At 44.2% G+C, this 139,328-nt stretch overlaps 8 protein-coding genes, 1 long non-coding RNA gene and 2 pseudogenes across 25 annotated transcripts in view; 4 read left to right on the top strand and 7 right to left on the bottom strand.

Moving 5' to 3' along the window:
• The window catches only part of SEMA6C (semaphorin 6C), a 14,691-nt gene extending 7,832 nt beyond the window's left edge, over positions 1–6,859 (bottom strand). Inside the window, exons 1-7 of one of the 6 annotated variants that reach the window (XM_055584353.1) lie at positions 6,599–6,859; positions 4,567–4,616; positions 2,656–2,827; positions 930–1,044; positions 573–636; positions 360–416; positions 1–2 (exon numbers count right to left, since the gene is read on the bottom strand). The exon at positions 1–2 is cut by the window's left edge and continues 100 nt beyond it. In XM_055584353.1, the coding sequence (XP_055440328.1) occupies positions 1–2; positions 360–416; positions 573–636; positions 930–1,044; positions 2,656–2,773 (356 nt within the window). In that variant the 5' untranslated portion in view covers positions 2,774–2,827; positions 4,567–4,616; positions 6,599–6,859. The other 5 variants (XM_055584350.1, XM_055584349.1, XM_055584352.1 and 2 more) reach the window with 5 other exon arrangements.
• A 16,771-nt stretch (positions 6,860–23,630) lies between these two features.
• Positions 23,631–26,450, top strand: TNFAIP8L2 (TNF alpha induced protein 8 like 2). The gene is made up of 2 exons (XM_055584345.1): positions 23,631–23,697; positions 25,379–26,450. The coding sequence occupies exon 2, from the start codon at positions 25,384–25,386 to the stop codon at positions 25,936–25,938; it is 555 nt and encodes a 184-aa protein (XP_055440320.1). The 5' UTR covers positions 23,631–23,697; positions 25,379–25,383; the 3' UTR covers positions 25,939–26,450.
• Positions 23,758–35,170, bottom strand: LYSMD1 (LysM domain containing 1). Of its 3 annotated transcripts, none has more exons than XR_008715583.1 (4): positions 34,322–35,170; positions 28,113–28,471; positions 27,504–27,709; positions 23,758–24,355 (listed from the first exon to the last, which is right to left on the bottom strand). XR_008715583.1 is itself a non-coding variant. In XM_055584343.1 (3 exons), exons 1-3 carry the CDS (start codon positions 34,499–34,501, stop codon positions 27,571–27,573), a joined length of 678 nt encoding a protein of 225 aa, XP_055440318.1. In that variant the 5' UTR covers positions 34,502–35,166; the 3' UTR covers positions 26,457–27,570. The 3 variants fall into 3 exon arrangements, 1 of the variants encoding a protein (XP_055440318.1); XR_008715582.1 differs by lacking the exon at positions 23,758–24,355 and adding an exon at positions 26,457–26,814 and having other exon boundaries at positions 34,322–35,169; XM_055584343.1 differs by lacking the exon at positions 23,758–24,355 and having other exon boundaries at positions 26,457–27,709; positions 34,322–35,166.
• Positions 35,171–35,215: 45 nt separating this feature from the next.
• On the top strand, positions 35,216–37,894 carry SCNM1 (sodium channel modifier 1). 4 transcript variants are annotated; one of them, XM_055584341.1, is made up of 7 exons: positions 35,216–35,454; positions 35,717–35,787; positions 36,027–36,115; positions 36,216–36,313; positions 36,425–36,513; positions 36,914–37,108; positions 37,745–37,894. In XM_055584341.1, exons 1-7 carry the CDS (start codon positions 35,404–35,406, stop codon positions 37,842–37,844), a joined length of 693 nt encoding a protein of 230 aa, XP_055440316.1. In that variant the 5' UTR covers positions 35,216–35,403; the 3' UTR covers positions 37,845–37,894. The 4 variants fall into 4 exon arrangements, with proteins under 4 accessions (XP_055440316.1, XP_055440317.1, XP_055440314.1 ...); XM_055584342.1 differs by having other exon boundaries at positions 35,680–35,787; XM_055584339.1 differs by having other exon boundaries at positions 35,216–35,505.
• A 537-nt stretch (positions 37,895–38,431) lies between these two features.
• TMOD4 (tropomodulin 4) lies at positions 38,432–43,058 on the bottom strand. Of its 2 annotated transcripts, none has more exons than XM_055584337.1 (10): positions 42,933–43,058; positions 41,796–41,960; positions 41,444–41,600; positions 41,019–41,135; positions 40,469–40,558; positions 40,155–40,285; positions 39,950–40,057; positions 39,436–39,579; positions 39,040–39,184; positions 38,432–38,546 (listed from the first exon to the last, which is right to left on the bottom strand). In XM_055584337.1, exons 2-10 carry the CDS (start codon positions 41,916–41,918, stop codon positions 38,524–38,526), a joined length of 1,038 nt encoding a protein of 345 aa, XP_055440312.1. In that variant the 5' UTR covers positions 41,919–41,960; positions 42,933–43,058; the 3' UTR covers positions 38,432–38,523. The 2 variants fall into 2 exon arrangements, with proteins under 2 accessions (XP_055440312.1, XP_055440313.1); XM_055584338.1 differs by having other exon boundaries at positions 42,961–43,046.
• A 637-nt stretch (positions 43,059–43,695) lies between these two features.
• Positions 43,696–55,644, bottom strand: VPS72 (vacuolar protein sorting 72 homolog). The gene is made up of 6 exons (XM_055584335.1): positions 55,439–55,644; positions 51,604–51,756; positions 51,314–51,428; positions 50,748–50,924; positions 44,616–44,760; positions 43,696–44,279 (listed from the first exon to the last, which is right to left on the bottom strand). Exons 1-6 carry the CDS (start codon positions 55,553–55,555, stop codon positions 43,892–43,894), a joined length of 1,095 nt encoding a protein of 364 aa, XP_055440310.1. The 5' UTR covers positions 55,556–55,644; the 3' UTR covers positions 43,696–43,891.
• A 3,115-nt stretch (positions 55,645–58,759) lies between these two features.
• Positions 58,760–68,305, bottom strand: LOC129654751 (ubiquitin-conjugating enzyme E2 D3-like; annotated as a pseudogene).
• A 117-nt stretch (positions 68,306–68,422) lies between these two features.
• PIP5K1A (phosphatidylinositol-4-phosphate 5-kinase type 1 alpha) lies at positions 68,423–107,799 on the top strand. 5 transcript variants are annotated; one of them, XM_055584327.1, is made up of 17 exons: positions 68,423–68,504; positions 68,593–68,993; positions 77,877–77,915; positions 85,520–85,551; positions 90,471–90,551; positions 93,052–93,182; positions 93,600–93,717; positions 93,899–94,051; positions 96,104–96,403; positions 98,705–98,910; positions 100,229–100,312; positions 101,127–101,175; positions 101,379–101,463; positions 102,610–102,756; positions 102,956–103,085; positions 105,803–105,851; positions 106,176–107,799. In XM_055584327.1, the coding sequence occupies exons 2-17, from the start codon at positions 68,912–68,914 to the stop codon at positions 106,176–106,178; spliced, it is 1,689 nt and encodes a 562-aa protein (XP_055440302.1). In that variant the 5' UTR covers positions 68,423–68,504; positions 68,593–68,911; the 3' UTR covers positions 106,179–107,799. The 5 variants fall into 5 exon arrangements, with proteins under 5 accessions (XP_055440302.1, XP_055440307.1, XP_055440304.1 ...); XM_055584329.1 differs by lacking the exons at positions 68,423–68,504; positions 77,877–77,915 and having other exon boundaries at positions 68,508–68,993; XM_055584331.1 differs by lacking the exons at positions 68,423–68,504; positions 68,593–68,993; positions 77,877–77,915 and adding an exon at positions 69,008–69,097.
• On the bottom strand, positions 98,904–111,483 carry LOC129654752 (uncharacterized). The gene is made up of 3 exons (XR_008715581.1): positions 111,374–111,483; positions 110,651–110,775; positions 98,904–99,054 (listed from the first exon to the last, which is right to left on the bottom strand). It is a non-coding gene; the product is annotated as an uncharacterized LOC129654752 (long non-coding RNA).
• Positions 111,484–114,230: 2,747 nt separating this feature from the next.
• PSMD4 (proteasome 26S subunit ubiquitin receptor, non-ATPase 4) lies at positions 114,231–123,334 on the top strand. 2 transcript variants are annotated; one of them, XM_055584334.1, is made up of 10 exons: positions 114,231–114,343; positions 118,589–118,729; positions 119,925–120,039; positions 120,416–120,502; positions 120,745–120,813; positions 121,027–121,242; positions 121,626–121,734; positions 121,881–122,012; positions 122,097–122,164; positions 123,032–123,334. In XM_055584334.1, the coding sequence occupies exons 1-10, from the start codon at positions 114,318–114,320 to the stop codon at positions 123,200–123,202; spliced, it is 1,134 nt and encodes a 377-aa protein (XP_055440309.1). In that variant the 5' UTR covers positions 114,231–114,317; the 3' UTR covers positions 123,203–123,334. The 2 variants fall into 2 exon arrangements, with proteins under 2 accessions (XP_055440309.1, XP_055440308.1); XM_055584333.1 differs by having other exon boundaries at positions 121,626–121,743.
• Positions 123,335–136,219: 12,885 nt separating this feature from the next.
• Positions 136,220–136,720, bottom strand: LOC129656052 (ferritin light chain-like; annotated as a pseudogene).
• Positions 136,721–139,328: the final 2,608 nt, after the last annotated feature.

Below are 139,328 nucleotides of genomic sequence, written 5' to 3'. Positions count from 1 at the left end.
TCCTAGAGAATCCAGAATTCTAGGTCAGCCACAGGGCTCCCTGGGACTGGGACAGGGGGCATGGAAGTAGGGTTATCCTCCTTGAGCCAGTTAGAGCAGTAGGGGGTAAACTTTCAAAGAAGCTATTTACTACTAGTCCTGGGGTCTTAGGCAAGTTCTTTGGCCTCTCAGAGCCTTGCTCTTCTTTTGTGTGAGATGTGTAAAGGAAGCTAAAAATCATCAATTCCCTTTCCTGTGTATTTTCCTCTGTGACTTGAGATAAGAGAAGTAGCGGAGATTTGGGTAGGTGGAGGGTCAGTTGGACAGAGCCTGCAGGCTGGATCATCTCCTACCCTCAAGATTTTCATCCCACTCCTCACCGTCAGCTTGCCCCGCACGGCACAGTTCTCCATGTCTTGGCTCCTCCATGTTAGATACTGGAGGGAAAAGTAGAAGAGGGACAGTCGTGGCACAGCCTGGACCCACCGCACATTGTGGTTCCCTTTTGGAGTCTTCTTCCCACCCCCTGGATCGCCGTTAGACCTTTCCAGCCTCATCTCCATGCCTCAACCTCCTCCCACACAGCCCCTCACCTTGTTGGGCACGAGCCCCTCCCCTTCTTCTTGGGCTTGAAGATCAAAGGAGAAAACGTGATCCCTGAAGGGATAAGCAAGGAGGGATCAGAGCCAAGCCATGGCTCCCCACTTGAACTCCCGTGTCCCCACCTAGTCCATGTTCAGCTGCTTGGGGACAAATAGTGTAGACCTCCTGCCCCATCTTCTCCCCTGAATCCACACCTTGGCAGCTATGTTCTGGGTCCTAACATGTCCAAACCCCAGGGCTTGTACACCTGCACGTGTCCTCTTCAAGATGTGGCAGTGGCCATGCAGGTCCCGTGCCTGCCTGGAAACAGGCCTGGCAGCCCCACAATGGTGCCACAGCCAGTTTACCTGGCAGCCACTAACAAGGTCCGGTTCAGGGTCAGGAATCTCTGAAAGTCCAGCCCAAGTTCTGCAACCACAGCATCATCCTCCAGGCCCCGGAACCAGGATAATGGAGAAATACCTAGAAGGCACAGAGAGGCGGGTGCTGACGCCCTCAGACACAACACTCCCTCAACATCCCAGCCAGAGGAAACCCAGCCCTGGGCATGTTAATAAAGGTATTAAGAAGACTAAATACAATATCAGCTAACTCGGAGCACTTCACCTCTGCCAAGCACTGTGTTAGCACTTGAGCGGCATTGTCTCATTTCAGACAGCAACCCTATGAAGTAGGTTGGTGCTGTGTTACAGATGAGGAACCTGAGGCTTAAAGCCAATAAGAAATTTGCAGAGCTCATTTAGCTTGGGAGTGGCAGGGACCCCAATTCAGATCCAGGCCTGTCTGAGTTCAGAGCTGAGCCCAACCCAGTTCTTAGATCTGCCTTAGGGCCAGCAATTCCCTTTCTTTCCACATTGTATGCTGTCCCACGTAGACCATTTCCTCACCCCATCTCTCCCAGCCCTCCTTTTGCACTCTTCCCTCAAGGCTGTTCACAGACCACCTCAATCCTCCAAGCTTTCTGCCTCCTCTAACCAACTCCAGCATCCACCTGGCCTGATCATGGAGACCACAGTCATCAGTGTTCAGAGGGAGCCCAGAGTTCAGGGAGAGATGATTTAACATTTGTACTGTGATTAGAACGCTGTCTGGCACATGGAAGTGTTTGCTACTCTTACCTATCCCCCAACAGTTACTCTCAATAACCTAACTGCCATTCCTTCAACCTTAAAATTACTCTAAATTCTACATATATAACAGGAAGCTGCAAATAGATCTATCTGCAAGGTCTGTCACGGTGGGACGGTGGCCCTTCCCTCTCCAACTGGCCCAAACTGGCTGGTGTGAAGCCTGCCAGTGTGACCCCAGGTAAGGACTGGATAAGCCTGCTCCCTCCCCCTAGCCTTCTCACTCAGCCTTTCCTCCTCTCTCCTGACTGGGCCTGGGACATTCGGTAGGTCCTGCCGTGACGGACCTAGATGTGGTGGTGATAAAGTGGTGGAGAGGGAGGTAAGAGGTGTTGGGAACCACTGAATTAGTCCCAAGCCTTCATTTTGTAGCTAATAATAATAGCAAACACATATACATCATTTACTTTGTGCCAGACAGTGTTCTTAGCACTTTACCTGTATTACCTCATTTAATCCCTAAATAACTCTATGAGGTAAAATACTATTTTTTGGCCATGCCTCATGGCCCATGGGATCTTGGTTCCCAAAGCAGGAATTGAACCTGTGGTCACTGTGGTGAAAGCACTGGACCACCAGGGAATTCCTGGTAGAATACAATTATTATCTTCATTTTGCCGATGAGGAGACTGAGGCAAAGAAGGTTAAATAACTCCTTATAAAGTGAGCAGCAGGAATTTGAACCTGCCACGGTTTGGTCTGACCAAGAGTCCATGTTCTTTATTACTGAACAATGCTGCCTGGAAGTGAAGAAAGTTGGCCCACAGATGAGAAGTGACTGGCCTCTGTGCCACTCCACCTATCTGCTCCCCTTTCCTGTCAACTCTTAGCTTCCTTGAGACCGAGAGCCCTCCTGCAGCTTGCCACCCACATAAAAGGTCTCGGTGTCTCATTGCCAAGACTGAGTGCTGAGCTCACATAGAGGGCCAGGGTGCCAAGAACTCACCATGCAGGTCAGAGGTCAGTAGAGGGAGAGGGTCCTGGGGAAATGCAGCCTGTGTGTGTGGAATTGAGAGCAGCAAGAGTAGTAGCAGCAAGGGCATGAAGTGGGGGGCGCGGGGCATCCTGTGTGGGGCAGCTCAGGCCCCAGGGGCTGCCCCCTCACCCATATGCTGGCCCTGAAAGAGAAGACAGAAGTGGGCGAAGAGGCCAAACGTCCTCCACCTTTGAAGCAGGAGGGCTCCTTCCCAGGTCTATCCCCAGAAGACCCTGAGGAGAAGGGTAAAGAATCCTATCTCTGGCACTGCCTCAGTGCCAGCCAGCTGTCACTGTCACTCAAGGCCCTTCCTTCTCCAACTGGCCCCAACTGGCTGGTGTGAAGCCTGCCAGTGTGACCCCAGGTAAGGACAGGATACGCCCGCTCCCTCCCCCCAGCCTTCTCACTCAGCCTTTCCTCCTCTCTCCTGACTGGGCCTGGGACATTTGGTAGGTGACACCTCCTGGCCCCCTCTTGCTAACCTTGTCTCAGCTATAATTAGACACTGAAGCCTTAAAATTATAAATAGTGATTCCTTGGCACCGGGGGTGGGGGAGGAAGAGGATATCATGTCTGCCTCCCCTCCCTCACAGACCCCCATGGCACCCTGGGAGCAACTTAGGCACCGTGCCTTGGTAGAGGCAGCTGTGAGGCAGCCATTGTCCTGTTTAGGGCTGAGGAAGAATAGAGTTGGGGAGGCAGCCCAGGGGTCTTTGCCCTGGTCTAAGCTCCTGCTTCTAGGGCCCTTTCCATTGCTAGGGGGAAGCTGGGTAGGGAGAGAGTGGGGGAGGGGGACTGTCTTAGCCAAAAATGAATCTGCATCAAAGCCAGATCAGAGGCTAAATTTAGCTCTGGCTGCAGCTGTCTGCCCGACCACTGTGCCCCCTCCCAGCCTCCCTAGCCCCCTGTTCCCTCCCCAACTCCTAAGAAACCTTGCATGTGCTCAATTTGTAGAAGAGCGGACCCACCCCCTGTGAGGAGCCAGTCATAGAAGGGGCTATACTGGTGAGGAGATATGATTGAATATGTCCCTCTCTCCCTTCCTTCCCTCTTTGGGCTGCCGTGGAATGAAAATGTAAATAATTCAATGACAGGCAGGCGATTGTAGCCCAAAGTCCAGGAAAAGAAAGATATGGTGGAAGGGACTGTAAGACAGCCCTCCTTCCCACCCATCAGCCTCCATCGGCCTTCCCCAGCCAAGCTGACCCTGGCTAGAACCCACAGTGGGAGGTGGACACCAGCTTCCTGCCTTCCCCTGATATTGAAGTGAGGGGCTGAGTAAGCCCAGGAAATCAGGTCAGCAAGGGTGAGACTCCCTCCTTTCCATGAACAGACAGTTATCCTACACTAATCCTCAGTTGCCTGTCCTGCCATGTTCCCCGAAGAAGAGACCCTGGGCTTCCAGGCCTCCCCCATTCCATTTCCCCCACATCTCCACTCTTGGAGCCAGGACCCAAATGTACCCCACGCCCAATCCAGCGTCATTGATGGGGAGGCTGACGTCAGATGGGATCCCAAGAGAGCTGGAGGAGGGGAAGGGGTAGGAGCACCTAATGATGACCCCCTCCCCAGGGGCAGAGCAGTCAGCTAGCTAACGACCCTCTGGTGCTGAAAGGCCAAGCCTCCCTCTGCCACCATCCCCTCCCCGCACCCCGCCCCACGGTTCCGGATGGTGCTGCTCCCAGGGGAAGAGAAAGGGACACAGCTTGTCTCCTATCCTCCCCCTCCTGCCCCCCCCCAAGTTGCCCTGGGCAACTGGTATCTTCACCCAGGAAACAACTTCAGTCTCAGGCAAGTGGGGAGAATGATCTGACCCTCTTCTGTTCCCAGGCCATGCCTACTTCCATCCCCTGCCCTCAGGGGCTATTGCCCTTTCCTTACCTGGGGTGGTGACTCCTGTGGGGGTTTGAGGGGGATAGGAGACCTCTGACCTGATGGAAGAAGGGACAGAAGGAGGGAAGAGACTGAATTATACCTCCTTACCACATCCCTTAAAAGTAAATGTGAACATCAGGAGAAGTCTAATGAGGCTAGGGTAGGGGAGATGCTGCCCTGGAACTGGGGGACACATTGACATTGAGCTTGATTACAAAGGTGCTGGCCATTCATGCCTAGAGCTGTGAGGACAAGGGCAGGTGCTGGGGCTGGACCCTACCCAGAAAATCCTGGAACTTCAGGACCAGTCTTGGGAAAAGGGGTGATTGGGAGAGTTTGGAGGGCATGCTGACCACTCCCATATGAAAACCTTCAGAACCCAGCAGCCCTCTTAGCAAAAGCACCCTAGCTGGGGACAATAGAGGCTAATTTGCATATCATTTGCATGTTCTTCATCCCTAAGCAATATGCTCTAATACCAAGCCCCTTCCTTCCCTCAGAGTAGGCCCTGCCTCCCTCCCACCCTATCTCTCTCCACTCTACCCTCCACTTTAGACTGGATTAGTCCAGCCTCTGAAAACACTTGGTTGGCCATTGCATTGGCCCCCCAGACTTAACTATGCTGTCTTTAAGAGGTCTTCCCATAGATGATTTTAGTGAGCAGCATCTGAGTTGCCCCCATGCAATGCCTGGCTTGGGGAAAGGCTTACCCTGCCAGGACCAGTCCCAGCTGCTTCACACCCCCCATTTGGAGCAAATGGGGGAGGCCCGGCCAGCTCTTTCTCCCCCTCCTAGGTTCTCCCCTTGCTGGGAAGAAGAAACAGCCCTTCTCTCTCCTCCTGGCCCTGCAGCCACCTCTGGGGAGTGGCCAGGGTCATAGCCAGATTCTAGCAGGGGGCTGGGGAAGGCAGGGAGAAGAGACCCGGCTGGGGACAATAGCAGGAAGCCTTCGGGCTGGTCGTCTGCCCCAGTCCACGTTCCTCTAAGGATGGGGTGGGGGTGGGGGGCGCACCAAGGAGTCTCAGGGAACAGGCGCCTTCCCTTCTCCAAGACAGTTCCCCTCACCCTTAGCTATCAGCCCCAGGTTTGGTCCCTACCTTCCCTCCCACCCAGCCCCGAACGAGGATAATCCAGGTGTCTAGAGCCTCGCCTGAGGTGGGCCTGAGGCCAGGGGCTCGACGTGTCTCCCCCTCACTGGATCTGGGGCTCGGAGAGGGGCGGGTAGCAGAGTCTGGGCCGGGACCGGGTCCCAGAGCCACGTTAGCGGGAGGAGGGGCTGGAGGGGCCTGCAGGCGCAGATCGAACAGGGATGGGAGCGGGGGTTGGGAGCGGAGGCGGGTCTCCGAGGCCAGGGAAACAGGGCCAGAGGCTTGGAACCGAGGAGGGCGGGCCTGCGGCCAGCGCAGAGCGGGGTCCGCGGGCTGGAGATGCAATCGTCAGCCGGGCTCTCCGCCTTGGGAGACCAAGGTCTAACAAAGCCCCTGGGCAAGTGGGGTGAAGGAAGGTTATGGGCTCTAGGACTAATGTTCCTCTGGGCCCATTCCCGACTCTATGATCAAGTCAGCCCCGCTGGGAGGTGCTCAGACTCCCGCTAGCACAATGACAGAGGTGCAGCCGGAGCATCAAAGTCTGGAGCGACGCGTTCTCCTTCCCTTCCCTGCAGGGGAAACGCGAGGGTCCGGTTCCCCACGGGTCTCGAAGCCTTAATCTTTCTGCTGGAGAGGCAAGAGACCAGGTTTTCCACCCTCTGTATGATGCGCGCCTCAAATAATGCCTTTCGCGCTCTTCAATGCGAGGGACGCGACTCGGAGAAGCCAGGTCACAAGAGGCGCCCAGACCTTGCGCCCCACAGTGCCGTAGCGGGGCTCCCCTCTTCCCTCGGTTCACCCCAACTCCGCTGACCCTCTCCGTCATCCAAGCACGACAGAGCGCTGGCGCCCTCCCGGGTCCCTCTGGCACTTCGAAGCTTACCCCCAGCCTTCGGCGCCCCGATCCTCCCCGCCTCCCTGCAGCCTCAGCCCTACTCCAGGATACTTGCTCCGAGATCCGGGTCAGCGGGAGAGAGATCGCAGCGGTCGAGCAGCGGCCGCGCACCGCCCCGAGTTCTCAATCGGTTGGGGCCCCAGTGAGATGTGGTGAATGTCCGAATTGGATGGAGCTTGGATCTGGGCTGCCGGGCGCTGACAGGTCGCGCGAGTCCTGGATCCCAGTCGCAAACCCCACTCCCGCCGCGGTTCCGCGGAGGAAAACAATGCGACCGCCCGGAGCTCTGGGCCGGGCCCCAGCCGCCCCGCCCGCCTCCCGACCGGACCCGCCTCCGGCCCGCCTCGGGGTCCCCATTACTAATCGGGCTCTCGGAGTCCGGTTAGACACCGCCTTCTCGACACCTCTCCGCCAATAGTTCTCGGAGGAGGAGGGGCGTCGGGAGCACCGCCCACCGAGAGGGCCTGGCCGGGAGGCTGAGCAGGAGACCCTAGCCAGGCGCGAGATCCACGGACAGTCGCTGAGGCCCGGTCAGAGGAGGGGTCACACGCTTTAACATGGAGAGGCCCGGGGAAGAAATCTCGCAAGAGAGGAAGAAACAGCAGCTTGGAGGAGATACAGACAGGAAACCCGAGGACCTCGGCTGGGCTGGGCTGTCAGAGCCGGCGTGACCCTCCCTCTCTTTTCTCTCTCCAATGTCTCTGACTCCCCTGCTCCTGGGTACACCTCTCCCTTACTCTGCCCCCAAACCTCTATTCCTCCTCTCCACTCTTTCTACATCAAATCGTTTATTCTTCTCATGTGCCTCCTCTGGTTCATCCCGACTCGGGTAAGGGAGACCTAGCATGCATTTGAGGGCTTGAGGCCTGGAAAAGGAAAGGAAGATGTCGCCAGGAATTTGCCTTATCTTCATCATCTCCCCTCCTATCCCTACTATCAAAGCAAGAGGTACTTAGGCCAGTAGGCCAGAAACTAAGGAGCCAGGAAGTCAGGGTGGCCAGCAGTTAGGCTGCTGCTTGATGGAAGAGGACAGGTGAGTAGGGCTGAAGCCAAAACAGAGATGTGGAGACTGGGACAAACTGATTCAGAGTCACACAGAAAGAGGAGCAACATGGGACCTGAAAGAAAGGAAAAGTAATCAGCGGCCCCAACCCCACATATCCTTACTGCCCCACAGACAAGGATTAGTGATGTCCCATTTTTCCTCAGGGGGCCCTGGACATCCCTCCAAACAGCAAAACTGCCTTTTCTCGATTCCCACCCTCTATAAAGACCCTTTGATTCCAGGAATGTCAGTGGGGAGGAAGAATGAAGCTACTTCAGACAGCTCTGCTTAGCTCCCACCTTGGTATTGCCTGCTAAGATTCTTCCCTGCGTGGGGTCTGGGACAAAAGACGTTCTCAAAATTCCCAGGATAGTGGGTGGCATGGGAGACATTGATATTATTGGATAGTTTATCTGAGCGGGCACACACACACACAAACATACACATCCTGGTCTCTGGACTTGAGGAAAGGAGAGGCAGGGGTTTGCTACTCCTGGACAGTCTTTAATGGACTGAGATCAGGGTGGATAGCATCACTGACCTGTGAAATGAAGTGAAGTGAAAGTCGCTCAGTCATGTCAGACATAAACATATACACACACAATCACAGAAACAGAGATGGAAGGTGAATCAATGAGATAAACAGAATCAGAAACAATGGGACTCTCCTTACACAAGGTGAACTGCCAGGGTATTCTTGGGTCCAAAGGAAGTCAGTGGTCAGACAGGGCTGTTTTGGGAGAAAGACGCCTCAGAATATAGAGTCACATGGAGGTCGAAAGAAATGTCCCCAGTTCCTAGTACAGGGCTTCGGTATAATGTGCTCCCCGGATCTCCCCTGGAGGTCCAGTGGTTAAGACTCTGTGCTTCCACTTCAGGGAGTGTGGGATTGATCCCAGGTTGGAAAACTAAGATCCTCAAATATTAAAATATGTTCTCATTGAATAGAATAGTGAATGGGGATTAAGACATAACTCATTTGAAGTTCTAGGGCCCAACTAAAATCTCAATTCAATCCAGTAAATATTAAGCACTTCAAATATTATTTACTGTGGAATGTGGTTGGAGGGTTTAAGAAAACACCATCTATTTGAACTAAAACAAGACTTATATGTACTGAATGATTAAAAAGCAATACCAAATCTCAAACAAAAAAGTCTTCCCCCCTCCCCCCACCACAAAGTTACATTGGACATAATTCCTAAATGAAAGAAAAGACAGAAAGTGCCCTTCAGGATAACTGCAGGGAAAATGTTGGATACATTTTATCATGGAGGCCAGGGAAAACCTGGGTGGGAGTTGGCTTGGAGCAAAAGAAAGGAGAAAATGTTTCAAAGACCATAGCTTCAGCAAAAGCTTTTACTTGGTGAGCAAGGAGCCTGAAGCCTGGATAGCAAAAGGACCTGTGTGACTTGATATTTAAGGAATATACTAGCAGAGGACAGGGGAAGAGGGAGACAAACTATGGAAGGCCGGGAATACCAAGGTGAGTAGGTTAAAATAATTTGATAGGAAAAGGACATCATTTCAAGTTCTTGAATAAAGGTATTACCAACAAAATACTTTATTTTAGCAAGATAAGGAGACCTTCTAGCAAGAAAACACGAAGGTTCAAGGACGAGGGGAGAGGCAGTCAGACAAGGATGGTAGCTTTGGGTATGTAAAGAAATGGGTGAATCTGAGAGCTGTTTCAAAGGACAAACCCAGATGACTTTCTTCCTACTCTCCGGGGTCTTCTGGAAAAAATCACAGTCCCACAGACTAGAGCCTTTTATAAGTTCAGCATCTCCAAGCTAGGAAAATTACCCTCTCCCAGCCCCTACAAATAGCTGTCTCAAATGTTTCTTTTCTCAAGTTCCTTTCCTCAGAGCTTCCTTGCTCATCTTCAGAACAGATCAGATCAGTCGCTCAGTCATGTCCAACTCTTTTCGACCCCATGAATAGCAGCACGCCAGGCCTCCCTGTCCATCACCAGCTCCCGGAGTTCACTCAGACTCACGTCCATCGAGTCGGTGATGCCATCCAGCCATCTCATCCTCTGTTGTCCCCTTCTCCTCCTGCCCCCAATCCCTCTCAGCATCAGGGTCTTCCAATGAGTCAACTCTTCACATGAAGCGGACAAAGTACTGGAGTTTCAGCTTTAGCATCAGTCCTTCCAAAGAAATCCCAGGGCTGATCTCCTTCAGAATGGACTGGTTGGATCTCCTTGCAGGCCAAGGGACTCTCAAGAGTCTTCTCCAACACCACAGTTCAAAAGCAGCAATTCTTCAGTGCTCAGCCTTCTTCACAGTCCAACTCTCACATCCATACATGACCACAGGAAAAACCATAGCCTTGACTAGACGGACCTTTGTTGGCAAAGGAATGTCTCTGCTTTTGAATATGCTATCTAGGTTGGTCATAACTTTCCTTCCAAGGAGTAAGCGTCTTTTAATTTCATGGCTGCAGTCACCATCTGCAGTCATTTTGGAGCCCAGAAAAATAAAGTCTGACACTGTTTCCACTGTTTCCCCATCTATTTCCCATGAAGTGGTGGGACCAGATGCCATGATCTTCGTTTTCTGAATGTTGAGCTTTAAGCCAACTTTTTCACTCTCCACTTTCACTTTCATCAAGAGGCTTTTGAGTTCCTCTTCACTTTCTGCCATAAGGGTGGTGTCATCTGCCTATCTGAGGTTATTGAGATTTCTCCCGGCAATCTTGATTCCAGCTTGTGTTTCTTCCAGTCCAGCGTTTCTCATGATGTACTCTGCATATGAGTTAAATAAGCAGGGTGACAATATACAGCCTTGACGTACTCCTTTTCCTATTTGGAACCAGTCTCTTGTTCCATGTCCAGTTCTAACTGTTGTTTCCGGACCTGCATACAAATTTCTCAAGAGGCAGATCAGGTGTTCTGGTATTCCCATCTCTTTCAGAATTTTCCACAGTTTATTGTGATCCACACAGTCAAAGGCTTTGGCATAGTCAATAAAGCAGAAATAGATGTTTTTCTGGAACTCTCTTGCTTTTTCCATGATCCAGCGGATGTTGGCAATTTGATCTCTGGTTCCTCTGCCTTTTCTAAAACCAGCTTGACCATCAGGAAGTTCACGGTTCACATATTGCTGAAGCCTGGCTTGGAGAATTTTGAGCATTACTTTACCAGCGTGTGAGATGAGTGCAATTGTGCGGTAGTTTGAGCGTTCTTTGGCATTGCCTTTCTTTGGGATTGGAATGAAAATGGACCTTTTCCAGTCCTGTGGCCACTGCTGAGTTTTCCAAATTTGCTGGCATATTGAGTGCAGCACTTTCACAGCATCATCTTTCAGGATTTGAAGTAGCTCAAGTGGAATTCCATCACCTCCACTAGCTTTGTTCATAGTGATGCTTTCTAAGGCCCACTTGACTTCACATTCTAGGATGTCTGGCTCTAGGTGAGTGATCACACCATCGTGATTATCTGGGTCGTGAAGATCTTTTTTGTACAGTTCTTCTGTGTATTTTTGCCACCTCTTCTTAATATCTTCTGCTTCTGTTAGGTCCATACCATTTCTGTCCTTTATCAAGCCCACCTTTGCTCATCTTAGCAGAATCTATATCCCTCTTCAGAGAAAAACAGAGATAATAAAGTGAGAGTCTCACCAACCTTTTGCCCTCTAGACACTCACTTAGCTGCCCCCTCACACCAGTCTCATCCCAGCAGGTGGGGCATCAATACTGCTTGTCTAAGGGTCACCATTCTGCTTTACTGTAAGGTCCACACACACAGGGCCCACCTATGTCTCTCTCACCTTTGTATCCTTTGCGTTTCCAATACGGCTTGGCACATTGCAGGTATTAACTGTTAATACATTGGTTGAATAAATCTGATTCTGTATATCCTCCTTAGAGTTTTTATGCCACATATTTTCAAATACTTTCTTCTTTATTTCTAATCTCTCCTTTTCTACTGACATCTTCCCCTCTGCATATATACATGCTCAAATATCTCCCATGATGAAAAGAAAAAAAAAAAAAAACAACTCTAAACTTTCCCTTGGAGAAGGCAATGGCAGCCCACTCCAGTACTCTTGCCTGGAAAATCCCATAGATGGAGGAGCCTGGTTGGCTGCAGTCCATGGGGTCGCTAGGAGTCGGATACGACTGAGCGACTTCACTTTTACTTTTCACTTTCATGCATTGGAGAAGGAAATGGCAACCCACTCCAGTGTTCTTACCTGGAGAATCCCAGGGACGGGGGAGCCTGCTGGGCGGCTGTCTATGGGGTTGCAGCACAGAGTCGGACACGACTGAAGTGACTTAGCAGCAGCAGCAGCAGCAAACTTTCCCTTGATCCTTGCCTCTATTTAGCCATCACTCAATTTCTCTCTTTCCTTCATAGCTTAATTTGTAGAGTCATCTATTCTTGCTGCATCCATTTCCCCATTTGCCAATTATTTTCATTTTGGCCCCCATCACGCCATTGAAATTGTTCTCATCCAGGTCACTGATGACCTCCTTGTCACATTCGATTAACAGCTTTTCAGTCTTTATCCTTTTGGCCTCTTTATGACATTTGGCCAAATTAATCTGTCCTTCCTTGAAATGCTCTCTTTTGCCTCCTGAGTTCTTTCTTTCAACAAAGACTAGGGACTTAATAGATATGTTTTTTAAGCGAATGAATGGCTTCATTTCTATTGATATGGTCTCTTTCTCAGCCTTTCTGACCTCTCCTTAAATATTAGTGTTCCGAAGGGTAATATCCTTAGCTTCCTTTACCTTGCTCTACACACCATCATTGGTCAAGATAATACACACCAACAATTCTGGTAACTATATATATGTGGCTCACCATAAACTATTGCTATTCAATCTCAGTCTTTCTCCTGAGCTCTAAACTCACTTTTATAATTGCTTAGTGGATACTTCCATTTGGATTTTTCAAAGGTACTTACCACTTAAATCTAAAGAAGGAAGCTTGTCTTTTATCTTTGTATCCCCAGCACTTAAGTCATAATGCCTGACACATAGTATATAGTAGGTAGAGAAAGAAAGAAATGCACCAAAGATGTGAGCTACCTCCAGGTATGTCAGGCCAAAGTCTTGCTTGCCTGCTTCAAATCATGTTGAACTTTCTCTTTCCAAACTATTATGTGAGTACTGATCCTAACCAGTGTGGTAAAAGTATGGTAAAACCTCAGCTGAGGAGAAACATAGGAATGTTCCACTTTGAGTATTTTTCCAGATAGTTACCAAATTAAGTGCAAAACATTTTCATTCTGTTTCAAATAGAGATTATTCAAAAAGATAGCATTAATTTCCTATGGATAATATAGTGAAAAGACCATAACAAGGAGTCATTAGGGCTTCCCCCAGTGGCTCAGCATAATCTTCCTGCAGTACAGGAGCCACAGGAAACATGGGTTTGATCCCTGGGCAGGGAAGACCCCTGGAGGACAGCATGGCAACCCACTCCAGTATTCTTGCCTGGAGAAGCCCATGGACACAGGAGTGTGGCAGGCTACCGTCCATGGCATCACAGAGTCAGACACAACTGAAGTGACTCAGCACACATACACACACAAGGGTCATTAAGACTAACCTTGTAAATAAACTATTTTATCTCTAAGGCAGAGTCTGTCACCTGTGAGTAGACACTACCTGCCTGCCTAGGTCACAGGATACAGTAAGATAAAGTAAAGGTGAAATGTTTTATAAATCTCAAAATATTTCACACATTTAAGGTACCATTTAACCAGATTTTTGCTTACTCAGAGGAAGTTCTGTGAACTTAATTGTCTAGGTAAACAGTGAGGACCCCAAAGTCTAGAATATATATAGTTAATACTGTTTGCTCCTCTTCCTTCTAGCCCAAAATGCTGCAATTTTCAATGGCAAGCCTTTTTTTTTCCTTCTCTTCTCTTGCTATCTGTGTCAATTCTCATTGTTATCAGTGTTTTTGCTTCTAAAAGATTCTCTTTCCCCTTTTATTTACTTTTGGCTGTGCAGGATCTTTGTTGCTGAGTGGGCTTTTCTCTAGTTGTGGTGAGTAGGGGCTCCTCTTTGTTGCCGTGCGTGCGCCTATTGTGGTGGCTTCTGTTGTTGCGGAGCACAGGCTCTAGGGCGTGTGGGCTCCATTAGTTGCTGGTTCTAGGCTCTAGAGCACGTGGGCTTAGTTGCTACACAGCAAGTGGGATCTTTCTGGACCCGGGATCAAACCCATGTCCCTGGCACTGGCAAGCAGTCTTCACCACTGAGCTACCAGGGAATCACTTTCTTTTAATTTGCTACTAATTATATGCTGTGGCCTAAATCAAATCCCTTATGATTATACAGTGGAAGTGAGAAATAGATTTAAGGGCCTAGATCTGATAGATAGAGTGCCTGATGAACTATGGAATGAGGTTCGTGACACTGTACAGGAGACAGGGATCAAGACCATTCCCATGGAAAAGAAATGCAAAAAAGCAAAATGGCTGTCTGGGGAGGCCTTACAAATAGCTGTGAAAAGAAGAGAAGCAAAAAGCAAAGGAGAAAAGGAAAGATATAAGCATCTGAATGCAGAGTACCAAAGAATAGCAAGAAGAGATAAGAAAGCCTTCCTCAGAGATCAATGCAAAGAAATAGAGGAAAACAACAGAATGGGAAAGACTAGAAACCTCTTCAAGAAAATTAGAGATACCAATGGAACATTTCATGCAAACATGGGCTCGATAAAGGACAGAAATAGTATGGACCTAACAGAAGCAGAAGATATTAAGAAGAGGTGGCAAAAATACACAGAAGAACTGTACAAAAAAGATCGTCATGACCCAGATAATCACGATGGTGTGATCACTGACCTAGAGCCAGACATCCTGGAATGTGAAGTCAAGTGGGCCTTAGAAAGCATCACTACGAACAAAGCTAGTGGAGGTGATGGAATTCCAGTTGAGCTATTCCAAATCCTGAAAGATGATGCTGTGAAAGTGCTGCACTCAATATGCCAGCAAATGTGGAAAACTCAGCAGTGGCCACAGGACTGGAAAAGGTCCGTTTTCATTCCAATCCCAAAGAAAGGCAATGCCAAAGAACGCTCAAACTACCGCACAATTGCACTCATCTCACACGCTAGTAAAGTAATGCTCAAAATTCTCCAAGCCAGGCTTCAGCAATATGTGAACCGTGAACTTCCTGATGGTCAAGCTAGTTTTAGAAAAGGCAGAGGAACCAGAGATCAAATTGCCAAAATCCGCTGGATCATGGAAAAAGCAAGAGAGTTCCAGAAAAACATCTATTTCTGCTTTATTGACTATGCCAAAGCCTTTGACTGTGTGGATCACAATAAACTATGGAAAATTCTGAAAGAGATGGGAATACCAGACCACCTGACCTGCCTCTTGAGAAATTTGTATGCAGGTCAGGAAACAACAGTTAGAACTGGACATGGAACAACAGACTGGTTCCAAATAGGAAAAGGAGTTCGTCAAGGCTGTATATTGTCACCCTGCTTATTTAACTCATATGCAGAGTACATCATGAGAAACGCTGGACTGGAAGAAACACAAGCTGGAATCAAGATTGCCGGGAGAAATATCAACAACCTCAGATAGGCAGATGACACCACCCTTATGGCAGAAAGTGAAGAGGAACTCAAAAGCCTCTTGATGAAAGTGAAAGTGGAGAGTGAAAAAGTTGGCTTAAAGCTCAACATTCAGAAAACGAAGATCATGGCATCTGGTCCCACCACTTCATGGGAAATAGATGGGGAAACAGTGGAAACAGTGTCAGACTTTATTTTTCTGGGCTCCAAAATGACTGCAGATGGTGACTGCAGCCATGAAATTAAAAGACGCTTACTCCTTGGAAGGAAAGTTATGACCAACCTAGATAGCATATTCAAAAGCAGAGACATTCCTTTGCCAACAAAGGTCCGTCTAGTCAAGGCTATGGTTTTTCCTGTGGTCATGTATGGATGTGAGAGTTGGACTGTGAAGAAGGCTGAGCGCTGAAGAATTGCTGCTTTTGAACTGTGGTGTTGGAGAAGACTCTTGAGAGTCCCTTGGCCTGCAAGGAGATCCAACCAGTCCATTCTGAAGGAGATCAGCCCTGGGATTTCTTTGGAAGGACTGATGCTGAAGCTGAAACTCCAGTACTTTGGCCACCTGATGTGAAGAGTTGACTCATTGGAAAAGACTCTGATGCTGGGAGGGATTGGGGGCAGGAGGAGAAGGGGATGACAGAGGATGAGATGGCTGGATGGCATCACTGGCCGTGAGTCTGGGTGAACTCCAGGAGTTGGTGATGGACAGGGAGGTCTGGCATGCTGCGATTCATGGGGTCGCAAAGAGTCGGACACGACTGAGCGACTGAACTGAACTGAACTGATATGCTGTGGGGTGGGGATGGAGATCTTTTTCTTGGGGTTCAAGCTATATTTAGAAAAGGCAGAGGAACCAGAGATCAAATTGCCGACATTTTATGGGTCATAGAAAAAGCAAGAGAATTCCAGAGAAAGTATCTACTTCTGTTTCATTTACTCTGCTAAAGGCTTAGAGTGTGTAGATCACAACAAACAGTGGAAAATTCTTAAAGAGATGGGAATACCAGACTACCTTACCTACCTCCTGAGAAACTTGTATGTATGTCAAGAAGGAATAGTTAGAACCAGATGTGGAACAATAGACTGATTCAAAATTGGGAAAGGAGTACATCAAGGCTGTATATTGTCACCCTGCTTATTCAACTTATATGCAGAGTACATTATGCTAAATGTCAGACTGGATGAAGCACAAGCTGGAATCAAGATTGCCGGGAGAAATATCAATAACCTCAGATATGCAGATGACACTACCTTTACGGCAGAAAGAGAAGAGGAACTAAAGAGCCTCTTGATGAAGGTGAAAAAGGAGAGTGAAAAAGCTAGCTTAAAACTCAGTATTCAAAAGATGAAGATCATGGTATCTGGTCCCATCACTTCATGGCAAATAGATGGGGAAACAGTGGAAACAGTGACAGACTTTATTTTCTTGGGCTCCAAAATCACTGCAGATAGTGACTGCAGCCATGAAATTAAAAGATGCTTGCTCCTTGGAAGAAAAGTTATGAACAACCTAGACAGCACATTAAAAAGCAGAGACATTACTTTGCCAACAAAGGTCTGTATAGTCAAAGCTATGGTTTTCCAGTAGTCATGTATGGATGTAAGAATTGGACCATAAAGAAAGCTTAGCACCAAATAATTTATGCTTTTGAACTGTGGTGTTGGAGAAGACTCTTGAGAGTCCCTTGGACTGCAAGGAGGTCAAACCAGTCAGTCCTAAAGGAAATTAATCCTGAATATATTCATTGGAAGGACTGATGCTGAAGCTCCAATACTTTGGCCACCTGATGCAAAAAGCCAAGTCATTAGAAAAGACCCTGATGCTGGGAAAGATTGAAGGCAGGAGGAGAAAGGGATGACAGAGGATGAAATGGTTGGATGGCATCACTGACTCAGTTGAGTTTGAGCAAGCTCCGGGAGATGGTGAAAGACAGGGAAGCCTGGCATGCTGCAGTGCATGGGGTTGCAAAGAGTCAGACATGACTGAGAGACAGAACAACAACAATATGCTGTGGGTTCAGAGACGATTACTAGAAATGGATATAGATTAAGAGAAAACAAAAAGTGAATGAAAGTCACTCAGTTGTGTGTCCCACTCTTTGTGACCCCATGGACTATGCAGTCCATGGAATTCTCCAGGCCAGAATACTGGAGTGGGTAGCCTTTCCCTTCTCTAGGGATCTTCCCAACCCAGGGATCAAACCCAGGTCTCTTGCATTGCAGGCAGGTTCTTTACCAGCTGAGCCACAAAAGAAGTCCAAGAGAAAACAAAAGACTTCCACAATAATGAAGCAAATTAACATTATTGCATGTGACTGTTATGTTGCTACCATTTTCCCCCTTATCTCCTGGTTATTGGATGTGTTTTGAATTTCTTATTTCAGCAAATATCTATTGAGCACAGTAGTGCCAGACACTAAAGCATAACCCCTACGCCTCACGGAGTTTACAACCTAGTTAGGGAGGCCGTTAATAAAATCACAGACTACAATGAAGAGTGACTGGCATGATAAGGAAGGTATGGAGTTCTATAGGACTGGGAACAGAGGAGTCACAAGTAGTTTAGGGAGTCACGATGGCTTCACAGACCCAATGGCTTCAGAAGCCTTTCCAGCTGAGACCTGAAGGAGGGCTAGGAATTAACCAGGCAGGGAAGAGGTATGCATGGGAAGAGTTCCAGGTAGAGAGACAAAAAGTGGGAGAGCGCAGGAAGAGGGAGAAGGAGAGGAGAAAGAAGCCAGCCATCATGTGTTTTGGAGGAGCTGGGAGGGTTACAACACAGACCAGAGGTAAAGCTGGAGAGGTAAACAGGTAAGGAATTGGTAGAATTCTGGCTTCTATATTTGCATCTTCTTATATTTTTACTCCTTTTATTTTCCAATTATATTATATATTTCTTTTATAAAAGGACTTTTACTTTTTCCTGTGATTTTGACAGTGCCACCTACTATTGGCCCCCAAGTGTGTGATTAATGAATTAATAGAGCACACAGGAATAGAATGCTGCCACATTCGTTATGAGGTTGGAGTCATTACCTCCTAACCTTGTGGGGTAACTGTCAGAAAAGCATAGGCTTGGGAATCACACAAGCCCTCAGCCTGCCATTTATTAGTTCTCTAATTTGGGAACAGGTTATCTAACCTCTTCAAGCCTCAGTCTTTTTCATTGGTGAAAGGAATATAGTGACATTTAGTTCATAGAGGTATCAGAGGATGAAGTGAGATATTTATATAACATCTAGCAGAGTGCACCCAACAAATGCCAGCTCCTGTTCTCTCCCTTAACTCCCAGTCCATTCTTTTCCACCTGCCCCTGTGCCTTGCTTCATAAACATTACCTCTCCTTTGCATTTTCTAAGCCTCCCTCTCCACTGCTCCTTCCTCTCAACCTACAAATGTCCCCAAACTCCAAGCCAAAAATAGTCCCTCTCTCAATCCAGCTTCCCATCCCTTTAAGCTACCTTTCCATTTCTCTTCATCCCTTTACCACCACATTCATTTAAGGCGTTGTTAACATTTCCAATCCAAATTCAATCAAGGACCCTCAGCTCTGAAACCTGGGCTGAGAGAGGCAGGAGTGAGAAAGGAACCAAGGCCCAGTCACTGTCTCCAAGGAGAGAATCAATGGTTTTGGAGTCACTGGTATGCGGATCACCTCTACTTCTAAACTTCAACCTTTCACAACCAGACATCTTTCCCATTCTTCTTTTTCTGCCAGAACTTTTACTTTCTTAAAAAGTCCTTTGAAAAAAAAAAAAATATATATATATATAATCTAATCAGAAAATAAGAGGAATGAAAATACAAGAAGATGCAAATACAGTCAATACCTTCTGAATCCAGATCTCAAGTCCTCTCATCGGTTCTCATCATGTACTTAAGAAAATTATACTGATTGTCACTTCCTTTTAAGTGTCCCCTTTCCTCAGCTAAAACTTTGCTGAAGCCCCTAACTCAGTCCCACTGGGCTGACAAATTTCCCTCCCCTGATCAAAAACCTTTCAGATCAGATCAGTCGCTCAGTCGTGTCCGACTCTTTGCGACCCCATGAATCGCAGCATGCCAGGCCTCCCTGTCCATCACCAACTCCTGGAGTTCACTCAGACTCACGGCCATTGAGTCAGTGATGCCATCCAGCCATCTCATCCTCTGTCGTCCCCTTCTCCTCTTGCCCCCAAACCCTCCCAGCATCAGAGTCTTTTCCAATGAGTCAACTCTTCACATCAGGTGGCCAAAGTACTGGAGTTTCAGCTTCAGCATCAGTCCTTCCAAAGAAATCCCAGGGCTGATCTCCTTCAGAATGGACTGGTTGGATCTCCTTGCAGGCCAAGGGACTCTCAAGAGTCTTCTCCAACACCACAGTTCAAAAGCAGCAATTCTTCAGCGCTCAGCCTTCTTCACAGTCCAACTCTCACATCCATACATGACCACAGGAAAAACCATAGCCTTGACTAGACGGACCTTTGTTGGCAAAGGAATGTCTCTGCTTTTGAATATGCTATCTAGGTTGGTCATAACTTTCCTTCCAAGGAGTAAGCGTCTTTTAATTTCATGGCTGCAGTCACCATCTGCAGTCATTTTGGAGCCCAGAAAAATAAAGTCTGACACTGTTTCCACTGTTTCCCCATCTATTTCCCATGAAGTGGTGGGACCAGATGCCATGATCTTCGTTTTCTGAATGTTGAGCTTTAAGCCAACTTTTTCACTCTCCACTTTCACTTTCATCAAGAGGCTTTTGAGTTCCTCTTCACTTTCTGCCATAAGGGTGGTGTCATCTGCCTATCTGAGGTTGTTGATATTTCTCCCGGCAATCTTGATTCCAGCTTGTGTTTCTTCCAGTCCAGCGTTTCTCATGATGTACTCTGCATATGAGTTAAATAAGCAGGGTGACAATATACAGCCTTGACGAACTCCTTTTCCTATTTGGAACCAGTCTGTTGTTCCATGTCCAGTTCTAACTGTTGTTTCCTGACCTGCATACAAATTTCTCAAGAGGCAGGTCAGGTGGTCTGGTATTCCCATCTCTTTCAGAATTTTCCATAGTTTATTGTGATCCACACAGTCAAAGGCTTTGGCATAGTCAATAAAGCAGAAATAGATGTTTTTCTGGAACTCTCTTGCTTTTTCCATGATCCAGCAGATGTTGGCAATTTGATCTCTGGTTCCTCTGCCTTTTCTAAAACCAGCTTGACCATCAGGAAGTTCACGGTTCACATATTGCTGAAGCCTGGCTTGGAGAATTTTGAGCATTACTTTACTAGCGTGTGAGATGAGTGCAATTGTGCGGTAGTTTGAGCGTTCTTTGGCATTGCCTTTCTTTGGGATTGGAATGAAAACGGACCTTTTCCAGTCCTGTGGCCACTGCTGAGTTTTCCACATTTGCTGGCATATTGCGTACAGCACTTTCACAGCATCATCTTTCAGGATTTGGAATAGCTCAACTGGAATTCCATCACCTCCACTAGCTTTGTTCATAGTGATGCTTTCTAAGGCCCACTTGACTTCACATTCCAGGATGTCTGGCTCTAGGTCAGTGATCACACCATCATGATTATCTGGGTCGTGTAGATCTTTTTTTGTACAGTTCTTCTGTGTATTCTTGCCGTCTCTTCTTAATATCTTCTGCTTCTGTTAGGTCCATACCATTTCTGTCCTTTATCGAGCCCATCTTTGCATGAAATGTTCCTTTGGTATCTCTGATTTTCTTGAAGAGATCCCTAGTCTTTCCCATTCTGTTGTTTTCCTCTATTTCTTTGCATTGATCGCTGAAGAAGGCTTTCTTATCTCTTCTTGATATTCTTTGGTACTCTGCATTCAGATGCTTATATCTTTCCTTTTCTCCTTTGCTTTTTGCTTCTCTTCTTTTCACAGCTATTTGTAAGGCCTCTTCAGACAGCCATTTTGTTTTTTGCATTTCTTTTCTATGGGAATGGTCTTGATCCCTGTCTCCGATACAATGTCACGAACCTCATTCCATAGTTCATCAGGCACTCTATCTATCAGATCTAGGCCCTTAAATCTATTTCTCACTTTCACTGTATAATCATAAGGGGTTTGATTTAGGTCATACCTGAATGGTCTAGTGGTTTTCCCTACTTTCTTCAATTTAAGTCTGAATTTGGCAATAAGGAGTTCATGATCTGAGCCACAGTCAGCTCCTGGTCTTGTTTTTGCTGACTGTATAGAGCTTCTCCATCTTTGGCTGCAAAGAATATAATCAATTTGATTTCGGTGTTGACCATCTGGTGATGTCCACGTATAGAGTCTTCTCTTGTGTTGTTGGAAGAGGGTGTTTATTATGACCAGTGTATTTTCTTGGCAAAACTCTATCAGTCTTTGCCCTGCTTCATTCCGTATTCCAAGGCCAAATTTGCCTGTTACTCCAGGTGTTTCTTGACTTCCTACTTTTGCATTCCAGTCCCGTATAATGAAAAGGACATCTTTTTTGGGTGTTAGTTCTAAAAGGTCTTGTAAGTCTTCATAGAACCGTTCAACTTCGGCTTCTTCAGCGTTACTGGTTGGGGCATAGACTTGGATTACTGTGATATTGAATGGTTTGCCTTGGAAACGAACAGAGATCATTCTGTCGTTTTTGAGATTGCATCCAAGTACTGCATTTCGGACTCTTTTGTTGACCATGATGACCACTCCATTTCTTCTGAGGGATTCCTGCCTGCAGTAGTAGATATAATGGTTATCTGAGTTAAATTCACCCATTCCAGTCCATTTTGGTTCGCTGATTCCTAGAATGTCGACATTCACTCTTGCCATCTCTTGTTTGACCACTTCCAATTTGCCTTGATTCATGGACCTGACATTCCAGGTTCCTATGCAATATTGCTCTTTACAGCATCAGACCTTGCTTCTATCACCAGTCACATCCACAGCTGGGTATTGTTTTGCTTTGGCTCCATCCCTTCATTCTTTCTGGAGTTATTTCTCCAGTGATCTCCAGTAGCAATATTGGGCACCTACTGACCTGGGGAGTTTCTCTTTCAGTATCCTATCATTTTGCCTTTTCATACTGTCTCCCTACTGTCTATGGCAAAAATCTGAAGTCTTGAGCAGCTCCTTTAAACCCTTCTGTGGTCTGGTCTTTTTCCTTCTTCACTTCTTTTTGAAGCAACCTATGCTCTAGTCATCAGAATAAATCATTTCCTGAATATGCCTTGAATCTCTCTGTTTGCTCTGTGGCTTATGCCTAACTCCATTATCTGGGAAGCATTTCTTCCACACTCTGCCTGCTAGGTAGTTAAATCCATCCTTCTAAGTCTACCTCTTCAGCACTCCTATTAGAAAAAAAAAAAATCTAAATTTCTCTTTACTCTCACAGTTCCTTAATTCCTTAAATTTCTATGAAAGCTAATGACATCATTTGGCTTGTATTACAGTCATATGTGCTTACATTTATCTCCCTGACTAGGCTGTAAGATGCCTTTTTTTTTTCTTCAGGCTGTAAGGTTCTTGATGGTAAATAAATTTGCCTCATTTACGGACTGTGACTTGCCTTCATATTTTGCATCCCGTTAGCAGCTATGAAGCATAGTCGATAAGCTCGTTGCCGCTAGTGGTACAGCGATGTGCTGACACCTGCTGGTTATATCTAGTTCTGCAGCCTGACCCAGCATCTTCCTCTCAAGTATTTGAGGTGAAGACAAGTGTCAGTCGCTCAGTCGTGTCCGACTCTCTGTGACCCCATGGACTGTAGCCTGCCAGACTCCTCTGCCCATGGATTCTCCAGGCAAGAGTACTGGAGCGGGTTGCCATTCCCTTCTCCAGGGGATCTCCTCGACCCAGGGGTGGGAAACCAGGTCTCCTGCATTGTAGGCAGATTCTTTACCGTCTGAGCCACTAGGGAAGTGTAAGTATTAGGGGTGGGGAGACACCCCTGGAAAATTCAATGGCAACCTGCTCCAGGATTCTTGCCTGTGAAATCCCACAGATAGAGGCGCTTGATGAGCTACGAATGGTCGGACATGGCTGTGAGATCGAGCATGTATGCATCCCCTTACCCTGCCAGGTACTGGAAGCCTGTGCTCCTGGTAATGTTGCCCCACAGCACCACCCATCCTTGGTGACTCTAGGGGCACACTCAGACCTGCTGATCTCTAACTTGCTTCTTGTGTCTCCAGTCTAAGTTCAATACACTCTTCAGAACTTTCTGCCCCGACCCCCCACCCCACCCCCCGCCAGCAATTTGTACATCACATTTCCCCCAGTACCACAGAAATACAAGGAGAACAAGATCTCAAGGAACTGGGCAGCAAGAGTAGAAAGAGGCAGACAATTTGGGAACAGGGGATGTGCAATTCCTCCTCCTCACCTCAAGGAATCAAGACTGTTTCCTACAGAGTGCTATTCCTTTTGACCTTTGTCTTATTTATAGGAGGCTGCTGGGGCCATGGACTTTCTTGGTGACAGTGTGATGAACCGGAGGTTGAGCACAGAGTAGGTAGGCGGGGCTTGGGGGTGGGGCCAGGCCAAAGGGCCTCTCACTTAGGAGCTTCTCTATTCTGTCAGCTCTCCCGGAACATCCAAGGCGAGACTGGCACCCAGGGCGCAGCAGGTGAGGGACTGGGCAATGACACAGGGTAGGCTTCAGGGGAGATGGTGGCAGAAGAGTCCCAGCTCTGTCAACCTGAGCTTTCCATATTGTGGCTCTCATTTGATAGAATTCCTGAGTCTCAGTGGGGAGGTCCAGCTCAGTTTTTCCTGGAGTAAAGCAGCCTCAGAAAGAAAGACAAGGTTTTGGATGGGTGGGCGCAGGGCTGAGGGATGGCGGTGGATAAGGGCATGTGAGAGACCACTGAGAAATGCAAGGAGATCTTAGGAGACACGGATATAGAGGTAAGGGCCAGTGAGAGAGTATGGCCAGAGGATGACAGGGCAGCACTCAGTCAAGTGAAAACAGGAGACTGAAACATGGAGGGAGGGAGAGGACAGTGGACCAAACGCGAGATGGCAACGGAGGCAGTGGAGAGCTGGGTAACAGGAAGGCCAAGGAGGAAGGAAGGCTCACATGGAGCAATCTCCTCTTCCGGCTGTCGAGTGTGGTCCAGAAATCCCCAGCAAAGCTGGGGGCAGAGCAAGGTTCTGGGTTTCCACTGGATTGATTCGGCTGGAGGAGAACCCCCTACCCCAGTGACACTGCCCTGCTTCTTCAGACTCCCATTTTGGTTGGGGGACAGGGCGAGGCTGCTCCTCACTGCGGTCAGAGCCACATCCTGCAGAGGAACATGGGAGGGGGAAGTAAGAAGCAAAACAAGCAGAACCACCATAGGCAAGACCATGGGGAGAGTGCTCCGGGACCAGGCACTCATGTGCCGCCAGCCGGTCCTGAGTGCAGCCTCGGCAGAGGCCCGGAGACCTCCGGGGCAGTCTTGAGGTGCTTGTTCTCATGCTTCCTCAGCGTGCTTCAACCTCATTGAGAGCATTCCACGGGAGGAGGCTTCTTCAGATTGTGTGGTTCAACGCCCATTTTTATCATTTGCCAGTGACTTTAGTCAAATTGCTTAATTGTTCTTAGTTTCATTTTCCTCATTGCAAATTGGGGATACCTACCTTACAAAGGGTTGGAAGACTGAGATAATTCACATGAAGCACTTGCCATATAGTAGGTTCTCAATAAATGTGAATAATTATTATTTTTTTAAATCAGGACTCCAGGGACCCCTATATTTCTCATGTCTCTAAAGGCAGTACAGCACACTAGCTGATATGGGCTTTTGGAGTCAGAAAAACAGTTGTGTTTGACCTGGGTAAATTATTTAATGTAAGCTTAAGTTTGCTCAGCTGTAAAACAAAGATAGTAATAGCTACGCTTCACAGTGTAGGTGTACGTCTGGGTACAGATGTACAGTACCCAGTCAGTGTTCAAAAAGGGCAGCTGTGAGAGCTGTCTGCCAGGTAAGCTTCATCATCTCCACTGCACGAGCAATAGCCCGCTTCTCTTGAGGTCTTAGCTGTGGTGCGCTAGCCTGGGGTGTGCCCTCATCCCTCCAGCTAAAGCTCCTACTGCTCTGCTGGCCTGTTTTAGAGATCATGATGTCCTGCAGTCCTAAAGGGAAAATGGGAACCAAGTGTAGTGGACTGAGGGGGCGCAGGGGGAAAGAGATGACAAGCAGAGATGATGATGAGACAGAAACCGGAGACAGAAAGGGGAAAACCTATTGCTCTCTTGCTAAGGAAGCCTGTGGCCTCTCTTCTAGTGACTGATCACATAACCCCGCACCCCGACCCCTCCCTAGGAACCATGGAGTCCTTCAGTTCCAAGAGTCTGGTGCTACAGGCAGAGAAGAAGCTACTGAGTAAGATGGCAGGGCGGTCTGTGGCTCATCTCTTCGCGGATGAGACGAGCAGCGAGGTGCTAGATGAGCTCTACCGTGTGTCCAAAGAATACACACGCAGCAGGCCCCAGGCCCAGCGGGTTATCAAGGACCTGATCAAGGTGGCGGTCAAGGTGGCTGTGCTGCACCGCAGTGGCTGCTTCAACCCCAGCGAGCTGGCCCTGGCAACCCGCTTTCGCCAGAAGCTGCGGCAGGGCGCCATGACAGCACTCAGCTTCGGGGAGGTGGACTTCACCTTCGAGGCCGCCGTGCTGGCCAGCCTGCTGACCGAGTGCCGGGACGTGCTGCTGGAGCTGGTGGAGCGCCACCTCACGCCCAAGTCCCACGGCCGCATCCGCCACGTGTTCGATCACTTCTCTGACGCCGGCCTGCTCACGGCCCTCTACGGGCCTGATTACACCCAGCACCTGGGCAAGATCTGCGGCGGGCTCAGGAAGCTGCTGGACGAGGGCAAGCTCTGAGAGTCCCAGCCCCAGCACGCTCCTTCTTGGCAGAATGGCTGACTGAGAAAACTACACACACCAGGCTCCTAACCCTGCGCCTCTGCACTAATGCTTTTCAATCCTCAGGCTTCAGTCTTTCCCAAGAGTGCGTGTGACTCTGAGACTACCCCACCCCCAAACTCCTGGTGGAGAAGAAGCAATGCTGAGGGTTGAGGCCTCTCTTCCCACTCCAGCCCCAAGACCGGAAACAAAGCTGCCTGAAAAAGACGAAGTGAAACTTGGATCTCTGTTTTCCCTGCAAAGGGCCTTTCAAACAGGGAAGCCCCCTCACCTCAGAACCAGGGTAAGAGGACATAGCCCAGCTAACTCTTCTGGGGACACTAAAGACAGCTGGGGGGAAGGGGACCCTGAGAGACATTCTAGATCTGAAGGTCTGCAGAGTCTGGAGGGATCCCAGAGGCTCTGCTCCAGAGGGCAGGAAGAAGGGGCTAGGGCAGGGGAGAGTCTCACAGAGGAAATAAAACTATTAAAACATGCACAGGGCTCAATGTTTAATCTCTCCAGCTTCTTATATCTTATGACCATCACAGAGGAAAGAGGTATATAAACACCACTCATCTCACCTCTCACCATTTCCATACAGGAGACTGAGGCATATTTCTAATATCACTGGGGTTTCTTTGCCTACTTCTGTTTAAGAAACTCAAAAAAACTGTACCACACATCAGTGCTACAAATTGCAAATAAATACGTAGTGAGGAGCAAGGCATAGATCAATAGGCTCTGGCAGGGAGAGGGTATAACAAAGAGGCTCCCATGGCAAAAAGATTCCCACAACTGTCTTCCTCTTCAAACTCAAGTCAATTCTTCTTCCATCCTTTAGTCTCACACAGGCTGAAGAAAGGAGCAGATCAGAGGGGTGAACCGGTGGCATGGAGGGTTCTGGACCCTACATTGCTTTTTTTTTTTTTCTCAGAGCAAGAGTTGTGAAAAAGTTACAGTGACCTGATTAATCAAGACTAAGCCCAAATTCTTTCATTTGAGATTGGGGGCAAGGCCTGGCACAGTCTGCCACTCCCTGCAGAAGGGCTAGATCACTGATGGCCCATTCTCAATAACATGGTTGGCTAAGAAGGTGGGGAAGGTGGACTAGAAATCACTGGCTCACTGTTCCTGGGTTCCCCTCATCGCAGGGCTACAGAAATCCCATTTTTCAGCTAAGAGTGGGAAACAATAAGATACAGCAAATAAATATTACTTCAATATAGCACCAAATAAATTAGGTAACAGAGTTGGAGATGGGGAGGAAGTTAGGGGCTAGGGGAGTCCCTGCCTCCCTTGGCTCTAAGGCCAAGGAATCATGGAAGGGACGGGAAGGGCAGCAGGGATCTAAAAAGACCTTTTGAGTCTAAAGACCAACTCTAGACTCAGCCCAAGAACAGAGAAGGGGTCTATTTCCCATCCCCTACTCTTGCCATAGAGTAGAACTGCTCCAGGCCAAGGAACTCTTGACGGACAAGGAGGCTGGGGAGATGGCAGGAGTATGGGGAGGTAGGCTGGGAAGCTGTGTTCTTGAGCCTCACCTCAGGCTCCTCTCTCCCTCAAGATGCTCCTTCAGCATCTGGCTTCTCTCAATCAGTTCTGGGGACCTCAGAGTTTGAAGATTTCATCTTCCTGGTCCCGAAGTGTCCGGGTCCGAGAGGTCTGGGTCAGTGGCACGGGACCTAGGACTGCTCGTTGCTGCATCCGAGGAGAGCTTAGGTGAAGACTTAAATCCTCCCCAGGTATCCTGCAGGTGAGGAAAAGGGGGAAAAGCAACAGATCAAGGGAAGAGACTGAGATGGGCTGAGTGAAGAAGTAAGTGGGAAGCTGTCTTCCTCTAATATACATGAGCTGGTTGCTTTACAATGGAGTCCAACACCCTCTGGATAAATCCTAACCCTAACGTTCCTTCATGGATCATCAGAGCAGTAAGAACAGCCAACTATTTCCCTCCACTGGGAACACAGAATCACTTTCCAGTGCCTCCACCCATTCCAACAGCCATGGGCTCTGCGTTGTCTTGGGGCCACCTGAGGGAAAGGCTTCACCTTGCTTCTGCTGACACTGGGCTTACTTTGTGTCTGATCAGGTAAGACTGGGGGAACAGAGAAATTTATGGAGGGACTTAAAAGGACCCATTCAAGACTCACCCACTTTCCCCCTTTTTCAGCTTCTGGGCAGCAGCCTTCTTTGACAGGCTGATCTGTGAATCGAGCTTCTTAAGGAAATCGGAGGCAGAAAGGTCATGCATGGGGGGCTCCTGGCCAGCTGTGGGAAGAAGTTCACCATTGGCATGTCCTAAACCTCTTTCTCGTTTCTTCCTCTCGGCTGAGTGTGGTCGAACTTCATCCTTACTTGGCTGTACTGCTTCTTCTCCATCCTTCTCTTCCTCAGAATCCAAACCATTGAACAGGTCTCTGGGCTCTGTCAGGATGGGGATGTAGAGGGTTTTCTTCAGGAAGATGGAGTCATTAGTATAAAGGCGGTTTGCACGCTTAATCTGTTCCATCTTTAAAAAAAAGTCACCACAATTAATGACAGTAATAATGATCCACCTTATATTTGTACAGCATCTCATGCCTTTTAAAGTGATTGTTCAGAGTCTTATCTGGCCCTATAATAACCAAAATTACAGAGGGCTATTATCCCTATTTTATTGATCAGTAGTTTTTCACACTTTTTGGTTTTAGGGCCACTTTACATTTAAAAAAATATTGAGGAAAAAAGCTTTTACTTATGTTAATCACATCTATCAATATTTAAGGTATTATAAATTAAAACTTAAAAACTTTAAAACACTGTTAAACATTAACATAAATATTTTAATGAAAAATAATGTATTTTCTAAAACAAAAATAGTGAACATATAGCAAGAACAGAGGCACTGTTTTACACTTCTGTAAATCACTTTCATGTCCGACTTAATTGAAGACAACAGGCTTCTCATGTCTGCCTCTACAAGCATCTGCTGCAGTATCACAGGCCACATGGCTTCTGAAAAACACAGTGTGCACCCATGAAAATAAAAAAGACGCATAAAGTCTTGCTATTATTACTATGGAAATAGTTTTGACCTTGTGGATCCCTAAAGAGTCTTAGGGAGCCCTAGATTTTGAAACTACGGTGAAGATGAAGGCACTCACTCTGAAACTAACTAGATTCTAATGACCTTTCTAGGTCTTGGCTCAAAGGCAGTGGAGCAATATCCCCATACATGATACTTTGAAAACTACCATAAAGATGAAGGAACTGAGGCTCAGAGAGGTTAAGTGACTTGCCTAGCAAGCTACTGATAGAGCTAGAATTCTGGGCCTTTTTACTCCTCCCAGGAATGCTTTTCTTATGTATTTATTTTGGCCATGTTGCGAGACATGTGGGCTCTTAGTTCCCCAACCAAGGCTGGAACCCATGCCCCCTGTAGTGGTTAAGGCCCCCTTAACCACTGGGCCTCCAGGGAAGTCCCCAGGAATGCTTTTCTTATTATAATATTAATAATTTCACTGATCAAGTATTTATTTAGTGCCTATTTATTCATCACTAAACACAGTGGCTGGTATCACCATCTATATCTACCTGCCTCCCAAAGTAGAAATATCACTGTCATTCTTAACTCATACTTTTCTTTCACCATCTATACCCAAGAGGTCAACAAAAATGCTGCAAAAATCTCATCTCTGGTCTCAGCTTCACATTGCCACTGACTTAGAACAGACTCAGTATGTCTCATTTGGGTATTGTTAAGTTTTTTAACTGGTCTTCCTCCCTCCATTTCAACTTATCTTCTACCCTGCTGACATGTATCTTTTTAAAAAAAATTTAACCTGATCAATCCACTACCTTGCTTATGAACTTTCTATGGCTCCCCACTGGGTCAGAGATAAAATCCACATTACCATTCAAGGGCATCTCACCTTCATAGGTAAGTCCAGCTACACCTCCCTTCTGCCACTTACACCTTTTGCCATCCTGAATTTTTAATTTTTCTTCCAACATTTCATGATCTTTCACACTTTTGTGACTTTATCTGCCTGGAACGCTTCTCCACTTCTCCCTTCTTGGCCTGGAAAACTTCTCATCAACTATCATTCCCTTTGTGTTATCTTCTTCAGGGCTCCCAATGCATACTGTAAATACTGCCATAATAATACCTATCTTATTATATTATACTGTAGGCATATTTGTCCTGTGCAAACTGTGAGTCATTTAAGGGCAAGACTGGTGACTTGCTGTCTCTGTATCCCTAAGATTCTCCTCAATATCACACAAATTTGGCACACAGCAGAGGCTCATTAATGCTTTATGAGTAAAGAAACTAGATAATAAAATATAGAAACCACAGACACCGTATATCAGTATTTTATTACCCGAGGCCAGGCAGCCAGTTTTACTAAAAATTCATCCCATAAAGGCACCAGTTTGGGAGATCATAATTCTTATAACTGTCCAATATCAAAGCTGTTTCCACTCTAGGCCAAGACTACTAAAATAAACTTGACTAATAAAATCTTATGCTATAATGAGTTTAAAAATAAAATCTGATTGATTTGAACAGTAAAAACAGTTAAAAGCAGCTTGCAGTTTTATACTTTTACTTTGCCAAGCACTTTGATGCTATTCATTTTATTTTGCCTAGATAATATCCTAGGTCCCTTCTAGTTCCAAGATGATATGAATTAATTTGTGAATTTTCTGTTGCTTTTATTACTTCCCAGAAGCACCATATATGGGGACATTGTTCCTCTGCCTTCGAGCCAAGAGCTAGAAGGTCATTAGAATCTAGTTTAATAGAGCAGTTCAAAGTGAGGATTTTATTTTTTTGGCCATGCAACACACCATGTGGGCTCTTAGTTCTAGACCAGGGATCGAACCCACACCTCCTCAGTGGAAGCATAGAGTCTTAACCACTGGACCACCAGGGAAGTCCCATGAAATGAGGATTTTAGAACAAGACAACTTGGTCTGAATCCTAGCTCTAACAATTAAACTAGTTGTATATATTCTATAGCAAGTTACCTCTCAAAGCTTCAGTCTCCTTGTCATTAAAAATTTGTTTTTATTGAAGTATAAGTACACTATTATGTTTCAGATGTACAACACAGTGATATTTCTTATCTTTAAATGGAAATGGTCATATCTACCTCATAAAGTTTCATGGCGATAATATGAGATAATAGAGTTTGGCATATACTAAGTGTTCCTTAAATGACAGTTAGGTAATAAATTAGGTAATTTACCTAAGTTTTTTATTTTTTATTCTTATTGTACAAATGAGGAAACTGAGGCCCCAGACAGTAAAGTGGTTGACTATCCAGTCACTCAGCTAGTAAGCAGCAGAATGAAACCAGAACCTAGAACTTTTCTTTACTAGACTACAGAGCTTTTCTGTACTCAGAAAGATACAGGGCAGTAAGAAAACCTCAAACAATAATTGTTGAATCACTAGCAGCAGTTTCCTTCATTGCACAGCATCTGAGCCTCTGCTGGGATGAAAGGACTGCTCAGTACTTTCAAATCCATTTCCTTTATTTAGGCCTTCCCTCTACTTAAATGTTCACTTCACTACACTCCCAATCTCCAGTGTGGAAATTTTAGCCAGACTTTCATTCATTCAGAAAACATCTATTAAGCTTCTATGTGCTGGGGATTATGTCAGGCTCCAGAGATATAAAATTGAAAAGAAATAGTTCTGTCCCTTAGAGTGCAGGCTATTGGAAAGACAAAGATGTAAAGGATGTAGACCACTGGATTACATAGATTTATAGAGAGGAGCATAGAGAAAGGGATGTCCAAGTCTTTGAAGGCCCATTGTGATGGTCCCCTTAAAGTCTACACTAATGTCTCCTTCCAAATAAAAACCAATCTTCTTTCCTGACTTCCCACTCTTTGTTAACACCTCTACAAACTCACCACGTTCTGTCACCTACAATCATTATTTGTGTCCCTGCTCACTTCTTCAGTTCAGTTCAGTCACTCAGTTGTGTCCGACTCTTTGCTACCCCATGAATCGCAGCACGCCAGGCCTCCCTGTCCATCACCAACTCCCGGAGTTCACTCAAACTCATGTCCATAGAGTTGGTGATGCCATCCAGCCATCTTATCCTCTGTCGTCCCCTTCTCCTCCTGCCCCCAATCCCTCCCAGCATCAGAGTCTTTTCCAATAAGTCAACTCTTAGCATGAGGTGGCCAAAGTATTGGAGTTTCAGCTTCAGCATCGGTCCTTCCAATGAACACCCAGGACTGATCTCCTTGCAGTCCAAGGGACTCTCAAGAGTCTTCTCCAACACCACAGTTCAAAAGCATCAATTCTTCGGCACTCAGCTTTCTTCACAGTCCAAGATGTCCAAAGACAAAGATGTAAAGGATGTAGACTTTCACTACATCCATACATGACCACAGGAAAAACCATAGCCTTGACTAGACGAACCTTTGTTGGCAAAGGAATGTCTCTGCTTTTGAATATGCTATCTAGGTTGGTCATAACTTTCCTTCCAAGGAGTAAGCGCCTTTTAATTTCATGGCTGCAATCACCATCTGCAGTGATTTTGGAGCCCAGAAAAATAAAGTCTGACACTGTTTCCACTGTTTCCCCATCTATTTCCCATGAAGTGATGGGACCAGATGCCATGATCTTCGTTTTCTGAATGTTGAGCTTTAAGCCAACTTTTTCACTCTCCTTTTTCACTTTCATCAAGAGGTTTTTTAGTTCCTCTTCACTCACTTCTTACTAGACTGTAAATTACATGAGAGCAGCAACTACACACTTTATTTATGTTTCTATCTCCCAAGATGGTTACCACAATGCTTTGAACATACCAAGCAGAAAAATGTTGCCTAATTCAACAAGATATAGGGGAAGACCCTTATCAACTTTAAAGCAATGTATTTTTACTCCTACTAAATATACCCTATGCATGAACTGAAATGCTTGGCATAGAGAGTACCTGTTTTGTACCACAGAGACCACCTTCTTGAAAAGAAGAGGGCAGAGCATTGAGGAGGAGAAAAGAATAAGAGGAGACAGCACTTCAGTTCAGTTCAGTTCAGTCCCTCAGTCGTGTCCGACTCTTCTCGACCCCATGAATCGCAGCACGCCAGGCCTCCCTGTCCATCACCAATTCCTGGAGTTCACTCAGACTCATGGCTATCGAGTCAGATGCCATCCAGCCATCTCATCCTCTGTCGTCCCCTTCTCCTCCTGCCCCCAATCCCTCCCAGCATCAGAGTCTTTTCCAATGAGTCAACACTTCACATGAGGTGGCCAAAGTACTGGAGTTTCAGCTTCAGCATCATTCCCTCCAAAGAAATCCCAGGGCTGATCTCCCCTAGGATGGACTGGTTGGATCTCCTTGCAGTCCAAGGGACTCTCAAGAGTCTTCTCCAACACCACAGTTCAAAAGCATCCATTCTTTGGCGCTCAGCCTTCTTCACAGTCCAACTCTCACATCCATACATGACCACAGGAAAAACCATAGCCTTGACTAGACGGACTTTTGTTGGCAAAGTAACGTCTCTGCTTTTGAATATGTTATCTAGGTTGATCATAACTTTCCTTCCAAGGAGTAAGCGTCTTTTAATTTCATGGCTGCAGTCACCATCTGCAGTGATTTTGGAGCCCCAAAAAATAAAGTCTGACACTGTTTCCACTGTTTCCCCATCTATTTACCATGAAGTGATGGGACCGGATGCCATGATCTTTGTTTTTTGAACGTTGAACTTTAAGCCAACTTTTTCACTCTACACTTTCATCAAGAGGCTTTTTAGTTCCTCTTCACTTTCTGCCATAAGGGTGGTGTCATCCGCATATCTGAGGTTACTGATATTTCTCCCGGCAATCTAGGAACCTCAGACTAAAAACTAGCTCTGCATTGTTTGCTGTGAATGTTTCGTCATTCTCAATTAAAATATTTCTATGTAGTTAACAGTACAGGATTTGGAATCAGACAGACCTGTTTGAATTTTTACCTCAACACTTATTAGTTATTTGACCTTCGTCAAACTGGTTAACCAATCTAAGTTTCAGTTTCTTCATCTGTAAGAAGGGCACAATAATTATATGCTTGATAGGGATGTGAGGATCAAATGAGCTAATGGATGTAAAGTCTTTAGTACAGTGACTGGCCTAAAAAATAAATGCTGCTCCCCTCCGTTGGGATAATGGGACAGGATTTGTTCCCACCAGACGGTGCAACACTGAGATGGGAAAACAAAAAGATAAAGGAGGACCAAACTTTTATCACAATCAGTTAATATAAACACAATTAAGAAAATTTCAGGGGAAGTTGCCTAGAGGGCCATACATTCTCATGAGGAATAAACCTCTTCTAATTGGGTGTCTACGTCCCAATCCTGGAAGACTCACCGTCACCCCGTATTTGAGTGCTAGTCCAGCCAGGGTGTCTCCGGGCGCCAACTGATGCTCCAGGCGTCTTTCCCTCACCGGGGAGCAGGCAGACTGCACCAGGCTTCCATAAGAACGAGCCCGGCTCCCTTGAAGCAGTCCTGACCCCCCGAGGGGGGCCTGTCTAGAGGGAGAAGCCATCTCCTCACCCTGCGGACAACTGAGGTTACAACCCCGGGAGGCCCGGCCAAGTGACCGATAATGACGGGCTCGCGGTCCGAGAATGGGTATCTTAGAGGATTCCTCTCTCTTTGAGTCTTCTCTCTTAAGTCTCCCCGCCTCCCTCGGCGATACGCGACTTGTCAGCCCTAGCTTCTCCTCCCTCCAAGTCCCCTTCCCACAAATCTGTACTCTGACTATTCAGTCCCTACCTGAGTCTTCCTTAGCACCCCTCCGACTTTCGACTCCCCACAACAACTCGCGACGTTGACCCCTGACCTTTGAACTCTAGCAGTCCCTTAACACGCAGCTCAATTTGCCCCTACGTCTGGCAGCCCAACCTCCAGGCTCCCCAGTATCCCGACTCCGCCCCGTCCCGGGGTTGGCCCTCTAGGGTCAGGAACAGATCAGGCCCACCCTATGTGGGCTGTGGCTGCAGGCGAAGGGCGTGACAATAGCCAGAGTCTGTAGCACTCTTTCTCCTTCAGAGATCCTCAAAGGTATTCTCCAAACCAAATCAGTCACACCCTCAAATTCGGGCTCCACATCTAGGTTCTTGTCGTTCCAAACGCCTCGAATCTGCCAAGACGAAAGGGCCTGGATCCAGCCCGGCGGCAAGCTCTTTGAAAAAAGACTTCATTTCCCAAAAGGCCCCGCGCCGGTGAGGTCGCAGGGAACCATAAGAAATGCAGTCCTTCTCGGCCGGCTAGAAGCTGGCTTCCGGGATCGCGCAGTGCATTCGTGGAAGCACATCCCCGGAAGTCAGGGGGCCAGCCGGAAAGAGACCGGAAGGAACGGAGACGACCCACTCCCGCTACGGTGGCCTGAAAGGAGTGGCGAAGGCGGCTGGATAGAGTTTTTGATTTCTGGGGCTCACAGTCTTGATGTCTTTCAGGAGGGAAGGAGACGATTGGAGTCAACTCAATGTGCTCAAAGTAGGCGGAGAGGAGTGCGTCCGAAGCAGCTTCACCTGCCCTCTGAAGGCTGTAAAGGAGCTGTTTTGTTGCTGTGGCAACAACTGGGGGGCGGGGTGGAGGGAACCAAAAGACTAGAGGCGGTGGTGACCCCTTCTTCGCCGCAGATGTGTGTTCTCCCATGGTCTTTATTCCCTTTGAGTCTTCGTCTCTATCATTTCCCTTTTATCCCTCCCTCATATCCAGCTGATCCCGTCCGGACTTCTTCCCCTGTCCCCTGCAGAAACGAAGAGTCGGGGACCTGCTTGCCAGTTACATTCCAGAGGATGAGGCACTGATGCTACGGGATGGACGGTGAGAACGAAGAGTGGATCAAGTTTAAGGGTTTTGAAGTTAGCGACTCAAGAACTTTTGTTATTAAGGAGGAGAGCGGGAGTATCTAGGATTCTTTGGCTGGGAGTGAGTAACAGGGATGTGGGTGATGGAGACTGGGAGACTTGGGAGTTGGGCTTTGGAAATGAATGCTTGGACGGGGTGGGACCTATGACCAAGACTCTACTCCCCAGGAACCAATTATCTTTCCTACTCCCCAGCTTTGCTTGTGCCATCTGTCCCCACCGACCTGTCCTGGACACTCTGGCCATGTTGACTGCCCACCGTGCAGGCAAAAAACATCTGTCCAGTAAGTTTGGGAAAAGACAGACGATAGAGTGTAAACCCTTAAAATCTCTTCAGACCACCCTTGGTGCTCTGCTTTTAATCCTCTTCCCCTCTCTCCTCAGGCCTGCAGCTTTTCTATGGCAAGAAGCCGCCAGGAAAGGGCACAGAGCAGAATCCAAGACAGCATAATGAACTCAGGAGAGAAGAGACCACAGCAGAGGTAAGGGGAAGTTGTGTTCCAGGCAGGACGTGCTGCACACCTTAGGCTTGAAGGACTTTGGCTTGTTTCTGGCTCTGAAGGCTCTGACTCTGTCTTCTGTCTCCATGCCAGGCTCCTCTCTTAACCCAGACTCGACTTATCACTCAGAGTGCTCTGCACAGAGCTCCTCACTATAACAGTTGCTGCCGCCGGAAGTACAGGTCAGTGGGATGGGAAAGCCAGAGGTAGGGAGGGACAAGAGATAGCTCTAAAGTGATTGTTTTCCTAATTGTAATCTGAGAAATACTAAGCGTTCTGGGGGTGTTAACTTGTATTTCAGGAAAAAGATTTTTATAACTAAAAAAGTGCTTTGTAATCCTATTTGATTAAAAATTAGTGTATTTTAAGGGTTCTACAAAATCGTAAGATAAAAAAAAACCTTAAAAGATTAATTTAGACTTTCCTAAATTTACTGGATTTCAAAATTCTTTTTATGCAGAACACTTACTAATATCTTGAGGAACACAGAATTGAGAAGCACTTCTATAAAGAGCTGGGAGTCACAGGAGATTAGGCCCTTTCCTTTACTGCTTTTACAGACTTTGATTCTTCTCTGTCCAGACCAGAAGCCCCTCGTCCCTCTGTCTCTCGCCCCCCTTTGCCACCCCCAGAGGTTGAACCCCAAGGTGGGAAGATCACTAGAGAACCTGAGCCTGAGGCTGGTTCACAGACCAAGGAGTCAGCCACTGTCTCATCCCCTGCACCTATGAGCCCCACAAGAAGACGGGCCCTGGATCATTACCTCACCCTTCGAAGGTGAATATGCAGAATTTTTCCTCAGTTTTTCCCTTTTCTCTCTGACCCTCCTTGTTTCAGGGCTTCTCAAGTGTTTTTACTTATCCCCATGGGGCTTCCCAGGTGGCGCAGTGGTAAAGAAACCGCCTGCCAGTGCAGGAGATGCAGGTTCGATTTCTGTGTCAGGAAGAGCCCTTGGAGGAGGGCATGGCAACCCACTCCAGTATTCTTGCCTGGAGAATCCTGGCGGGCTATACTCCATAGGGTCACAGAGTCGGTTCCTCCTGAAGCAACTTAGCACACATGCATGCATGCACAAAGACTCCTTACATATGTAACTTTTTTTCAAATAGTTCAGGAAATTAATTACAGTTAGATAGAAAGAACTATTGGGGCTTTCCAGGAGGCTCAGCAGTAAAGAATCCTCCTATAATGCACAAGAGGCAGGTTCGACCTCTGAGTTGGGAAGATTCCCCTGGAGAAGGAAATGGCAACCCATTCTAGTATTCTTGCCTGGGAAATCCCATGGACATAGGAGCCTGGCAGGCTACAGTCCATGGGGTCACAGAGTTGGACATGACAGAGCACTCACACACATGCTTTTATTAATTTAATAAACTTCTTTTCCTGACCAGTTCTGTTTTCTGGTGTTTCCAGCTCTGGATGGATCCCAGATGGACGAGGTCGATGGATAAAAGATGAAAATGTTGAGTTTGACTCTGATGAGGAGGAACCCCCTGATCTCCCCTTGGACTGACATCCTCTTTCCCCATTCATTTCACAAATAAACTACAGTAGGCGCTGGGAGCCCAGCTTTCCCTGACTCTGGTTCCTTGTTTCAGGATTTCAGATCTGTTCACTCTCAGCCCAGCCAATTCTTCTCTGCAAGGTACACAGCTCCCCACACTTCTAACCCTCCCCCACCTTCTCCTACAGTCATGCCAAGCGTCAGCTGCATGCAGCCTGGTGCCCTATTAATAAGTCTGTCAGAAGGAGGTTTTTGCCCTTCGTGTTTTCTGCTTTCTTCTCCACCTCCATTCAAAGTCCTTGCCTCCTTCTAATAACATGAGGGTTGTGGGTAGGCACTGGTCGGCGGGGAGGGGTTGGACATGTCTGGAAACAGAGCCAGGGCTAGCCACCCTGTGAAAGTAGAAGAGACTAAAGGCATTGGCAGGGTTATGGGGAACACCAAGGGAGGGAGCGCCCCCCACCTCCTCCTGGTAATTTGAACCTCCCTGCCTGCTGATCCCCAGAGTATAAATAATCCCCTGATGAATTGGCAGTAACCCTTGGGGTTTAGCGCCAAGATTTCCACTCCAAAGCCCAAGGAAGGAGCAGGCAGAGTGGACAGTAGGGCCTTTATTTACAGGAAAGGGGGGACAGATGATTTAAGCTTTCAGGGCTCCGAGCCCTAGTTGGTAAAGGGAAAGGTAATGTTATCTTTTCTTTTGCTGGCGACCTGTAAAGGAAGAAGAGTAAACACAAGTCATTATCCCATCTCTTGCCTCCTGCAAAGGTGTTCTTTCTAGTTCCTTGGCCAGACTCATAAAGAGGTAATGTCTTAGATCACCAAGCATGCTCCTCCCCACCATGTTAAAATAAGAGACAACAGGGCAAATAAAAACACATGGCCCCAACGGCTATGACTACCTTCCCTTTTGCCTCTCCACTGGTATACTTGGGCAGAGGAGTTTTGCTGTCTACTTTCAGGTCACCTATGAATCCCAGGGACGGCGGAGCCTGGTGGGCTGCCGTCAATGGGGTCGCACAGAGTCGGACACGACTGAAGCGACTTAGCAGCAGCAGCAGCAGCAGCATGGTATTTGAACTTCTGTGAATGTCACTTAGGCAGCACCCTAGGCTGCTAGTCACTAAGTTAGCTTTCAGGGGCATCCACCAGCTTCTGCAGCTACTTGCCTTCTCCCCCATGCACCATGTCTGCAGCTACTCACGCAGTTCATTGTTCCGGGTCATGGCCTGGGCGGCCCGAGCGCGTGGCCCCTGCTGTGTAAAGTGGTAGCCAAAGCGGACAATGGAGGGACACTGTTCGAGCACGGTGGCCATCTCCATCTCCACTGCGTCACCAGGCCACTGGCGCTGGGGGAGGCCGAGATGGAAGCCGTCAGCACCCCTCATTTGGATTGTTCACCATCTCAGACCACCAACCCTTTGGGAGGTTAAAGAGGCTCGTTCTCTGGAATGAGTGATGAGAGGTGCTGCCTTGGCTCCCCTCATAAGAAGAGGGAGAGTTCAAACAAGATCAGATGAGATCCTGCCTGTGGCTGCCCCAGGGAAGAGGATCAGTGAGTGTTAGCTGACTGCAAAGACGAGGGGAAGGGAAGGCTGACCTGGTTGTCTACTCGGAGCTCAGTGAGTGTGGCGTTCTCCCGAACTGCCTTCAGCACAGCCATAAGCCCTGTGCTGCTAATGAAGTTGGATTCGATGTTCAGGCTCTGGAGGCTACGATTCTCACGCAACATGTCAGCCACCGCCTGGGTAGTAGGGACTTGGATTAGGGTTAGGGTACAGTTTCACAGATGACTGAGGAGAGAAAGAACAGGAGCGAGAGGGAGACAGCTCTTTGAGAAGAGTCCTTGAGCTGGGCATGGGGCTCCAGGGAGGCAGAAGAAGGGTAGGTAGTAGGGAAAGCCGTGGGGTGACGTGTGCAGTGGAGTTGGGGGTGGTTGAGAGAGTTGGGTGCTTTAGGAAGACAGCTGTGAGTCAAAGGACTGAGGGGAGGAGTCTCCAGCAGGTCTCCCCTAAGAGAGTCGATGGGAATAGCACCCCCAGCGCAACCCTTTCTGACAGCCCTGCCAGGGATGCATGTCCAGGGAGAGGGTGAGGGATGCCAGCTAGCCTTACATTGGCAATGGGGTCACCACTCCTTGTGGCCACCAGGCTGAAGCTCCGGACATGGGTATTTGTCTTCATGGCCTCACACAGCTCAGTTAGCATGGGTATCGGGATGTCCTATCAAAGGGGAATAGGAGAGGGTGAGCCAGGGGACTCATAAGACAGCAGAGTTAGGCCGGTGTTACTGCTTAGAGGATGGGGTCAGATATCACACCTGGATATTATTGAGGTTCACCTCCTCTACCTCCTTGTCGTTGCTTCGAACACTCTTCAGTATCTCCTCGATGTTGGTGGGATTTGGGGGCTCATCTGGCACTGGCTTGTACTTGTCAGGCTGCACCACACCTGGTGGGTGAGGGGAGGAAGGAAACCCCAACATGTCCCCCACAGTCTCCTCCCCATTCATTCTCTCATCACGTATGCATTATGTCTGCTCCCTGACTGCCCCGTTTCACCCTTTGCTACCTTTGCTCAGACTTCGGGACACCTGCCAGGAGCCCTGGGCACCATGCTCCCAAACACACTCACTGCTAATGCCTTCGGTGTTGCAGATTTCTCCGCTGCAGATCGCATCATAGTACTGCTTGTTGCTCATCAGTGTGTACATGCCCAGAATTGCTGGAGAGAGTAGGCAGAGGGGGCACAGGGAATGAGGAAAACGCACTTGTTCCAGGCCCCCCACCCACCTCATTCTGAATCTATTGCATTTTTGAAGCCTGACCTCTTCCAAAGAGGTTTCCCCTTTTGGTCCCAGGGGTCCCTTCCATTAAGCTGTGTAAGGCAGTGGTTTTCAAAACATTGAGACAGGGCTAAGGGAAGGTCCCTAAGGAGCCACCACAGGGTGAGGGGGTCTGTCAGACCCTGCTGTTTGCAGCCAAAATAGTTTTGCTTTATAATCCCTGTAAAATCGCCCTTGAGATGTTAACTTATTAAATTTAAAAATGAGTGTACACATATAGACAAAAATTAAAAACCACTATCTGAGGCTTTCTCAAAACATCCACATCCCACTAGTCCCATGCCATGTTCACGACCTTTGCCCCAGATCCTCCCAACTCAACTGCCCACAGCTGCCCACCTGCAATGTCACACATCTCAGCATCTGTGGCGTGGGCCAGCGCCTCCTCCAGCTCAGGCTCCAGAGTGACCTGCTCCTCCACTGGAATTTCTCTCTTGGGCTGGATGTAGGGTTTCCCTGATGGGGAGATGAGGATGGTTCAGGTCGTCATTTCTCCTAAGATCCTGGCTTCCAGCTTCCTTTCCTTCTCCAGGAGGTAGAATGCTGGGTCACTAGGAGCCACTGTAAAACCTGAGTCCTCTACAAGCTCAGGACTCCTGGGTCCCCTTGATCACTTCTAAGAGCTGGAGTGTAAGTTGGCATGCAGGTGTAGGCAGCTGATTTCCTGGCAGTTAGGAGTGGGCAAGTGAGAAGAAAGCTGGAATGGGGACATGTGAGAGACCACCATTGGGTTCTAGGAGGCATGGATGTTAGAGATCCCATACCCTTCTTCTCGCCTGTGAAGGGCACCAAGTCATCACGCTCTTTGACCTCTAGTGCCTGCTGTTCCAGGTACTGCAAGAGGGCCTCTCGGTCCAGCGGCCCCGTTGGGCTCTTCTTTGTCTGGTCACGTTGTCTTAGTCCAGCTGGCAGGAGCATGTTCTTAGGGATGAGTTTTGGAGAGCAAGTCAGGGCCCCCCTCTGGCCTGGGGCACCCCCTAAAGCATCTCCAGACACTGTTCCCCTGAGCTTCTTAGGACTCTAAGCCCTGTAGATCACCCTGGTCTCAGTCCCCCAGGGCCCCACACCCTTCCTACTGCCTAGGGATTGCCCGATCCCCTGTGCTGGAGCCCCTACCTCAGGGTCCATCTCCTGTAGCTCGCAGTCCAGCTGTTCTAGCTCCTCAGGGCTCAAGGTCTTTAGGATCTCATCTTCATCTATGTCTCTGTATTTTTCCAGTTCCTTTTGATACGATGACATGATGGCCCCCACCCCCTCCCCACTGTGTGGCACTCACGGAGCCTGGGTTATAGGGAGAGAGTGGTTGGACAATGGCAAGATGTCCACAGACACAATAGGGAAACAGACAAGCCAGTGGGGCAGAACAATAAATAAGCTGGTTGCCTTGGCAGATAGAGATCTAGCTGGGCGTGGGAAAATGGGGGAAGGTTGGGTTGTTTAGTTAGAAATGGAGCCTCCTTCCCGCTTCCACAGCTTCCAGCCACTCTGGATGGGGATCCCAGTATGCAGGGTGAATCCCTCTCCCCATTGTATCAGAAACCCTGGCAGTACCCCTCCCCTTAACCTCGCCTGTCGGTGCCTCTTGCCCTAGCACAGCTGCCAGGAGCCCTGCCATCACAGCTGGCCCCAAGCCCAATTCCTATTGCAAGGAAGGGGGCCAGGCAGAGAGCTTCAGGGAAATTCTGCCTCTCTTCCCCCTAATCCAGTTTTTCCTAACCTGGCTTAAGAAACCAAGGAGGATTTGTCGGGGGGATAGATAGTGCTCTTACTCCACCCTCATCTCCTTTTATTGTGGGGGATCAAGATCTCATTATGTTTGCTGAAATCCTAAATCCTGAGGGAAAGCAAGAGCTCAGAGGACCTGGGAGACATCCAGAGTGGGGGAGGGGTGGCACAGCCTTAGGAGAAGGTACTGAGTTCACAGAATGTGTCCCTGGCTTTGGATGGGAAGGCGACACCAGTCTAATGGGTGGGAAATGCCTTCTAAATGGGATAGTTTCTCTAAAACCAATGAGAGGATTAAACTTGCATGATCTTTTAAGCCACACATACACACCATGCTGAATGTGAAAGACTGAGAAAATGTGAGAAACGTACATTGACAACGTAACTACAGTTAAGGGAGAGGATAGACAGCGACAGAAACAGAGTGACAGAGAGGCAGACACACTCCACATCATTCCCAGTAGGAGCCCCTCTTCTCCCATCTCCCACCAGGCTCTGATCCACAAGCCCCCTGCCTTCCCCACCTACCAGTCCTGGTGGCCACCTCCCTTCTCACCTCCCCTGCTGTTGGTTGGTCTGTCTGTTCTGCTGGAGCACCGTCCGGGCAGCAGGAGGAGCCGGTGCCGAGGGAGAGGGTGGGGGAACAGTGAGCTCAGCATTTTATTATTTTAGCTCTGGCCAGGTGGGGGGTAGTGGGAGATCACATATACACAGCCCCCATACCCTGCCCAGCCCTGAGAGCCTCTAGTGGCCGCTAACAGCCATGGCACCTCCTCCCCTTCCTCCAAGCCCGAGTCCCAGAAACTGGACTTCTACGAATCACAGTTCCTATTAATGCTTACTGGATTGGCCTAAAAGTCTGTTTGGGTTTTTCCATGATATCGTACAGAAAACCTGAACAAAATTTTTGGCCAACCCAATATTTAGTGCCTGCTATATTCAAAGCAGTGACTATAAGGAGATATAGAGGTGAGTACAAGGATTTTGTTTTGGTGTCTAATTTTAAGGTGTTTATAAACTGTTAGAGGAATTAATATTTTACAATTTAAAAAGGGAAACTCTGGAAGTTCCCTGGTGGTCCAGTGGTTAGGACTAGGCGCTTTCACTGCTGAGGGCCCAGGGCTGATCCTTGGTTGGGGAACTAAGATCCTACAAGTCATATGGTGTGGCCAAAAAAAAACCTTAAAAAAATAAAGAATAAAAAGGATGACTCATAATAAAAGCTATTAAACAAATATAAAACTCATTCACAAATACTTTTTGCTCCCAACCCTGGATTGGACACCAGACAAAAGGGATCTTTCTATTTTATTAGATTAAAAAACACAAACCTGTAGGAACTAGGGGGAAAGATGTGAAAGAAATACAGAGAAGAGCTGGGCAAAGATCACCAATGACAAAGGGAAGAAGCAGGGGCTTCTTAAGAGCCCCAACTTAAGAACCTTAAGTTAGGACAGGAAAGAGGTTTCTAAGGACCAGACATCCCTTCATTTGATGACAATTTTCTGGCGCAAGGCTCGGGGCCCAGAGCCAGGGAGGGGCTCAGGAGGTGGTGGGCCAGGGCCTAGGGCTGAGGCGGTGGGCGGCAGTCCGTGGGCAGTGATGTACTTCTTGTAGGCCTCACGGATGATCTTGAAGGCTCGAGCAGTGGCGTAGGGGATGTCTGTAACAGGGTCCCGATATAGGGCTGGCCGATGGGTCACCGGGCAGACCTCCCGAACGGGGATCTTTGGGGGCCGCCCTTGAGGAAACCATTCCTCAAATGTGGCATCGTCACTAAAAGTGATGAAGGTACGTGAGCAGCGAGCAGGAGGGATGACGGGTCCAGTCCCAGCACGGGCAGTCAATGCAGAAGCCATGGGAGCGGGATCAAGTCTGAGGCAAAAGACAGAGAAAAACACAAAAAGCTGAGAGGTGAAGACAACAGATAAAGAAAGAGATCAGAGAACTGAAGAAAGAGGAGGCGGCAGTGGATGGCAACAGTCCGAGAGAATCTATTAAGTGACAGACAGGACAAACAAAGCAGGGCTGGATGGAAAAACAGAAGAGAGGGACTATAAGAAAAATCGGAGCTGATGGGAAAAGGATCTGAAAGATACCCAAGTGTTAGGAGAACTGTGTGAGGAGAGCAAGTGAAATGGGGCTGAGGGAACACAAGCTGAATTCAGAAGGGAGACATTGTACTCTCTTCCCTGAGATTCACTCACTCACCCTTCTACGTCGACATTCTCCTCTTTAGGGCCTGGCTCCCCAACCAGTGGCACGGTCACCGAATGGTAGGTGATTATGGGCCCAGGGCACTTCCGCTTCTTGTGGACCTGCTTCTTTTTGTCAGCCTCGAGCCGCTCATATGTCTCTTCAGGAAGGAACGAGCGCATGGGTCAGTTCCCCACTTCCCAAACCCCAGTCCTGTCCTATAGTCTCTTAATTACCCTCCTGGCTGTCTAGTCACTGCTCACCCAAGCCAATTAACAAAGTCCTCTAAAGCCCTCAAGCATCACCCATTTCATAAGCTTTCTGCTTGCCCCTCTTGACATACACCCTGCTCATCATTTCTTAGGTTCACTCGATTCCTCACTGGCTCAGAACAGTAGGACTTCAGAGCTGGAAGGGATCCTTTGGCGAGGAAAATGCTCATTTCCTCTAACCCCTTGTTACTGTTCTGTCAACTTGCTCCTATCTATCTAAGGCAGCACACTGCCTCTTTAGGATTCCCTAGTGATTAGAGTTCTTTCCTACTTAAAATATTATTTATTTATTTACTGAGTTATTTGTTTTTGGCTGCGCTGGATCTTCGTTGATGCATGGACTTTCCTCTAGTTGCAGCGAGTGTGGGCTACTCTCCATTTGCGCTGTGTGGGCATCACATTGTGGTGGCTTCTGGTGTTGTGGAGCACTGGGTCTAGGCACAAGAGCTTCAGTAGTTGTGGCTCCTGGGCTCAGTAGTGTGGTTCCTGGGCTCTGGAGCACAGGCTCAGTAGTTGTGGTGCACAGGCTTAGTTGCTCTGCAGCATTTAGGATCTTCCCGGGCCAGGGATTGAACCCATGTCTCCTGCATTGCCAGGTGGATTCTTTACCACTGAGCCACCAGGGAAGCCCCCTTCTTTCCCACTGTGAGCTGAAATATACTTCCTGTTGATACTGTTTCACCTTTTAAGGCCAAAAGGAACATAAATCTAACCTGTCTTCCACTTGACAGTCCTTTAAATAGTTGAAATTAGTGCTCATCTCTCTTCAGGCTGATCACAGTACCCCTTCTACTGAACCATTCCTCATACAACATGGTTCTGAGTCACTGCCTCCTTTGCCACCTGTGCCAAAAACACCCTTCTGTTCCTGTACTTACCATGATCTATGGCAGAGGCTGCAAGATAGCAGCCCCCTTATGTGTCCTGCTTGATTTGCATAGTGTTTTAAAGAAAAATCTGAATTAGTTGCTGACATTTAAAAGTCAGGAAATTACATTCAAATACAGAGGTTTCTGGTCCCTTTTGAAAAACTAAGAAGAAAATCTGGCAACTTTGTACCTGCATTCTCACAGGGCAACAGTGAGCTGAGCTGAGTGACCGCTCCTTCGTTCAGGCCCTCCTCTCTAGTTCCCTAGTCACCCTGCCTGGACCAGGTGACACCGCTCTGTGGCAGCTCATTGTTGGTGCACACGTCTCTCAAGGGCAGTGACTGTGACTCATATTACCTACACATCATGAGGGCCATGCAGCATTCCACACATTACAGGAGTTCAATAAAGATTTGTTAATGTGTACACAGATCAAATATTCCTGGTCCCTCTGTCCCCCTTAAATGTGGGTACTCTGAACACAATTCTCCAGGGCAAGGGTCCCCAACCTCTGGGCTGAGGACTGGTACCTTCTGTCAAATCAGTAGCAACATTAGATTAGAAATGAAGTGCACAATAAATGTAATGCGCTCGAATCATCCTGAAACATACCCCTCACCCTGGGTTCATGGAAAAATTATCTTCCACAAAATTGGTCTTTGATGCCAAAAAGGTTGGGGACCACTGCTCTAGATAAAGTATGACCAGAAGAGTCCTTTGGATACCTACTCCTCTGACCCCTTCACTGCGCACCACCCACCCCCCCCAGTGATTTAATCTCTTTTACACTTGAATTCCAGATGGTAATATTGCTTTCCCTCGAGCCAACCTTTCAACTCTTCTCTCAACACTTTCCTGTACCCTCTGTAACCTCTGCTCTATAATCAGCCAACTCATCTATTTCGTCAGGTTTCTCACTCAGCACACCTTCCAAAACTTGCCTTACAGGAAACCTGTCATCCGTAGAGGCCACTACTCCCTGCAGCCCTCTGGTGGAGGCTGCTTATTCTCCCATACCCCGGGCAGGATGTGCCTGTGTCCTGTGGAGCCCCACGCTTCAGCTCTCTTTGCTCCATTACCCTAGATACCTCTGTTCTTCTAGTTCTTCAGTACTTCAAGTACCTGAAAATCTCTGCATTCTATAACTCCTTCCAGACTTCCTTTTCTCTTCATCAGTCATTCTCTTATCAATCTAAACTCCTTCGCCCAGACCTGGAACGAAGAGCAGTACTGGAAAAAAGTTACACAACAGGTAGAATGCAACCGCCAGAAATTCATATTCCCAAACTTCAGAAGACCTGCCAACACCAGCAGATGATCCTATCTCCACAACAATTTCAGTCTTCACTCTCAAGCTTCCAACTCTATCCCCAACACCTGACAAATGACAGTCCCTAAAAAACATCAGATGAGAACCATTATACTGGCCTGCTCTGGATTTACAACCCTATAGCTATGAGCCACCCTTACTTCCTCCCTCTTAAGTTAGGCCAACTCTTCTACCCGTGCCGTAGCTCCCACCCTTACTCCCACTTCTCCAAAACCCTACACTATTAATGATCCTTTCTTTTCTGTCTTAAAATTCTTTCTGTTGCATCTCACCAAAAATACATACTCTCCAATCTTTGAATAAAAGAGAACAAGGACAAACCCTGTCTTGACCCCAGACCCCCTACTGTTCCTCTCCTACCCTTCATGGCCAAATTTTAAAGGTTTGGCTTCCCAACAACTTCCCAATGGCTTGCTCCCCCAAAAGTGCTCCCTAAGGTCATTTCTGACCCCCATGTCACCAAAATCAACGGGCACTTCTCAGTTCTCTTCACTGGCATCTCAGCAAGACTGAGCAGCTACTGCCCCAAAACATTCTCTTTCCTTAGAGTTCTTAAGACAAACTTTCCTGGCTTTCCCACTCTCTGGCCTTCCCTCAGATCCTTTCCTAAGCTCCTCCTCTTGTAGGAGACCATTACTTTTTAGTGTCTGCAGGACCTTCTTGAGCCTCTGCCTACCCTTCTTGCTCTATGTTTTCTCCCTGAGTGATCTCATCCACTCCAGTGTCAATTACCATCCACATTCAAAAACTTCCAAATTTGTATTTCTAGCCCAGATATCTTGTTCAAACACCAGATTTGTGTGTTTATCTGATTTCTCAGTACTCATGAACTGCTCACAGACATCTCAAATCCAACATATTCAAAAATGAACTTATAATTTTTTTCTCCTGCCAAACATGCCCCACCAGGATCTCCTATGTCAGAAGCCTGGGAATCACTCTCTTTACAGTGGCCTGAAACCATCAATGTAGTCAAAGGATGCAGATTGTAATTATAGTGACATCAAGTGACCTCATTATTTGTGATATTTCTCAGCCATTTATATGTTTTAAGAGATAACCACTGTTTTAAAGCACGGCATTGCCATTATACAGATAAAGGGTATATTTCCCATTTTAAAACCAATATAATAATAATTTTTTTTTTAAGTCATGACAGCTGGACTTCCCTGTTGGTCCAGTGGTTAAGAATCTGCCTGCAAGCACTATTTACAATAACTAGGACATGGAAGTAACCTAGATGTCCAACAACAGATGAACGGATAAGGAAGCTGCGGTACATATATACAATGAAATATTACTCAGCCATAAAAAGGAACTAGTTTGAGTCAGTGCTAATGAGATGAGTGAACCTAGAGCCTATTACACAGAGTGAAGTCAGCCAGAAAGAGAAAAATAAATATCGTATATTAACACATGCATATGGAATCTAGAAAGTAGTACTGATGAACCTATTTTCAAGGCAGCAATAGAGATGCAGACATAGAGAACAGACTTATGGACATGGGGGTGGTAAGAAGGAGAGGGTGGGATGAATGGAGAAAGTAGCATGGAAACATATACACTACCACTGCTGCGGCTGCGAAGTCGCTTCAGTCGTGTCCGACTCTGTGCAACCCCATAGACGGCAGCCCACCAGGCTTCCCCGTCCCTGGGATTCTCCAGGCAAGAACGCTGGAGTGGGTTGCCATTTCCTTCTCCAGTACCATATGTAAAATAGATAACCAGTGGGAATTTGCTGTATGATTCAGGGAACTCAAACTGGGGCTCTGTGACAACCTCGAAGGGTGGGATGGGGTGGGAGGGAGGCTCAAGAGGAAGGGGACATATATATACCTATGGCTGATCCATGGTGATATATGACAGAAACCAATACAACACTGTAATTATCATTCAATTAAAAACACATAAATAAAGAATCTGCTCTGTCGAGGCAGAGAACAGTAGTTCGATCCTGGTCCAGGAAGATTCCCTATGCCATGGAGCAACTAAGCCCATGCACCACAGATACTGAGCCCTCATGCCCTAGAGCCTGTGTTCTACACAAGAAGCCACCCTACAATAATGAAGAAGAAACTCTGCTCTCGGCAATGAGACAGAGCCTGAGGGCAGAATGAAGACCCACCACAGCCAAATAGAAATATTTTTTTAAAAGTCACAACAATACACCCTGAAAATGTTGAAAATTAATTAAATCTTTTGTGGTCTTTTGGAGTGAAAGTGAAGTCACTCAGTCATGTCCAATTCTTTGTGACTGCATGGACCACACAGTACATGGAATTCTCCAGGCCAGAATACTGGAGCGGGTAGCCTTTCCCTTCTCCAGGGGATCTTCCCAACCCAGGGATCAAACCCAGGTCTCCCACATTGCAGGTGGATTCTTTACCAGCTGAGCCACCAGAGATGCCCAAGAATACTGGAGTGGGTAGCCTATCCCTTCTCCAGCGGATATTCCCAACACAGGAATCGAACCCAGGTTTCCTGCACTGCAGGCAGATTCTTTACCAACTGAGCTATCAGGGAAGCCCCAAAGATGTGCTTCACTGACCGGGAATAGAACCCAGGCAAGGCAGTGAGACTGCTGAGTCCTAACCACTAGACCACCAAGGAACTTTCTGGAGTGAAGGTATCTACATTTCAAAACTACTGATACCATTAAACTAAAATAAGTTAAGTGAAAGTGAAGTCACTCAGTCGTGTCCAACTCTTTTCAACCCCATGGACTGTAGCCTACCAGGCTCCTCCATCCAGGAGATTTTCCAGGCAAGAATACTGGAGTGGGTTGCCATTTCCTTCTCCAAGAGATCTTCCTGACCCAGGGATTTGAACCCAGGTCTCCCACATTGTAGGCAGACGCTTAACCGTCTGAGCTACCAAGGAAGTCCTAAGGATACCAAGGATACCATCAAACTAAAATGAGTTGGGTCCCAGATATTCTGGGTAAACAATCTTCCACATCACAGTAAAACTGTATTTGGGTTATGCACATTCAATTATATGTGTTTCATGAAAAAAAGATTCAGAGAGAGAGAAATAGCAAATCAAATACTGTAGGAGATTTCACCCGTTATTTTACTCAATGTACATATGGTCCAGAGTGAGCACATGATGCAGAGCACATGAAACCTGCTGCTCCCTCATTCATCTCTCATGATCTGAGAATGTTCACCGTCCCTTAAAGAAACACACGCTTTTGTACTGTATGTTCCCATACAGGACTGTGTGCCCAACAGCACATAAACTGAAAAGACCTTACAGAATTTTTACCTTAAAGCAATGTATCTCATGAACAGACTGATTCTACTGAATTTCTAATTCTCATGATCATTAAAGTAGTATTATCATCTCATCACATTTTGTGAACAAGGAAAGAAAGATGCAAGCAGGTTGTAAGTAATTTGCCTGCAGTCTTATAGCAAGTGAACAGCGGAGCTAGAATCTGAACTCCTTTCTGTACGATTCCTACTTTATACCAAAGCACTTTAATATAACTTGTTCTTCAGAGCCCTCATTACTGCCTACTTCCTTGCTCCTAATCACTTTCTCTCCCCGTATCTTTCATCTGATTTCTCTTGTCCCAAATCTCCATCTGTCCAATTCTTTGGGGCCTCTAGATCTAACTTTTTCTTGTGCTTCTCAGCCCCTCTACCCACTGTTCTCAAAACCAAAGACTGACCCAGTGAACGTAAGTTGAGCTCCTCTGTGATCTTGGCCTCCCTGAGCAGCTCCTCCTGGGTCAGTGGCCGCTCACAGTGGGGCCCCTTCCGTCGCCGTGACTGGCCCTGCCTCTCCTGTACCCGAAGGAATGTTTGTCGTGTGTGCTCAGCTGTAGACTGACGCATGGACTTCCGACCTGGGAAGGAAATCATAGAGGAAGAAATCTTTGAACTCATGTCTACCTTCTCTGAATTTAATTTTAAAGCTTTTTATTTGGAAATCATTTCAAACTTACGAAAAAGTTAAGAATAGTACAAAGAACACCCATGAATCTTTTGCCAAATCCTCTGTTAACATTTTGCCCTATTTGCAATCTGTGTGTGCGTATTTTCTGAATAATCTGAGAGTTAAGTTATGCACATCAACATCATAGCTCTCTTCCCTAAATACTTGGTGTATATTTCCTAATTAGAATTATTCCTACATGCTCATAGTAAAGTTATCAACTTCAGTAAACTTAATATGAATACAGTATTTTATCATACTACTTCATCTTTCTCTATTGACCCAAACATCCCCACTCACTGTCAGTGCCATCATCCTGTAGTTCTAATGGAAGCAGTGCCTTTTCTTCTCGGGTCTTCTGAGAGCTACCAGCTGGGGTGCTGACCTTTCGAGGCCTCAAGCTCTTGAGAGGCTCCTGGGAACAGAGTGAAATCAGATACCAGGGAAGAGAAGATATTGGGCGACAATGAAGACCTTAGGAAGAGAAAACCAGCACAGCAGGAAGTGGGATTGGTGTGGGGCATAATGGGACCTGATGAAAGGGAGAATACAAATTAAGGAAGTCCAAGAAAACCAGGCCTCCCCTGCACCTTATATGCTTTGGTGACTACTCGGCGCTTCCTTCTTGGCTCTTCTGCTTCTCCATCACTGGATGGTTCATCCCCTTCGTCGATGTCAAAGTCAGAGTCCACCTCATCCTCTGTGTCTGACTGGTCCCCTTGATACTCATCATCTCCTGATTCCTGAGGACATAGGGAGATGCGGTTCTCACTGGCAGCAGTTATTAATGCCCCTCTAGGAGGAACAGAATCCCTTTGCCTATTGATAAGGGCTGCCCCACTCTCCTTCCCAGCCTAGGCTTTCATTTTCCTCAGGCAAGAAGGGCTGATGGTCTTTGGCTCCAGCACCACCCTTTCCAATGTTAACTGACTGCCCTTTACCTGCAGCACACTGTGTTAAGTGCTGGGGTACAAAAGGATATGGTTTGGTCTCCACCTTCAGGGTCTCACAGTCAGGTATAGGAAAAGACATCATTATAAATGGAAGTTTTAATACAGGGCAACATATAAACTACCAAATGGCAATAAAATGTTATAAGTGATCAGAGGAAGGCACACCTGCAATGGACTGATGGCCTGGAAAAGTCTAAATGTTAGACTTTATTCCTTTAGACCAAGGGTTGGCAAACTTTTTCTGCAAAGGACCAGATTAACACAGATAGTGGGTTAGATTCAGCCAGCAGGTTGTAGTTTACTAAACTCTGCTTCAGACTTTAAAGAATGAAGAGGACTTGAGCCATGGTTTAAAATACTGCTAGTATTCAGACAGCCAAGAGGGAAGAGGGAATCCCAGGCAGAGCAAATGACAGGAACAAAGGTGCAGAAGCAAGAATGTGTACAGCATGTTTATGGAATAAGGATTTAGACCTAAGCAAAGCAGGTTTGTCTCTGGCAAGAAGTCTTCCTAGGTGACTGCCTTTCCTAGGAGACTTCCTAGGCTCCATCACAGCCTTCTTCCAACATTAACTGAATGCCCTATAGGGCTACAAGATTTGAAAAGAAGGTTGCATTCAATCTATGTGCTCGGTCGTGTCCAACTCTTTGTGACCCCATGGACTGAAGCTGGCCAGTTTCCTCTGCCCATGGAATTTTCCAGGCAAGAATACGAAAGTGGGTTGCCATTTCCTTCTCCAGGGATTCGATATACAGACAAATGTAAATGTCATGACTTACTGACATTTAACTTTTAAACTTATGATCTTAACTTGCAGGACAGTGATTCTCAATCCTCTCCCTCTTACTTGCTCCAGCACTGATAATCACCACTGAAGTAAGCCAAAGTTACTGAGAAATATGTCTCATTCCTCAGGTGAGGTGGGACAGAAAGAGTTGGGACAGAAAAAGAGTTGGGTCCTACTACCATGTACGAGCTCCCCTGGTGGCTCAGACGGTAAAGAATCCACCTGCAATGCGGGAGACCTGTGTTCAATCCCTGGGTTGGGAAGATCCCTTGGAGAAGGGAATGGCTACCCACTCTAATATTCTGGCCTGGAGAATTCCACAGACAGAGGAGCCTGGCAGGCTGTATAACGCATGTTGTCGCAAAGAGTCAGACACAACTGAGCAACTTTCACTTCACACCATGTATAATGGGAAGGCACTGAAGATTTGGGGGGAGAGGAAAACTACATACAAGGAATGTTTCAGAAAGTTCTGGAGGTGGTGGGATGGACTGGAGTAGAAAACATGTAGTAGAGCCTAAGCCTGAGTTTGGGCTAAAACAGCAGCCACACAGGAAAAGAGAGAGAGAGAGAAAAAATGCTTGGGAGGAGGGGAGTTAATTGAGCAGGGCAGCACCTCAAACATATGCCTTTCTCTTCAATCACTGACAAGACTGATGGGTTACTCTTGGTACACATGGTGCCAAGGCAAGCAAATAACACAGTTGACAAGCCAAGGCAGCCAGTATTCAGTCTTGTACTGGTGACCATCATTTCCTCCCAACTAATGTTTGTGAAAGACAGCCTGAGAACACATTAATCCCCTCAGCCCTGACCTGGTATTAAATCATATCACAGAGGGTAGTAGTTCAACTACATATTAGCTTAGTGCCCAACTGAAATGCTTTCACTAAGTTACGGATTTACTATCATTCCTTTGGCTTTTATCGAGGGTCATTAACAGACATGACTAGTTAAGAGAATGCTTTTACATCATCTACCAAACCCCTGCTATTTTGTTTACAAGGATGTAATTCTCCTTAGGACTTAATGCTGAATAAGTATATCTCTCTTAAAGAACTTAAATGCTTCTTTCTTACAAAAAAAGAAATTCAGGATTTGGCTGCCAGGAAACTCACAGCTAAATTTAATATCAACTGTTATTACCATTTTAGCAGAGGCTCCTGGTACAATTACTTCTCATCTGTCTCTATTTTTACTGTTCCTACTTTTTGTTTATATCATAAGCCTTCTTAAATCCTTTTTGGAAGCATGAAGGGTACATATTAAATAACAACTCGTAAAATGACAGGAATAGGAAAATGGCCTTTGGAGGAGAGATGAGAAGGTTCTATTTTAAACTAATTGGTTATGGCTGTGTTAAGTAATGACTCCTAATCAGTCACCAAGTCCTGTGGATTCTAATTCCTTAGTTTCTCTTGACTCCTCCTGTTCATGTTTCTCTACTCTCACTGCCTCCTCCTACCATTTTCCTCATTATAGAGTGATCTTTCTAAAATACAAATCTGACCATGAAATAATCTTCTCAGTCCTCTGAATGAAGAATAAAACTTAACATGGGTCACAAAACCCTACAAGGATGGGCCCAGGCCTACTCCCTCTATTCTTCTCCTTCCTGGTTTGGAGTATGAGAGCAGCTGTGCAGGTCCCAGAGCAGGCTGTCAGTGCCTTTACATATTCCGCCCCGCCCTCTTCCAGGACTAACCTTCATTCTCTCCCTGCTTCCAGTCCTACTGCTCTCCATCGAGCCAAGGCTCACTTTTCAAACTGTCCTCAGCTTAAACATCACGTTTCCCAGGGATGCCCATCCCAAACAACTTTGTCTCCCAAGTGCTACCATAGCACCCTATGCTTAACACTTTTCTCCTTATCACACGATATTTTAACTGACTGTTAACTCAGCTAGGTCACCCACTGGAGTCTGGACAATGTAAGGATAAGGTGGTGTTTTTAATACTCTCTGTTTCCACAGCGCCTGTCACAGTGCTTGGCTTGCTTTAGACACTTAACACATTTAAAGAATGGACAGATTCAATCAATACAAATTTAACAAGTGTCAACTCAATCCAGTCATTGGACTAGGCACTCGGATGTACACTGTTGAACAAAACAGACCATCTCTAACCTTACAGAACTTACAGTCTATTGGAAGGTATACACAAACAAAATATATCTAACTACAAACTGAAATATGTTCTATGAAGGACACATGGGGTCACTTTTCAGGACAGTCAAGAAACAGTTATCTAAGAAAACATTTACAACGATATCTGAAAGCTGAAAAAAGGAGTTGGCTAAGTCCCTCTATCCTTTTTTCTGAGAGATTCTTTTCTACAGTTCAGGTGAATAACCAGGCAGTAGGTCAACGAATATACACCGCGTGACTAGGATGTGCCTGGCGTATGCTAGACGTCAGAAGCGCTGAGAGACGCAGTTAAGGAAACAGTAGTTTTCAGCCACAGTCTGGGGTCCTTCGGACAACTTCTCCATTCCTGACCCCTCCAACACCATTCAGGGTTCCCCCTGCTAGGACTCCAGTTTATCCCCCCCCATCTCGCCCACCCCATCTCCAGTACCAGCTACCAGCACTCCTCTCCCCCGCCCCCTTCTTTGTCCGAGGTTTCTCTCTCCGTCAGGACTCCTTTTAGCTTTATTCCCTCCCTCTTCCTGGGCCCGGCTCTTGCCTCAGTGAAACCCCCATAAGTCGTCTGGTAGAACTCATCTTCCTCCTCTGCTTCCAGAAGCCCAGAGAGCCGGTTCCCCGCGGTCTTCCGGGGGGCGCGGCCCCCAGCCAAACTCATAACGCCTATGGAGACTGCGCTGCCACCACCAAGCCCCTCACCCAGCGCCGTTCTCTAGGCTCGGCGCTCGATACCACTACCTGCGGGCGGACGGCGGAAGCCGGTCGTCTACAGACAGAAGTAGCAGAGCGTCGAGAAGTTCCCAGTACAGTCCCCCTCAGTTCAGTTCAGTTCAGTTCAGTCGCGTCCGACTCTTTGTGACCCCATGGACTGCAGCACGCCAGGCTTCCCTGTCCATCACCAACTCCCGGAGCTTACTCAAATTCAGTTCCATTGAGTCACTGATGCCATCCAACCATCTCATCTTCTGCTGTCCCTTTCTCCCGCCTTTAGTCATTCCCAGCATCAGGGTCTTTCAAATGAGTCAGTTCTTCTCATCAGATGGCCAAGGTATTCGAGTTTCAGCTTCAACATCAGTCCTTCCAATGAATATTCAGGACTGATTTCCTTTAGGATAGACTGGTTGGATCTCCTTGCAGTCCAAGGGACTCTCAAGAGTCTTCTCCAACACCACAATTCAAAGGCATCAATTCTTCCGCGCTCAGCTTTCTTTATAATTCAATTCTCACATCCATACGTGACTACGGGAAAAACCATAGCTTTGACTAGACGGAGATTTGTTGGTAAAATAATGTCTCTGGTTTTTAATACGCGGTCTAGGTTGGTCATAACTTTTCTTCCAAGGAGCAAGCGTCTTTTAATTTCATGGCCTTCTCAACTCTGCAGCCCCGCCCACTCCTGCGTTGAGGCCACCCCAGGCTCCCCGTCCCAGTAAGCAAGTTTATCGGGGCTGTGGAATGATAAGACACCAGGAGCCCTTTACCCCACGGACAGAATTTGGGAATCAATAAATTTTCATTTAGAAGAGGTCAGTTTCCCTCTGCTCCCGTACGATTTTCATTCCATTGTCAATAGAAACCTTTCTGTTATTGTTCAATCGCTAAGTCGTGTCGGGCCCTTAGACCCTATGGACTGCAGCACTCCAGGCTTCCCTGTCCTTCACTGCCTCCCAGAGTTTCCTCAGATTCATGTCCACTGAGTGGGTGATGCTATCTAACCATCTCATCCTCTCTCTGCCGCTCCCTTCTCCTTCTGCCCTCAGTCTTTCCCAGTATCAGGGTCTTTTCCAATCAGTTCACTCTTTGCATCAGGTGGCCGAAGTATTGGAGCTTCAGCTTCAGCATCAGTCCTTCCAAAGAATATTCAGGGTTAATTTCCTTTAGGACTGACTGGTTTGAGCTCCATGCAGTCAAAGGGACTCTCAAGAGTCTTCTCCAACACCACAGCTCAAAAGCATCAATTCTTCAGCACTCAGCCTTCTTTATGGTCCAACTCTCACAACTGCACATGACTACTGGAAAAACCATAGTTTTTTTTTTCCAACAGCATTGACTTTTATTCATTCATGTTGTCACCTGAAATGTCATCTGTTGGATTTAAATGTTCATTAATGTAAGTGGCTGAACAAATCTATTTTAATGGATATTCAATTCATTAAAAAAACCTCAATATCCCACATAGTTAAAGTCACTTCCACATAGCCTTGTGACAACTCCCACACCAAAACAGTACTTTATTTTGTAAATTTTGACCCATTATTACTCCCATGTTATGGTCTTTTCAGCTGTCAAGCGTACAAGGTGAAGAAAAAATTTAGTTAGATGGGGGTTGCATCTGGAAAACAAATTCCTTAAACTCCACATACACATTTCAAAACTGCTGGGTCCCAAGTCCATCTATGAACCCCCAGGCTGCCAGTATCATGTGCAGCATACTAAAGCTATACTATCTGAATAGCTTATTCATTCTGCATAAATCAGGTCAATCAAAATGTCAACCTGTAACAGACAGCGCACTTTTAACTGAACATGCAAAATATTCACTCTCTTGAACTTTACATCATCATTTGATGTCAAACAATGAGGCAAATCCCAACAGTATATACAAAAAACAGCTTTGCATTTACAAAAGATTGTTTCCCATACTAATTAATCTGGACAGCTAAATGCTCAAAATTCTCCAAGCCAGGCTTCAGCAATACATGAACCATGAACTTCCAGATGTTCAAGCTGGTTTTAGAAAAGGCAGAGGATCCAGAGATCAAATGGCCAACATCCACTGGATCATCAAAAAAGCAGGAGAGTTCCAGAAAAGCATCTATTTCTGCTTTATTGACTATGCCAAAGCCTTTAACTGTGTGGATCACAATAAACTGTGGAAAATTCTGAAAGAGATGGGAATACCAGACCACCTGACCTGTCTCTTGAGAAACCTGTATGCAGGTCAGGAAGCAACAGTTAGAACTGGACATGGAACAACAGACTGGTTCTAAACAGGAAAAGGAGTACATCAAGGCTGTATATTGTCACCCTGCTTATTTAACTTATATGCAGAGTATATCATGAGAAATGCTGGGCTGGAGGAAGCACAAGCTGGAATCAAAATTTCCAGGAGATATATCAATAACCTCAGATATGCAGCTGACACCACTCTTATGGCAGAATGTGAAGAACAGCTAAAGAGCCTCGTGAAAGAGGAGAGTGAAAAAGTTGGCTTAAAGCTCAACATTCAGAAAACTAAGATCATAGCATCTGGTCCCATCACTTCATGGCAACTAAATGGGGAAACAGTGGAAACAGTGGCTGACCTTTTATTTTTGGGGGCTCCAAAATCACTGCAGATGGAGACTGCAGCCATGAAATTAAAAGACACTTACTCCTTGGAAGGAAAGTTATGACCAACCTAGACAGCATATTAAAAAGCAGAGACATTACTTTGTCAACAGAGGTCCATCTAGTCAAGGCTATGGTTTTTCCAGTAGTCATGTATGCATGTGAGAGTTGGACTATAAAGACAGCTGAGCGCCGAAGAATTGATGCTTTTGAACTGTGGTGTTGGAGAAGACTCTTGAGAGTCCCTTGGCCTGCAAGGAGATCCAACCAGTCCATCCTAAAGATCAGTCCTGGGTGTTTGTTGGAGGGACTGATGTTGAAGCTGAAGCTCCAGTACTTTGGCCACCTGATGCGAAGACTGGCTCATTTGAAAAGACCCTGATGCTGGGAAAGATTGAGGGCAGGAGGAGAAGGGGACGACAGAGGATGAGATGGTTGGGTGGCATCACTGACTCAATGGACATGGGTTTGGGTAGACTCCAGCAGTTGGTGATGGACAGGGAGGCCTGGTGTGCTGCAGTTCATGGGGTAGCAAAGACTCAGACATGACTGAGTGACTGAACTGAACTACACTCATTGGTTTATGCAACTTTATTGAAAAAAATAAATCAATTACTAGCAGAGCTATTAGTTGATCACTTATCCATTGACAACTTGCACCATTTATTCAGTGCTATATTAAACAGTGTATTGGAAGACAGATTAACTCCAAGTTAGAGCTCCAAGCCTCCTAACAATTTAAATGAAAATTTAAAAATGTTTGAGACCGTATTTTTTAATACAAAGTGTGTTTGACTTCCTATTTCCATTCTCTGTAGAACAAGAACAGGTCATTCCTTTATTGACATGCATAAAATACATCACATTTTCTGTTCTGCTGATGCTATAAATTCAATAAATTCTCCAGCCACATCAGTTATGAGCATAAAGTATATCATGTAACCTCAAATCTCTAACAGTGGAATGCTTAAACAAGGATGGATGCTGCTAGAATAATGCTGCTTCCTTTGATGTGACAACTCAGCATCCATCTCCCTCCCTCTCAAGATGATTCTTCAGCATGTTAGAGCAGTGAGGAAAGGTTTTAGTCTCATAGCCAAGTTAGAGTGAACACATTGGCCACATATTACACATACTACATTTTTTAAAAAATTCTGAATCTTGCACAACTATTCTCTTATAACTACTTTACAGTTTCTAAAAGCAGTTGTTGTCCAAAGCTGGAAGAACTTAAGTCTTCTCAGATGAGCATGTGAATGGAGGGAGGTAAACAAAAAACATGAGGTCTGATACGGGAGCAGTCCGGTAAGAAAATCAGAAAAGCAACACTGATTTAAAGTTTATCCCAGCTATAATACAGGTTATTCTGTCTTTAAGGTAGAATCACATGGTATACTTCTGAGTCCATTCCCGAGATATTCTGTTGTACTTATCTCTGTCTGTTTTATAGATCCATGCAGTCTCGGGCACTAAGGGGTCACCTGGGTTTGGATCACATAGCAGTGAACAAATGGATAAAAGAACTTTAGAAAGTTAAAGCAGGAGACCACTGTGATCTTAGAATATTGAGACAAATGCTGCCATTACTGTTAATATTTGGATCATAAATTCTTATTGTAAATACAACCTTAGGTGGTTTGAAGGGGTAGTCTGTAGGAAAATAAATTATCAAAAAGAACACACCATCTTGATATGGGCTGTTATTAGGTCCCATAATTGTGACTTGCCAATGAAACATATCATCCCCCAACTGGACTTGCAGAACATTGTGCTGGAGGGTCACGGGCCAAATCACTTAGTTCCTTATTAGTGTGTTTCAGCACCATAGTCTGTGCTTTTTGTCTGGCTCCTCACTATCTTGATGTGTGCTGGAAGGTCCAGCCAAAACTCTTGATTATCCCAGTGACTGGGAAGGATTGTCTATTTATCTCACATCAGCTCTGCCAGACACAGGCGCTTGGTATCGAGGAGGTGGATCTCGCGAGAACCTCGAGGCTGGTTTCTTCAGCACTCAGCCTTCTTTACGGTCCAACTCTCACGTCCATACATGACTAGTGAAAAAAAACATAGCTTTGACTAGACAGATCTTTGTCGGCAAAGTGATGTCTCTGTTTTTTAATATTGTCTAGGTTTAGCACAATTGCACTCATCTCACACGCTAGTAAAGTAATGCTCGAAATTCTCCAAGCCAGGCTTCAGCAATATGTGAACCGTGAACTTCCTGATGGTCAAGCTGGTTTTAGAAAAGGCAGAGGAACCAGAGATCAAATTGCCAACATCCGCTGGGTCATGGAAAAAGCAAGAGAGTTCCAGAAAAACATCTATTTCTGCTTTATTGACTATGCCAAAGCCTTTGACTGTGTGGATCACAATAAACTGTGGAAAATTCTGAAAGAGATGGGAATACCAGACCACCTGATCTGCCTCTTGAGAAATCTGTATGCAGGTCAGGAAGCAACAGTTAGAATTGGACATGGAACAACAGACTGGTTCCAAATAGGAAAAGGAGTATGTCAAGGCTGTATATTGTCACCCTGCTTATTTAACTTATATGCAGAATACATCATGAGAAACGCTGGACTGGAAGAAACACAAGCTGGAATCAAGATTGCTGGGAGAAATATCAACAACCTCAGATATGCAGATGACAGCACCCTTATGGCAGAAAGTGAAGAGGAACTCAAAAGCCTCTTGATGAAAGTGAAAGTGGAGAGTGAAAAAGTTGGCTTAAAGCTCAACATTCAGAAAACGAAGATCATGGCATCCGGTCCCATCACTTCATGGCAAATAGATGCAGAAACAGTGGAAACAGTGTCAGACTTTATTTTTTGGGGTTCCAAAATGACTGCAGATGGTGACTGCAGCCATGAAATTAAAAGACGCTTACTCCTTGGAAGGAAAGTTATGACCAACCTAGATAGCATATTCAAAAGCAGAGACATTACTTTGCCAATAAAGGTCCATCTAGTCAAGGCTATGGTTTTTCCTGTGGTCATGTATGGATGTGAGAGTTGGACTGTGAAGAAGGCTGAGCACCGAAGAATTGATGCTTTTGAACCGTGGTGCTGGAGAAGACTCTTGAGAGTCCCTTGGCCTGCAAGGAGATCCAACCAGTCCATTCTGAAGGAGATCAGCCCTGGGATTTCTTTGGAAGGAATGATGCTAAAGCTGAAACTCCAGTACTTTGGCCACCTGATGTGAAGAGTTGACTCACTGGAAAAGACTCTGATGCTGGGAGGGATTGGGGGCAGGAGGTGAAGAGGATGACAGAGGATGAGATGGCTGGATGGCATCACTGACTCGATGGACGTGAGTCTGGGTGAACTCTGGGAGTTGGTGATGGACAGGGAGGCCTGGTGTGCTGCAATTCATGGGGTCGCGAAGAGTCGGACACGACTGAGGGACTGAACTGAACTGACCTGAGCATAGCTTTTCTTCCAAGGAACAAGCATCTTTTAATTTCATGGCTGCAGTCACCAGCCACAGTGATTTTGGAGCCCAAGAAAATAGTCTGTTACTGCTTCTCTAACAGAGCAGGATGAGCACAGCCCTTAGGAGGTAGAATTGCTGTGTCTCATTACTCTGCACCTTGCAGGCAACAGGTCCTGTTCAGCTATTGGTCAGCGCTGCAGTGGGTCCTGCCCACTGGTAACTGTCAACAGGGGACCATTAGGGAAACGATTCAGTCAACAATCCATGGGGTGGTGATCATGAGATGGAGAGTGAGATAAAAGGCAGATGCAGGCCTTCTCCTGGAGGCCCCCCAGCTTACCCAGCCTTGGGCCAGCAGGTGAGCTGGAGGACCCAGGGAGCAGACTAGGGAGCCCAGGGACTATGTCCTGCAGGGCTCCAGAGCCCTCACTAAGGCCCTCCACTAGCTGGGGCCCAGACTTGAGAAGCAGTGAACCTCTTCCCCATCTCTGTCTCTGTGACCCACTAGCAGTGGCCGTCTGTATGAGTCACAGTCTGTGAGATCTGGTCTCCCCATTTGGATGGTCTGAGGAGATTGAGGGCCACTTGGGTTGGATGCCTGGCTCCCTCAGGGATGACAGCTGGGCAGGATATGGGAACCTGGCCCCGAAGGAGCTGCCAACTGAGATCTGCCTCCTCTTAGCCAGGACTGGGATCTTGGAGGGTAAAAGTTGTGCCTTGGGACTTTGCCCTTTCTGGTCAAGACAGAGAATAATATTCATCTGGTAGAGATTTTCAGGAACATCATTATCTGACCATGACCTGACCTTGAGAACAAAGGATCTGACACCCAGAAGTCTATAACAACTAACCATGCCGATCCCTCACCTTTTCCTTTTAAAGGGACTTGCTGACAGCTTTCAGCAATTTGGGGGTTCTAGGATATGAGCCACCCATCTTCTTGTATGAATCTGTAGTAAACCTTTCTCTCTTCCAAACTCTTATGTTTAGTATTTATGGGCCTCACTGTGCATCGGGTGCATGGACTTGCGATTTCGGTAACACTTCCACTTTTCCCTCTTCTACTTGCCATAAAGTGATGGGACTGGATGCCATGATTTTTGTTTTTTTAATGTTGAGTTTTAAGCCAGCTTTTTACTCTTCTCTTTCACCCTCAGCAAGAGGCTCTTTAGTTTCTCTTCAGTTTCTGTCATTTAGAGTAGTATCATCTGCATATCTAAGTTTGCTGATATTTCTCCTGGCAGTCTTGATTCCAGCTTGTGATTCATCCAGCCTGGCATTTTGCATGATGTACTCTGCATATAAGTTAAATAGGCAGGGTGACAATATACAGCCTTGATATACTCCTTTCTCAATTTTGAACCAGTCTGTTGTTCCATGTCCAGTTCTAACTGTTGCTTCTTAACCTGCATACAAGTTTCTCAGGAGACAGGTAAGGTGGTCTGGTATTTCCATCTCTTTAAGAATTTTCCACAGTTTGTTGTGATCCACACAAAGGCTTTAGTATAGTCAGTGAAGCAGAAGTAGATGTTTTTCTGGAATTCCCTTGCTTTCTCTATGATCCAGTGAATATTGGCAATTTGATCTCTGGTTCCTCTGCCTTTTCTAAACCCAGCTTATAGCTTTTACATCTGGAAGTTCTTGGTTCATACTGCTGAAGCCTAATTTTAAGGATTTTGACCATGCTTTACTAGTATGTGAAATGAAAGCAATTGCATGGAAGTTTGAAAATTCTTTGGCATTGCCCTTCTTTGGGATTGGAATGAAAACTGACCTTTTCCAGTTCTGTGGCCACTGCTGAGTTTTTCAAGTTTGTGGACATAGTGAGTGCAGCATTTTCACAGCATCATCTTTTAGGATTTGAAATAGCTCAGTTGGAATTCCATCAACTCCACTAGCTTTGTTCATAGTAATGCTTCCTAAGTAATACTTTTGAATTGTGGCGCTGGAGAAGACTCTTGAGAGCCCCCTTGGACAGAAAGGAGATCAAACTAGTCAATCCTAAAGGAAATCAACCCAGAATATTCATTGGAAGGACTGATGCTAAAGCTGAAGCTCCAGTACTTTGACCACCTGAAGAGCTGATTCACTGGAAAAGACCCTGATGCTGGGAAAAACTGAGGGCAGGAGGAGAAGGGGGTGACAGAGGATGGGATGGTTGGATGGCATCACCACTCAATGGACATGAATTTGAGCAAACTCTGGGAGATAGTAAAGGACAGGCATGCTGTAGTCCATGGATTGCAAAGAGTTGGAAACAACTTAGTGACTGAAGAAAAACAACAGTGCTTCCTAAGGCCCACTTGACTTTGCACTCCAGGATGTCTGACTCTAGGTGAATGACCACACCATTGTAGTTATCCAGGTCATTAAGACCATTTTTTTTTTAATGTGGACATTTACTACTTAAATCAACTCGTTTGATAAAAAAACATTATATTTTAAGATAATACAAATACATATTAAACTAATTATAAATTGTGATTCTTTTGAGTGCAAACGAGTGGTTACCCAAAGAAGAAATAAAACCTCCTTGTGTGCTCAGTCGCTAAGTTGTGTTCGACTCTTTGTGACCCTACAGACTGAAGCCTGCCAGCTTCTCTGCTGGGGATTTTCCAGGCTAGAATACTGGAGTGGGTTGCCATTTCCTTCTCCAAAGACTTTTTCTGTATAGTTCTGTGTATTCTTGCCACCTCTTCCTAATCTCTTCTACCTTTGTTAGGTCCTTACCATTTCTATCCTTTATTGTGCCCAACCTTACATGAAATGTTCCCCTGATATCTCCAATTTTCTTGAAGAGCTCTGTAGTCTTTGCCATTCTATTGTTTTCCTCTATTTCTTTGAATTGGTCACTTAAGAAGGCCTTCTTATCTGGCCTTGCTATTCTCTGGAATTCTGCATTTAGTTGGGTATATCTTTACTCTTTTCCCTTGCTTTTTGCTTCTCTCCTTTTTTCAGCTATTTGTAAAGCCTCCTCAGACAACCACTTTGCCTTCTTGCATTTCTTTTTCTTTGGGATGGTTTTGGTCACTGCCTCCTGTACAGTGTTGGTGCAACTGTTTATCACATTTGGCCGTTAATCAAAAGGTTGGTGGTTTGAGCACACCCAGGGACGACTGTCCTTGAGGCCTTTTTAAGAAACATTTCTCAAAACCCAGATTTTGTCACTCTTCCACTCAAAACTGTCGAATGACTCCCTGTTGACTGTAGGATAAAGTCCAAAATCCTTGTGGCAGAATAGTAGTGTGATTACTTTAGAGTCAGCCAAACGTGAGTTTGCATTTGAGCTTAAATTCTAGCCATATGACTTTGTACAAGTTACTTTACCTCACAGAATTTTAGTTTTCTTATCTGTAAAGTGGGAGTGATAGGTATTAACCTAAGTATTAATCTACCCTTTAAGGTGGTTGAGAAGATTAAGAAATGTAATCCTTATAAACTGCTTAGCACAGTATTTAGTAAGCACATAGATGTTTAGTAAGTAATAATTATTAACACAGTCATATCCTTCATAATTTAGCCTCTCCCTGCTTTTCATGGCCTCAACTCCTGCCACATCAACCTATTCTAGCATCATTTCCCTGACACCAATTCTCTGTAGTGCCTCTATGCTTTTCTTCTCCTTAAAAATCTCTTTCTTGTCTATCTGACAAAATTCCAATTCTATAATACAGTGACGTCTTCTCACATACCCTTCCTCTCTTCCCAAAGTTTCTAGAACCATTGAGATCATGCCTCCTAGAACTTCGGGAATAGTTCCAATCTCAAATAGTTTGTGGTGTCATCAAGAATGTATCGAAATAAACCCATTTGCATTGACATGGATGGCCCTAGAGACTGTCATACAGAGTAAACTGTGTCAGAAAGAGAAAGACAAATATTGTATATTGTTTATATGTGGAATCTAGAAAAATCATACAGATGAACTTATTTGCAAAGCAGAAATTGAGTCAAAGATATAGAAAACAAACTTACAGTTATCATAAGGATAAGGAGGATGTGTGATGAATTGGGAGATTGGGACTGACATAGATACACTATTATACACAAAATGGGGGTTCCCAGGTGGCACAAGTGGTAAAGAGCCTGCCTGCTTGATGCAGGAAATGTGAGACTTGGGTTTGATCCTTTGGTTGGGAAGATTGCCTGGAGGAGGGCATGGCAACCCACTCCAGTATTGTTGCTTAGAGAATTCCATGGACAGAGGAGCCTGGCAAACTACGGGCCATGGAGCCGCAAAGAGTGGGACATGAATGAAGAGACTTAGCATGCATACATAAAATAGGTAACTAATGAGAACTTACTGTGTAGCACAGGGAACTCTACTCAATGCTCTTTGATGGCCTAAATGAGAAAGAAATCTAAAAAAGAGTTGATATATGTGTATCATTTTGCTGTACAGCAGAACTAACACACCATTGTAAAGCAACTATACTCCAATAGAAATTAGTTAAAAAAAAGAATGCATCAACTTCTCTTCCCCATTTTTATTCTGAAAATATGGTTTTCAAAACACAGCATTTGTGCATACTTTATGATGGCACCTATTATGTTTTAATGATTTCTGTGTCTGTCTCTCATTAGTCTGTGATCTTTTTGCAGGCAGAGACTTTATCATCTGTGTATGCCAGAATTTCCCATAGTTGAGGACATAGCTAATTCCATGAATTAATTAATGACTAATTGAGTGAATAAGGTATCATTGTCTTATTTTGCCTCTGTGTTGAACTAACCACTCCATTTTGACCTGAGGTACTGTTCTAAGGCATGAATGTCATGTTAGTAAGGCTGTGTGTGTCTTTGTGTGTGTCTGTGCATACACTTTGTCCTTCAAGTTCGTATGTGGGGCCCTATTTTGAGATCACCAGATTGCCCCCCTCTTTCCAAAGTGTATATTGGTAAACTCCCTTTTCCATTTCCTCGGGGGCACCAGGCCAATGTGTCCTGCTTTGCTCCTGTTTCCACACACTGCCACATCACTAGAGTATTGCTATGCAAGGAATGTTAATGGGGAAGAGTGGCTCTGTGACTCAGAGGCCAGCCCAGGGATTAAGCTGTAGTGGAGGGAAAGACAAGGTTTGGGGGAGAATACAAAAAACACTGTTGGCTTTATGCCTAGTGGCTCAGATGGATTGTTGGCTTTATGCCTGGTGGCTCAGATGGTAAAGAATCCGCCTGCAATGAAGGAGACCTGGGTTCTATCCCTGGGTTGGGAAGATTCCCTGGAGAAGGAAATGGCAACCCACTCCAGTATTCTTGCCTGGAGAATCCCATGGGCAGAGGAGTCTGGCAGGCTACAGTCCATGAGGTTGCATAGAGTCAGACGTGACTGAGTGACTAAGCACACATGTAGAAAACACTGTTAACTCCACTTTTTGATTTTTGCCTTCATCCATTCATATATTCAGTAGACATGTATTGGGCACCTACTCTGTGCCAGGCACTATTCTAGACGTCTGAGATATAAAAATGGATAAGAGGTCATCTTTGCCCTGATATGTTCAATCTTTGAGGAAGAACGAGTAAACAGACTGACGTAATACAAGATGGTAGGAGTAATAGTGGCTATTTTCTGGTACATAAAGGATAAACAAAGACCCCCAAAAACTACAATACAGGGTTCTCTTGTTTCAGGAAGCTTGAAATCTAATTCATAGATCAAATTCAAGGGAGGTGATCCCTCTCTTGACCTATGCCTTGGTGAGTCGTGAGTCAGGCTAAGAGGCAATCCAAGCATTTGAAGTTTGTCTACTTTCACTATAAAAAAAAAAGATGAATAACCCAGCAGGTGGCAGCAGGGAAACAATTATTTTACATCTTGATGAGGGACGAGTAGAAAGCAGAGGTAAATGCTTGGGATTATGTTCTGGACGGTCAGGTACTAGGTTCCCTTTCAAAGACCCAGAAGACATTCGGATAGAGAATAACTAAGCCCATGTTGGGGGCTGCAATACCCAGGATTTTAACCCCATTCATTTTCATTTATTCATTCCACAAATAATTATTGAGCCCTTACTATGTACAGAGTTACATCATGGGAGGAGCTGGAGATACAAGAATAAAACAGTCCTTACTCTCTGGCAGTTTAGTCTGTTCAGAGATAGGTCTTCATATTTCCTATCAAGGTTCAGAATCTCCAGGGTATTTTATTAAAACTGAGCGGGGTTAGTACGAAGATCAGACTAGAAAGGGGAATTTCTCTGAGTCTCAGTGACCTTTGGAGAGGTAACAGAGAGGCCAAGGGCTCGGATCACAGGAAGACTGTTGTTGTTTCTGATCGTCTTCCGTGGCCTTTTAGACAGGACTTCATTCGTTTATTTATCAAATATTTACTCAGCTCCATCACTGTGCCCAGCACTGCGCTTGAGGCAAAGTGTGGATCTGTTTCGAATGTCATTCAAAGGAAGGCAAGACACGCACGCTTGTTAAATAAAACAAGGCAGTAAAGTCGGAAGAATACTTGGTGGCATGTGATGTTTTGTGATACTTAACTGTTTAACGTCTTTGACTAGACACCAGCGCTTCAGTCGGGAGGTCTTCCTGGGCTCTGAATGCCAGCCCGGCATACTCTTTTCTAGAGCTCAGACTTCTCGATTTAGTCCCGTCTGAGACTCCCTTGTATTTTGACTCACCAAGCCACCGTAGACAGAGCCGCACTGTCTTCCTTCCTTGGATATGCCAAGGCGCGAGGGACCCGTGTCATGTGACCAGACTCAGCCTCCTGATTGGCTTGCCTCCTCTCAGGGCCTCCCTCCTCCCCCATTGGATGGGGTGGCCGCTGAGAAGAAAGTTGGGCGCATGCGCGATGCCAGGATTTCCTTGGCCACCGGGAGCGAAGCTGTGGGGTTGGGCGATAAACAGGCTGTGGCTAGGGAGAAGGGGGAGGGGAGTTCGCTCCGCAGGGACTTCTCATTCCCCACCTTTTTCTTTTAGGTGTGGTTTGATCCAGACGCAGTTTCCCGGCAGCCGCTTGAGCTTACTGTGTTGTGAAAGGGGAAAGTAACTCCTGCGGAAAGAGCTTAAAGTTGCTAAAACGGTGCGAGACAAGAATTGTCCCCCATGCCATCCTAATGGTTCCGCCCTGAGTTGGACCCGGAGCCGCTGCGGCGTATCTGAGAGAGGCCCCGGAGGGGGCGGGGAGGTGGCTCGCAGAACGCGGGTTCTGTGAAGATACGTGGGGAAGATTCGACTCCGAGAAGAGGAAGAGCGCGATAGAAAAAGAGACGCCGCTGAGGGGGAGGGGGCTGCCAAGATGGCGTCTGCCTCCTCTGGGCCGTCGGCGGTAGGGTTTTCATCCGCGGATTCCGGCGTCCCTCCCTGCACCTCGGCCTCAGGTAATCAGGGCGTGGCGTGGGCTGGGGGCTGATGACTGTGCGATGGCAGGAAGAGCGAGACCCAGGAAGGGCACCTGTAGCTGAGTATGTTTGAGGCGTTGCCGGTAAGGAGGACCGAGAACTAGGGTTTCATGTAGCTTTCAGAGCAAGCAGAGGGAATGTGAGGAAAGGATGGATTTGATTGAGAAAAGGGAAGCTGTCAGAAACACTGGCTGTCTTCAAGGAGACCGAGTTGAGGACTTTGAAGGAGTAGGGTCAGAAAAGGATGGAGATTGACGGTGGGAGTAGGGAGGAAAGAGAAAGGGAATCGAAGGGAGCAGAGAAAGAGTAAATAGAGGCTTAGACTCCACGTTGATTGTGGGGTTAATTGGACAAAAACGTGGAAGAGAAACCATGGGACCTAAAAGGTATGGAATCGTTATGGGATGCTTTCCAATGCTGGGGCGTTAGGGGATTGGGGATTTTGTTGGGGGTGGGAGTGAGTTATTGGAGGCTCCTGAGAGCCTCCCCCTAATGCGTCATTCCATCTCACTTCGTGCCTCCCCTCCCCCCAAAACGCGCGCGCTCGCTCGGACAGATACACCTACACGTTTTATCAAACATTCTCCTCTGGAGACTCCCATCTCTTGACTGCCCAGCTTTGGGAAGGAATGGGAAGTTTTTGAAGAGAGCCTGAGGTATGTGGAAAAGCAGGGTTTAAAAGACACTGAAAACATGGAGAAGGCGGAACGATGGAGTCTCGAATTGCAGTAGAAGTTGAGGGAGGTGATGCAGGAAATTAGGCTTGAAAAGGATAGGGTGGGGATGGTTCTAAGTGCTGTGTAGGAATATTGCATAATAGGAAGTGGACTGGAAGAATGCTTAGGCACGAAATTGGCACTTGGAGAAGGGAGCCAGGGAATCTAGCTCAAAGTAGTTAGAAACTGTTGAAGATTGAGGGAGGGCTAAGGAGCCCACAGGAAAGGCAACAGATTGCGTGTAGGAGGGGAAAATGTGTGGTGTTGGGATGTATGTTGGAGGAGGGAGTGGAGTTTGAGTCAGAAACTGTTCTAGAGCTTCCATCAGAAATGTCTGGGGTTCCACGGTGACTGTTACCTATACACTGGGAACAGGAGAGGCCGCCAGATGATGGATGCTCTACCCGAGACTTTGACACTTGCTTAATCCTGGGATTGCATCCTACTCGTTTTGAGTTGACTAAATAGAGGGTTCCACCTTTTCCTGTTCAGTTCAGGTGAACACATACTTGGTCATAAATATCTTCTTCACAAACTGGAGTTTTGTTTATGTACAGTCTATTTTTAGTTTCTTGAGAGGTGTTTTTTTGCCTTTCCTATAAAAGATTAGTGGGCCAGAACAACTCTTGTTACATTCTAAGTGTGAAGAAGGATAAAGTTAAAATGAAAGTTTTTAAATACAGTAGCTTCTTAATTTAAAACCTCTTTTTCCTCTCACCCGGTGGTGAAACAAGAATAGTTGTGTACAGTCTTTAAGCAGACTTCTTAACCATCAGGTCAGGTATTAGAAACAGCTTAATCTTAAAAGCCTTGTATTTTTGTGTTTATATCCCAGAATTTGATTCAGCCTCTATCTCACGAAAATATTGTCCACATGGACAGATTTAGGAGTAAAAATATTTCTGTCACATAGTGATGTCTTCAGGTTTTTGCTCCTACTTCAGATAGTCCTACTAGTTTTAGGTGTCACTATTTGATACTTTTGTATGTTTTTATATTTTTTGTCAGATCTAAGACTAGCAGGAGGTTATTTAGATAGTGTAAATGTTTTTTGCTGTTGTGTTTTCACCAGAAAATAGAATAATAGATTGCAGTCAATTTTACAGCTTCTTGGCTTTATTGTGTTCATATGTGAGGTCAAGATACAAAAATGGCTAAAAGTTTTTTAAAAAATGACTAAAAACAAATAGCTTTGGATTCCTTTTTTTTTTTTAACTTTTTTTTTTCACCTTCTTTCTCTGTTTCTTTGGCAAATATTGAAACTGTTGGATTAAGAAATTCAGAAAAATTCTCATAAATATTCCTGAAAGCATGGGATTATTGTGTACAGATACACCGTGTTGACTTCTTTCGCATATCTGTATGTTCACTTCTGTTTTGGCTTACTGAATTCAATAGAATATTTCATATTTCATTTCAAGGATATGTTTTTGAAGAGGATAAGGTGTTTGATTTAGATGCCAAAAAGGCTGTTGAGAATGTGTTTTGTGGTTGGAGGAGAGTGGTGCTCTGTCTGGATACTACCAGGGGAATAAAGGCATTGGCAGGAATAAATTGGTTTATGGTCTCCTAAATTGTTAAATGCTAAAAGGCTAGCTTTGTAGAAATTCAAGGTAGGAGTGTGTGTGTTTGTGTTTTAATCATTCTAAAATCAACTTATTGTCCTTGGATGTTTAGCTGAACTCACTTAAATATTGGTGAAACTGAAATCCTAAAGGTACGATTCTCTGGCAGTGTATACAAAACAAGAATGTTAGGATTCAGGGACAGATTGATGTTTTAGATAAGTCATTCATAACCTTTTAAGGTTCAAAATCTTTTGGCATTCAAATTAGAAAGGATGGGTAATTTAAAATAGTTCTTCCCTGCCAGTATTAAACCCCCGTCTATATTATTTAATCATTAAGCTGGAGCTGGTCTTTTATGCTGCTGACAGGTTAAATACAGGAGTTAAAGCAAACCATACACTCTAAGAGATGTTTGAGAGGTCTTTTCCCATTGGAGTAATTACCATGTTTGGATTAGAGGGAGGTGATTATAAATTAATGTCAATCTTACAGGAGCCATCATCATTTCCTTGTTCTTATACTTTGTTAATAAAAGGTGATGCAGTTTGCGCTCAGCTGTTCGATGTGTAAAGGAAATTTATTCCTTTTCTTCCTTTCTGTCCTAGCCTCATCATTTGGTCAGTGGTACCACTTAAAAAATAAAAGCACTGATGAGATGCTGTTGACAGTGCTGCCGTCTGCCACACTAGCGACAGTATAGAGAGCCTGTTCCCCTGTCTGCAGTTTGACTAGTTCATCAAGAATTTGAAAATAAGCCACCAAGTCTCCTTTTTACTACCAGAAAGGGAGTAAAGTTTCTATTTTGGCGACTTGATTTGAATTTGGTGGAGGAGTTAAAAAGTAAAGTTAGAGTATTAAAGTGTCCCTTGCTCCCCTAAAATAAGAGCTGTAATAAAATCCTGTGTGACTCCCCTAAGAAAAAGCACTTGAAACCTTAGAAAATCATGAACCTCTAGCTCCTTTTGCTTCAGACCAGAACATTTCTGAAATTGTCACACATTACCAAATGATTCTATCATGAGTACAGATGATTTGGAGGTAACATTTATAGCTCCTTTTCTGATTTTCCCTTAAACTGCCGAGGGAGACCCCAAAAAACACAGGAAAGAAACATTTTTGCCCAGAACTTTTGTAGTAGAGCCAGTCTCATCAGTCCTTGATTCTGGTGGCTTTGTCCTTCCCAGCAGAGCTCCACCAGTAAATGTATGCTGTGATCTGATAACTCCAAATGGTAGGAATTTCATTGAGGATTTTTTGTCTGTGTTCTTTGTGTACAGTGTAAGCCATTTGTAGACTGATCTCTTCCCCTTTAATTTTTCTATACTAGTGAAAAGTAAAGCAACTTAAGCCACATTATTGGGGGGAGAAACTGGAGTTTGGAACTGTAAAGACAGAACAGAATGCCATGTAATGAGAATATCAACAGGTATCCTTTTGGTTGATATTTTATAAGTAAGGAGAGATTTTTCTTTATGCTTTTTCCACAGAGGGCTTACACCCACATAGCCCTCCTTTTTAATTTTGTCACCTTGGTAGATTCTTCCAGAAAAGTGACATCAGAATGTCACTGTTTTTTAATTATCCATTTATTTCTGCCATGACTGCTCAAGCCCAGGGTCAAGTATAATTATATAGACTTAATAGATATCTAGTATCTGTTATTAATTGGTAATGTGTACTAAGAAATTAGCCTTGAATATCAAAATACATATTATGTCTTGTTAATTTCTTTGTTAATTTCTGTGTGCTGTTCTGAGTTGATGTAAAACTTCTGATTAATAACTGTGCTCAAATATGTGCTACCTACTAGTTATTACATGTTTTATCAGCCTATTTTTTAAATAAAAATAATGAAAACTACAACTTGTGAACAACTTCACCAGGCCAAACTCAGGTAACTGGTGAGAAGTTCTGAGTTGGGGTTGGGGGGTATTTTACCCATTAAGCTGGATGTTTACTTTCCTAGAATTTTGGCATAGTCTTGCTTGACATGAAGAAAGCAAAAAGACCAACGTTGTCAGTTTGGTTTTTGTTTTTACTGAGTGTGTTCTCTTGATCAAGGATAGAAGTATACTTCAGGAAGTATGCCAATTTCTGATAGCCAGGCAGAGGGAATCTGTTTCTTTGTGTTCTAAACCCCAGCCCATCATTCAGTCTCAGAGAGTGATTGGACTGATGGTGTTTCCTAGAGGAAACCCCTTCCTGGCTCATTTCCCCTCTTGCACTTCACTTCTCCACCCTTTCCTATCGAAAGAGACAGTTGTTTCATTTTTACATATGTGTTGATCCTGTTTTATTCATATCTCCTATGAACTGTTGTTTTAATGTTTTCTGTTTGAAGTGAAATTTTTTCCCTCAGCTCCTCCATCTTTTAAAACTTTGTCACTGATTATTTTTCTTTTTTCTCCTATTAAATAATCTGTTTATTTGTAATGGCTGTATGCAGAATATATTAATCTTTAAATATCTGATTCCCCAAAAGTCCCCTTATTGTTGGAGTCTGAGGAAGACTGGCAAAAAGAGAGAGAAGGGTAGATTCCTTATAGGCAATTAAGTGTATCTTACTCTTTGCTGTGTATTAAACTGAGCTTTATGGAGTTAACCTAGAATAAACACCATCTCAAAGGATCAGTAACATTGATGGGGAGTGAGCAAAGGATGCAGGAGAGAATGGGAAGAGTTGTTTTTTTTTAAGGATATATGAATAGCTTAATACTAGCTTTCCTTTAGCATGCCTGATAAACTTCAAGTTCTCATTGACAAGAATCTGTATAAAAGAAATGGTAGAGAAGTAACTTGGTCATATCTCTGTGATTTTCTTGCATTAGGGTCTGGGGGGTGATTGAAGTGCATTGTTGGGACAATTAATACTCACTGTGATATTATTTTGGAGAAGGCAATGGCACCCCACTCCAGTACTCTTGCCTGGAAAATCCCATGGACGGAGGAGCCTGGTGGGCTGCAGTCCACGAGGTCTAGAAAAGTCAGAACGACTGAGTGACTTCACTTTCACTTTTCACTTTCATGCATTGGAGAGGGAACTGGCAACCCACTCCAGTGTTCTTGCCTGGAGAATCCCAGGGATGGGGGAGCCTGGTGGGCTGCCGTCTCTGGGGTCGCACAGAGTCGGACACGACTGACGCAACTTAGCAGTGATATTATTTAAGTTACTTTCTCAGTTCAGTGTATGTTCCAGGCCAGCAATACTGCTTTTTTTTTTTTTTTTTTTAAGATAGAACCAGGTTTGGAAATAGAATTGGGAGGTGGTGAACTGCTGGAAATCTTAACTGCTCCTTAGCTTTGGATTGGCTTATCCAAGAGACTCAGGTCTTTTAAAGAAGGACTCAGATAGCCAACCTCCCACCCCCCAAATTTCAACCAGAATTTTAGTGCTAAGAGCTACATATTTGTGGACTGAGAATCATGAAATGTGGCTTATAGAACTAGAAGCAAAAGTTTATTAAAGGGAAATGTAGAGATATTTTAATTTAACCCTCTTATTTTCCAGATTAGAAAACTGAGGTTCAAAGACATTGTTAATAGTGGCAAAGACTTTGCATAAAGTCTGTATGTTATCACGATGAGTCTTAGTACATTTGTGATTCATTCCTTGCTACTTGGCTCTTAGCGGAGCCAGGTTGACCCTAGGACTGGTAGATCAATGAGTTTTGAGCTTTTGTTTCTAAGAGCATCCTTGCCTTTCAGACCTTTTTCTAGAAAATTCTAAAAATTGACACCTGCTAGGAACAAAATCCAACCAGTCCATCCTAAAGGAAATCAGTCCTGAATATTCATCGGAAGGACTGATGTTGAAGCTGAAACTCCAGTACTTTGGCCACCTGATGCGAAGAACTGACTCATTTGAAAAGACCCTGATGCTGGGAAAGATTGAAGGCAGGAGAAGGGGACGACAGAGGATGAGATGGTTGGATGGCATCACCGACTCAATGGACCTGAGTTAGAATAAACTCTGGGAGTTGGTGATGGACAGGGAGGCCTGGTATGCTGTGGTTCATGGGGTCGCAAAGAGTTGGACACGACTGAGCGACTGAACTGAAGAAACAAAATTTAACTTTTCTCTAAGATGTGGCTTGATTTTCATGATTGACTTGGTTTAGTTCTTACTGAGGGTATGATAACAGTGCCTGGCCCCCACCACCCAACACTCTCTCTTAGAGCTGTGTGTTCAGCAATGCTTCTCATTAGGCTGGCATTTCTGAGTATTTTCATTTGGATAACCTGTTATACCTCCTACATGCAGGGGTATAATTAAAGTGGCGTTCAGTATTTCAGGTTAAAGAGGACTAGAGAGATTGTTTAAGATAGTCCAGCAAATAACTGTGTGATTTTGTTCAGGTTTTTGCTTTTTTAAAAAAATCTCTGGCTGTCAATATTATCAACCAAAACACCCCCTCAGAATTATCATTTTGCTTCCCAAAAGCCTGCTTGTCTCTTTCTGATTTCTATAGGAATTGACAGATTTATGTAATAATATTGGTGGCTCATTAAGCTAAGTTTGTGGAATCTCTTCTTTATGACCTGTTCAGGCAAAACTTGTCTGAGGAATGCACATCCGGCCCAGTTCTAGCATCCTGAAATTATGTGTGTACTTCAAGCATTAAAGTCAGTTACAGGCTGCCTCTTAGTTTCTCATCTGGAAGATGATGTCATCTCATCTTTGACGGAAATGTTTCTGCTCTGAAAGCACTGGGAGAGGCTCTGGTATTAAGGCCAACTCTTGTTTTGTTCCACATGCTGAGGGGGGGTGGGGGAGGGGAATGACAACTCTTATTTTGGAGCTGTGTGCTGTCTGAAAATATCTCTGTTTTGATTATCTCCTCTTTTAAGGCCAGCTCATTTCTCCTCTAAAGTTTACCTTTTTCACACTTCGCAGAATTGTATTAATTTTCTTTTCTTCCTTTACACTTTCTCCTTGCTCTCATAGTAAGTCATAGCTGCCAGTGCTTTAGTAGCTGCAAACCAGTTTATGGAGAGTCCTAGTGATGTTTTTGCCAAGTGACTAGAAACCAGCCCCTTTGGTACCTTTTTCATTACAAACATAATTTAGGCTGGGACTAAGGACTAAAATGGAGTGCTTCCTTAAGACTATTCAGAGTTACTCAGAAAAATTTTCTGTGACATAGTGTGATGATTCAACTTTGTATTTTAGCAAGAATTGATTGGATTATTTCCTCTGGCACTTAACTGGCTGTTTCAGTTGTCTTGAAATTATTTTAGTAACATTAAAGATTTCTCAGCTAATTTTCATAATTTAGAGGCTAGATCTTTATTTTTCAAATATCCAGGAGATACCCTGAAATTAGGGATACCTGTTTTATGGGAGAATATTGGTACTCTAAAGGATATGAAAGATAAATTCTTCAGAGAGAACCTGTTAGCATATGCGCTGATACAGGTTTGTTTCAGGTTGTATGAGAATCTCAAAGTAATAATGGAGAATGGGAGTGAGTGTATAGGAGTCATGCTTTATCTGTAGCTTGCAACTGTCAGCAGCTTTCTAGACATCATCTTTCACATTTTTCCTTCTAGTCTATCTCTGTAGCAGCATAATATGTTGTAATGAGCTCAAGTTAATGTGTAGGGAGGGGATTGATGCTGATCTTTATGTGTGGAACTGTTGAGCACTAGTTTACTGGGGAAAATGGGTTATAAAACAACAATAAAGCCATTCCCACATATCTCTATAATTGTTAAATTACCTGTTTGTTATAGAAATTTTATATAGATAAGGAAAAATAGAAACTTAAACTTAGAATATCACCTTAATCATACTATCCAATATAGTCATATTTTAACATTTTAGTCTATAATCTTGACATTTTTTATGTGTATAAATACATGTGACTATAGATAAGCGTTTTAGAAAAATTCTGTACTATATAATTATTTAGCTTTTTCCATTATACAGTTTATTGTGACAGCCTATCCATAAATGAACATAAAGATAATGGTTCTATACTATTCCATTTTATGACTATACCACAACTTATATCACCTATATTGTATATTTAGATTCTTTCTAGTAATAGTTGTTTTACATACAGTGCTGCAATAAATATATTTGTATATATGTCTTTATCCACTCGACCAATTATTTTCTTAGGATAAATTGTCACTTCTGGGACAAATGGTACATATTTGCTTTTAAGGCGTTTTGCTAGATATTACCAAATTGCCCTCACAAGTGGAAGACCCTCAAGTAAAATGTATACACATTCTTTTTTAAAGTGATAGAAGCCTGTGTGCAAGGAGCTTTTTACCTGAATTTTTTTTTGCCAACCTGAAGTCATGCAATAGTGAAATTGTTTGGGTTACAAGTTTTGTGATCACTCCTGGAATTTTTTCTGCCAGAGCTGCTGCCTTTTTTTTTTTTTTGGCTTCTACCTAGAACTGCAGAAAATCTTCTCGCATTTCACGGTACTGGGGATCAGGTCAGGTCCTGTTAATAATTTTAAACTTTAGAGATGTCTTGTGAGTTTTTTAAAAATATGCTTGTTCTGTTGTAAGCAAGTAGAACCCCAGAAGTAAGTGATAATTTTCTGTTTTTCCTCATTTAGGTCTCCACATTCTGTGCTGTGGGGTCAGCCGTAAGAGAGGTAGATCTGATGTGTATCTGTGCTGAAGAAGCTTGAGCTCCTTACAGTTACTAGCAGCGGACTCCTCTTCCCCATAACAATTGCAATTTTTTTTTTAAGTAGTGTGCATGGCCTTTTGAGAAGGCTGTGAATGTCCTGCAAAGATTATTTGACTTTAGCTTCCATTTCCCTCTACCCTCTCCAAAAAAATGCTACCTTAACATAGCAGGTTCTTTTCTCACAGTTCCACAATATAAGATGAATCCATTGACTATCTTTTGTCTCCCTCAAAGTCTTCCCATAACTCCATTTCCTTTTGTTTCAGTAAATGTGTCTCTCTTTTCCCTTTCTGTTGTACTTCTCATTTCCCCTGACCCTTCTCATCCTGTAGATGGGGTTTTATAATTCACAATGATAATAATAATTGCTAGTATTTACAGAGCATTTATTACATATTAAGTGCTATATAGGATTTATTTAATTCTCATAACTATCCTATGATGTACATGTTGTTATATCTCCATTTTATGGATGACGTAACCAAGGCCTAGAGAGTTCCAACCAACTTGTCAAGGTTATCTAGTTAGTAAATGTAGATCTAGTATTCAAACCTAGCCAACTTAGGTGTACTGATTTCAGAGCCCACATTCCTGCCCACAATACCTTACTGCTCTCTCACTAATCTAAAAGTCTGTGTGTGAACTAACTTGACTTTAAACCAGATTAAATATTTGTTGTTCAACAAAGAATAGTGCAGAGGGGAACTTCCCCTTCTGATTTGTGCTGTCAAAATTCTGAGCTCCTCCATGTGTAATACCTGGAGTTATTGATCATTCTTTCAGAAAATATTTTAGAAGTTAATGTGGATTTTTGCCAAGGATTGGTAAGTGATTGTACAGTCAATTTCTAAGATCATTAAAACAACAAGAGTGCCTATCAGATGCCCTCTTTTTGTCATTGCAGATTCAGTGATCATAACTCTTATGCTTTTAATCAGATAGAGTCTGGTCCCACTGACACCAAAAAGAAAACTCTTAATCTGAGAAGAATTAAAAACTTTATCTCTGTTAAAGTTGTTCATGTATTTTTGTGAAGAAAAGAGGTACTTTGTACTGCTAGTGAGGACCTTAACATCTGTGAAATTGCTCTGTCAAGTATCAGTTTTGAAAGGCAGCCTCTGCTCCTCTAGAACACTGGCATTGTCTGTTTGAAAACAAGTATAGTCTCACTGAAAGAAAAGAAAGGTACTTTCCTGCTGTTTTTGCCGGTGACATTGATGACCGTTGCTGGAGGAGCAGAGTAGTGGCATTGTTAATTCCATTGAGAGGAACCAAGGGAGGACTCTTTATCCTCATATCAATGAAAGTGGGAAGGGGAAACCTCAGGGGAAGAAAATATGTGTTCATACTGTCCATTAGCAGTTGTAAGATATATTTAGTCTGTAAAAGCATTCTTGTTCCTTTGGTGCTTTCCTTTCCCCCTTAGACTCTTGAGTGGCCAGGAAATTGAAAACAAAATATGGTTTAGAAGAAGGAGAGTTGAACTGGGGGATTGGGAATGTGAATTCCAATTCTGTCTCTATCACCACCTTTGCTCTTTAATTTTGAGCCCATCCCTTATGCTCTGTTTATTTACTTATAATAGATTAAATACATCTTACTATTAAGAATTGGGCTTCCCTTGTGGCTCAGCTGGTAAAGAATCTGCCTGCAATGCAGGAGACCTGAGTTCAATCCCTAGGCTGGGAAGATCCCCTGGAGACGGGAAGGGCTACCCACTTCAGTATTCTGGCCTGGAGAATTCCAAGGACTGTATAGTCCATGGGGTCCCAAAGAATCAGACACAACTGAGCAACTTTCACATTAAGAATAGGTTAAAATCTCAAAGGCCCTTGTTGAATGATTTTTTAATATAAGTTGTTACTGATTGGTTAGCTTAAACGGGCATATAGGTTCATATGTGGCTGAAGGGACTGAGTTCTCAACTTGTTCTATTTAAAAATCAATTTTCATTAATATCTATAGATCTCAGCCAGATTGAGCCTGCCTTGGTCAGAATTTTTTAAAAATCCCTGAAGTGAATACATCCTTGTTTCTCTGAGTCTTTTGTTTGTTTAGTTATTAGTGGACAACAAGCCAGTCTTTATTAGTAAATATGTAATTGAGTACAGTTTTACACATTGGTCCTTGTTTATGTTCTCTAGATCTTTTTACATTTTCATCTTTTCCACAGAGGAACTGGTACTTGATGAAATCACCACGATTGGCTCTGCATCATATTTTGACCCACTTAGAATTAAGCTGTTTATACAGTTATTTTTCTGACACAACCTGTTTGTCATGGCTTTATTTTTGGCTGCCAGTGGAGCAACATTAGCCTTTTGTTTAGAATGCTTCTTGGTCCAGGGCCTATTAATAAGTAGGAACTACATGACCATGAAGGAAACAAACAAACATGAAGGAAACGTTTTTCCCTGAGGAGGAGGAAGTTTACCATTGGAACTCAGTAGTAGTTATTGTTCAGTCGCTCAGTTGTCTCCGACTCTTTGCAACCTCATGGACTGCAGCGCACCAGTCTTCCGTGTCCTTCACCATCTCCTAGAGATTGCTTAAACTCACGTCCATTGAGTCAGTGATGCCATCCAGCCATCTCATCCTCTGTTGTCCCCTTCTCCTCCTGCCTTCAATCTTTCCCAGCATCAGGGTCTTTTCCAGTGAGTCAGCTCTTTGCATCAGGTAGCCAAAGTACAGGAGCTTCAGCATCAGTCCTTCCAATGAATATTCAGGATTGATTTTCTTTAGGATTGACTGGTTTGATCTCACAGTCCAAGGAACTCCGAAGAGTCTTCTCCAGCACCACAGTTCGAAAGCATCAATTTTTCAGCGCTCAGCCTCTCATGTCCGTACATGACTACTGGAAAAACCATAGCTTTGACTAGACAGACCTTTGTCTGCAAAGTGATGTCTCTGCTTTTTAATATGTTGCCAAGGTTTGTCATAGCTTTTCTTCCATGGAGCAAACGTCTTTTAATTTCATGGCTATAGTCACTGTCCGCAGTGATTTTGAAGCCCAAGAAAAGAAAAGTCTGTCACTGTTTTCCACTGTTTCCCCACCTATTTGCCATGAAGTGATGGGACCGGATGCCATGATTTTAGTTTTTTTAATATTAAATTTTAAGCCAGCTTTTTCACTCTCTCTCACCTTCAAGAGGCTCTCTAGTTCTTCTTTGCTTTCTGCCGTAAGGGTGGTGTCACCTTCACATCTGTGGTTATTGATATTTCTCCTTGCAGTCTTGATTCCTGCTTGTGATTCATCCAGCCTGGCATTTCGCATGATGTGCTCTGCATAGAAGTTAAATAAACAGGGTGACAACGGATACTTCCTTGACGCACTCCTTTCCCAGTTTTGAACCAGTCTCTTCCATGTTTGATTCTAATTTTTGCTTCTTGACCTGCAGTTTCTTCACCCAAAAAAAGGATGCTATATATGGATTGTGGGTATGGATTATAAGATGATAGTTTATACTTATCAGAGTATTTTTTACACAGATGCTAGAAAGAAAACTTTCTGTTGACTGATACTCTAATCTTATCCTAATTTAGGGATAAATCTCATTCTCCTTAAACATTGGCTGAGTGGGTGTTGCCATTGCTGAGTTGGTATTCTTTTCTCTTCTTTCTGTTTCCAATCTCCCACCCCCTCCATCTCCGCGTTCCTCTGTTTCTGCTGCTGTTCCTTCTGAAGAGAAAGCTTGATTAAGAAGAGGTGAACAGGTACAGTGCTGGTGACTCTTCGGTCTCAGTGGGCGTTTGCTCATTGGCATGAGCCAAGTGACCCAATCCATCAAGCCTTAGCAGTGGTACTTTGTTCCCTAAAATGTTACTCTGCTGTTCATTGGGTTTCTTTTCTACCAAGCTGGATGTTATAGCAACATTGATATGATTCTCTTCTTTTCCTATCCATTCTTTGGTAGTTTGTGGGAGTTCTGACCTGTACCCTAGGAGCAAAACTTAAGACAAGGAAGAGAATGAGTCTTGGTTCCTGATTCTCCTCCCTGTTGTTACTTGTTTTGATTATTATTTTTAAGTAATTTTTATTTGTGGCTGCACTAGGTTTTTGTCCCTGCACACTGGCTTTCTCTGGTTGCCGTGAGCAGAGGCTACTCCTACGGGCTTCTCACTGTAGTGGCTTCTCTCGTTGCTGAGCACAGATTCTAGGTGCATGGGCTTAGTAGTTGTGGCTTACGGGCTTACATGCCCTTCGGGATGTGGGATCTTCCCAGACTAGGGATCAAACCAGTGTCCGCTGTATTGCATGATGGATTCTTAACCACTGGACCCCAATCCTATTATTATTCAGACCCCAGTATCCTTCCCACTGCCTCAGCTGTAGTGTTTTGAGGATTAATCCAAGTTTTGCAGTTGTAGATAGCTAAGTAATTGGCATCATGTTCCACTGAATTAAGTCCTCCCACCCTCATTCTGGGTACTTTGCAAGAGTGTAGCAGCCCTGGAGCTGTGTGTTTATGAGATAAAACTAGGAAAGGTAGCAAGGTAGAACTTTTTAGGGAGTAAGAAGGCCCCAGACTAGCACTCTGCCTTGAACTCACTTACCTGCTTTTTTGGTTCATTGTTGAACTTGGTCCAGTGACTCCTTACATGAAGAGGTTGTTCTGTTCTAGGAGAAACTGTCAGTCTAGGATTGGACATTGGCTCTTGGTTCTGTCAGATCCCTCCAAACCCCTTCCTTTGGGGTAAAAGAGGAAGAATAAGCCAAGTACTGACCAAGGAGTCCAGAATCAGTGTTGTTTTCTCAACTGAAAGAATGCGGATTTCTTCATTGAGAATCACTAATTCTACTGTAGTGTGTATACTTGCACAAGGGTTTGTTGGGAATATGGGGAGGCTAAGGGTTTGGGGAGCAGCCAAGAACTTTGAGGTGCTCATTAGAATTTCATGATGGTCTAGGTAATTGAACATTAAAGCTTCCTGAGGGCCCAACTTTGCTCTTCCATAGAACTCACATATGACAACATATTTGTGTAGCACATCACAGTCCATGAAGTACTTTGATTTAGTTTATCTCATCTAATCTTTACATAAACCTTCTAATATAGATTCTTCTTTTTTAGTTATTAATAGAGAATAATTTGCCTGATGTAACAGGGATTTGAGGACTTCCCTTGTGGCTCAGTCTGCCTGCAGTGTGGGAGATCCGGGTTTGATCCCTGGGTTGGGAATATCCCCTGGAGATGGGAATGGCAACCCACTCCAGTATTCTTGCCGTGAGAATTCCATGGACAGAGGAGCCCTGAGGGTTTGACTAATTTTTTGTTAGTGAGTGCCTTAAATTTTACAGTTAAGTTAGCAGTTTAAATCTTGAATCTGAGTTGTGCTGACTTATTGTTCCTTGGAAGCTTTAGCTTACGGTTCCAGTCCTAGGTTCCAGGTCTTTCTCCTACCTGAACTTGACCTGATGAAGGTGAAGCATCCTGCAAGAAACATAGATTTTTGGGCTTTGCTGTTTTTCTAATTTTCTGGGTCATTTTGTGCAGCACATCTTCCTAACAGCTAGATGACATTTTTCTTACCTCCTTTTTTGGAAAGAGGAATGAAAACTATCTGTTCCCCATAATTTTGCTACTCTGACTTATTAAGGAAATTTTGCTGCTCTGCTTATTGGTACCAGAAATGCTTTTACCATTAAACCTTACATATGGACCAGAACTGAGATTTTCTTACTCAGCTACTAACTTATGTTATTGAGGATTCGTCCCATTTGGATTCTTCTTTCTTTTTTTTCATTTATTTAAGTTATTATTTACTTGGCCGCATCAGGTCTTAGCTGCACGACACTGGATCTGTGTTGCATCACGCGAGCTCTTTGGTTGTGACACGTGGACTCTCTTGTTGTATGGGTGCTCAGTAGTTGGCAGTACACGGGCTTAGTTGTTCCGTGGCGTGTGGCATCTTCGTTACCCAGTCAAACCTGCATCCTCTGCTGTGGAAGGTGGAATCTTAACCACTGGACCATCAGGGAAGTTCCTGGATTCTTTTAAATTTTCTTTAATGTGGCTAATCTTTATTCTCTTTGAATTCTTGAACTAGATCAAAGTAATATATCAGTAGTCTTTGAAGAAAAAAGACCAACAGTTTTCAATATGAAGGGGAGAAAGGTCTGTCTGCCTGAATGATTATGTGTCTCACTGCCATAGTGATCATGGGTGAAGTCTTTAGGATGGCATACCCTTAAGAACTGACTTAACCTTAAGAAAAAAAAGATTTAACCTTTTGGAGTAGTTTTCTGTGGATAGTGGTCTTTTAGTTACTTTCTAAACATATTCTTGAAATCTTTTCTATATTTAAACTGATAAAAGTCATAAATAATATTTAACTACACACATATCTTACACATCTCCACTGATTAAATATTTAGTAAGTAAACAACAAATTCCTGTTGCATTTACAGCAGGATCAAGATGAAGATGTAAGGATATAGATCAGGTTTTGCCTACACTGAATGCTTTTTCATTTTTTCATCATTGCATTTTCCCATCCATAGCTTCTTCATCTCTACAGACCAACTCTTTTTTTAATTGAAGGATAGTTGATTGACAATATTATTTTAATTTTAGGTATACAGTTAATTATTCAATATTTTTATAAACTATACCCCATTTAAAATTACTACATAGTAACAGCTATATTTCCTTATGCTGCACAATATATCCTTGCTTGCTTATTTATTTGCTTATTTATTTTATATGTAATAGTTTGTGTCTCTTACCCCTACCCCAGCTTGCCCTTGTGCCCTTTTCACTTCCCACTGGTAACCACTAGTTCTCTGTGAATCTGTTTTTGTTATATATATTTGTTTTAGTTTTTAGATTTCACATAGCAGTGATAACACAAAGTGTGTGTTTTTCTCTGAATTATTTCACTAAGCATAATACTGTAGGGCCATCCACATTGTTGCAGATGGCAAGATTTCATTCTTTTCTATGACTGAGTGGTATTCTATTGCATACAGATATACACACACATGCACACACACAAACACCCACAGCTGCTTTATTCATTGATATGTTGATGAACACTTAGGTGCTTCCATATCTTGGCTGTTGTAAATAAAGCTTCTGTAGATCAACTCTTTACCTTTTTTTCTGAAATAATTAGTAGAAGTGCAAAGCACCATAGATATGCTCTAAAGCTTCTTACCCTTTTAGCTCTACAGGGAACATTATTAGTCAAGTCTAGGCTGTCCACTAACTCTGGTATCTCTTATGCCTTTTCTCTTTCAACCATGGTATCAAATGAGACACTTAGGGCTCTGATGGTTAAATGTATCAAGAACAGATGTATTTCCTAGAGAAAATATGAGCACTTGGATAAGCAAAAGGAACTAGAAGAAGGCTGGAATATATATAAGGGCTCTATGAGTATGGACGAGGAAAAGGAAGGGACATTTAAAATCCCTGTCCAAAAGGATCTGGTATCACTCACTGAGGCAGGAACCCATTGTCAGATTTAGTTTGACTCAAATCCTGTTTCAGTGAGCTTGATAGAGATCATGCGAGTGTGTGTACATGTTTATAGTTATGTTTGTTTATTTTTTTTTTTAAACAGCATCTGGAATCAAGAGACCCACGGCATCTGAGGTGAGTTTTATATACTGATACACAGTGGTTCTAAAACCTTAATTCTGGGATAGAAGGATACCTGTTTATGACATCCTTATTTCCCCCCTACTGGGGTCTTGAAATCTATTGATAGGTATGGTTCTCACATCTCTTTGGTAGGCTAGTGGTTATACAACTCTACTTATGTCACAGTTTATTATGAAGATTAACAACAGCTCAGATTTATTGAGTATTTTTATTTTTTAAATTTATTTCTCTGCATCAGTCTTAGTTGTCGCATGTGGGATTTAGTTCTCTGACCAGAAATGGAACCTGGGCCCCCTGCATTGGGAGCACAGAATCTTAGCCACTGAACCACTAGGGAAGTCACTATTAAGCATTTTTAAATGTACCAAATGTAGTGTTCAGTTCAGTCACTCAGGCGTGTCCAAACTTGGCAACCCCATGAACTGCAGCACGCCAGGCCTCCCTGTCCATCACCAACACCCAGAGTTTACCCAAACTCATGTCCATCGAGTCAGTGATGCCATCCAACCATCTCATCCTCTGTCGTTCCCTTCTCCTCCCGTCTTCGATCTTTCCCAGCATCAGGGTCTTTTCAAATGAGTCAGTCTTCGCATCAGGTGGCCAAAATATTGGAGTTTCAACTTCAACATCAATCCTTCCAACGAACACATGGGACTGATTTCCTTTAGGATGGACTGGTTGGATCTCCTTGCAGTCTAAGGGACTCTCAAGAGTCGTCTTCAACACCACAGTTTAAAAGCATCAATTCTTCAATGCTTAGCTATCTTTATAGTCCATCTCTCACATCCATACATGACCACTGGAACAACCGTGGCCTTGACTAGATGGACCTCTGTTGACAAAGTAGTGTCTCTGCTTTTTAATATGCTGTCTAGGTTGGACATAACTTTCCTTCCAAGGAGTAAGCGTCTTTTAATTTCATGGCTGCAGTCACCATCTACAGTGATTTTGGAGCCCCCAAAAATAAAAGGTCAGCCACTGTTTCCCCATCTATTTGCCATGGAGTAATAGGACCGAATCCCATGATCTTAGTTTTCTGAATGTTGAGCTTTAAGCCAACTTTTTCACTCTCCACTTTCATCAAGAGGCTTTTGAGTTCCTCTTCACTTTCTCTCATAAGGGTGGTATCATCCGCATATCTGAGGTTATTGATATTTCTCCTGGCAATCTTGATTCCAGCTTGTGCTTCTTCCAGCCCAGCATTTCTCATGATGTACTCTGCATATAAGTTAAATAAGCAGGGTGACAATATACAGCCTTGACATACTCCTTTTCCTATTTGGAACCAGTCTGTTGTTCCATGTCCAGTTCTAACTGTTGCTTCCTGACCTGCATACAGGTTTCTCAAAAGGCAGGACAGGTGGTCTGGTATTCCCATCTCTTTCAGAATTTTCCACAGTTTATTATGATCCACACAGTCAAAGGCTTTGGCAGAATTAGATGTTTTTCTGTAACTCTCCTGCTTTTTCGATGATGCAGAGGATGTTGGCAATTTGATTTCTGGTTCCTCTGCCTTCTCTAAAACCAGCTTGAACATCAGGAAATTCATGGTTCACATATTGCTGAAGCCTGGCTTGGAGAATTTCGAGCATTACTTTACTAGCGTGTGAGATGAGTGCAATTGTGTGGTAGTTTGAGCATTCTTTGGCATTGCCTTTCTTTGGGATTGGAGTGAAAAACTGACCTTTTCTAGTCCTGTGGCCACTGCTGAGTTTTCCAGATTCGCTGACATATTGAATGTAGCACTTTCACAGCATCATCTTTTAGGATTTGAAATAGCTCAACTGTAATTCCATCACCTCCACTAGCTTTGTTCGCAGTGATACTTCCTAAGGCCTACTTGACTTTGCATTCCCGGATGTCTGGCTCTAGGTGAGTGATCATACAATTGTGATTATCTTGGTCATGAAGATCTTTTTTGTACAGTTCTTCTGTGTATTCTTACCACCTCTTCTTAATATCTTCTGCTTGTGTTAGGTCTATACCATTTCTGTCCTTTATCAAGCCCATCTTTGCATGAAATGTTCCCTTGGTATCACTAATTTTCTTGAAGAGATCTCTAGTCTTTCCTATTCTATTGTTTTCCTCTATTTCTTTGCATTGATCGCTGAGGAAGGCTTTCTTATCTCTCCTTGTTATTCTTTGGAACTCTGCATTCAAATGGGTATATCTTTCCTTTTCTCCTTTGCTTTTTCCTCTCTTCTTTTCACAGCTATTTGTAAGGCCTCCTCGTACAGCCATTTTGCATTTTTTGCATTTCTTTTTTTGAGGATGGTCTTGATCCCTGTCTCCTGTACAATGTCATGGACCTTGATCCATAGTTAATCAGGCACTCTATTAGATCTAGTGCCTTAAACCTATTTCTCACTTCCACTGTATAATCATAAGGGATTTGATTTAGGTCATACCTGAATGGTCTAGAGGTTTTCCCCGCTTTCTTCAATTTAAGTCTGAATTTGACAATAAGGAGTTCATGATCTGAGCCACAGTCAGCTCCCTATCTTGTTTTTGTTGACTTTATAGAGCTTCTCCATCTTTGGCTGCAAGGAATATAATCAATCTGATTTCAGTGTTGACCATCTGGTGATGTCCATGTGTAGAATCTTCTCTTGTGTTGTTGGAAAGAGGGTATTTGCTATGACTAGTGCGTTCTCTTGGCAAAACTCTATTAGCCTTTGCCCTGCTTCATTCTGTATTCCAAAGCCAAATTCGCCTGTTACTTCAGGTGTTTCATGACTTCCTACTTTTGCATTCTAGTCCCCTATAATGAAAAGGACATCTTTTTTGGGTGTTAGTTCTAAAAGGTCTTGTAGGTCTTCATAGAACCATTCAACTTCAGCTTGTTCAGCATTACTGGTTGGGGCATAGACTTGGATTACTGAGATATTGAATGGTTTGCCTTGGAAACGAACAGAGATCATTCTGTCATTTTTTAGATTGCATGTAAGTACTGCATTTCGGACTCTTTTGTTGACTATGATGGCTACTTCATTTCTTCTAAGGGATTCCTGCCTGCAGTAGTAGATATAATGGTCATCTGAGTTAAATTCACCCATTCCAGTCCATCTTAGTTCATTGATTCCTAGAATGGCAACGTTCACTCTTGCCGTCTCCTGTTTGACGACTTCCAATTTCCCTTGATTCATGGACCTAACATTCCAGGTTCCTATGCAGTATTGCTCTTTACAGCATCAGACCTTGCTTCTATGACTAGTCACATCCACAATTGGGTGTTGTTTTTGCTTTGGCTCTATCCCTTCATTCTTTCTGGAGTTATTTCTCCACTGATCTCCAGTAGCATATTTTGGGCACCTAGCGACCTGGGGAGTTCATCTTCCAGTGTCCTATCTTTTTGCCTTTTCATACTGTTCATGTATGTAGTGTACCAAAATGTAAATAATGTATCTAAGTTGGTATTCTTATTTAATCCTGCAAAGAACCTCTATTAGGGTAGCTACTGTTGTTATCCATGTTTTTTAGATGAAGAAAGTGAGGATTAGTGGTTCTTTAGCTTGCCCAAGGTCTCGTAATTAATAATATGGCATTAAGAAGGATAGGATTCAAAGCCAGTCTGACACTAAAACTCACTCTATTGTTTTGTTGTTATACCTCCTGATTGCATAGCTTCAGTGAATATGGCAAACTTATTTTAACCATACTGAAGCTGTTGATTTCCTGTATTTCTTTTTTGTGCAGAGTATGTTATATTTGTTTAATTTTCTTCTCATGATGTGTTTCCCAACTCTCTCTTTACTTCTTGCATCTCTCCTGGGGTTTGTGACGGGGCGGAATGTGGACCCTTTTGGCATAGAATCTTAGGCTTTTCTCTCAGAACATCTTCCGGGGTCTGTCAGGTTATTTATTGAGGGTTTTCTCCACTAAGGGCCTTAGTAAGAATAGTAGAACTTAAATATCAGGTCCTAAAACGGTAACCTGCTATTTCCAATAGTCTTTTTGCCTTTTGGCTTTATTAACTGAATGAATATTGGCATCATGAAGAATACTTTCGTGTCTATTGTGCTGGCATCTTGGCTGTGGAGAATAGCCTTCTAGTTTCTACTCCACTGGTTTTATTTCTTCCTTTTTTCCGAGGCTGTCATGTGAGTAGAAAACAAAGCCATATCATATTCTCAGGAATCTCTTTGAGGCAGGGAGGCCCTTTTCTTAAAGAATTTGTCTCATTACCTCAGCCTTTTAATATCTGGACTCAAAGTACTTGTATTTGCCAGTGGCTAGTTCATTTCTGCTAGTGAAGTCAGTTTGAGCAAATAGTATTCAGGTTGGGTTGAAAGTTAGAGGAGGAGTAATTTTGAAAGGAATCTGGGTCTGTGAAGCTCTATTTCTGTCTTGCTTTTTTGTACTGGGGGTCTCTCCTTTTTCCTGGGGGTGCTATTAATATCTCCTACTTCCCCTGTTTCTGCTTTTCTTCAATGATAATCATTTTAATTTTCTTTGTCATTTTTCTGAGGACCACAGGTGAAATATGTATCCTTTGGAGTGCTTTTAGTCAGTTGTAATTCTTTGGGTTTCCCTGGTGGCTTAGAGGTTAAAGCGTCTGCCTGCAATGCGGGAGACCTGGGTTTGATTCCTGGGTCGGGAAGATCCCCTGGAGAAGGAAATGGCAACCCACCCCAGTATTCTTGCCTGGAAAATCCAATGGACGGAGGAGCCTGGTGGGCTACAGTCCATGGGGTCACAAAGAGTTGGACACGACTGAGCAAGCGACTTAATTCTTTGGGTAGCAGCACTGTAACTTTGTGTTTGCATGGGGTAGATCTTCTGAAGATTTTATAAAATGTTCTTGATCCTAAAAAGGGTATGTTCAGTGTTTTATTTTGATGTACCATCATGGTAGCAGTTTGATGTGTTATGTGGAAATTATATACTAATGTTGACTCTTCTCTTTATAGGTTCCTTATTCCTCTGGCATGTCCATGAAGAAAATAGGTCACCGAGGTGTTGATTCCTCAGGAGAGACAACATATAAAAAGGTGCGTCTGAGTGCAACCCTTTCATCTTATTCCAGGAAGGGCTAGTTTTGTCTCTTTGATTATATTCTCCACATTCTATCCCATTTCTTGGTACCCTAAACCTTTGCACAATAGCCATCATATGACTTGAATTTTAGAATTTACATCACAAAGGGTGAATTATCCAACCACCTGTATATGTGTTTAAATAAGAATGTTCTTAATGGACAAATCTGATGTTAGATGAATTTTCACTGAGCTGAAGCAATTGTGTTTCCCTGTTAAGATATAAACATGTAATGGCAACCCACTTCAGCATTCTTGCCTGGCAAATCCCTTGGACTGGCAAATCCCCAGTCCGTGGGGTCACAAAGAGTCAGACACAACTTAGTAACTAAACAAACAAATAACAATAAGCCCTCAAGGCCATTTTAACCTAGCTTTGGGGAACCATGTGTTTTGAAGTTTTTCTGTCTTTACTCTGGTGCTGGGTGTACATAAAGTAAAGGCTGGATCCAGTTCAGCCTGGTGATATAGACAGCAGGTCAAATGTGTTTCTTTTCTTCTTTGTGTGTCCTTTTTTTTTTTTTTTTTTTTTTAATATTTATTTGGTTTTGGCTGTGCTGAGTCTTTGTTGCTTCGTGGACTTTGTTCTGGTTGTGAGCAGGGGCTGCTGTCTAGTTTGGTGTGTGGACTTCTCATTGGGATGGCTTCTCTTGTTACAGAGCACGTGCTCTAGAGCTCACGGGCTTCAGTAACTGCCGCATGGGTTCAGGAGTTGTGGTTCTTGGGCTCCAGAGCACAGGCTCAATAGTTCGGCGCACAGGCTTAGCCACTCCACGGCATGTGGGATCCTCCTGGACCAGGGATCAAACCAGCGTCCCCTTCATTGGCAGGCAGATTATTTATCACTGAGCCGCCAGGGAAGCTCCTGGGTTTTGTTTTTTTAAGATTATAGTTTCAGTTGGTGAATAGAGCCTAGAGCACCTGATTTTGAGCTAGAGATAGGAAATGGATTGAAAAGATAGTAGTAATAACCAAGAAGAGAAAATTGAACTGGTGAAGGGAAAACAGAAGAGAAGCGTCCTGGGGTGATCCAGTTCTTCAGGTCTGGACTAATTGGAGATGCTTAGGTTTCCTGGGGTAGAGTGTTAAACCCCTATATGGCACCTGTACTTTGTCTGGCCCATGTCAATTTTCTTGTGTCTGTTTTCTGTCTTACCGCATTGTCTGAAGTGACAGAGGTAGACTCACTCATTCTCCTTCAGGGACATGACTCTCCCCAGGAATGGGCTCTGAGGCCTCTGTCAATTCAACAGACATTTATTGAGCTCATTTTATGCGCTGAACACTGAGACAAAAAGCTGAGTTTCTAGTCTAAGAGAGGCAAGCACTTAAAAAATTCATTATAATTTTAATGCCCCATGAGGACTAAGTAGAAAGGCAAGTAATACTTGGTAAGAGTTGGGGATAAGGGAAATTGCTTAGAACAAAACTGTCCAATATAACTTTCTACAGTGATTGAAATGTGCTATACCTGTGTTATACAGTGTGGTAGCCACTAATCATACCTGAATGTGTCTAGCAAAACTGAAGAAGTGATTTTTAAGTTAAATTTAATTTTAATTAACTTAGAATTAAATAGTTGAGTGTGGCTACTAACTACTGTATTAGATAGCACAGATCTAGTTAATATGACATTTTCTCATGACATTGGAATTCTGGATTGCAAGAATGGGGCTCTTATATTTGTATTTTGACCATAGTATGATAATGGGCTTCCCTGGTGGCTCAGATGGTAAAGAGTCCACCTGCAATGCAGGAGACCTGGGTTCAGTCCCTGGGTTGGGAAGATCCCCTGGAAGAGGGCATGCCAGCGTACTCCAGTATTCTTTCCTGGAGAATCCCTATGGACAGAGGAGCCTGGAGGGCTACAGTACATGGGGTCACAAAGAGTCAGACACAAATGAGCAAGTAAGCACACACACATGATAATTTTAAAGCTAAATACTTCTCTCAGAAATAATTTTAATCTTTCAGGCTTTTTAGTAGCTTTTTTTGGCCACTCTATTGGCCTTGGGATATCACTCAGTCCTGGTCTTAGAGGACTGAGCTTCAGTCAGTCAGAATATCATTTAATTTTAGTTACATTCTGTATCTGATGAATAAAATGTTTGGAGGACTTTGTATGCTTGGGGGCAGGAACCTTTGGAGTGAGACCTAAGATTGTTCTCTCATTTCAGTGTATCTTCCAGATGTCGGTGTGGGTTGGAGGGAACACTTTGCCTAGTGAAGGCTGGCTCCCATAGTCACACCTTTGCTACTCTGTATCTTCATGCCTCTCCAGTCTTTTCAGGCTTCACTGCTATGTGGAGCCATGAGGATGGGGAAATTGGATTGCCCCAGTTTAGAATGAACCACTGGGAGGGCATTTGCTTTCCATTGTTTCTTCTGGTTCTTCTCTCCTGAGTTTTTACTTCTGTAATCAGATTTAATACTAGAAACTTTCCTCTTGTTTCAGACAACCTCATCAGCCTTAAAAGGTGCCATCCAGTTAGGCATTACTCACACTGTGGGAAGCCTGAGTACCAAACCAGAGCGAGATGTCCTCATGCAAGACTTCTACGTGGTGGAGAGTATCTTCTTCCCGAGGTACAGTGGTTAATGTTCAGAAGAATGTCCTGGGAAATGTGGCTTTTTTATATCAACATTAGGACATTTTAGAGATTCATACCTAATTTAGGCACGCATCCAATCCTTAGCCTGATTTTAATCAGTGTGATGTGGGATATCACAATTTGGACAGCAGATGCTATCCTTTGGATGCTTCTGTGAGCCCTGAAAAGCAATTCAGGGCATTGGATAGGGGGTAATATGATCCCCTGCTCCATGTCTTAATCCCTGTGTTGCACCTGTGTCCCATTATGTAACTGACTCATCCAGTCCCTTTGGTTCTCTCAGGAGGGATGTATTGACTTGCCTCTGGGTGACTGAGTGTCTTCCCAGGATTGTGGACTCCCTGAATTATAGGGACTGGTAAGTTACGGCTTCTTCTATTTAACCCCACAGTGAAGGGAGCAACCTGACCCCTGCTCACCACTACAATGACTTTCGGTTCAAGACCTACGCACCTGTTGCCTTCCGATACTTTCGGGAGTTATTTGGTATCCGGCCTGATGATTACTTGGTAAGCTTCTGGAACTCAGGACTCTGGGACTCCGGTATCAGAGGAGTACTTCCAAAGGAAGACCTCTTCACATTCTTGCTCTTATTTTTTATTTTAGAATAGAATGGCATCTGTAGTTGATTTCTGATTGGGGAGGCTGATTGATCTCTGAACCTCTTGCTCTCTTTTCTTTGGGCCCTAGTACTCCCTCTGCAATGAACCACTGATTGAACTCTGCAACTCTGGGGCTAGTGGTTCTCTCTTCTACGTGTCCAGCGATGATGAATTCATCATAAAAACAGTCCAGCACAAAGAGGCGGAGTTTCTACAGAAGCTGCTTCCAGGATACTACATGGTGAGAGGACGAGGAGCACCAACTGCTCGAGCTGCCCAGTCCACTCCTGGACAAGGCTGGGGAGGCTGCTGTCGGGGGGAAGGCAGTGTCAGCGCTGACTTAGGGATGTAGTTCATCTTTGTGCTTTTGGTCCCATCTCTTTTGTCTCTCTGTGGCTAAAGGGGGTTTTGTTTATCTGTCCTATTTTAAGTGTTACCTAGTTTAGATCCTCCTACCCAAAGACAAAACTCAGTGATCTTTATTTATTTAGAGTAGAGTTGATTTACAATGTTGTGTTAGTTTCTGATGTACAGCAAGGTGAGTCAGTTATGCATGCACGTAATGTCTTTTTTTTTAGATTCTATTCCCATGTATAGGTCATTACAGAGTATTGAACAGAGTTCACTGTTCTATTCAGTATGTTCTTATTAATTATCTATTCTATTTACAGTAGTGTGTATATGTCAATTTAAGTCTCCCAATTTACGCCCTTCCCTTTCCCTCTGGTAACCACAAGTTTGTTTTCTACATCGATGACTCAACTTCTGTTTTGAAACATGTTCATTTTTACCATTTCTTTATATTCCACTTAAAAGTATTATGTATTTGTCTTTCTCTGACTGACTTCACTCAGTATGACAGTCTCTAGGTCCATCCATGTCACTGCAAATGGCATTATTTCATTCTTTTTTTTTTTTAATGGCTGAGTAATTGTTCATTGTGGGGCTTCCCAGGTGGCACAGGTGGTGAAAGAATCCTCCTGTCAATGCAGGAGATGTGGGCTTGATCCCTGGGTTGGGAAGACCCCCTGGAGTAGGAAATGGCATCCCACTGCAGTACTCTTGCCTGGAAAATTCCATGGACAGAGGAGCCTAGGAGGCTATAGTCCATGAGGTTGCAAAGAGTTGGACACCACTGAGTGCACACACAGAATAGTCCATTGTACATATGTACCACATCTTTATCAGTTCCTCTGTCAGTGGACATGTAAGTTGCTTCCATGTTGTCACTATTGTAAATAGTGCTGCAATGAATATTGGGGTATGTGTATCCTTTCAAATTATGATTTTCTCTGGATATATGCCCAGGATTGATATGGCTGGATCATATGGTAACTCTAGTTTTTTTAAGGAACCTCCATACTATACTCCATTAGTAGCTGTACCAGTTTACAGTCCCACCAACAATGTAGGAAGGTTCCTTTTTCTCCACACCCTCTCTGTCACTGTTTGTAGATTTTTTGATGATGGCCATTTTGAACTATGTGAGGTGATACATCACTGTAGTTTTTTTGATTTGCATTTCTCTAATAATTAGTGATGTTGAGCATCTTTTCATGTGCCTCTTGGCCATCTGTCTTCTTTGGAGAAATGTCTATTTAGATCTTCCACCCATTTTTTGATTGGGTTGTTTTTTTGTTGTTATTGACCTGCTTGAGCTGTTTATATATTTTGGAGATTAACTGCTTGTTAGTTGCTTCATTTGCAAATATTTTCTCCCATTCTGGGGATTTCCTTTTATTTTGTTGATGTTTTCCTTTGCTGTGCAAAAACTTCTAAGTTTATTTGTTTTATTTTTGTTTTTATTCAATGATGATTTTGCTTTCCATTCTTAGTCCAGCTCCTAAATCAGGGAATGAGGTTGGTTACTTCTCTTGATAGTACTATATTCATTTTTACTGATACCTCTTGGAGGTGCTGGAGAAGTTAGGGAACTCTCCTTTGCCTCCCATCATACTCAACAAAAATATGCTATAAAGAAGGCTAAGGGTTACGACTTTTTCAGTGCTGTCTTCCCTTAAACCTCTCTAAAGGAATATATTCATCATATTTGTAGTATCCTGACTGTTTAGTGTATTGGAGGATCTGCTGTTTGGCTTGGTGATGATCCCATTATTGAGATAGATACATTGGGACATTTTAAAACAATTACAATCTGGGCTTCTGGGCAGGCAGATTGTATCTGAAATCTCATGAGCAGACAGAGGAAGGTGGGTGGCAGGTTTTGTCCTTGAGTTTCATTGAAAATCAGCTGACTTGCTCTTCTACTTCTTTTTTACTTTCTTGCCCTCAGAACCTCAACCAGAACCCTCGGACTTTGCTGCCTAAGTTCTATGGACTGTACTGTGTGCAGGCAGGTGGTAAGAATATTCGAATTGTTGTGATGAACAATCTCTTACCACGGTCAGTCAAGATGCATATCAAGTATGACCTTAAGGGCTCAACATACAAAAGGCGAGCTTCCCAAAAAGAGCGAGAGAAACCTCTCCCTACCCTTAAAGATCTGGACTTCTTACAAGACATCCCTGATGGTCTCTTTTTGGATGCTGATATGTACAATGCTCTATGCAAGACCCTGCAGCGTGACTGTTTGGTAAGTCTGTCATATTTCCTTCTCTCTCAGGCACCAGAAATCTCAGTGACTAAAACAGTTTGGTGGTTCTAAGGCGTTTAATCTGTAAGAGATGGGACTCTGTATAAAGTACGTGTCAGACTTCATTTACAATATCTTTTACATTAGATCATTTATGCCTTTACATTTTTACTTTCTCCCTCTTGGTCTAACTCCCCTCCCTGTCTTTTTTTTTCTGTCTACCTGTCCTGGGCCTCATAATCATATATTCTCCTTGTTTCCATACCAACACCATCACTATTCAGATTTTGATTCTGCCTGACAATTTAAATTTATACCTTGGAAGCTGAGTGCTGCTAGAAAAAAATCACACAACTATGTATACTGGCATCTCTACAGATTTTTTTAATACCATTTAAAAAATTATATATTTGGCTGTACCAGGTCTTAGTTACAGCATGCTAGATCTTCAGTCTTTGTTGCATGCAAGGTCTTTAATTGTGGCATGTAGATCTCCTTCCCTGACCAGGGATCAGACCCAAGCCCCCTGCATTGGGAGCATGGAGTGGTAGCCACTGGGCCATCAGGGAAGTTCCTCTATAGATTTATGATATCCAGTTCCACTTGGGCCGTCAGTGTTACTCATTAATGCATTTCCTGTTTCTCTCAGAGATGCCAAGTGATTGGTACTCTCTTCAAACAATTTTATAACTCCCATCCCCCCAGCCTTGTTTCTCAACAAGCTACCTCAACTTCTGTAGCATTCCTTTGTCCTGCCCCCATCATCAACTTAAAGTTTAGGAGAGTTTTTTTCAGTGTCTTCATGTAATGATGCCTTTCTCCTTTGCCTTTCTCTTCTCTTGCCTGCCTTCCTGCCTCTATGTCCTGGCTTCTGCTCTCACACTTCCAGTTGAATTGCTCTCTCCAATGACCACCTGGATGCCAAGTAGAGTACTTCTTAGTCCTTCCTTGAGTTTTCTGCGGTGTTTGACAGTTGATTGTTTCCACTTTCTTAACATCTTTTGGGTTTTGTGACATCTTTCTCTTGTTTTTCCACATCTTTTTTATTTTTGCAAGCTGCTTTTGTAGGATTCTTACCTGCTCAGTCCATAGTGTTATCATCCTTGCTTTCCTTTGCTTACTCAGCCTCTTCTTCCAGGATAATGCCCATTTTAGTTTGACTTTCTTGGTTGTGAGGACTGGAGACTTACTGGAGCAGAGAGGTTTTGTAAATTACACATTAAGAATCAGTCCTGTATTCTCTTTATCCTTTACCCACCTATCAAAACAGCCTTGGGTGAACTGTAGCACCAAAGTGAGCTACTGGAACTGGTGGAAGTATACCAGGTTGAGAACTGGAGAGACAGTCCACACTTTTTAATATGGCTCATCAGGCCTGGCATTGTCTGCCCCTCCCATCCTCTCTCATATGCCAAACACCTACACTTTGCCTCACCAGACTCAATGGATGTGAATTTGAGCAAATTCCAGGAGATAATTAAGGACAGGGAAGCCTGGCATGCTGTAGTCCATGGGGTCACAAAGAGTCGGACGTGACTTGGTGACTAAACACCACGGCCGGATTATACCCATCTGCTCGTGGCCTGCTGTTTCATGCCTCCAGGCTTTGGCATTATTGCATTATTCTTTCCTTCCTTTGTTTACATGCACTTATTTTCTTTCTAATCTGTCCCTCATAAACCTATTTATATACCTCCTGACCTCCTCTGTAGTATTCCTCAGCCATGTATGCACTTCCATTATTACACATGCTAGACTATGTTGTATTTATTTTTATGTTTGTTTCCCTTACTAAATTATGATATCCATGAGGACAGATGGTCTCTTAAGTGTCTATATCCATACAAGCAGGCACAGAGCCTACCTACAGATGGTGAGGCTTCAGCAAATATTAAACCGAGTTGAAGCTGGCCATATAAGGTCCTGCCACAGATCTGCACTGTCACAGAATATGCTTTTACCTGACCCTCCTGTGGATTTTTTTTTGAGCTCAGATACGTATTCTTTCATTGAGTATATAATGTTCTTTTCATGAAGAGACACAAGGAAAGAACAAACAAAGAAGGTCTTGTGGACTAGGCTGTGGTCTAATTTGTATTTACTCTGGTGAAGGAAAGCTGAAGGAGTATCAGTGATGGGAGAGCAGAGAAGGTCAATGTACTATTCTCCAAGGAGTAGGAGGAGCAAAGGATAATCCTGTGGTTAGCTCTGGAGGGTGACTCCAGTAGTTAGACCTATAAGATCCTGAAAAAAGATTCTCATACCTCCCAAGGTTCAGATCATGTTTTTTCCTTCCATTAGGTTCTGCAGAGCTTCAAGATAATGGACTATAGCCTCCTGGTGTCAATCCATAACATAGATCATGCACAACGAGAGCCTTTAGGCAATGAAGCACAATATTCAGCTGACACTCGCAGACCAGCCCCCCAAAAGGCTCTCTATTCCACAGCCATGGAATCTATCCAGGGCGAGGCTCGACGAGGTGGCACCATGGAGACCGATGACCAGTGAGTGGACTTGGGCACCAGGAAGGAGTGTGTAGGCTCAAAGCATTTTTTTCTGGAGAGGGGTACACAGCTTCTGAGAAGGAGTAGGCTTTATTCAGCAGTGAAGTCAACATTAATACTTGAAGAACTATAGAGTGAGCATTCCTAAGAATGTAAAAGGAAAGGAAGATTCTTAAATTTTGGATTTGTAAACCTGGAAGAAGTGCCATTCAAAATTAAAGAAACTCTTAAAAAATGTGGCTCAGAGTCTTAGATACATACCTGCAAATTATAAGAACTTCATCAAAAACCATTTATTACAGACTTTTTTTATGGAAGGTGTCTTTGTTACATTCATGGATCAAAGAAGTAGTTACTGAAGTATCGAGTGTCTTTCAGGTGGTTTCATTTAAAAAGTATTCTTTATCATGATTCTCAAGAACCAGCTCAGCTGGTAAAGAATCTGCCTGCAATGCAGGAGACCCCAATTTGATTCCTAGGTTGGGAAGATCCCCTGGAGAAGGGGTAGGCTACCCACTCCAGTATTCTGGGGCTTCCCTAGTGGCTCAGTTGGTAAAGAATCCGCCTGCAATGCTGGAAATCTGGTTTCGATCCCTGGATTGGGAAGATCCCCTGGAGAAGGGAAAGGCTACCCACTCCAGTATTCTGGCCTTGAGAATTCCATGGACAGAGAAGCCTGGCAGGCTGCAGTTTGTGGGGTCACAGAGTCAGACAGGACTGAGCGACTTTCAATTTTTTATGGAAGGCATCTTTGTTACATTCATGGACCAAAGAAGTGTAGTTACTGAAGTATCAAATGTCTTTTGGGTGGTTTCATTTAAAGTATTCTTTATCATGATTCTCAAGAAGAGTGTCTTAGTGGGCATAAATTAAAGTCCTAGGGAGGAATTTGCTGGCGGTCCAGTGGTTAGGCCTCTGCTTTCACTGTTGAGGGCCTGGGTTTGATTTCTGATCAGGGAACTAAAATCCCACAAGACACATGGCAGGGCAAAAAAAGAGAGAGTACTAAGAAAGTTTAGAGTTAATTAGGAGAGTATTCCTAAAATTGCTGAGTAGGGGGCGAATTTTAGATTCTTTTTGGTGAAATTGGGGTGGGAGAGGCAGGCAAGTGAAATTTGGAGAGCAAGAAGTTGTATATAATATATACTCCAAAGTGGTTGGGGTTGGGTGAAGGCTCTTACTCTTCCTGTTTGTGGAAGATGGGACAGTTGTGTTTAGGTCTCAGTTACAGCTCTTGATTGGGTTTGAATTTAAAAAGCAGAAGCTCCTGCCTGCTAGCCAGAAGATATTGTTACTCTTTCTTTCTTGTCTTCCCCAGTATGGGTGGCATCCCGGCCCGGAATAGTAAAGGGGAAAGGCTGCTGCTTTATATCGGGATCATTGACATTCTGCAGTCTTACAGGTGAGAAACATATCAATCCCAGGGTCAGAGTGGATGTAGACCTACTCACCTTGCTCTTTTAGATGGGTTTGTCACCAAATTCTTCCTGAAGCAAGAACAGTAAGTTGCAGTCTGGCTGCTTGCCTCACTGGATTTCAAATGGTGATTTATTTCCTTGGTTATGCCTGTCTTTTGACTTCCTTACCCACCATCTCGCAAACATAGCATACACCTTTGTGGAAAGCTGAGTCAGTCCTCAGAAGCAGCAGGGTGGAATACGCCATCCTGCTGGCTCTTTGTGGAAAACCTGTGAGATGAGTCATACTCCACATTGGGATACAATTGGAAACACATTCCTCTTTTCCATGGAAGAAAAACAAAGGGATCACTATTCTGTGAAAAGTATTAGCCTGTGGAACTAAAGCAGTGGATGGTAGTGAGGGAAGAGCTGGAAATGTTAGACCCCAGTTTTGCTCCTGTAAGATTTCAGACACTAGTGAGGACTGGACAGTATTTGACCTCCCTTCAGGCTTGCCTGTCTGTCCCTCCAGTTCCCGTTTTACAATAAATATTCTTGTCCCTGACTTGCCAAGATGTATTAAGTATCCTTTTCCAGTGAGAGGATAGTTGACTTACTCTAAAAACAGCTTTAATCTCCATGCTGAATAAGCACTACCCTGTCTGTTCTTTGAAAAACTATAGCACAATAGTGGGAGTGCTTTCCTGGCTTCTGTCTTTTCAAGTTTTTCTACTGTGATAGCTGAAGTCTTTAAAATACAGTCTACAAGGTCATTCATTTAATGTGAATTCATGATGTATACATTTTTCTTGACAGGTTTATTAAGAAGTTGGAGCATTCTTGGAAAGCTCTGGTACATGATGGGGTGAGTAGCAGTCAGCTAGAGGCGCTCCTCTTTCTGTCTCTCTCACTTCTGATTTGCCCTCTCAGTTTCCTCTTATCTTATTTCATTTGTGGGTTTTACCTTTTTGCTAGGGTCTCAGCCTAGGGAAAAACAGCCTTTGGACTAGCAATTCTCTTGCTGGGCCTCCCCTTCTCTTAACTCCAGCCGTCTTGTTTCCTCTGCAGGACACCGTATCAGTGCATCGCCCCAGCTTCTACGCTGAACGGTTCCAGCGTTTCATGTGCACTACAGTTTTTAAGAAGATCCCCTGTAAGTGGCTTCTGCCAGATGACCCTCCAATGGCTCTCTTACTTCAGGAGGTGGGGGCAGGACTCCCCTGTCAGGGAACTGCCAAAGCCAGAGACTTCTCCTCCTCTACCCACATCCCGTGAGAGCTGCTGCCCATCCTTATGTCAGTCCCTCTGCCCCAGTCGTTACCAAGTTGCTGCTTTCCCCCCTGGCAATCCCTACAGGTGTCGTGGAGGTGAGGGGCATTTCTGAGAAACTGATGGGATTGTAAAAATACTTAATTGTGGGTGTAGGATCCATGCCACAGGCTGAGGTAGGCAAAGCCAGACTTCTGTGGACAGAGATAGGCAAGAATATTACTGTATCCCCAAGGCCATGGAGTTCTCAGATTAGGATCAGAAGGTTGGAGAAGCATTTACTCATGTCTGCTTAGCAGGTATTAGTCAGCTAGAGGCTCTCCTCTTTCTGTCTCTCTCACTTCTGATTTGCCCCCTCAGTTTCCTCTTACCTTATTTCATTTGTGGGTTTTACCTTTTTGCTAGGGCCTCAGCCTAGGGAAGGGAGTTGGGAAGTGCCAATGTTCTTCTTTCCAAACCTTCCATGCTACTGCCACTGGCAAATTCCAGCTCCTTCCTATCTCCCTCTCCTTCCTATCTCCCTCTCCTCATCATAGCCATTAGTGATCCCTCAGTGAGGCAAAGAGGACCTATGCATGCCAAACAGTCTTAACAAACATAGAATAATCTTTTCAGAGTCTTTTTAAAATGATACATAAACAAGTGTAAAGTATCATCATGGTGCTCTGTGTGTCAAGTTCTACAAGGATATAGAGTGTCTGATTTAACTGAAGGCTACTATTGAAAAGGAATTACGGATTAGGAGACATGTCATCCGGCAGAAGCAAAGCCATCAAGGTTGTAGGAGGGGAGAAATACACATCCCCTTTCCTCTGGGTTCTCTGCTGTCTTTTCCAAAATGACGTGAACTGAGATGCCCCCTCCTCTGATAAGCAGTTCATAGAGCCCATCTTTGTTGACATTAACCATTTTTCCTGCTTTGCAGAAGAACAACCTTGGGTTTTTGTTGGGACACTAGCAAGTTGTATTTATGTCTTGGTGACTGTTTCTGAGGTAGGTGCTAAGTAGGCTTTCTCTTTCCCTTTTGAAGTGAAGTCCTCTCCTTCCAAAAAGTTTCGGTCTGGCTCATCTTTCTCTCGGCGAGCAGGCCCCAGCGGCAACTCCTGCGTAACTTACCAGCCATCGGTCTCTGGGGAACACAAGGCACAAGTGACAACAAAGGCGGAAGTGGAGCCAGGTCAGCGCCAGAGTTGGAGTCCCCGTGTGACGGGTGCTCCCTCCCTTCCTTCTGAGCCCTCATCTTTTTCTGCTTAGGACCTCTGTTCCCCTTCCTGTTCACGAAAAGCCAAGTTGCTACATATTTTTTCCTATATTTCCCCCACCCCATTTTCTCTTCTTTTTGATTTATTGATTTTCTTCCTCTTTCTTTTTTCCAGGCGTCCACTTGGGTCGTCCTGATGTTTTACCTCAGACTCCACCTTTGGAGAAAATCAGTGAGGTCTCGACTATTCCTGACCCCTATTTCTCACCTGTAGTTGGAGAGACTTTGCAAACGCTAACTACAAGGTTGGTTCCTTGGCCTCTTTCTCCATGTAATCTTCTCATCTCTCTCTCCAGGTCTTTGAGAACTTCCATAATTCTGTTGGTTTGTTTTTTTCGTTCCCCAGATTTTATTGTCTTTTGCTCTTCACTATATTTTTGCATGTTCATCTTCCTAAGAGCTCATCTTTAGTGATTTGGAAAAGTGTATCAACATCTCTGTATTTTTAGGGGGTGGTGGGAAACCCTTATGTACAAACTTCTGATATTCAATCAGAATATCTTAATTAATGCTTCATTTCCTGATGACTTAAGTGAGAATTCTTAGCTTAGGATTTAAGGTTGGGAGGATTCCTAGGCACTGAATACAGTGAATAATCAGCTTTTCAAAAGGATCCATTATATGGATTGTGAGTTTGTTTTGTTTTTGGTGTGTTGATCATCTATTACATCATAATGTATTACCCCAAAACTTAGTGACTTAAAACAACAAACATATATCATGGTTTCTGTGAGTCAGAAATACAAGTGCAGTGTAACTGGGTTCTTGGCTCAAGGTTTCTCATGACATGATAGTCACACATTGGCCAGGGCTAGGCTCATCTTAAGGCTCAGCTGAGAGGCTTCACTTCATATTTATGTGCTCTTTGACAGGATTCAGTTTCTGGTGAGTTGCTGGACTGTGGGCCTTAGTTCCTTGCTGGCTGTTTTCTGGGGGCCTCCCTAAGTTCTTGGCCACATGAGCCTCTCCAGAGGACAACTCAGAATATGGCAGCCGGCTTCACTTAGCATAGGCAAGTGAGAGCGCATGTACCTAAGCATGTATCAGGAATTAGGGATCACTTTCGACCTGTGAAACTAATAAAAGAGACAGGCTGTCTTCCCACACACCAGCATACTGTGATGAGACAAACAAGAGAGAACTTCTTTACACATTCCTGCACGAAAGAGGGAGAACAGGAAGTACAGAGGAGCCTAAAATCCAGCAAATGCTGGAGTTTTCTTTTATCACGTCTCAAAGCATGAGAATAATTCATGACTTTTAGCTTTACCTTTTAGACTCTTGGTTTTGCCTTCTGAGTCTTCATGAAAACTAGAATGTGCTGAGTCATTTTCTCAGCCTACTTGGCAGAATTTTGAGGATCCACTGGTTTCTTCATTGTGTACTATTTCTGTCTTTTTTAGTCCAAGCAGGACAGTGTGTCTGTTGGTATAATGCCCTCAGAGATTTTGTGGGGTTCCTATGAATCTCACTGGAATTTACTGCTAGACCAAAGCCATACCCACAAATACCTTCTTGATAAGCTCTATGCTTCTTAGAGATCCTGTTCAAGTTGAGAGGATCTGAGAGACATACCCTTAATCTTTTGAATGTTGTTTCGCATAACTGAATAGTACTCTGAGTTCTTAACAGATGTTTTATAGTCATACCCGTGGCTTCATCTGTAGACCACATTTTCCTAGCAGTGCCTTAGATTTTATCCATTTCTTAATTCTAGCATTATTTGCTATCTAGAGAGGCTCAGAATTTTCAAAACCTTCCAGTCTTGGCTTCTTTTTGTTTCCTAGTCCTTCCCGTCATTTATTTTTCTCCTCTCATATTTTACTGTAAGCATTAAGAAGAAACCAGGTAGCACCTTCAGCACTTAATTTAGAGATCTCCTTAGCTAGGTCACCCAGCTCATTAGGCACGTATTCTACTTCCCACATAAGTATAGATGACATTGTCCCTACACTTTGTTCCACTACATTGCAAAGATCACCTTTCCTTCAATTTCCAATAAGATTTTTCTCACTTCCCTTTAAGCCCTTACTGGCAAACCCCTTACAGTCCAGAATTCTTCAGGACACTTTTAAAACTTTACTGAAACTATCCTCAAAGCCCATTTGTCTCTTCTAAAGCCACTTCTACATTTTAGATTTTTATTATAGCAGCACTTCATTTCCAGGTACAAAAATCTGCATTACCTATTGTGAGATAAATTACCCCAAATTTTAGCAGCTAAAAACAACAAATATTGTTATCTCAGATTTTATGTGGCTTAAGAATCTGGATATGACTTAGGTGGGTGCCCTTGGCTCAGACTCTCAGAAGATTACAGTCAAGCTATTAGCCAGCAGTGTGGTCTCATTTGAAGGCTTGCCCAGGGTGGAGGATCTACTTCCAAACTTATGAGGTTGTTGGCTGGATTCAGTTTCTTGCAGGCTCTTGGCCTAAGGGTTCCTCATTGGCTATTGGCTGGTGGTATTCCCTCAGTTCCTTTTCACATGGTCTTTTCCATAATGCATCTCACAGATTTGCAACAGCTTCCTCAGAGCAAACAAGTTGGAGAGCGTGTGCCCAAGAGGAAGCAACATGGCCTAATCTCAGAATTGATTTCCATCACCTTTGGTGCATTCTCTTCGCTAGACGAGAGTCACTAAGTTCAGGCCACACTCAAGAGGAGAAAATGACACTATGGCATGACTGTCAGGCGGCAGTGATAGTTGGGTGCCTGCCACACCTGGGGATTGAAAGCAGTAGTGGAGGAGGGTGGTAAGGAAGTATTTTATGAAAGTCAAGAAACTGTTAATTAAAAGAATATGCTTCCAGATCTAGTAACTCCTTAGTCCCTTCTTTCTGAATTCTAAGTTGATTCCCAGTGAAATACAGAGAAGCAGTCTGAGATTTGACCTGAGAGTTCTTTTTCTCATTTATTTACTAATTCTTCTTTCTGCCCCCGTTTTTTCCCCACTCCTGTTAGTTCAACCCTCTTGGAAAAACATGAAGTTCCAGAGTCAGAGTTCATCCATGTAAGTTTCTGGGATGTGGGGGAGGTGGCTGCTTTGAAAGGGTATAAACAGCATTACTGATGGAGTAGAGCAAGGAAGTAGTTGTCAGGGTTAGGGGGACTGGGTGCCCCCCTTCCCCTAAATCTGACTTTAAAAACTTTTGGTTTTGAGTGGGGGTGGATTTTTTTTTTTTTTTTTTTTTTTGGTACTGTGTACTTGGAAGCTGAGACTGGACTAGCAGGAAACTCTTTAGGTCTGCCATCTAGGTTGAAATTAACTTGAATTCCTTTGCTGTCCCCTTATCTCATACTCCTCGTCCTTAACTTTATACCCTTTACCTTTCAGTGAGCAAAAGTCCTCAGAAGACTTGGAGCGAGACTCAACCACCTCTGTGATCCCAGGATGTCAGCCCTTGACCCAGAAGTGCTGAGTTTTCTTTTTCTTGGTCATCAAAAAAGGAGTGCAGTGGAAGCTAGGAGAGCTCTCCATCTCCCCCCGAAGAAGAAGAACCTTTCTCCTTTCCCTCCCTTATGAACGGGCATTAGTGCTGGGACAGTTGAGGACAGCAGCATCCTCTCCACTCCCAAGCTGGGTGAAACCAGTTTTCAACTCACCAGCCTTGGCTTCCACAACTGAATGGTTTCAGATCCCCCTTCTTCATGTTGAAAGTGGGATTGCTGGACTTGGCGATTTTCTTCCCCCCTCATCTACCTTTCATCGGGAGCTGGACTCTTTAATTTCCTCAGGACAGACTGGCTGGTACATTATCCCTACCTTAACTCTTTCTCTGGAAGAAGACGCCTGTAATCTTCGTAAAGATTTTCTGGGAGGGTGTTTAACCTCCCAACCCTCTCCTTTTGTTTCCTTAAAAAAGGAAAAGGAAAATAGCACACAATTTCAAACCAGTTTTCAGATAAAAACTCCAGAAGTATTGGAGAGATGCCTATTCGCAGGGTTCCCTCAGAAGAGTCCTGGTATTGGAGAAACAGAAGGTGGGGACTGCTGTGCTGGGAGCAGCTCCTCTTGAACTCCTCCTCTCTTAGTGAATGTCTTAAGGCTGAAGGAATGGAGAGAGTGGGACACGGGGTCGTCTTTACCCCTTTTGTTAAACAGTGGTGCAGTCTTGGGGCTCACAGGTCAGAACCCTTCCTAGGCAGAACCCTACTCACTGCCAGGCCATAATCATTATTACTCTTCTGCAATTTGAAATGTATTCTGCTTGTTTTTCTAAATATGAAGACGTATCAAATGAATTTTAGATTTCTTCTCCAAAGGAGATGTCTTCCTTGCTCTTGCACCTTTTCCTACAGTGTTCTGCTGTTGGAGCTGAGATAGAGACGGGGTACCTGTCTGTTGAACAGGTAACTGTGAGGCTAGAGAATGTTCTCTCAAGCGCATGGGGAGCCAGCAGATTCTTGCCTTAGTGCAGTCACTGCTGTGCCCCGCGCCCCGCCGCCTCTCTTCACGCAGAGAACGTGGAAATGGGGGCTGTGTAATCCCTCTTCTCCCTGAGTTCACTATCTGATCCTCCTCCTCGTGGGGGGAAAAGGGTCCTGGTGTGTCTGGCAGATTGTTGATCCCTGTACTGTCCCCTCTCCATCCTACCCTGCCTTGATAGTAGCTTAGTCCACACCCTGAGTAACTGTCTATATTAGACACCCCCAGCCAGTTTCTGGCTGCCTGTCTTTGCTGCCATGTTCTTTTTTACAAGAAGGAAAGAAACAATTCTTGCTATTTTTTTTTTCATAATTTACTATTTATGATGTATTTAAGTGTTTTATTCAGGACAGAGTTCTGTCAGGGGTGGGAGGGAATATTTGAGGGAGGCTGGGTCTTAAGGACGGGGATGGGGAGTCAACATTTTTATGAAGTGTCACCATTTGCCTCTACTTTGTATTGTTCAGAAATGGCAAATACAGTATAAAAGCGATAAGTATCTGGTTTTAATGCATTAAACTTTTGTCAGTTATTTAGACTTCTTGCTTCCTCTTGATTCTTTATCGTACACCATCTGCTCCACCCTTCTACCCCAGGCTGTTTTGTTCATACTGCCCAGAATGAATGCATCCTTTCCAGTTTTCCTCACTCCAGCTTTGGACTAACTCAGGCTGAGAGAAATGATTTCATTCATTACCTTCTGGCCACCTCCTCCATCTTAACAACTTAAACTTGACAAGGAAAAGCTGTGAATGACTAGAAAAGGAATTCATGTCGGTCTGTTGCCTAGAGATTTGGAGATCCAAAGCTCAAAATTTTGCTTGGCTTTAGGAGGAAAAGAGAGGGACAGTAGGAAAAGCAAGCTTAAGATTTGTTGGCCCGAGGATTCTCTCCCTTTCCTTCCCTCAACTTGGCTCCAAGTTATCTTAAAAAAGGATAGAGACTGCTTTTCTCAGCTATGTGTTTTTCTAACTTCTGTGAGGTTGAGCTTATGATGTTCCTTTCCACACCACTATTCCCTACTTTGTTAAGATCATTCTACAAATTATGCAGCAGCTAATGAGTAAGAACAGTCAGTGCTCTGGGTAGTTGAAGGTTAAAAGAAGTAATTGATCTTAAAGGGTTTACAGAGTCCAGAAGAGTACAACATACATGCACACAGAAAGAATACATGAGATGTGATTTCTGAAAGAGTGGTACAGAGCATAAAATAAGAAAATTAGAAGTGGACTTCCCTGGTGGTCCAGTGGTTAAGAATCCCCCTGCCAAAGCAAGGGACATGAGTTCGATCCCTGCTCCTTGAAGATTCCACATGCCAAGGGGCAACTAAGTCTGTGCTGTAGAGCCCACTCACTAGAACTAGAGAAAGCCCATGCACAGCAGGGAAAACCCAGTGCAATCAAAAATAAACACTTTTTATTTTTTAAGAAGGAAAATTAGAGGTTACTGTGGGCCTGAAGTGTTGGGGAAAGTTTCACTTGAGCACAAGTGCCTTAGAAGTATGAGAATGGGCATGAGCGCTAGACAGTCGAGGACAGCAGCATTGTCTCTACTCCCAACAGAATGGCCTGTTGCAGAGAGCAAGGAAGAGACCATGGTGAAAGCAATGGTAGAGGGAGATCTGAGGGAGAATATTGGAATAAGCATGGGTGGAGGCAACACTGGAAACCCTGGCTGCTAAGATGAGGGATTTTTATTTTAAGCTGTAGTCAGTGAGGGAAGTGTAGAATGTTTTTGTCATAAGTGGGACGTAAAAGAATTCCAAAGCCAATCTGATGATAGTTCTATCACAGCAGATAGAAAAAGTTGACAAGTTAGATGGATAATTTAGGTGTGAAGTAATGTGCATTTAGGATGATGGCAATACCAGCTGGAGAGGAGGGAAGAGAATTGAGATGGTAATAAATTTTATGATAGAACAAGTAACTGGAATAAAGGAGGAATTGAGGATTCTCAACGTTTTGAATTTTAATTTAAGTCAGAGGCTCAGTCCTCCTTTAGATTGGAAAAGAAGATTTTTTCCCAAATAGGAATTAAATCTGAATGTATCTTAGAAGGAAAAATGATCCTGCTGCTGCTCTTAAGCTTGTCACTTCAACTTGCTCAGGCAACTAGGGGTATACTAGATACCCTCTGATGGTCAGAGGGTCCCTCTAGTGGTGAGCAGCCGCTACTACTTTACAGCTGTACCCTGCCATCTATATTCACTTGCAAGTAGGGCCTATTCCAAAAATGAGGAAAATCAAACTATTGGATATATAACCTGGAAATCCTAGTCTAATGTTTTACTCTTAAACATGTCAAATTCAGCTAGTCAAAAAAGTTATTTACCACAGATGGAGTCTCGTTCATTCTTTAAACAAAGAATTGCTAGTTAAAGTAGATTTCAGATTAAATTGTTCATTCTTTAGCTTTTCAAAGACACAAAAACAAATCAGTATCGTTTGTAAAACTACTTCTTAAAAGTTCATCAAAGGGACTTCCCTGGTGGTCCAGTGGCTAGGACTCCGCACTCCCAATGTAGGGGGCCCATTAAAAGTTCATTAAATGCATCACACACACACACACACACACACACAGAAGTCGCTCAGTCGTGTCCGACTCTTTGCGACCCCATGGATTGTAGCCCACCAGGCTCCTCGGTCCATGGGATTTTCCAGGCATGAATACTGGAGTGGGTTGCCATTTCCTTCTCCATTAAATGCATCAGCTGTTTCCAATTTTTCCTGTCTTTTAAAAAGAATTTTTAAAAAAAATTTTATTACAGAAAATTTCAAGCTAAAAATAGAGTAAATTGACATGTATGCATCACCCAGCTTCAATACTTGTCTGTAAATAAGGCCAATCTGTTTCATCTATACCTTCTACCCCACCCTTCCCTTCTCTCTGCACCTCCAAAGGATTATGTTAAATTCCACACAGGGATTCATCTGGACTTACATGGTGGTCCAGTTGCTAAGACTCTGCTCAGTGGAGGGGGCTTGGGTTCAGTTTCTGGTTGGGGAATTGAATCCCACATGCTGCAACTAAGACCTGGCACAGCCAAATAAATACTGTTTTTAAAATCCCAGACAAAAGCAGCTACACCCCCAAAAAAAAAAAAATCCCAAAGCGTATCATTTCATGCATAAACACTTCAACATATAGGTCAAGAGCTAAAGGTACAATACAACAATATTACCATGCCTTTAAAAATTAGTAATTCCTTAGTAATATCCAGTGATCAAAGTTAGAAAACTTGTCTTAGAAATGAATTTTTACAAATAGCTTTTTGACCCCAATCTCTCTTGAACTCTAAGGTCACTGATGACCTTCATGTTGCTAAATATATCAGTCCTCATCTTACTTGACAGGTCAGCAGCACCAGACAGTTTATTACTCACTCCTAGAAATAAATATTTTCTTCATTCAGCTTCTGGGATACCACGTGCTTCCTCCTGGTTGTCCTCACCAAGGTGCTGCTGCACTGCTCCATCTCCATCCTCTTTTCTGGTTCCTCCTTTTCTCTCTGGCCTCAAAATGTATGATTAAGTCCAGGGCTCAATCATAGGACCCCTTCTAGCCTACCTTCACTCTCAAAGTCCTAAAGGCCCTGTATCATTTGTCCAACTCCCCTGTCACCTCATGATCAACTAAAAACTCCCAAATTTCTATCTCTAGCCCAGACTTTTTTTCTGAACTGCAAACTCATATCTACCCACTTACTTGACATCTCCATTTAGGTGTCTAATAAGCATCTTAAACCTAATATATGTCCAAAACTGAATTGCTGGTTCCTGCCCCTCCTAGCCCATCTTCAGAAATAGTTGCTTAGAACCAACTCTAATAACCCCTTAACACTCCCTTTCCATCAAATCCATTGGCAAGTTTTTAAAGTTTTGTATCTTAGAATTTTGGAGGGGCGGGGATGGGCCAAGCAGCATGTGACATCTTAGTTTCCTGACCCAGGGATTGAACCCATGACCTTTGCATTGGGAGCATGGAGTCTTAACCACTGGACTGCCAGGGAAATCCCTAAGTTTTATATCTTATGACATATGCAAAATTCATCCATATGTCACTATTTTCACATCTTGTTACCACCCTACAGTAAGCCACCATCATACCTGATTATTGAAATGGTCTCCTAACTGGTCTGTATCCTTTTCTTTCCCCCACAGTCTGTTCTCAATGCAGAAGCCAGAGTGAACTGTTAAAACACAGACCCCGTGCTGAAACTTTCCAACAGCTCCTATCTCAGAGTCCTTAAAATAATCTTTACTGCTGTACGTAATCCGACCTTTCTTCTCCCTTTGCCCTTCTGGTCTCATTTCTTCTCTCCCTCTACTCCAGTTTCTACTGGCCATCATGTTCTTAAATACACTCTTGCCTTGGAGTATTTGCACTTTTTCTTTTCCCCAGGTATCCTTCAAGTCTCTTCAATTGTAAGTCTTTCCTAATATCCTGTTTATATATAAACACACACACACACACACATCTACCCTAGTCTCATCGTTATTCAACATTGACTTATTGGTTTATTATCTGCCTTCCCCCATAGAAAGCAAGCTCCACAAAGGCAGACTTTATTTTGTTTCCTTCCAAGTGCCTAGAATAGTGTCTGACCCACAGGTAAATGAATTGTTTTTGCTTTTTCTCATATTGGAGCTCTTGTTTTACTGAACTCTAATCCTATCAGATTACACCTCTCATGATCTCATGATCATTCGTGCAACTCACATATCTCTTCATTGAACAGCTTCTGACATAGTTCTAACAGGACATCTTCTGTATGAAGAGAGTATGAATACTGCATTCTCCAGGTTGAATCAAATCCATCATATAGGACCTATTTACCAACTCATTTTTTTATGACCACCCTATTTTGTATTTGCAATATCTACAAGGACTTTTCAAAGGGTGATTAAAAACTGGTCACAATCTGTTAAGTATCTGACTAAGGCTGAGATGGAGACAGCAACCTCCCTGTATAGACATGATGACCCCAAAACAGTGATGACAGTATTCATTCACTTCCTATCACTTCCTTTAGTTTGGGCTGAATGTTTATCTACTTATACATTTTAGAAGAACACTAATTTATAATAATTCCTGATGTTCAAATTGTCTTTAGAGTTGCATTATCCTGATTAACTCAGAACATTTTTTGTTGTTGAATCTTATCTTTTATGAAATACTTTGGATTTGACTTCATCGATTTATGTTGATTTCTATTTGTACAATATGTATATAGCTGGACTTTTAGGTAGCTCAGCTGGTAAAGAATCCACCTGCAATTCAAGAGACTCTGGTTTCTATTTGTACAATATTTATATAGCTACACATGCTTTCTTTTATTGCTATTGCCTGATATGTCGTTTTTTCCTTTCCTTTTATTTTTTACCTTTTGTCAGTTTGGTATGTCTTACATTCATATTTTGTTCATATTTGAACTTTTCACTAATGATTTTTCTATGCTTTGTTTTTCTTCCTTTTCTTGTCTATGATTATAGTAACAGATTTTTTTTTTCCTCAGTAACACAGAGATTTTACTCCTATACCTTTAATGGTCACCAATAACTTTTGGGCATACCCATTAAAACTTTATCAATATCTATGTAATGTCTACAACACACTTGCCATCTCCATCTACCATCTCTGTAGTCATGTCTGGGTTCCCTGCTCCTTCCCCCACTTCCTCCAAAATAGACACCTGGAATTTCCAGTTTTTCTTTGGAGTGTGTGTATAGGTAAGCCAAGGCATTTATTTATTTATAGCCAGGCCAAGGCATGCTGGATCTTAGTTCCCTGACCAAGGAACAAACTGGTGCCCTCTGCAGTGGAAGTGCAGAGTCCTAACCACTGAACTGTCAGGGAATTTCCAGCCAAGGCATTTTTAATTAAAATAATTTTATTTTTATTTTTTGGCCATACCATGATAGATGTGGGATCTTAGTCACCCGACCAGGGATTGAGCCCACAGGCCCTCCACTGAAAGTGCAGAGTCTTAATCACTGTACAAATAGGGAAATCCCCTAAGACATTTAAAAATGTAATTCTTTTTTTTTTTTTTTGGCTGCACTGGGTCTTAGTTGTGGCATGTGGGATCTAGTTCCCTGACCAGGGATTGAACCTGGGGTCCCCTGCACTGGTAGCGCAGTCTTAGCCACTAGATTGCTGGGGAAGTCCCTAAAATGTGATTCTTGATTAAAAAGCCAAAATGATTGACTAGGTTGTCTCCCATTCCTTGGGAGATTAGTTAAAATTATTGGTTCATCAAACTTTTTTCTGCCTTCCTACCATATGTCAGGCTTTCTAGTGGACTTAGGCATAGCAGAGATTGACAGCTTTCTCGCCTTTAATTGGGACTTCCCTGGTGGCTCAGAGGGTAAAGAACCTGCCTGCAGTGCAGATCAGTCCGATCCCTGGATTGGGGAAGATCCCCTGCAGAAGGAAATGGCCACCCACTCCAGAATTCTTGCCTCGAGAATTCCACGGACAGAGAAGCCTGGCGGACTACAATCCATGGGGTCGCAAAGAGAGGGACACGACTGAGCGACTAACACTTTCACTTTCTTTTGCCCTTAATGAAATGGGAAAGACAGATACACAAACAAATGCAATTCAGAGGTATAAGTGCTTAGTAGTTTGATGAACAAAGTGCCATGGGGAACCGGGGGAGCTGAAAAGTCAGTAGTCAGTAGTCATCCCACCACTTTTTTAAAAAAGATGATGTTGGAATAGACATAGCCTCAGCACTTTCAGAAGTTCCTTCACATTTTCTCTTAGATCTTCTCGGCAAGGAACGCCACCAGAAAACCTGAATGGCAGGGCAGGTGGAGGTGTGGCCCACTTTTTTGTGTTATTTGGCCCCTCCCTCCGCCCCAAACAGCTCCCACTTTTTTTTTTTTTTCTGGCGGCGCCTACAACTCCCAGAAAGTAACACGGGGATGAAGGCGGAACCAGCTGGCCCAACCGAGGTCAGTGATTGGTGATGCGCGCTGGGCCAATTGGAGGAGTTGTTGTTTAGTGGTCTAGGAGAACCGGTCGGGGAGGGAGGAAGGAGGCACGATGGTGTTGGAAAGCACTATGGTTTGGTGAGGAGCCACCTCGGGCCCCCTTGGGGAGCGGGACTGGGTCGGGGGCGCCTGTAGCTCGGAGGCCGGGCGGGCCTGGGGTAGGGGAGGGGGGCCTGGTGGAAGAGATGAGGCCTTGGGCCGGGAGGAAAGGAGCTCCAGCGACTCCCTGAGTCATCCCGGGGCCGCAGAGGTAGTTCCAGACGGACGGGCCCGAGGTACCCCTCTTAACCCTCAGTCCGCGGACGGTCATTGACCGGCCCTGCTATTTTTCTCCATCACAGCGTCGTCTTCTCTAGACCAGCCTACATCTGTCTTTAGCTAGAGTCCTGCTTCTCGGACTCACCATGATAGTCTTCTGCCTTCCTCTCTTCTTTTCAGAATGATGGGTGTTAGTTAGGAAGAGAGTTTCAAATCCCTTCCTCGCCCCATTCACTTGTTGCCGACTCCTTTTCTTTTCCTGGTGTTACCTTCAAAGGCACTATAAGAGTACTTTATAAGTGTTTGTGGCTTAGTCGCTAAGTCGTGTCGGACTCGTGGCGATTCCATGGACTGTAGCCCGCTAGGTTCTTCTGTCCCTGGCATTTTCCAGGCAAGAATCCTGGAGTGGTTTGCCATTTCCTTCTCCAGAGGATCTTCCCGACCCTGGGAACGAATGCGGATCTCCTGTACTGGAGGCAGATTCTTCACCGACTAAGAAGTGAAGTGAAGTCGCTCAGTCGTGTCCGACGCTTTGCGACCCCATGGACTATAGCCCACCAGGCTCCTCCGTCCATGGGATTCTCCAGGCAAGAGTACTGGAGTGGGTTGCCATTTCCTTCTCCAGGGGCTCTTCCAGACCCAGGGATCGAACCCAGGCAGACACTTTGACGTCTGAGCCACCAGGGAAACCCTTACCGACTAAGCTACCTTCTAAATGTTAGGCATTTAATTTGCTTCATCTCACTTAAGCCTCACAATACTCCCTCCCTTTTACAGATGAGGATACCGCATCTCGGCAGTTTTAAATGACTTACACAAAATTACACAGCCGATTAAGTGGTGGAGCCTAGGTTTAAACCCAGGATTATCTGACTCAAAGACGCTTCGGCTCTTATCCAGTGAGCTCTCTGTCTTCATCAGTCTCAGACGTGGCTGAGTAGCTGTTAGGAACTGAGGACCACACTTTTGCAAGGTTTCAAGAGTTTCTTCTAAGTGTGAGCCTAGAATGAAAACAGAATAGTACACAAACACACACAAATTTCCAGTTGCATGGGACAGACACCTAAGGGTTTTCTTTTTGCTGCGAAGATACTGTTGCCAGATAACACATAGGATGCCCAGTAAAATTTGAATTTCAGATCAACAATTATTTTTAATATCAAAATGGCTATGTGTATGTCCCACATGGGACATACTTTCACTAGAAAGTTACTGTTGTTTGTCTGAAATTCAGATTTAACTGGGAGTCCTGTATTTTCTCTTATTTTTGGCTGTGCTGGGTCTTGATTGCTTTTGCCTGGGCTTTCTATGGTTGCTGGGAGCCGGGGCTACTGTTTGTGGTGAGGGTTTGCAGGGTTCTGGTTGCTGTGGACACAGGCTCCAGGCGCCGGAGCTTCCGTAGTTGTGGCACACAGGCTCAGCAGTTGCCGCTCACTCGGGCTTAGTTGCTACATAGCATGAGGGATCTTCCCAGACCAGGGATCAAACCCATGTTCTCTGCATTGGCAGGCCAACTCTTTACCACTGTGTCACCAGGGAATTCTGGGAGCCCTGTATTCTCATTTGCTAAATATGGCAGCCTCTAGGAGAAAGCAAGTAAAGAGTAGAAAGAGGACAGGATTTGGAATCCAAAAACCTATGTTTTGGGTACTTTCCAGCTGCATGTTCTTGAGAATGTAGTAAATCTCTCACTTTAGCTCTAAAATGAGAATATAATAGGAACATCTACTTTTCTCATAGCACAGGTAGGCAGTGTGTGTCGTGGTGCTCTGTAAACTGCACAGCACTGTGCATCTGTTAGTTGCCATGATGCTTAAGAAGTCCTCAGGAAAGAATTTAAGAGGGTCCTTGAAGGGACTTAGACAGATGTTAAGGAGAGGCCATTACCTGTAAGGAGAAGGGCATAAGGAAAGCTGCTGAAGTGTACATTCTCAAGGCTTGTTTAGGGAGTAGAAACTGGACTAGCGTGACTTCATTATTAGGTTGTTGGTTGAAGGTGGTTCCCTTTTTTGGAGAAAGGGGCATGCAGCCAGGTAGAAAAGCACAGATGTCGGGTTGAGGAGGCTGAATTCTGCCCTTTACCCTTCAATAGAGGACTACTGAAAACGTTCTGAGGCTGGTGGAGCCAGAGCTATATACAAAATGGGATTTAAGAATGCTGATCTGGCTTGAGGTATAGAAGGAAATATTAGGTCCAGAGTGATGCATTGGCACCCTGTTGTAACAGCCCAGCCATAGAATAGCAGTGAAAGCCACTCCTTTTCTCATGCTTTGCTGTCCCTCAGAATTCTCTGGAGGAGCTTATTAAAAAGTTGTGTATATTTGATTCTGCTTGGTCTGGTGGCTCAGACTCCCAGCCAGGGAAGCTTAGGCATCTGTATTCTTTTTTTCTTTTAGATGAAAACTTCATGGAATAGCTGGATAATTTTGTCAGCCCTTATTTTGATATAAATTTTTATTGGGAAAAATTACTTACTTTTGAGCGAAAGTAGTCACAGGAAATGCATGCATTATCCTGTCTGTATAAAGTTCAACGTTGGGAAAACCAAACTGCAGTTTTTAGGGGGCACATGTAGGTGTGCAAGCATCTGTTTTTACCACTGCCAGCACCTCACCCTCAGAGTGGTTCTGACGCACTCGTGACAGTATGAGGACTGCTGTCGTGTTCTGCACAGAAGCTTCTTCCTCCTCAAGCCGCCCCCCCCACCCCCCTCCTCCAGGTCCTCCTCTGACATCTTTCTTCCAGCCTTCATCCATCTGCTGGTCTTGCCCACAGCCTTTGTACTTAGCAGCTATTCCAGCTGGATGACCCTCAAAGCTTCCATTGTTTCATATATTTAGCCACCACTGTATTTGAAGCTAGGAAGGCAGTTATTCCCCTGTGGGGAGAGTAATTGGAAACAGTGTATCAGGGAAAAAAGAATGTAGCATGGTCAGTAAAGTCTGCCCTTGACCTCCTTTATATAGATTGAGTTTCCTCTATAAGAACTGGTCTGTGTATCGTGCTTACTCTTAGGCATTGTGCTAAGTACTTTCCGTGACTTAATCCTCATAGCCAGCACTATCCAGGTAGGTATAATAAAACCCATTTTACAGATGAGGTACCTGGACGTTAGAGAAATTCAGTAGCTTCCTTGGGATCATAGAACTACAAGTGGTAGAGTAGGGATTTGAACCTGCCTGAACACTGCCCTTCCAACCCTTTCTACTTGTTTTCCAGTAGCTTCTTAATTACCTCTCTTCATCATTTTTGGTTTGTATTTATTGCCTGGCAAAGGATACTAAAGAAAAAAATCGCCTCCAAGCCCGTTTAGCTTGCCAGGAGAGATGAGCTGTCTCTGAGTCTGCTGCTTGCTTCATTCAGACAGACCTCAGTCCGTCAAGAATTCATTCTCTTCTGGGGTGTAGATGACTTACTCACTTCCCTGCCTTCTTTTGGTCTCCGGGAACCTGGCGCTTGTATTTCATGTTACTTGGATTCTTACAGATTGTGAAAAGCTATAGGGATAGAATACGTGAGACGCCCAGATCTGTGAAACCTCGTTTTTGCAGTTCAGTCCAGCTGTCAAAGCTGTTGAACATTTAACCAGATAATTTAGATTGTACTTTCCTGCACTCAGTGCTGCCAAGTGTGTGTTATTTCATAAATATTTTCAGTTGCCCTGTTGATTTCCTGCCTTGGAATACTCCTATTTTAATAGCAGATAGCGTGTCTCTCCACGACCATGATTGATAACACTAAGGCACCTTATAAAAAGGTGGACATGGTACATTAGTAGATCACAGCCTTGCATACTTACACAATTACTTGTGGAGATTTAAAAAGGTTTTTTGCCTTTGGTTATTTTGAGTCAGTAAGTCTAGAGGAGGGCTTGGTCATGTGTATATTTAAAAAAAAAAAGTTGCAGCTGGTCCTCTGTCCACAAAGACTGAGAGCCACTGCCATGTAGCATGGCACCCCTCATGGGAGAGTTGTTGGGGGTAGGGAGGTGGTTCCTGGAACTGGAGGGAATGTCTCAGGTCTCACAGTGTGGCCTGTCTCCCGCTTCTCCCCTAACCTGGCAGCGTGGACAACAGTGAGTACATGCGGAATGGGGACTTCTTACCCACCCGGCTGCAGGCCCAACAGGATGCTGTCAATATAGTCTGTCACTCCAAGACCCGCAGCAACCCTGAGAACAACGTGGGCCTCATCACACTGGCCAAGTAGGTGGCGCAGGGCGGGAGGGCGTGCGGGGGAGGCGGGGCGATTCCTGTCTGACCCGCTAAGGCGCTGGGGCACTGCCTTTTCGTAGATTCCGTGAGGCTGCTTTTGCCCATCACCTTCCTAGACTACCTTCTTCACTACTCCATATAAATATAAGCAGCAACTTGTTTTTAAAAAAATTAATATCAACCTGAATTTAATAGAATTGTGAAGCTTTATTTCCTGGGATAAAATTTCAGTGTATTTTACTTATTTTTTCTATTTTTAATGTGCTGGTTGTGCTGGTTCTTTGTTGCTGCAGGTTTTCTCTAGTTGGGGGGCCTGCTCTCTAGTTGTGGTGCTTGGGCTTCTCGTTAAGCCCAAGCCCCTTGCTGTGGAGCACAGGCTCTAGGCACACGGGCTCGGTAGTTGGGGCGCACAGGTCTAGCTGCTCTGAGGCGTGTGGAATCCTCCTGGACCAGGAATTGAACCTGTGTCCCCTGCGTTGGCAGGTGGACTGTCAGCCACTGTGCCACCAGGGCAGTCCTCACTGTATTTTAAAGACAATAAAAAGTGATTTGGGGTCAGCTTCCCAGGGCATATGTCACACATCATGTTACCCCCAAAGTAATTTGTTTTAGGAACTGATAATCCTCAAATGAGTGACTGCCCATCCCAGCATTCATGTTATTAGCCAGAAAATGAGTCTAAAAATGAAGAGGATAGGAGAGAGAAGGAGGAGCATCCAGCTATTGTAGAGAATTCTCAGGCCCCTGAGAGGAAGATGGCATGAGAGAGGTTGGGGGAAATACTGGAAGAGGCCAAGCTTCTCTCAAAATCACCCCTTCTTATCTTCTGTGTTTCATGCCCACACAGTGGGGATTTTTCTCCGCTTCTTGCCCGTTACTCTAGTTTTGTGTCGTTGGCGTGCAACATTGTGTGAGTCGGAGGTACGCAACGTAACGATTTGATAATGTGTATATCGCAAGGTGATCCCCACAGTAAGTTTAATTAATATCCCTGTCTCACATAGTTAAAAGTTTTTTCCTTGTGATGAGAACTTGGAAGATCTACTCTCTAAATAGTAGATGTTTGTTTAGGAAAAACAGAGATAACAATTATCATCAAGGTCTCTAAAGAAAAGATGAGTTGAACACAGTTCGGAGGCAGTTGTCCTACCCTGAAATCACAGAAGTGCTCCTTCCCCCATTCCAGTGACTGTGAAGTGCTGACCACGCTCACCCCAGACACTGGCCGCATCCTGTCTAAGCTTCACACTGTCCAGCCCAAGGGCAAGATCACCTTCTGCACTGGCATCCGTGTGGCCCACGTGAGTCCTGCTGGGTCCCTCTGGTGGTTCCTCCTTGCTCTGGGATTCTGCCTCCACCCTTACTCATTTCCCCCCTAGACTCTTGGAGTGAGAACCAGCACCAGGGAAGAGAGATGATGTAGAGAAAGGAGTGGAAAGGATAGAGTGGAATGATCGGTGAAGATCATGAAGGGAAAGTCCCTAGAATGGAGAATTAACCCCTCTTCCTTATCCACAGAGAGGCTCAGAGAGAAGGGAAGGGAGGAGGAGGGGGTTTAGATCTGGCGTGAGTGTGATGATAGGCTCAAAGTATATGGAAGCCGTAAGAAAGAGAGTGATAGGAAAGAGCTGGGGGATTCCTGTGGCTGACTCCAAGAACTTCCTCTTCCTTTTCAAGCTGGCCTTGAAGCATCGGCAGGGCAAGAATCACAAGATGCGAATCATTGCCTTTGTGGGAAGCCCTGTGGAGGATAATGAGAAGGATGTGAGTCCAAGTGACAGCCAGGGAGTTTGGGCACCACATGTTTGGGAGGGAGCTTCTGTTGGCTCTTGGGAGAGTCAGGAAGAAGCATTGGGTCCATCAATTTGGGAAAAGGAGGTTGTACAAAATTCAGTTTTTCTGTCGGGGCCTTGGAGAGGTCCTCCCTCTCCTGTATGCTTGTGATGTATGTCACCTTCCCTCGTGGTATGGAACAGACTTCCTCATTTCTCTCTCCTTCTTCCTAGCTGGTGAAACTGGCTAAACGCCTCAAGAAGGAGAAAGTAAATGTTGACATTATCAATTTTGGGGAAGAGGTGAGTAAGGGAAAGTAAATGTTGACATTATCAATTTTGGGGAAGAGGTGAGTAAGGACCGGTTGGGGGCCAGTGACTGCTTTGATTGTAAATAGAGAACAGTCTTTGCCTAGAGGAGTGTCTGCATGGGGGTGAGGGGCTGCAGACAGGAGCTGGTGGCAGAGAATGGGGGCAGGTCTGGAAGGAGAGCCTCCTGTGTTCTTCTCTCCCCAGGAGGTAAACACAGAAAAGCTGACCGCTTTTGTAAACACATTGAATGGCAAAGACGGAACCGGTTCTCACCTGGTGACAGTGCCTCCTGGGCCCAGCTTGGCTGATGCCCTCATCAGCTCGCCCATTCTGGCTGGGGAAGGTGGTGCCATGCTGGGTCTTGGTGCCAGTGACTTTGAATTTGGAGTGGATCCCAGCGCTGATCCTGAGCTGGCCCTGGTGAGCAAACATTGACCTCCAGGAGAGCCCAGGTGTCCTTCTTGATCCTTCTCACACAGCATATAGCTTCTCTAGGGCTAGACAGGCCTAAGGACCCTTGCTTGTTTTCCCAGACCGCCTCTAGGTCCCTCTTCCCCATAATTCTGTCTGATCTCGAGGGGCACCACTGTCAGACTCTCTTCTTCGCTTCTCCCCGTGAAACCCCAGGTTTCTCCCAAGCCCATCCTTTCCCCCTATGTCATCTGTCATCTCTCCAGCTGCTTCCCCACGGGTATAAACCAGAAGCTGCCCCTTTCCAGTCCATCCCCCACCTCAGCTGCCTTCCCCAGCGCCCCAGGGGACTGAGGGCCAGAGAATGTCTGACTTTGCTCACCCTTGGCCAGGCCCTGCGTGTTTCTATGGAAGAGCAGCGGCAGCGGCAAGAGGAAGAGGCACGGCGGGCAGCTGCCGCCTCTGCCGCTGAGGCCGGGATTGCCACGGCTGGGACTGAAGGTGAAAGAGGTGGAATCTGAAGTCCCGGGACTGTGGGGTGCTCTGTGGAGGCCTGGTGTAGATGGGGCTGGGGTTCTGGCGGTGTGGAAACACGTGGACTTGGGGGTGGGCACAGTTCCACCCTGCCGCTGTCTTCCTTTCCCTAGACTCGGACGATGCCCTGCTGAAGATGACCATCAGCCAGCAGGAGTTTGGCCGCACTGGGCTGCCTGACCTAAGCAGTATGACTGAGGAGGAGCAGATTGCTTATGCCATGCAGATGTCCCTCCAGGGTGCAGGTGAGCCAGGACCTGGGTGGGCGGGCTGCGGCAGAGACACTGCGGAAAGAAATGGAACTGAGCAAACTGACCTTTCTTCCTCAGAGTTTGGCCAGGCAGAGTCAGCCGACATGGACGCCAGTTCAGCCATGGACACATCTGAGCCCACCAAGGTGAGGGCCAGCGATGACTCCATGCCGCCATCAGCCTTAAAATCCCGTGTTGAGATCCTCAGCCTGCTAGGGCTGGAACCGTTTCTCTCTCAGGGTTTCATAGATGAGCTCTTTCTAGAGCAGAAGGAAAGAAACCCATGGAGGTAATGTTTCTTGTGGGTAAACCTTGCTAAGGAGAAGGTGGCCAGGGTTGGAGAAATGTCGTAAGTATTCTGTAATTTCCCTTGCTTGCTAGTGGGAGCAGTCTGGACAATTCTCAGTGATACCATCTTCCAGGAGCATAAAAAGAGGGTCCAGGAAAACAAAAGGGGGGAGTGGGTGTCTAATAGCAGGAAACCTAAAGGTCATGGCATCTCTTTTTATCCTTTGAGCTCAAAAAGCAATGTTCTCAGGCTTCTTCTCTAATTGATTGGTAATTTAATGTTTGGGGGACTTCCCTGGTGGTCCAGTGATTGGGACTTAGTGCTTTTACTACTGGAGCCCTGGGGTTCAGTCCCTGGTCAGTGAACTAAGATCTGGAAAGCCATGTCTATGCAACAACACAAAAATAGAATAAAACAAGTGTTTTAAGTTCATACTCTGTATGTGCTTAGTTGCTCAGTTGTGTCTGACTCTGCGACGTCGTAGGCTGTAGCCTGCCAGGCTCCTCTGCCCATGGGGATTCTCCAGGCAAGAACACTGGAGCGGGTTGCCTTTCCCTGCTCCAGCATACTGTGTATAGGCACTGGGTTTTTCCTAAACCCTCCTTCCTGTCTTTGGCCAGTCAGGTGAGAAGAGGGGCTCGTGTGGCGGTACTCTCCCGTCTCCCACGCGGGCTTGCTCTGCAGCCAGCCCCCCTCAACCAGGCTGACACTGACCCCGTTTCAGGAGGAGGATGATTATGACGTGATGCAGGACCCCGAATTCCTCCAGAGTGTCTTGGAGAACCTTCCGGGCGTGGATCCCAATAACGAGGCCATTCGAAATGCTATGGGCTCCCTGGCCTCCCAGGCCACCAAAGACGGCAAGAAGGACAAGAAGGAGGAGGACAAGAAGTGAGACTGGAGGAGGGGACGAGCCGGCCAGGGGCCCAAGCTGGGTGGGGTGGGGGGTAGGGTCGGAGGTGTTGTCTGTAACCACTGTGCCCTAAATAAAGCTTGGCAAATTTTTTTTGCTTTTTTGCTTCAAACACTGGTAACTTTGCCTGTGACCATTCCCCTTCCACCCATCTCCACCCAGGACAGTCCTTCCTTAGGAAGAACTTTACTGAAAGCCATTTGTGTGAGGCACTGGGGCCCCAGAGAAGAGAAGCCAGTACTGGCCATTGAGGAGTCATCATCTAGGGAAGGGCCAGCCTGTAAATGAGCAGTTACTCGTGCCTAACAAGCACCCAAAGAGAGGCCTGAACAAGGCACTGTGGAAGTGAGGAGAGGGCCACAGCCTTGTAGCCTCTGGGAAGGTTCCCGAAGGCAACATTCGAGCCCTCATTTAATGGGGCCAGAAGTTCATCAGCCAGCAAACGAGATGGTGATGTTTCCATTCAGTAGGAATAGCATGTGCTGATGGCGTGTAGGCATCTTGTCACTTAAAGACTATTTGGGCCGGCAAACAGCAGGAGACAGGTGGAAAAGTCAGAATGCCGCATATCAGGGATCTTGGAGACCTTTCACAAGATGGAAGTCTGTGAAGGAGAAACATGGTTCATCTTGTTGGAGCGCCAAATTTAGAGGCAGGTTTTTGTGGGGCATGAAATAGAATGCACAATTCATATAATCTATCCCTTTATTACTATTATATTTGAAAAGGTAAATAATATTTTACACATAAAATACTTAACCTATATATAAAGTGAGATGTAAAGAAATTAACATATCTAAAATTGCTCAATGTAAGCTAGAGTATTACCTTGTCACATACCTAGCCTTCTTGAACCCACTTCTTCACATCCTCCTCAGAACTTTTATCCTGAATCTCACATTTTTTTTCCCTTCATGTCTTCTCATGTACATAAAGCGTCTTGACAAGGATGTTTTGTTTTAATGTGTTTGAGCTTTATAAAAAATAGTTTTAGGGCATTCCCTGGCAGGTGGTCCGGTGGTTAGGCTTGGTTTGTTCACTGCCAGGGCCTTTGTTCAATCCCTGGTCAGGGAACTAAGATGCCACAAGCTGTGTGGCGAGGCCCTCCCCCCAAAAGTCCTATGCTCTGAGACTTGCAGGACATGGTTTTTAACAAACATTTTGTTCCTTAGGTTCTTCAAAGTTGCTGCACTTAGTGGCTGCTTATTCATTTTTCATGGATGTATATGTATTCTGGGGATGTTCTACAATCTCACCATTTTCTTGTAGATGGATCTGGCATTGCCTCTATAGTTATTTTTCTAGTATCAACAGGATCTCGATGTTTTTTGTACATATCTCCTGATGCACCCATACAGGAATTTCTTTAGGAATACTTTATAGGATAATGAATTGTTTTTCAAAGTAGTTGTATGGATTTGCACTCCTTCCTGCAATCTAAGAATTCCTATTGAACTCATCCCTTTCCAGCCCTTAGGACCATTACAAATTCTTAATTTCTGCCAGTCCAGTGAGGATAAAATGATAACTCATTGTGATCTTAATTTGTGTTTCTCTAATTACTAATGAGGTTAATTATCCTTTAATTTTTAAAAAAATGGATCTTTGTATTTCCATTTTTGTGAAATATTCATACTTTTTGTTCATTTTTCTCTTGAGTTCATTTTTTTTGGTGGGCTGGGTCTTCGTTGCTCTGCAGGGGCTTTCTCTAGTCGCGGCGTGCAGGCTGCTCACGGCAATGGCTTCTCCTGCTGCAGAGCACAGAATCTAGGCTCGAGGGTTTCCGTAGCTGTGCGCCTAGGCTTTAGTGGCCCTGCAGCACGTGGAACCTTCCCGGGCCAAGGACTAAACCCATGTCCCTTGCATTGGCAGGCAGGTTCTTATCCACTGTACCACCAGGGAAGTCCTTGAGTTAACTTTGTATTGATGTTTTATAGGAGTTCTTTATTCTTAGTATTAAATCATTATTGGTTATATATTGTTATAAGTATGTCAAGTTTCTGACTTGTCTTTTCACTGTTTTTTTTTTTGGCACATAGTGTGTGCTTAAGGGATCTTAGTTCCTCAAGCAGGGATTGAACCTGGGCCCTGGGAGTGGAAGCACTGAGCTCTAACCACTGGACCACCAGGGAATCCCTTTTCATTTTTTAAAAGGTACCCTTTAATGACCAAAATTTTTAAATTTAATGTCAGATTTCTTAATCTTTCTTTCAAAGTTAGTGTTTCTTGTGTCCAGCAAACTCTTCCATAGGTCAGAAAGATATTCTATTTTTTTCTGAAAGTTTTATGGTTTTGCCTTTCACATAGAAATTCCTTATTCTGTCTCACTGTACAGTGAGATAGGGATCCAATTTCAATTTTGTAATATGGAAAACCACTTGTTACAGCATTATTTATTGGGGGAAAAAAAAACCTCCTTTCACTGTGGTGCTGCTTCTGCCTGGGCCAAGATTCCATGAATTTAATTTGCAGTATCCTGAAGTCAGACTTTAATGCTTGAATGTAAACAAGTTTCCGCAAAATCAAACTAGAAACCCTACCCTGTGCTTACATTATGTTCATATTGGGTGTGTACCGTTTCTAAATAGTGAGTTTGAAAATGTGTATGTTGAGCAGGACACTAGTATTTTTTTGAATCACATATTTACTTGAGACAAATGGCTCATCATCTACGTACGACTTGGCAGTCTTTTATAGGTGTTGGTTTTAAAGATAATGGTCACTTTGGCTTTCCTGAGTCTGGGGATAGTTTCCCAGCCAAATCATGTTTTGGCAGAGTCTGCCCATCTAGTCGTGATGGGCCCTGTGTCCCATCTCTGGCCCTCTGCGTGCAGCTGAGTGACTTCAGTGTTCATGAGGATGACTCAACCAACACCTTGGCCTCTTCCAATTCAGAGATCATCATCACAGCTCATTCTTCTGTATTTACGGCAACACGTCCACCTTAAGAAATGCTCCCGGCTGATTCCATTACTCAGCCCATGGACCCCTCCCTTTTTCAGCTCTCCCACTTTGATAGTCCATGTATGCTTTTCAGCAGTACTGTGAAAAATGTGTGTACTCTGGGCAATTCCATTTCAGGAATTTAATCAGAGAAATGACACAGATATGTGCAGGGATGTTGAAAGAATGGAAACAAACTAATATCCAACAATTATCTTACATCATTGTAGAATATTGCACGCTGTCAATAAATTTTATTTTGGAAAAACATTTAATGATACTGAATATATGATTATATTAGCAGATGCTTGTATAACAGTGTGCCAGAGACTATTCCAAATGCTTCACACTTTAGTATCATTCGGCTTCCACAACCCTATGAGGTAGCTGTAGCATCATTAATCCTAGTTTATAAATAAGGAAACTGAAAGCCAGAGAGGCAGGTAACTTACCTACAGCGATGGTGCTGACACTGTGGTCTGTGAGCCTCTAAGAGTCCCCAGGACTATTTTAGGGGGTTTGTGAGGTCAAAACTATTATCATCAGTAATACTGCGTTAGGATGTTTTTCTTCTCTTCTACGATGATGATACGTGCAGTGATGCCGAAGCAATGCGGGTAAAACTTTTGGTGCCTTAGCACAAATCTCAGACAGCGGCAGTCCACACACCCTTGGATTGAAAAAAACACAAAAACTCCTTGATAAAGCAGTAAAATCATGAATTGTATTAAATCTCAACCTTTTTAAAATATTTATTTCTTTTGGCTGTGATGGGTCTCTGTTGCTGCTCATGGGCTTTCTCTAGTTGTGACAGATTGCATTGGAAGGCAGATTCTTAACCACTGGACCACCAGGGAAGTCCCTAAATCTCAGCCCTTGAGTTCACATCTTTAGTAAGTCTGAGGTAAAGTGAGAACTACATAGAGCATGTGGCTGCATCCTGGGGTACAATGATGGACTTGAGGAACGGTACTTGTGCAGTTGTTTGACTTGTGAGATGAACTAGCCACTTTTTTTTTTTTAAATAATGTAACATTGTTACTTAAAAGAATAATGCCAGGGGCTTCCCTGGTGGCTCAGAGGTAAAGAATCTGCCTGCCATTACATGAGACATGGGTTTGATCCCTGGTCCGGGAAGATCCCACATGCTGTGAAGCAGCTAAGCCCTTGTGCCTCAGCTATTGAGCCTGCACTCTAGAAATCGGAAACTGTACCTTCTGAGCCCACAGGCCACAACTACTGAAGCCCTCGCGCCCATGCTCTGCAACCGAAGTCACAGCAGTGAGAAAGAAGCTTGTGCACCGCAACCACAGAACATCCCCCCTGCTTACCACAACTCAAGAAAAGCTGGAGCAGCAACGAAGACCTAGTGCAGCCAAAAAATAGAATAACTGCCGGACAAACCATGGTTCTTCAGACTTGAGTATTTGGCAAACACTTTCTCAAAAGTAAATGATGTAAGCCTCACTTCAAGGAAAACAACTGACAGTTTTTGTTGTCTGTGATGAAATTTGAGTTCTCAGGTGAAATTTTGAATTTTGGAAAACTTGTATGTGCCACAGTGAACTTGACATTCTCAAAATATTTTAGATGGGTGATATTAATACGTTCCTATTATATATCAAAGTTGTGCATTGTAATGTGTCATATAGGAAGCTCTGCATTATACAGTGAAACAATATTCTCCAAATGATCCATTTCAAATGCAAAAAAGAAGAGAAAAGCAATGGATTCAGATGTAACAGATTACAAAAAGTATACTAATATGGTTTGGGATCCCACAAGGTGACTGGCATTTTAAAGACTACTGTGTATTGAATTTCCCTGGTGGTATAACCAACTGGAAGGGTTAATTTTGAATCCATATTGGATTTGCTTCTGTGACTTTAATTCTTACATTGCCACTTTTGTTATGATAGGCGTAGGTAAATGCCTCAGGGAGACCTGCCCAGCCCCTTCCACCTGACCTTTGGGCTAGGGTGTCTTTGTTTGGTTCACTGGGAGATAGCTTGACCCTGCCCACCTGTGAAGGGTCTTAAGGAAGTGAAACTAACACTTGATAGATCTGATAGAGTGCTTGAAGAACTATGGACTGAGGTTCATTACATTGTACAAGAGGCAGTGATCAAGACCATCCCCAAGAAAAAGAAATGCAAAAAGGCAAAATGGTTGTCTGAGGAGGCCTTACAAATAGCTGAGAAAAGAAGATAAGTTAAAGGCAAAGGAGAAAAGGAAAGATATACCCATCTGAATGCACAGTTCCAAAGAATAGCAAGGAGAGATAAGAAAGCCTTCCTCAGTGATCAGTGCAAAGAAATAGAGGAAAACAATAGAATGGGAAAGACTAGAGATCTCTTCAAGAAAATTAGATACCAAGGGAACATTTCATGCAAAGATGGACTCAATAAAGGACAGAAATGGTATGGATCCAACAGAAGCAGAAGATATTGAGAAGAGGTGGCAAGAATACACAGAAGAACTGTACAAAAAAGATCTTCATGATCCAGATCCAGATGGCATGACAACTCTCCTAGAGCCAGACATCCTGGAATGTGAAGTCAAGTGGGCCTTAGGAAGCATCACTACAAACAAAGCTAGTGGGAGTTATGGAATTCCAGTTGAGTTATTTCAAATCCTAAAAGATGATACTGTGAAAGTGCTACACTCAATATGCCAGCAAATTTGGAAAACTCAGCAGTGGCCACAGGACTGGGAAAAGTCAGTTTTCATTCCAATCCCAAAGAAAGGCAATGCCAAAGAATGTTCAAACTACACACAATTGCACTCATCTCACATGATAGCAAAGCAATGCTCCTGATTCTCCAAGCCAGGCTTCAGCAATATGTGCACCATGAACTTCCAGATGTTCAAGTTGGATTTAGAAAAGGCAGAGAAACCAGAGATCAAATTGTCAACATCGTTGGATTATCAAAAAAGCAACAGAGTTCCAGAGAAACATCTACTTCTGCTTTATTGACTATGCCAAAATCTTTGACTGAGTGGATCACAACAAACTGTGGAAAATTCTGAAAGAGATGGGAATGCCAGACCTGACCTGCCTCCTGAGAAATCTGTATGCAGGTGAAGAAGCAACTGTTAGAACTGGACATGGAACAACAGACTGGTTCCAAATCAGAAAAGGAGTACATCAAGTATGTATATTGTCACCCTGCTTATTTAATTTATATGCAGAGTACATCATGCAAAATGTTAGGCTGGATGAAGCACAATCTGGAATCCTGATTGCCAGGAGAAATATCGATAACCTCAGATATGCAGTTAACACCACCCTTATGGCAGAAAGCCAAGAACTAAAGAGCCTCTTGATGAAAGTGAAAGAGGAGAGTGAAAAAGTGGGCTTAAAACTCAACATTCAGAAAGCTAAGATCATGTCATCTGGTCCCATCACTTCATGGCAAATAGGTGGGGAAACAATGGAAACAGTGAGACACTTTATTTTCTTGGGCTCCAAAATCACTACAGATGGTGAGTGCAGCCATGAAATTAAAAGACACTTACTCCTTTGAAGAAAAGCTATGACCAACCTAGACAGCATATTAAAAGCATAACATTACTTTGCCAACAAAGGTCTGTCTAGTCAAAGCTATGGTTTTTCCAGTAGTCATGTATAGATGTGAGAGTTGGACTATAAAGAAAGCTGAGCGCTGAAGAATTGATGCTTTTGAACTGTGGTGTTGGAGAAGACGCTTGAGAGTCCCTTGGACTGCAAGAAGATCAAACCAGTCAATCCTAAAGGAAATCAGTTGTGAATATTCATTGGAATGACTGATGCCGAAGCTGAAGCTCCAATACTTTGGCCACCTAATGTGAAGAACTGACTCATTGGAAAAGACCCTGATGTTGGAAAAGATTGAAGGTGGGAGGAGAAGGGGAAGACAGAGGTTGAGATGATTGGATGGCATCACTGACTCAATGAGCATGAGTTTGTGTAAGCTCCAGGAGTTGGTGATGGACAAGGAAGCCTGGTGTGCTGCAGTCCATGGGGTCGCAAAGAGTCGGACACGATTGAGTGAGTGAAATGAACTGAAATGGGCTTTTTACTTTGTTTCTTCACCTCCCCCCATCTCTGATCCATAAAAGAACTTGGCTTCCAGGCCCTAACAAGATGGTTATTTTGAAGCGCTAGCCTGAAATCTTCTCGGTCAGCCTCTCAGTCGATGAGCTTGGACTCGGTAACAGTGGCACAGAGGATGAGAATCCACCGTCCGATGCAGGGAACATAGGTTCAATCCTTGGTCCAGGAAAATTCCACATGCTGTACAGCAAACTAAGTTCATGCACCACAACTGCTGAGACTGCCTGCTGCAACAACTGAAGCCTGCGTGCCTAGAGCCCTCCCCAACCTGAGACGCTGCTGCTGCTGCTGAGTCGCGTCAGTCGTGTCCGACTCTGTGTGACCCCATAGACGGCAGCCCACCAGGCTCCCCCATCCCTGGGATTCTCCAGGCAAGAACACTGGAGTGGGTTGCCATTTCCTTCTCCAATGCATGAAAGTGAAAAGTGAATGTGAAGTCGTTCAGTCGTGTCTGACTCTTAGTGACCCCATGGACTGCAGCCCACCAGGCTCCTCCGTCCATGGGTTTCTCCAGGCAAGAGTACTGGAGAAACTGCCGTTGAGTACTGCCGTTGCCTTCTCTGAGAGAAAACTTTTGCAAGGCAATGAAGACCCAGCACAGACAAAAATAAATAAAAATTAAAACGACTGTGTATCAAGATTTGGTGTAGTAACAAGAAAGAATATCCACAGTTATCTGAAAAAGCATTTTGAAATATTCCTCCCTTTTGTAACAACGTATTTGAAAGGTCATGTTTTCTTTATGTATGTCGATCAAAACAACATTTTCCAACAAATTGAATGCAGACACAGATATGAGAATCCAGCTATCATCTGTTAAAGAGACTTACAAAAATGTAAAACGGTAGACCCTTCTCATGACATTTTTGTTTTGGAGAATGTAGTTATTTTTCATAGAAACTGAACTATGTTAACATGTAATGCGTTTATGGTTGCTATTTCTTACAGGATTAATATTTTTAAAATTTCTGTTTTAATTTCTAACATAGTAAATATCAATGTATATGTAATTTACATAAACAAAAACTCTTGGGAATCTTCAGTTTTTAAGAGGGTAAAGACCACCATGCTCTTGTGGCCAAATTAGACATGAATCTCTCTTCTTGTGTAGAGACTTCTTTGCTGAACCAAGTTCCTCCCGGGCTATTCAAGAACTTCTTTCCTAAAGTTCAAGCAGCTAATAATGAAACTGAGTTTGGTGCAAGCAAGACAGGGTTTTATGCAATGGCCGGAGAACAGGGGTTCTTAAAGCATCTTCTTCCCAAAGGGAGGGGAGTAAGGGAGTTTTAAGGCCTAGGAGGCAGATATTTATTCAGGACTCTAGGAAAGAGAAGGGGATTTTCAGGGGCAGCCAGGGCATGGGCAGTCTTCCACTCTCCTTTGCCCACAGCATAAATCATGCCTGTTAGACAGCAAGCACCCACTTTGGGTGGAGATCTTAGCATGGTGTTAAGAAGCAAAAGTAACACTCTAACACCTCCAGGTTCCATCTACCTGCTGCGGTCAAGTCAGAGGTATTTCGGGGGCGGTTGACCACTGTCTTTCTCTCAAAGTACAGCTGCAAAGCATCTCTGCCAAAGACCAGGTACTTTCAAAACAAACACAGATCAATTAAAGAAAGCAGAGTCCTTCAGCTCTCAGGGGTTAGTGTGGAAACACAGAGATGAAGGCAAGGGAAGCAGTGACCTTTTAGCCTACTTCGTCCACCATCTTGGATCTTGCCGGCGCAGTCTGGTTTTGGCTCTGACTTTTGTAACCTATTGATAAAACAAAAGTAGCCTGTAAGGCTAAAAACAGTTTCTACTCCTAAGGCCTGCTACATAGCATGCATGTGTGCTAAGTCACTTCAGTTGTGTCTGACACTTTGCGACCCTATGGACTGTAGCCTGCAAGGCTCCTCAGTCTATGGGATTCTCTAGGCAAGAATATTGGAGCAGGTTGCCATGCCCTCCAGGCAATATTCACGACCCAGGGATCGAACTCTCATCTCTTGTATCTCCTGCATTGGCAGGTGAGTTCTTTACCGCTAGCACCACCTGGGACACTTAAATGTTTAATTATACCTAATTGTTTCCTAACTTAATACAAGGACCGGCAAGACAGTGGTGAAAAGGGCTTCCCAGGTGACTCGGAGGTAAAGAATCTGCTTTCCAATGCAGGAGATGTGGGTTTGATCCCTAGGTCAGGAAGATCCCAGGGAGAGGGAAATGGCAACCCTCTACAGTGTTCTTGCCTGTGAAATCCCATGGACAGAGGAGCCTGGTGGGCAGCCTACAGTCCATGGGGTCGCAAAAGGGTTGTACACAACTTGGCACCTAAACAACATTTATTTCTGGACTATAGAAACGCAGATTTGGGGGGAAGGGGTTGCTTTTATGAATGTTTGAAAATGTTTCAGGATGTTATTTTTGTAGTACAGGGAAACATGTAAAATTACTTCTTTGAACTTATTTTTTACTGATAGCTTCTTCCTTTCTTTGCTTCTATCTCTAATGAACAAAGGCCTCTTAACTTATCATTTAAACCACTATCTTTCCAATGATTTTTATCTCCCAAGCTCCTTTTTAACCCACAGTTGCCCAGCTAAACTGCAAGCATGGATTGGTTCTCAACCACCTACCTTTTCAGTATTTTCATCTGGACTTGTCAGTTTCAGAAAAGTTAAGTCATTTGAGTAAAGACAGTTAATTAAGGGTCAGAGCCAAGATCAAAACCCAGTCTATCTCACTAAAATGTGAGCCTCCACGAAATGACTATTTCCCATTATCAGCAGCCCTCTCATCATTTTCTTGCAGCAACTACTTCATCACACTTTCCTCCAGTCCCCCATCACTCTCAGCAGAAGACATCACCTTTACAAAGGGAGTCAAGGCCCTTAGACAGTAAGTTCTGAAAGTCCTGAACCTCTTCTCTCTTATCTTCTTCAGCCTCTCCTGGCAGCAGTTATGCCCCCTCTCTCTCCTATCTCTCTTGTCTTCAGCATCTGCTCTGCCAATGCTTTTCCTTTGGCATATAAGCATCAAGTCCACACTATCAATAACCTTACCTGAGACTTTATGCTTTGCTGGTTGATGTTTTATTTGACAATGAAATCTATTTCCTTTAAAATAAAAAAAATATATAGATTATTTATGGAAATGAAATATGAAAGGGGAGAGTGGAAAAGTTGGCTTAAAGCTCAACATTCAGAAAACTAAGATCATGGCATCCGGTCCTATTACTTCATGGCAAATAGATGGGGAAACAGTGGAAACAGTGGCTGATGTTATTTTTCTGGGCTCCAAAATCACTGCAGATGGTGATTGCAGCTATGAAATTAAAAGACGCTTGTTCCTTGGAAGGAAAGTTATGACCAACCTAGACAGCATATTAAAAAGCAGAGACATTACTTTGCCAACAAAGGTCCGTCTAGTCAAGGCTATGATTTTTCCAGTAGTCATGTATGGATGTGAGAGTTGGACTATAAAGAAAGCTGAGCATGGAAGAATTGATGCTTTTGAACTGTGGTGTTGGAGAAGACTCTTGAGAGTCCCTTGGACTACAAGGAGATCCAACCAGTCCATCCTAAAGGAGATCAGTCCTGGGTGTTCATTGGAGGGAGTGATGTTGAAGCTGAAACTCCAATACTTTGGCCACCTGATGTGAAGAACTGACTCATTTGAAAAGATCCTGATGCTGGGAAAGATTGAGGGCAGGAGGAGAAGGGGACCACAAAGGATGAGATGGTTGGATGGCATCACCGACACAATGGACATGGGTTTGGGTGGACTTCGGGAGTTGGTGATAGACAGGGAGGGCTGGCGTGCTGTGGTTCATGGGGTCACAAAGAGTCGGACATGACTGAGTGACTGAACTGAACTGAACTGATCTGATGAAAAGGGAAAATACTCATGATGTATGAAATAAAACAAGAAACCTTCAAAGTAGATAATTTTTATTCAAAATGTCTCCTCTATCAACTGGGTTTATAGAAGAACTGTCTATTCTTTTCACTTTTCTGTGCTTTCTGAGTTGAATCAAAAGACTATGTAACGACTTTTGTAATCAGAAAAGCTCACATGTTGTCTTTCAAAAGTAAAATCACCATCACAGCAAAAAGAATAAAATACCTATTAATAAACCTACCTAAGGAGGCAAAAGACCTGTACTTGGAAAGCTATGAGACACTGATGAAAGAAATAAAAGATTCACAGATAGAGAGATATACCATGTTCTTAGGTTGGAAGAATCAACATTGTGAAAGTGACTATTACCCAAAGCAATCTACACATTCAATGCAATCTCTGTCAGATTACCAATGGCATTCTTCACAGAGTTTGGACAAAAATTTTACAATTTATATGGAAACACAAAAGACCCCCAAGAGATAAAGCAATTTTGAGAACTAAATACAGAGCTGGAAGAATTAGTTTCCCTGAGCTTAGACTATACTATAAAGCTAAGGTAATCAAAACAGTATGGTACTGGCACCAAAACAGAAATATGGATCAATGGAACAGGATAAAAAGTCCAGAGATTAAACCCATGCTCCTATGGTCACCTAATCTATGACAAAAGAGGCAAGAATATACAATGGAGAAAAGGCAGCCTCTTCAATAAGTGGTGCTAGGAAAACTGGACAATTAAATGAACAAGAATCAAGTTAGAACACTCCCTAACACCATACACAAAAATAAACTCGGAATGGATTAAAGTCCTAAATATAAGACCAGACACTATAAAACTCTTAGAGGAAAGCATAAGCAGAACACTCTGACATAAATCACAAGGTATTTTGACCCATCTCCTAGAGTAATAAAATAGAAGCAAAAACAAACAAATAGAATCTAATTAAACTTAAAAGCTTTTGGACAGCAAAAGTAATCATAAACAAAATGAAAAGACAACCCTCAGATTGGGAGAAAATATCTGGAAATGAAGCAACCAACAAGGGATTAATCTCCAAAATATACAAACAGTTCATGCAGCTCAATATAAAAAAAATCACCAAATTAAAAAATGGGAAGAAGATTGAAATAGACATTTCTCCAGAAGACATACAGATGGCTAAGAGGCACATGAGAAAGATACTCAGCAATCACTAGTTATCAGAGAAATGCAAATCAAAACAACATGAGGTATCACCTCACACTCCTCAGAATGTTTTTGTTGTTCAGTCGCTAATGTTCTGGTCTGTGTGCAGGTTGGAAAAGAATTTCCAGACATGAGGCAGAATGAGAGGAGAATAAAGTTTATTAGAGTGGGAGGCCCTGTTAGAACAGTGGGCTGGCTCAAGGGAGAGCTGAATGTGTTCACAGGCTTGCAGCTGTTTTTTACAACCTCAAAACAGAAAATTCCTACTGGAAGGGTGGCATTAGGTGATTGGTTAGGATGCTATAGAGTGGAGAGTAGGGTGGGTATTTTACATAATATGGAGTCAAGGAACTGGCCGGTTTAGGTCTGGAGGCTCGTGGCAACAGTTGCTATGGGACTTGGTCAGTTCTAGAGATTTTTATCAACTGACCAAGTCCCATAGCAACTGTTGCCACGAGCCTCCAGACCTAAACCGGCCAGTTCCTTGGTATAGGGCTCCAGAGCTAAGTTGTGTCTGACTCATTGCAACCCCATGTGCTGCAGCATGCCAAGCTCCTCTGTCCTCCACTGTCTCCCAGAGTTTGGTCAAATTCATGTCCACTGAGTTGGTGATACTATCTAACCATCTCATTCCATGCCACCCCTTCTCCTTTTATTTCTTTGTTGATGCTGCAAAAACCTTTATTGTTTCCATTTGGTCCAAGGCTTGAGAGGGCTCCAGAGTGTTTAGATGCTGCCTAGTGGCTGCAGAGAGAGGGCTTCAGGCAGAAGCCCTGATGTTAGGTGTGTGTGTGTGTGTGCTCAGTCATGTCTGACTCTTTGCAGCCCCATAGAGTGTAGCCTGATGTTAGGGGGGCTCCTCAAAGGCTGCTGGGCTTCAGAGGCTCCTAGTCATGGTTGAGGGTGAGCTTTTCAAAGAGACATTCACCCAACCCAGCCTGGGGACCGGCCAGCCTGCAGAGGTTGCTCACGTGGTCACCATCTTCTTGATGAGTTTCACCTCCTCATCTAGGAAGTGGTTTTCTAGGAAGTCACAGAGGTGGGGGTCTGCACGAGCAGAACCCAGGCCATGCAGATCCAATATGGTCTGGTTCAGGTTCTTCTGTATGAGAAGGGCAGCTTCCAAAGGGCCTTGGGTTTTACCCCACTCATCTTCAGATGATTTCTGCATGTCCAGAAAGAGGGGGTGGCCACTGCATTTGTTTTGCATTTTCAAGAGACTCTCCATGCCCTCACACTTCTCCTAGGCCAATTTGCAAAAAAATTGGGCCACACCCTCCAGAGCCACAGAGAGAGGTAGGTATAAGAGGCCCACAGATACATGTTGACCAGGTGATTATGGCGGTCTCCACCTTGGTGGAATAATTCTGACAAATCTGGGAGCTCATGGTTGATCGGTAATAAGGAGTGAAGCTCAAAAAATGGTGGCTGGTCCTGGTGATCATAGACAGCTGAGTGGCTGATTCCAAAGGCTGCAACTGGAAAAAAAGTTGTAGGGTGTTTGCAGGCTGGAGCAAGGGGGTGTCCTTGGGTCTGTTCCTTTCAAGCACTGTTGAAGCAAGAGACAGATCCATGGGACTGCCGAGTGCACTTTGCCCCCTTCTCCTTTTAAGGCCTTCAATCTTTTCCAGCATTAGAGTTTTCTTTTCCAATGAGTTGGCTCTTCCCATCAGGTGGCCAAAGTATTAGAGCTTCAGCTTTAGCATCAGTCCTTCTAATGAATATTCAGGACTGATTTCCTTTAGGACTGATTGGTTTGATCTCCTTGCAGTCCAAGGGACTCTCAAGAGTCTTCTCCAACACCACAGTTTGAAAGCATCAATTCTTTGGCACTCACCCTTCTTTATGGTCCAACTCTTAGCATCCATACATGACTACTGGAAAAACCATAGCTTTGATTATATGGACCTTTGTCGGCAAAGTGATGTCTCTGCTTTTTAAACATGCTGTCTAGGTTGGTCATATCTTTTCTTCCAAGAAGCAAGCATCTTTGAATTTCATGGCTGCAGTCACTGTCTGCAGTGATTTTGAAGCCCAAGAAAAGAAAGCTGTCACTTCTTCCACTTATTCCCCTTCTATTTGCCAGAAGAGATGGAACCAGATGCCATGATCTTAATTTTTTTCAAGTTGAGTTTCAAGCCAGTTTTTTCACTCTCCTCTTTCACTTTCATCAAGAGGCTCTTTAGTTTCTCTTCATTTTCTGCCATTAGAGTGGTATCATCTGCATATCTAAGGTTGTTGATATTTCTCACAGCTATCTCTCAAAATGGCCCTCATCAAGAAATTTACAAAGAATAAATGCTGGAGAGGGTGTGGAGAAAAGGGAGCCCTCCTACTCTGTTGGTGGGAATATATATTGGTGCAGCCACTATGGAGAACAGTGTGTAGGTTCCTTAAAAAACTGAAAATAGAACATATGACCCAGGAATCCCACTCCTGGGCATATACACAGAAAAAAAAACAAACATAATTTGAAAAGATATTTGCACCCCAATATTCAATGTGGCACTACTTACAATAGCCAGGATATAGAAACAACCTAAATGTTCATCACTAGAAGATTGGGTAAAGAAGATGTGGCCCATAAACACAATGGAATACTACTCAGTCATAAAAAGGAATGGCATTGTGGAGACATGGCTGGACCTAGAGTGTATCATACAGAGTGAAGTCATATAGTTTAATAAAGGTTATTTTTCCTCAGATTTTATTTTATAAGGTAATGTCATGTTTTGACAAATACTTGTGAGATATTCTTTTATTGATCTTCCTGAGAATAGAATGGTGATAAAATATGAATATGCTCAAGGCCCTTATCTGATAAGTTAAGACAGAGAAATCAGAGCAATATGTCAAATGAGCTCAGACTATAATGATGAAACAACAGAATGAGGTACTGTTGAATCAACAACACTTTATGTACCTCAGAGCAATGAGGAAAATATTTTCCTATCCTAAGAGGACAAATTTGATGCAAAATAAATTATTATAATGTGAAAGCACATTGTGTGTTAGGGCTTCCCTGGTGGCTCAGACCATAAAGAATCTGCCTGCCAAGGAAGGAGACCCAGGTTTGATCCCTGGGTCAGGAAGATCCCCTGGAGAAGGAAATGGTAACCCACTCCAGTATTCTTGCCTGGAAGATTCCATGGACAGAGGAACCTGGTGGGTTGCAGTCCATGGGGTTACAGAGTTGGACATGACTGAGTGATAACACACACAGATTATTATAATGTGAAAGCACAGTAGAGTAATCCAAGATGTATTTTTCTAGTAGATTCCATCAGGACTCCTAACAATCACTGGGGGACTCAGTCAAATGTCACTTCTAGTTCTCAGAGACATACTCGTTCAGTACATCTTGGGCGTAATTAATCTGTATGTTTAATCAACATCTCAGGTAAAACTGACTTAAGTTGTTAACACTATTTTCATATTGTGTGAGAGAGGAATGGATAATTTATACAATTCTTCCTCTTTGTTTTTGGCTGCATAGCCTTCAGGATTTTAGTTCCCCAACTAGAGATTGAACGGGGGCCTTTGGCAGTGAAAGGGCAGAGTCCTAACCACTGGATTGCCAAGGAATTCTCTATACACTTCTTTTTTCACACTTCTAATAGATGCTTTTAGGGCTTCCCAAGTGGCTCTAGTGGTAAAGAATCTGCCTGCCAATGCAGGAGACATAAGAGGCGCAGGTTTGATCCCTGGGTTGGGAAGATTCCCTGGAGGAGGGCATAGCAACCCACATCAGTATTCTTGCCTGGAGAATCCCATGGACAGAGAAGCCTGGTGGGCTACAGTCCATAGGGTTGTAAAGACTGCAGCTTTTAAATGTTTTTAATGTACATAGAGAGAGACCTCCATGAAATGCTATAACAGATGTAGAAATTTGCTGCATCTTTTGAGAGAGAGAGAAAAAAAAAACTAAACCCATAGCTCATCAGAAACAAAATAAACCTCTCCAACCTACTGCTTTTAGGAAATATCACTTTAAAC

The sequence above is a fragment of the Bubalus kerabau genome, chromosome 6, assembly GCF_029407905.1.
Source record: "Bubalus kerabau isolate K-KA32 ecotype Philippines breed swamp buffalo chromosome 6, PCC_UOA_SB_1v2, whole genome shotgun sequence".
Taxonomy (NCBI): Eukaryota; Metazoa; Chordata; class Mammalia; order Artiodactyla; family Bovidae; genus Bubalus; species Bubalus kerabau.
The sequence above is the reverse complement of the archived record's forward strand: the minus strand, read 5'-3'. Positions and strand labels throughout refer to the sequence as shown.

Excerpts from the sequence above, each read along its gene's own strand:
- TNFAIP8L2 (XM_055584345.1), top strand. The coding sequence starts at position 25,384 with ATGGAGTCCTTCAGTTCCAAGAGTCTGGTGCTACAGGCAGAGAAGAAG.
- LYSMD1 (XM_055584343.1), bottom strand. The coding sequence starts at position 34,501 with ATGGCTTCTCCCTCTAGACAGGCCCCCCTCGGGGGGTCAGGACTGCTT. Across the intron at positions 28,472-34,321 it reads CACTCAAATACGGGGTGACG|ATGGAACAGATTAAGCGTGC; the intron begins GTGAGTCTTCCA and ends TTTTTTTTAAAG. Across the intron at positions 27,710-28,112 it reads CTGAAAAAGGGGGAAAGTGG|GATACCTGGGGAGGATTTAA; the intron begins GTGAGTCTTGAA and ends CCTCACCTGCAG.
- SCNM1 (XM_055584339.1), top strand. The coding sequence starts at position 35,404 with ATGTCTTTCAGGAGGGAAGGAGACGATTGGAGTCAACTCAATGTGCTC. Across the intron at positions 35,506-35,716 it reads TCACCTGCCCTCTGAAGGCT|AAACGAAGAGTCGGGGACCT; the intron begins GTAAAGGAGCTG and ends TGTCCCCTGCAG. Across the intron at positions 36,314-36,424 it reads GAGAAGAGACCACAGCAGAG|GCTCCTCTCTTAACCCAGAC; the intron begins GTAAGGGGAAGT and ends TCTCCATGCCAG.
- TMOD4 (XM_055584337.1), bottom strand. The coding sequence starts at position 41,918 with ATGTCATCGTATCAAAAGGAACTGGAAAAATACAGAGACATAGATGAA. Across the intron at positions 40,559-41,018 it reads TGAGATGTGTGACATTGCAG|CAATTCTGGGCATGTACACA; the intron begins GTGGGCAGCTGT and ends TACTCTCTCCAG. Across the intron at positions 40,058-40,154 it reads TGAACCTCAATAATATCCAG|GACATCCCGATACCCATGCT; the intron begins GTGTGATATCTG and ends CCCCTTTGATAG.
- VPS72 (XM_055584335.1), bottom strand. The coding sequence starts at position 55,555 with ATGAGTTTGGCTGGGGGCCGCGCCCCCCGGAAGACCGCGGGGAACCGG. Across the intron at positions 51,757-55,438 it reads CTTATGGGGGTTTCACTGAG|GAATCAGGAGATGATGAGTA; the intron begins GCAAGAGCCGGG and ends CTATGTCCTCAG. Across the intron at positions 44,280-44,615 it reads GAGAATGTCGACGTAGAAGG|ACTTGATCCCGCTCCCATGG; the intron begins GTGAGTGAGTGA and ends CTTTTGCCTCAG.
- PIP5K1A (XM_055584327.1), top strand. The coding sequence starts at position 68,912 with ATGGCGTCTGCCTCCTCTGGGCCGTCGGCGGTAGGGTTTTCATCCGCG. Across the intron at positions 90,552-93,051 it reads GAGAGACAACATATAAAAAG|ACAACCTCATCAGCCTTAAA; the intron begins GTGCGTCTGAGT and ends CTCTTGTTTCAG. Across the intron at positions 100,313-101,126 it reads GACATTCTGCAGTCTTACAG|GTTTATTAAGAAGTTGGAGC; the intron begins GTGAGAAACATA and ends TTTTCTTGACAG.
- PSMD4 (XM_055584333.1), top strand. The coding sequence starts at position 114,318 with ATGGTGTTGGAAAGCACTATGGTTTG. Across the intron at positions 120,040-120,415 it reads CTGGCATCCGTGTGGCCCAC|CTGGCCTTGAAGCATCGGCA; the intron begins GTGAGTCCTGCT and ends TTCCTTTTCAAG. Across the intron at positions 121,744-121,880 it reads TGGGACTGAAGGTGAAAGAG|ACTCGGACGATGCCCTGCTG; the intron begins GTGGAATCTGAA and ends TCCTTTCCCTAG.